Source organism: Parasteatoda tepidariorum, chromosome 12 (assembly GCF_982258835.1).
Source record: "Parasteatoda tepidariorum strain Cologne lab strain chromosome 12, Ptep-v5.0, whole genome shotgun sequence".
Lineage (NCBI taxonomy): Eukaryota > Metazoa > Arthropoda > Arachnida > Araneae > Theridiidae > Parasteatoda > Parasteatoda tepidariorum.
This window is the reverse complement of record NC_141766.1, coordinates 14,324,890-14,469,068: the sequence shown is the minus strand read 5'-3', so window position 1 is coordinate 14,469,068 and position 144,179 is coordinate 14,324,890. Positions and strand designations below refer to the sequence as shown.

The following is a 144,179-nucleotide window of genomic DNA, read 5'->3' as shown; positions in this document are numbered from 1 at the left end:
ACTTCTATTGATGCTTTAGTTATGATGAATTAATTACTTCGATTGATGCTTTAGTTATGATGAATTAATTACTTCGATTGATGCTTTAGTTATGATGAATTAATTACTTATATTGATGCTTTAGTTATGATGAATTAATTACTTATATTGATGCTTTAGTTATGATGAATTAATTACTTCGATTGATGCTTTAGTTATGATGAATTAATTACTTCGATTGATGCTTTAGTTATGATGAATTAATTACATATATTGATGCTTTAGTTATGATGAATTAATTACTTATATTGATGCTTTAGTTATGATGAATTAATTACTTCGATTGATGCTTTAGTTATGATGAATTAATTACTTCTATTGATGCTTTAGTTATGATGAATTAATTACTTCTATTGATGCTTTAGTTATGATGAATTAATTACTTCTATTGAAGCTTTAGTTATGATGAATTAATTACTTCTATTGATGCTTTAGTTATGATGAATTAATTACTTTTATTGATGCATCTGAAGTCATAAAGTGTTTTTTTTTGCACTGCCGATATGTTTGGTAGAATCATAATATTTTGTTTACTTCAATCAATAGCAAAAACGGAAAAATTTTATTCAATTTTTTACGAAATATCAAATTAAAACTACTCCAAAATGTTGTCCCTAATAAATTTATTATTATCAACCAAATGTGTAGATTACTTATGATTGCGGTCTCTAATCTAGTAAAAACATTTATGAAAATAAATGCTTGATGTAAACTCGGAGATTAGTATAAACAAAGGCTAGAAATTGAATTAAGCATTTCCATGAGAATTTTATGCTTGGCAACCAGATGTTTTAAATTAGAAATAAAATAAGACTACAAAATAGATAAGTAAGATCAATATGACTTAAGCTTAAAGATCAATATAAATAGAGATAACTTTTAAATAAAGATAACTTATTAAGAGATGTCATTTTTAAAGAACAACCAACTTTTATTCCAGAATGACCAGAAGAAAACTTGATTGGAACAAAAGAATGATCTGGATAATTTTCTTATTATTCAAGGTACGGAACTATTTTATTAGCGCTTTTTAAATTATAATTACTCCTAAAATAGCGTTCCTTACTTTTTCACAAAATAAAGTGAATTAGCGAAAAATGCACCTGCGTCGCATTCATATGCTTTTCCATTCTTTATATACAGGATAAAAAAAAATAATCAAACATTTTTATAACTCGTTTAAAAACATCCTTTTTAAGTCACAAAAAAATGCACCTGCATCGTATTCATATGCTTTTCCATTCTTTGTATACAGGATAACAAAAAAAATCAAACATTTTTGTAACTCGTTTTAAAACATCCCTTTTTAGTCACAAAAAAAATGCACCTGCATCGTATTCATATGCTTTACCATTCTTTGTATACAGGATAACAAAAAATAATCAAGCACTTTTATAACTCGTTTTAAAACATCCCTTTTTAGTCACAAAAAATTGCACCTGCATCGTATTCATATGCTTTTCCATTCTTTATATACAGGATAACAAAAAATAATCAAACATTTTTATAACTCGTTTTAAAACATCCTTTTTTAGTCACAAAATAATGCACCTGCATCGTATTCATATGCTTTTCCATTCTTTATATACAGGATAACAAAAAATAATCAAACATTTTCATAACTCGTTTTAAAACATCCTTTTTTAGTCACAAAATAATGCACCTGCATCGTATTCATATGCTTTTCCATTCTTTATATACAGGATAACAAAAAATAATCAAACATTTTCATAACTCGTTTTAAAACATCCTTTTTTAGTCACAAAATAATGCACCTGCATCGTATTCAGATGCTTTTACATTCTTTATATACAGGATAACAAAAAATAATCAAACATTTTTATAACTCGTTTTAAAACATCCTTTTTTAGTCACAAAAATTCCAACCAACCAAATACCAGCAAAACTCTGCTCCGACGCACAGAGCACTCAATAATGGTGTAATTCTGGCCATTCTCGTGATACTTGAAAACCTATTTTACTCACTAAACTTGATACCCACAGATTTTTTTAAAATTTAGATACCTTATAAGACTTTAGAGTTCCTAAAAGTACTCCTTGGACAAGAAATGGCATGAAACATCAGTAAGGGTAGAAAACCATGGTTGAAAATATTACGTTGAGAGATTTACAGTCCCTGGTCAGATTATTAGACTCACCATAAGATTCTACGTAAAATCTTAATTATCAAACGATACTACACAGCTTTATTGCTTCTACGCGACTGAAACCAGTTTGCACTTATTTACGTTCGTGTATCACTTGCGTAAATTAGACGATATATAATGTAAATTCGAAGATTGGATAAATTAGACGATATATTACATAAATATAGAATATTTATTATATCAGGTATTATAGTAGTATATTATAATAATTAGACCAAATTATTAGACGCGCAGTAGTTTTTTAATAATTACATGCTTTGCACAAGTTTCTGTGCAATATTTTTATATTTAAACATACATGTAAAGAGCGTTTATGGATGATATTTTTTATATACTTCCTATTTGTATTTATTTTCAACGTATTGCATTACAAATTTAACCAATACACGAACGTAAACAAGTGGCAAAATAATTTCACCCGCGGTAAAACAATAAAGCTTCATAGTATCACCTGATAGTTATGATTTTGCATAGAATGCATGGCATATGTGCATATAGAATGCATAGAATGAATTGCATAGGGCGTCGAATAATTTGGCAGAGGACTGAACATAGAGGATCAGTATATATGCACTTTTAGAATATACTACAAGCGATATTTTATTGAAATTTATATTATAGGACACTAAATTGTCGCAGTTATGAAACAAATTTTCGAAAGGCTCATTATGGAAGATATATTTAGATCAAAGCTTTCGGGAATTTTTAATGAGAAAGATTCAGGTGCAATGAAAAAAAACTTTTTCTTTCTATTCGTAAAATCAAATCACAACATTATCCTTTATATTAATTTTTTTTTTAAAAAAATACCAAATTTTAAAGTTTTTTCTAAAAAGTCTTGCGGGTTCACTGTTGCATCAAAATATCATAAAATTTTCAAAATTAGATATTTAATATTATTTAGTAATGCATAATTTGACATCTCTTCCAATAACCAATTGTAAAAAAACGCTAAATTAAATGGTCATTATCGACTATACAAAACTTTCATATTATCAGAAAATACGTAGTCAACTGACTATCGCAATAAAATGCCATACAATTTTTTTTTTTAAATTTAGAATTTTAATATTATTTAATAACGCAGTGTTGAGTGTCATTTCTAATAAACAATGGTGAAGAAAAATCGAGTTACACATTATTTATAAGCTGCGAAAAATTTTAATATTAGCAGAAAATAATTTCGAGTCAACTAGAGCTAAGAGTAGGGTACAAAAAGAAGAAAAAATAGCTTACTTAATGGTTTTAATTATTCAGTGACATCCAATTGCAATGAAATGAAATTTCACATTGTTGACACTATACAAATTTTAAAAAAAAGTAGTCGTTTAACATTTAGTTTAACAGTTTTTGTATACAGGGTATTCTGCAAAAACCAACCTTAATGTATATTTTTACATTGTTGAAATTGAAATCAGAAAGTAAACGCGTTACGTACATTTATATTTAAGCTTAAAAAACGCATTGTTGAGAAAAGCAGGTGTATGAAGCATCAAAACCTGTATGAATACTTATGTATGAAAGAGCAGGAGTTGAAACATGATTACTAGAAATAGCTTAAAATTTCACCAAGCAATAATACTGGTTTTGGTGTTTTTAATTCAGTTTTTCTCACTAAATAGGACTTAGATTTCGGTAGCAATTTTTCCCAACTAGAATATCAATTTGCAAATCATAATATATATTCTTTTTGGGCTTCATTTTTTAGCGTATCTTAACAATAAAAATAGTGTTATTATACCAAATATTAGACATAACTCTTGGATCTAAGCGTTTCACTAAATCAAGACTTTTCTTTTTCTCGATTTCGTATAAAGAGAGAGCCGCCACTTTTGTAATTAAGTGACTCTAAAATTTAGTTACTGTAAAATATGATACACATAAGATTTAGTAAAGCTATTTTTACGATACAATATAAAGTAAAAATCGGTAATTTAGGATTCATATATTTCTTAAAATTAAATCAGTTTATTAATCAAATATCACAGAGAGAATACTATTATGAATTCAACCTAGGCTTAGCAAAATCAAAACGGTCAGAAATTAAATATTATAAAATATTTAATACAATGGATCTATGTAAATATTTTTTGACAACTTAATTATCTTTAGCATTCAACTAAAAACATACATGCCCATTTTTAACAGGTTACTTCTGTGGAATGTTCAGCATCATGTTAGGCGAAATTAAACTTTCGCCTTCTCTACTCGATTGTATACAAAAAAAAAAACATCGATCGCTAGATGGTTTCCAAACGTGCGCCAAAATTGGCGACTTGTTGGCGAATATCTTTACTATACAATTAAAAATATACATACTAACAGTTTACTTCTGTGAAATGTTCGGCATCATGAGAGGCAAAATCAAACTTTCGCCTCCTCTGCTCGATTGTATATGTTACCGGCAAAGTATGAAACGCCGGCATTCTATAGAATGCCTAGGCATTGTATATAATGCCGGATGTTTTTAGGCAAGGTATGAAATATGAGAAGTATTACATACTTTCCCTAGGCATTGTATATAATACCTTGGCATTCTATAGAATGACAAATGCTATTTAGGCGAAGTAAGAGAAAAACGTCCTGGTGAGGTTTTTATGTAAATGGTATGCATTTCTCAAAAACAAAAATGTTATTCTGAAAAAATAATGAGAGTGCCATTAAAAAAAATTTATTCAAAATCCGTAAAGAAAAGTGAAAGTTGTACGAAACATAATTTATGCCTTTCTTATTTAGCGAAACAAAATTTTCATGTAAAAAAATAAGAAATTAACCTACTTGTTGCAACATGACAGGATTGAATGACATTTTGAATTACATTTCATTACATTACGAAACGAATCGGAGATGCATTTTATACTTTGCCGATTTCTCATTTGGCATTCTATAGAATGCCTAGGAAATGTGTGAAATATAAATCGGTTCATACATTGCCTGCTAGTTTTAGGCATTATATACAATGCCTAGGCATTCAATAGAATACCGGATTTCAAACTCTGCCGGTAACATATACAAGAAATATCGATCGTTAAACTGTTTCCAAACATGCGCCAAAATTGACAAAAATTATTCATGGTGTAAGTTTTTTCATTTTTTGGAAGTTAGATTTAATTACACCCTTCAAAGTGTGTCTGAAAACTCAATTCGGTATTAACTTGAAATATCACACAATTTCTAGAGTTTTTCAATGCCAATTCGGATAAGTATTACACCCTACTTTTTACAATTTACCTGTATTCTCTGATGTGGAAAAACACCTTTGTCGTCCATGGATAGTATATATAATCTTGTATTGTATCCATTATTTGAATATGAAAATTATATAAAAGTATTTGATAGGTAGTCGCAAGTGTTGAAGATACTAGAAGGCCTATTTGGAATGTTGCTCATATGGTGAACTCACTTAGGCAAGTTGATTATTATTTGGACAAAGGAGCAAATAGTTTGGAATTCGACGTAGCATTTGACTGGCAAGGAAATCCTAAGTTTACCTTTCATGGAGTCCCGTGCGATTGCTTCAGAACTTGTATGCGTTATGAAAATATAGACACATTCATTGAATATCTGAGGCTCGTTACAACACCCGGTAAGGAAGCTATTTAGGCTGTTTCCTAAATACAATTTTTAATATATACTTAAAGCTAAAAAATCCAAGTATCTAAAATCATTTTATGGAAGTGCGACAAGTTGTCAATTACATATTTTTATGCCGCGGCGCAGTGGGCCAGAAGACCATGATCTTTGGCCAAAAGTCAAAATTAAATTTTCAACTAAAATATATGTAGGCAGTTTTAATATCGCCCAAATTAAGTATTCATAATGATTCCAAGCATTATAATTTACTTTTTGGACCAACAAGAGTAAAACGTAGTGAAAAATATGTTAAAAATGTAACTTTTAAATTTATATTTCAGAAATACATATAGGAATTTCCCCTTACTGTTGCATTTTTATCAGAGAAATTAGTCTGAAACATGGGTGAATGCCCTTATATAGCAAGACGGAAAAGAGAAAAACCCGGTACGTAAAACATTTCATTCCAGCATTTTTTTCGAAAAAAATGAAATATCTGTAACTATCAAGATTTCTTTTATAATTCTGGCATATATATAAAACTGCTTCTTTTCCAAGATAAAGTAGATATTGTTGAAAAATTTAAAAAAAAGAATTAGTGAACTCCTCCCCAAAACTAGCTATAACTGAAATGGTTTTACTACCAGCCTTTCCTCTTTTCCGTCTCGCTTTCTCTCCTGGTCTGAAATTATAGTACAATTTTTCAATTTGTTGGATTAGTTAATGCTTTTGACAAATTTATAGTTTATATCTTATCATTTGACATTTTACAATGCTTGAATCACTTTCGAAACTTATCTCCAAAAAGTTCCACGAGGTAATTAGCTAAACTTTTTTTATTGTCTTTTTAGATGTTTCTTCTTTCGAAAAAACCTGCCCATTTTGCCCATATTGCAAAGGTGGACTAAATATACCGAAAAACAAAAAATTATGTTTTTTTTTTCATGTTTTCGCGTTATGTTGTTATTAATTCGAGCTATTTTATAATATTACTTCGGAAATATAATTTGCTTTTCATTTTTAATATAAAATTACGAAAATTGTTATATTTTCATTGCTATATTTAATTATTTAAACGTACTATATTATTTTTTTTTTATTTTTTTTTTTTGCTCGCCATATTTCAGCCTCCATTTTGTTTGCTTTTTTTTAATTTTTAGTGTATTTCAAAATTTTAACTATGAATTCAATGTACCTGTACATAAAAACCCCCAAATTTTTAAACAAATTTTATCGAAATACTAATTTTGGCCACGAAACCTTGGATGCTGGCCCACTGTGCGCGGTAAGGGCTGAAATTGCTTAAATTCAAAACATTACAATATTTTGTTGATTGGTTTGTTGTTGAGCTTAAAAGTTATCAATTCTCGTTGACAATATTTATACGAAATTTCAGAGTTAATGCCTTCAATCACCTCCATGGCGTCAAATTTTGGATATTAAATGATTGTGGATTGATTGCATTTTAACTGTGAGAAATATTGATTGAAAATTGTGTTTAACAAAATTCAGAGCCGTTGAGGTGGCAGAAGATATTAAGTTCAATTCCAAAATTTTGTATAGAAATAATGTCGCATTGAGATTATTAAGTACTACCGCAAACCAATCAGCCAAATCTATGACTTTATTATAACTTTTATGAATAATTTTTGTCCAGTTGTCACATTTTTCAGACCATTGAGGTGGTATCAAGTGAGATTTATAAAATTTTGCATACTTCGCATTGATGATGATAGTTAACAACTTTTCTGTACCATCGCTGGAAGATTTAAGATACTTTGACTTTTCTGGTCCATTCTAATATGTTTTGTAAAAACTGATGTTCAGTATAATGTAAATACCAACAAAAAAAACCATTAATGTAACAAAAAGAATGAAATACAAAAAAAACTTCCCGTATCTTTGCATAAAATAAAGTTCGAAAAAATTTCATGTCACGCAAATACAGAGCAGAGATATAAGGAAAATCATGAAAATGAAGGATCGTTTTTTAAGTACCAACTTCATCCTCATACTTCATCACATATACTGACTTTTGATCCATATCTGAATATTTATGGGTGACCTCAAATGGGAATATTTTTGTAGGATTCTAAAAATATAAGTAAAAGCAAGCTGAACACAGTTACTAATAAATGGTCTTCTTTAATTTTGAATTCTACCTCATTTCGTAAACCGTACGAAAAAAAGAAACAATATTGAAAAAGTAACGTCTAATCAAGAATTAACTTCTACATTTAGGAGTTCAAAAATCTAAATTTAGCCATTTTATTGTAAATTGGTGTTGTTAAATGGCTTTTGCCATGCTTTAAACACCACCTTCACTGACTTCCATGTCATTATTGTGTAAAGATCGTCTTAAAACTTTTCCAAAAATTTGTTCCAACTCGAAATTTCTGCTTTTATAATTTTAGTAGATCATCTGGTTGATGGTCACTTTCTTGTTCGTTTTAATTCGCTAGGATATTAATAAAACGATTATCAATTGTTCCAAAAACCTGCTTGATCTCTGATTGTCGTATCCAAAACATTTTTCAGTTTGATTTCAGTAATTTTGCAAAGAATTTATGGGAGACAGATAAGGTTCTTCGCAAGTGACTTTTCAAATTTTTATTTAATAACCGTCGTTGAACAGCCTACCAAATTTTGCGTTTACAACAACTGATGTTCTATTCCATAGCCTTGTAATTTTGAACCTAATCCAGAAGACACAGAAACTCCTGGATTAAGTATTGGGTGAAATTTGACTTCGTGGGGGACTTTTTGATGGAACTAACAAGCACATGTGCTACATGGAAAGGAAAACCATGAAAACCTCCCACGGTTAGCCTGATGCAAGAGGACTCAAGGTGCAAAAGGACTCAAACCCATGATTTCGTCTACAGCTGAGGATATTTTACGTCAGCACTGTGATCGGTGCAAGACGGGTGCGGAATTTTTATCGACCATCCATCGCTGGGATTCGACACTGTTCACCTCATCTCAAAGCGAACGCGCTGTCCCTTGAACATCTACTGCTCACTTTTCCCTTTTACCAATAACCTAGTATGGGACATCTTGACACGAAATCTAGACCACAAAGTGCGGTATCTACCTTCATACGTTCTAAATGGTGTGTAAATGAGGAAGGTCTTCGAAAGATAAGATCTCCGAAGGTTCTCTAAAACACTAGGAACGCCGAAAGGTAAAAACCACACTTCTTGTCACAAATGACTCTTATGAAGTTGCGACATTCCAGTCTCGAGGAAAATTGAAGAGTTGATTGCAAGACGCCTAAGATACTCAATGGTTTTAAACATAACAGTTATCTTCGTTTCAAAATTTAAAAAAGACCATTCTCAATGGGTCACTTCTTTCTGTAGTCTGGTATGGTTTTGGAACATTTAGAATAAAGAGTTGAAACCATTTTTGAAAAATCCTCTTTTGATTATTAGATGATTCTCACCTGATTATCAAATGATCTTTTCCCCGGTACTTACCCTTTCTTCATTGATTTAATTGCAGGGCATACATAGATTGTTAATTACTTTCTAAATTGCATCCCTTCATAAGCGTTTTCATTTCATCTATATTTCTGTACAACTGATTATAAAACTGCTCAACGATTTTGTGAACGTTATTCCGAGTTATTCCATCTTCTCGTTATTAATTTTAAGAAGTGTTTGTACTCATAAAAACCGATACCGTCTAAAATTAAGGAGACAAAACGCATTTACAGGACTTGTCACGTACTTTTGCATTTTTTGATAAGAATTTTATAAGATAGTTAAAAATAAACTAATAGTAGCTCTTATTCTACTGATCGGATTCAATTAGATGCATGTTATTTAAATTAATCAAAAAAAATTATTACGCCAATAGCAAGAAATTTATCAGCTCAAATTTCAAAGAATAAATCTTTGATCCTGCGTTCGTTATATGCATGCAATCTGTGCATATGGTTGTATGCATGCGTAATCCACACATAGCAGTAAAGAGCCATCTGTTGACAAACTTTCGATCTATTTATTCGACATTAGCTTCGGCACCAAGATCTAACACATATTTAAAGCTTCATTCTAAAGTAGAACTGGTTCTAGAAGCCTCTTAACCCCCTCAGTTTAATTTTATCCACTGTGTATTAGGGGTCTATGATTACAAAAGCATTCTACATAGGGTGATTCAATACAACGATTGAAAATTTGAAGAGAGATGGCAGGGTAAAAGAATATAGAACGCGTGATGAGTGAAGTCTTTGACTGTTTTGGTTTCTATGTAAATATTCGCCTCAACCTTTTTTGATATGTGATGACATGAAAGAGGCTCAAATGGTAAGAAATGTAATCGTACACCGCTTGGGAAGCTAAATTGCCTTTCCGTGGGCCTTTAAACTAATTCTTTTATTTGTCTAATGGAACATTCACATTGTATTTGATTGCCCTAACATGCGTGGAATTTGTAGAAACATAAAAATTACTTCGAAAACCAACTATTAACTCATGCGAGCAATCTCATATGCGAATCGCATGCAGTGGGAATGCTTCTTAATTTATCTCATTTTTGTGTTAATTTTATATTTGTCGGAAAGTGCATTTAAATGGGCTAAGAAATGGCTATTTAATCTTAATTTAATGATTAAGTGACTAATTTGGCCAACTCGCCAAGTTGTTTACTAAATCATCAAATTGGGATAAAACAGCACTTTCTGAGATTATTTCAATATAGTTTCTTACAATAATTACTACACTACATAAAATTGAGAGTTAAATAAAAGTACCACTTCATGAACAGGAAGTGTCCCTAAAGCATGCTATGATATTTCCGGCTGAGCATTTCTTAATCCTTGTGTGCCAAGTTTGCAAGCATTCTACTGAATCATTCTATAAAAATGAACGAACTATACTTTCTTAATTCTAAAAAGAGTTCTGGAATTTTCCTAGGGGATCTGACGTCCCTTTCAATGATTTAAATTGCACTTCTCAAAGAGTGGAAACCCAGTTAAATTTCATTTCTTAGATGCAAACTATAGCTAAATTTCTTACTGCTTAGTATTTACACATAAAATGTAATATAAATCCATTAAAACATAAAAATTTTAATTAAATTAATTGAATTGTCAGATCTGTAGGCTGCAGATTTTGGATATTGTTGATCATCCAAATTGATTTTTCAAATATAAAAGTTAATTACGCTATTCATTCAGTTTTTTTATAAGAGAGTTTGCAATATTAATTGCACATAAAGTACATTAAATTTCAATATTTATTTCGTGTTTATGAGATCATTAGCCATGAATCGAAATACTTAGTCGTTCGAAATCTGATATAATCATTCGACGAAGCATCCTAAATCTTTATTATCCCCCACGGAATAAAAAGGTGGGGAAATTATCTCTGTGATCTCTCAAGCATGTAAAACAAGCAGATCCTTTCCAGAGTTCCATTTTCAATGTTCTGATCCCGGAAAAAGATTTTCCTCGAAATTTCCCTGTTCATTTTCGCTTCTTTGCATCGACATGAAATAAAATCCCTTTTATTTCTCATTGTATTAATCTTTATTCTGAATAACAAACTCAGTAGCAAATCGATTTCCTCCTAATTTTTATTTTTCTCTTTTATATATATATATATTTTATATATATATATATTTTATATATATATATATTTTATATATATATATATATATATATATATATATATATATATATATATATATATATATATATATATATATATATATATATATATATATATATATATATATATATATATATATATATATATATATATATATATATACAGAGAGAGAGAGATGGATAGATAGATATAAACATAGATATAGATACTTTTATATGTATGTATGTACACCGAAGAGCCATTACATTATGACCACCCTCCATCTATAACAATGGGCTCGCCCAGGTTTTCATGGTTTCTCGCCCAGGAGCAATGTTTTCATAGGGCACATTAGGACCCATAATCCTCATAGAACAATCCCTGACACCTGTAAGCTACTTGAATATAGTTCCAGACCAGGTTCACCCATTCATGGCAACAGTTTTTCCTGCGGGGGATGGTTTTTACCAACAGGATAATGCACCATGTCATAAGGGTCTAATTGTCATGGATTGGTTCGAGGAACATTCCTGTGACTTTCAAGTCATGTCTTAGCCCCCAAATTCATCTGACCTTACTCCAATAGAGCATTTGTGGTCCTACTTGGAAAACCAAATTCGTTCTGCCACGCTACCCCCTCGCAATGTGAGGGAATTACAGGATCAGTCGGTGATTGCTTGGTACCAGATACCTCAGACTACCTATCAGCACCTTGTGGAATCAATGTCACGGCGCGTGCCAGCAGTTTTGAGGGCTAAAGGTGGTCCTACATGTTATTAGCAGGGTGGTCATAATGTAATGGCTCTTCGGTGCATATATATATATATATATATATATATATATATATATATATATATATATATATATATATATATATATATATATATATATATATATATATATATATATATATATATATATATATATATATATATATATATATATATATATATATATATATATATATATATATATATATATATATATATATATATATATAAAGAGAGAGAGAGAGAGAGATGAATAAGATAGATACAAGCATAGATATAGATATTTTTATGTGTATGTATGTATGTATATATGTATGTATATATGTACATATGAGTCTTTCTATATTAAATCATAAATCATAACTTAAACTGTGTTAATTTTAACCCTTTCGCTACCACCGGGACATATATGTCCCGCAGGCAGTTTCAAATAACCCTATGGGCTAAATATGCTTTGTATTATTATGAATGCATGTCCCACTGGTATTCCTTGATATCACTGACAATACAGTAATTTTTTCCCTTTTTTAGAATTGTATCGATTTTTGCATTGTAACTGAGATATTTAATTACTTAGTTCATTTTTTTCTCAGAAAAAAAAATTAGTAATGAAAGGGTTAAGACGTAGAAATCGTTCTTTTACAGAAAGCCATAATAATTCCCTCTTGTCTAAATGGCGTCATGTTTTTGAACAAATCAAGATCTCTAAATTTTCCCGTTTGAATGACGTTAGAGTACGATAAGGATATTCTTATAACCAAAAATTTTCACCAGTCTGATTTAGGGTTGCTTTTTTCATATTTTCATGCCTAGATACCTCTGTACCCAATTACAACATCACACCTCGTGAGAAAACATCATAGTAAATTATGGAAAAATTCAACGTAAGCTATTAAATGAAATTAATCTAAAATAATAAAATAGATATTTATTTGAAATAGCTCAATTCTCGTGTAAATTCTAGCCATTGAAAGACATTTTATCAGCTGTCAAAACTTCGATTTTTTTCTGTTTTTTTAGTTTGGGGCCCAAGAATTTAAAAATTGCTGAAAAGAAAATTAAAAACTTTGCTGCAACATTTAATCTATTCGTAAATAGATACAAAAGGTGTAACGCACTAATCTTTTTATTGGGGCAAAGAAAAATATTTAGAAAACTAATTGGAATCATAAAGTACTCACTTTTTTTTTCTTTTACTGAGAAAAAAGTAAAACTAATTTTCTTTCACAAAAAATGAGATCACAGAACTTGAGTATTTTGATTTCAACGGTGGAGAATTTTTACTTTTGGAACACAAATTTTCTTCATCATTTTAGTAACGATGAAAGTTCAATCAAAACTAATTTACGGTAAACATCTGGCAATTGAAAGAAATTAGGCTAATTTTTTTTCTAAATTGATAACGCTGCATTTGTTTCGTATTATTTGAATTTATTTCATAGTGATGTACCACTGATGCATGAACTTTTTGAGGCAACAAAAGAAAGAAAAACTGCTTTTAAAACTTAGGAGTAAGATATATGTAATTACTGATGTTGGTTTGTTTGGTGAGAATAAATTATTGCCATTAAAAGAAATAAATAACAACTTGAGGCTGAGCAATGAATTCTTCAAAATAAAGGGAAAACATCAAAAACAATTTTATGCTGTAGGATACACATAGCTTAATAGACAGTTAAAAATATATGTGAGTATTTCATCCGATCTACGATGTTTGGATAAAGGCAAATTTAAGTTTGCTTCCAGCAAGATTCAAATCATTGCAAGGCTTTGCCATTAACAGTGGAAATTTGCCGTCTTTTAGTTGGGTGGAACAAATTATAAAAATAGAAAATTGTTCTACTGACCAGTATTGGTCAAAAGTATAACGAATGAAATTAAATTTACTGATGTTGGTCAAGTAATGAAGGTAACGATAGTCCTGTCGCATAAGAATGCTGCAATTGAACGTGGATTTTCCTCCCCTGGCAATGTTTTGACATCCGACGAAACTGTTGTGACAGAAAAAGGTTTAATTCACGTCTTGATTTAATTTTAGGACTGAACAAATTCGACATCAAACCTAATTTAGTCCTGATTATAAAGAAATTAATTTTGTTAGCATCACCAAGGCTACAAGAATGACTCAGAAATTTTATTGCGAACAGATGAAATAAAAAAGGGGATGAAGATGAGAAAATAAAATTAAATTTAAAAAGTGAAAGGTGAAAGTTGCAGAATTAAAAGAACTCGCTCTGTTCTTAAATTAGCGAAAAACAATTTTTTTATCTAATCAACTCAGAACTAAAGTAGGTGATTCATAGTTTAATGCCCGTTTAAAAAGAAATATGCGGATTACTAAGTCTATAATCATTTAAAGTCAAATTTGAAAATTATGCTATGTTCTGTAATGCAACTCAATTTTTATGCGCCTTTTTGCTTATTTTCGATAAAATTTGAATCACTTTAATACAAAAGCATGGTTTTGGCATCAATTATTAAGTTTCTGCAGGTCACGAGTAGCTAGCTATACATTCCTTTTAATGGGTGTATCTATATAGTGAGTATTGAATATCACTATATTGGATAGTATAGTGATATTCACTATAAACAATATAAATACACCTATATAAGTGTATATAGCTGTCAACTTTTACGCATTTTGCGAAATTTTCACATTTAAATTATTAAAATTAGATTTTTAATTTAAATTACTAAAATTTATGCTACCTATTTCTTTCCCGGATTTCTAAATTTAATTTTAAATTATTTTGACCACCAATAAATATAAATGGATCAATATTTATAAAAGAGCATGATAATTATACTATCTTACTTTTGAACTTTGAACTAAATTTCAAAATCGAAACTTAGTTGACAGCATACAAACGATACCCTTTTGTGCTTTTTCACAGAGCTATCAATCTGTGAAGTTTCGGTTTGGGTTTCTTAGTTGTCATTTATAGTAACGTTGCTTCCGTTTATTTAACGTTATTATTTCCGAACAGTTAAAGATATAAAAAGTATTTATACATTTAAAATATTAAAGTAAATATTTCAGTTTTTAATTTAAATATCAATAAAACATAAACAAATGTTAAAAATATTTTTTAACTGGAATTCCATTTGGATAAATTAAGTTTTTAAAGACAGGATATATTTTTAAATGTTAATTAGTTTTGGTTTCATGACCAAAACCAAAACGTGAAAAAGTATATTAAGAGGTCGAAAATTTACCTTACTTCAGAAATATTACTTTATTATTACTAAACGTTACCTAACTAGTGAAAGAAGTGATTAGAAATAATTATTAATTTATTACTAAATGCTAATTAATGAACATATTATAGGCTAAATACTGGAATGGGTGGCTTCAACTTCGTATGCAAAACCATCATCATGAAATGGAAAAATGTTTTAAATGCTTCCTATTTTTTTACTAGGTATAAAACTGATGATTAAAAAAATACGTAAATATTATTTAACAAATTTAACAAAAGTAATTTAAATGCTCTTATAAACAGTCACCCTATGAAGGAAGGAAAACTAATAAAAGGGTTTATTCCTAGTTAATGTTTGTATGTACCTAGTTTAAGCTCTACAAATATTACCTAACTGAATGGGTTTTTAAAGATTTTACAATTTGAATACTTTTTTTATTGCCTTCTTTTCCTATTATGGGGTTTATTGTTTAAATTTTCCAATTATTATTGTTATTAGTAATAGAGTGTTTTTTCCGTAGATGGCAGCTCTGACTTGTAATTCGCTTCATAAATTTTATATCAATTATTTTATACGATAAAGATAAAAGCACAATTATTATATTTTTTCTTCTTAGCCATTTTTGTAAACAATAACAATTTTGTTAACTTAGCAATTTTTGCAATAAATATGTGTTGAATATTAGTATATCGAATTTCAACGCATATTTATTTTATTTTACTTTATAGCGATAAGTTTGCTTTCTGTTTTTCTTTTCCCTTCCTCCTAAGCTCATTTATAATTACAATTTTATTTTTAATTTTCAGAGGCCTAAACGCATTATAAAGAATAATTCTTATCTTAGGATAATTAATCTTTACTTTGAAATGTCTCTTTCGCTGTCGTAAAGGAATGTGTCCTGATGAGAACCTTCATGCTCTTCCTTAAAATTTTTAATTACTTTTCAAATTTTTTTATGTTTATATATATATACATGTACATACCCTTTCTTAACATTTTTATTTAATTTATTCTTAGGAAATCTAAATTATCGAGAAGAATTGGTGCTTCTTATGATGGATTTAAAAATTCGAGGTTTGGCTCCGGAATATTTGAAATTGGCAGGTGAAAATATGGCGAAAAAACTATTAGATCTTTATTGGAAACACGGTAAAGAATGTTCATTGTTTTTTATTACGCTTTTTTTAAACCTTTCACACACAAAAGGTATTCATTCATTATAGAATTTAAATTTCATATCTAAACAGAATAAGAAAAATTATCATTAATTAAGACTACATTTTTAATTATAATTATTAAGGTGAGTTATAAATAACTACTGATATTTTCTGTATCAGGTGTAACGAGAATTTTTTGCAGACTTTAATACATAGAGTTAATGACTAAGTTATTATTCTAAATTATTTTCCTAAAAAACGTCCGATACTTTACGTAGCTCAATATCAGGTTCAAACAGAATTTTTTGAACTAAACTGACTTAACGTTAAAGACCAACAGTTTATTATTAAGTTGAGTTATAAATGAGGTCGCCCTCCATACCTCCATATCTGCCTCTTCTCGATCAAAGGGATTGTGGAGATTAAGGTTCCCTTTTTTGCCAAATGCAAATTTAGAAAAACTATTTGCTAAATGCAAATTTTGAAGTTTCGTGATTTTTTTTCTTCTTTTTTTTTCGTCTATACAAAATTTATTGGTGAAAGCTTGGTTTCTTTATGAATAACTATAATTGTTAAAATGTTTGACACTCAAAAGCAACTTTTTAAGTCTATCTTTTTTCTGATCTCCTGAATGATAATATTTACTATCCTATAATGTAAAAGAGAATCGTTAGAGAAAAGCAAACATATCCAAAATTACGATACTGTGGTTTAAAAGTTAGGAAGGCAGAAACGAACTAAATATCTTTTAACGTTTAGCAGATAATAGAATAAGTATAATGAGCAACTAAATGAATACGTATATTAATCACCCTGAATAACTTTTGTTTTAAAAATCGGATTTTTACGTATTATAAGCTAATTTTAACTATCTCAAAGGGTTGACTTAAAATTTTTAATTAATTACTAGTTCTAGTTACGAAAAAAAGTTACCGAATCAGGAACAAAAACGTATTTTCTCCGAATAAACATACCTTTTTTAGACGGATTTAGATTTTTGATCATCAAAATAACATCATCAAAATGTTCCCAACAGGAAACCGCTCAGAAGTTTATGTTAATTAATGTTAATTGTATGTGAATTATCTTAATTTATGTTCCCTTAATGTTAATTTAACTCTTCTCGTATTACGCTACATCTCGAGAGCATTTTAAGCGAATCAAATAAAAATTTGCTTTCAATTATAACATTCGTTTTTTCAAAAAAATTCCATGAAAAAGTGATTTTCAATAATTATATTTTTTTTTTATAATGATGGGAGAAAATATTGAATTGTTAGATGTGCAGTTTTCATGTCATTTCAAATTATGTAATTTTAAAATACGAAATCAGAAGGCGATAATGTAAAGTTAAAGAATTATATAATTTTAATAAATTCGTATTTTTGACTATTCATTCAAGAGCTATTTGACCGATTTCGTTCGAATATTTTCATTTAAAATTTCAGTGTTAAGAATTATGTGATGAACTACATACATTACAATTCAAAAATGTTCGATGCAGAGAAACTCTCAAAAAGTGAATTAACATTAAAGGGCGTAAACTTTCGACCACTTTTTTAAGTATTGTAACCATCGTTTGAAGATTGCGACTTTTCGTCAGGCTAACCGTGGGAGGTTTTCATGGTTGTCCTCTCTATGTAACGTATGTGCTGGTTATTTCCATCAAAAAGTCCCCCACGAAGTCAAATTTCGCCCAATACTTAATTCAGGAGTCTTCTGGATTGGGTTCAAAATTACAAGGCTACAGAAATGTTAGCAGTCATAAACTCAAAGTTTGGGTCAGCTGTTCAATGACGGTTATGAAATAAAATGCATCGAAGAAAAAGTATATTTATTCAGAGAATGTATCTTGCGCAAATCGACTGAATAACTCCTAAGAAATTGAATTTTAAACATTCGAATTTTCTTTAATTCCATTTTACAGGAACTGTTTGCCCGATTTCTCTCAAATTTTATATTTTGGCAAATAAAACTACATTACTTAAAACTTAGTATAAGCATTTGTAGACCTTGCAATTCAGATCTTTTTTCATTTAGAAATTTTTTTCATTATCATTAATGTGTAATTATTTTGGGATAAATGAATGTTATAATTCCAAACAAAATATTTTAAATTCTCTTAAAAGTTCTCGAGATATAGCGAAATACGCAAGAAAAAAATTAACATTAGGGGATTCAAATTTTCGACAGCTTTCCAGATAAAAATATTGGAACCACATATTTCCCATATGACGACAATCCCCTATAATTTATTTGTCAAAAATCAATTTGTTGGTGGTGGTGGCCGTCCAAGGAAAACAACACCAAGAGATGACCGTTACATTGTCCTCCAGGCGAAAAGAAACCGTTTTCAGTCAGCGAGCGCCATATCTCAGCAACTGTGCACAGTCACAGGACGACAAGTATCAAGATTTACAGTGGCCAGACGCCTCCACAAAGGTGGCTTATTTGCTAGACGTCCTGAAAGCTGCATACCTTTAAAAGTTAGCCATCGGCGGCACCGTTTAGAGTGGTGCAGAGAACACGAAACCTGGACACCTCATCAACGGAGTCGCGTCCTCTTCACAGATGAGAGTCATTTTAGTGCTACAAGCGATTCTCAACGTCGGTTGATCTGGAGAGAGGTTGGAGCTCGATTTCATTCCAATAACATCGCGGAAAGAGATCGTTACGGTGGTCCTGGAGTTGTCGTCTGGGGTGGCATTATGTTGAACGGGCGGACTGAGCTTCAGATCTTCGGGCGAAGTTCTGTAACTGGAGACCGCTACTGCAATGAGGTAATCCTACCCCATGTGCGTCTGTTCCGAGGGGCCATTGGACCAGACTTCATTTTTATGGATGACAATGCCCGGCCACACCGTACTGCTAATGTTCAAGAGCTACTGGAAAGTGAAGATATCACACGAATGGATTGGCCAGCTTACTCCCCAGATCTAAATCCCATAGAGCATGTGTGGGATGCATTAGGGAGATGTCTTGCGACACGACAGTATCCTCCTGGTAACACCCATCAGCTGAAAGATGCGTTAAAGGAGGAATGGAGACGTTTACCCCAAGAACTCCTGGATAATCTGGTGCTTAGCATGGAGAGACGATGCCAAGCAACAATTACAGTAAGGGGAGGGCATATCCCATAGTAGGGGACATCTGCCAGTTGTACTTACGCTTCTTCAGGCAATCATGTGTAACGCCACTATATGTCAAATAAAGCCTTTTTTTTTGTTCCATACCCTACTTTAAGCTTTATATTCATTTCTGCGCCATTATTCTTTTACCATCGTTTAAGTAAAAAATAATGTACATCATATTCAAATTTCATGTCAATCGGATGATTTCTTGTAGAGTTATGACAAAAAACGCACTTGTTGCTTAAGTTTTGCACACCAGTGTATTAAAAGAGACAATGAATGATAGAATCGAAGGTGACTTTTTTTTTTTTTACTATCTGAGTAATTTTTATATAAATTATAACAGCACAAATTATGAACTCGTCGATCCCAAATTTTAAAATGTGCTTTTGAGAAATATAATTTCTCATCAAGGTTTTCACATTGTGTAAAAATCCTGATTTCATGAACAGAAATCCAGATAGGCTTTGTAAAGACTAAAAATTTAATGTTAATTAAAACAGTATTTTGGATTTATTCAATTGTATTAACACTAATCATATAAAAAGAAATATCTTTTTTATAAAAACAAGAAAAATCCTTAGTAAAGTTTTGAAACGTTTCTTTGTGAATAATTTTTTCAAAACAGTCTAATTACGGTAAAAGAAATTAATTAACCAAATTAAAAGAAACTACTTATTATAAGAATAGAAATTAAGAACAAATTGAAAATAGTCACAGACAGTCATCGAAGTACCATTGAAGCAAAAAGTCGTACATAAACTTAATTATAATTTTTTTCTGAATATCTATAACATCTATTTTTTTACAGCTATAAAAAAAATAATAATAATAATAGATCCATTTTATTTTTTAGGAAAGTCTGGAGCTCGGGCTTACGTTTTACTGTCCATGCCTTCAGTAAATCATATTGATTTAATCCGTAGCTTTCAGCAAGTACTGTATGCAGAAAATGCCACATTTTACAAACAAAAAATAGGTAAAACTACTAAATTTTTTTTTATTATATACATATCAACGGGAACAGCAATCCTAAAATCTTAAACTGCTATTTGTAAATTATGGATATCAATCTTAAATTGGATATATGAAATCCTTTTTAAAAATGAAGTCAAAATAACCACAAATTGATATTTTAGCGAATAAAATAGGAAAACGCTTTTGAAACCAGACAAATCGTTTTTGAGGAAAGTGTACAAAGCATCAAAACCAGATTGATTGCCGGATGAGATAAGGAGGAATTAGAAACACCTTCAAATTTCAGCTGGCAATTAATGGATGGCAATTGATTTCTAATAATCATCCTTCAACGCCTTCAATCTTGATATTTTCAATCATGCCTTCTTTACTAACCATTCTTCCAGATTTCGTTTTCTTCTTTCTAAGCTTAAATTTTAATTTGCGACTCCTAATCCTTTTTATTTTATTTTTGAAAGGATTCTAAAAATATGAATTAAAGGGTGTCATTGCAGAACGCTTAGTAATTCATTTACATTTTATTTTCCATTTTTATAATCTAAACTGTATCCTCAAATTTACAAAGGTCCACCATCTTTAGGAATTCTACATATATTATAAGTTACATTTTTCACTAATTTACTAAATTAATTACTTGTATATTAATTCAATCTTTTTCATACATAAGTTAGTAGGTATACCTGCTTGCTTTGTGGTCATGGTACTTAATAACTTCTGAAAACTTCATATGATACCTGTAGCAACGCCTTGTAGGCAAACGGGCAATACTTCGCCGGACATAGCTTTGTCAAATACTGTCAGACTCATACCCCTTGCGTAATCAATATAAGTTGCCTTGTAAAGGACGTTCTAAAAAAAGCCATAGTTGCAGCTTTTCTTAACAAAAGATTAATATGATTCAAAACACAAGGTTTCAGAAATTTTACCTATCTATCAAGGAAAAAAAATCAACACACCAGATTTGAGAATGTTTTGGCGATTGATTATCGATCTATACCAGTGATTACCAGCTGGCGGCCCGCGGGCTGCATCCGGCCAGCGAAGCATTTTCTGTGGCCCGCGAACTAAAATATATGGTTGTTCTTTTGCGGACAATTTTCATAAAAAAATTCATATGGGTTTAAACTACTTTTCATTCGATTAAAGAAACCTAATTTCTTCGTTTCTGTGAAATTTAATATACCAACGGTGCAAAAAAATTTATTTCTCAGGTTTTGCATCCAATAAAATATATATTCAAATACAAAAATAATCGTGTATGTTTCTCTTTTTTATTTCGTTTTTTTTTCTTTTTTTTTGTATTTTGTGAATATAATTTAGCATGTGCGTATAAGAAATTTTCTCGAAGAAATTCTCCAATTTAACTTTTTGAAACTACTAATTTTGGACGAAATTATTTACATTTGAAAATTTTAAAACGCATAAAAGAGGGAATGAATATCATGTTTTATCTAAATTCCTTGAATTGAATATCGCATGAGCGGAAAAGAGAAAAAAAAATTTACTTTACCACAGAATTAAATTTAAAAGAAAAAAAAATATTGTCACTAAGTTTCTGATTAAGAGAAGATTCAAAATGATATGTAACAAGCATTATTTGTAATGCTTGTTATTTTGCTTTTTAATATTAAGAAAACTTTGACGAAAATCTGACAGTAATATTTAATGTTCCTTCAAACATAAAAGAGTCCTAGATAAAATTGTGATAAAGTTGCGGCCCACCATTCGACTGCTGTTTCCAATAGCGGCCCCCGGCTTCATGTAAGTTGGAAACCCCTGAAAAAGAACAATACTTCTCTTGACATAACTTTGTCAAATATTGACAGATTCATACAACTCGTGCAAGCAATACAAGGTGCCTTGTAAGTAACATTCTATAAAATTCCATCGTTTCATATTTCTAAGCAAAAGAATATTATGATTCAAAACATAGGATTTCAGAAATTTTTCCGATCTTTCAAGGAAAAAAAATCAACACTCCAAATTTGAGAATGTTTTGACGATTGATTATCAATCTATGCGATAAAAGAATTGTATGTCACGTGTTAAAAGAACAAAAAAAGAACATCCAAAGAATAGTCTTAATAATAATAGCTGGCGTGAAGATCAATTTTTCTTCCAGCGCAACATAACGTTCTATCTTTTATACATAAGTTTGAATCAATTATTTTTGTATTATTATTTTATTACCATCGTTGAACATTTCTGACCCCCAAAATATAAGAAGTGACCACAATCTCAGAATTATGGTCCTAGTAGTTTGGTCAGGAGAGAAGTCTAAAGTTGCCATATCACGAGGAATTTTTAATCAAATTGAAAAACTTTTGCAAGCAAATATAAAATTCGTTTATTTGAAGATATAATTCAATGCAAAAAATAATTTTCAGCTAGTATTTATTATTTTTTATAAATAATTTTTACTATTATATTTAATAAATATTCATAAATATTAAGAATTGTAAAATATACAGATTTTTATATCATTTTGAAAAATGTAATTTTACACGGAAAAATACAAAATTTGAATGAAATCGGTTAAATAGATCCTGAGAAATCGAATTACAAAAATACGACTTTTTTGAAATTCGATTTCTCAGGAACTATTCGACGGATTTTGACGGATCACATTCTTTAAAATGATGTAAAAAATTGCGTACCACACAATTCAACATTTTTAACTATTATTAAATAAAATAAAAAAAATAATAAATATTTACTAAAAATTATTTTTAGAACGGAATAATATTTTTGGATGAAAAAAACTTTATATTTGAGTGTAAAACTTTTTCAGTTCGATTAAAAATTTCTCGAGATATAGCAAAATACGCAAAAAGTAACTTTTAACATTAAGGGATACAAACTTTGGACCTATCTCCTGATCAAACTATTGGAACCATATTTCCCTGATTGCTGCTCCTCCCTATATTTTGAGGGTCAGAAATAAAAATCTCTCAAAAAAATATTATTCAGAGAAAATGCGTTTTTGTTTCTGATTTCGTAACTTAAAATATCGTAACCGAACGTTTGATCTAAACCGTATACCGATCATTAGATCAAAACTTATTCAAAATGATATGCTTTTTCTTTCTTTTTTTTTCTTTGTTCACAATACATTTTAAAATATCAAGCGCTTTTCTGATGTCTATTGAAGATTGTATTGAGTGAATAATTGTATTTACATAGAATGATGATTACACAACTTTTCCTTAATCATACATTTGGACGATTCAATACTTCTAAGAAGTGTAATCCACATCTGCAACTTTATTCTTTTTTTTCCTTAGAAGTCGGAATAAAATGTGTTATGTATTAAAATCCACACCTGCAACTTTATTCTTTTTTTTTCCTTGGAAGTCGGAATAAAATGTGTTATTAATATACTTTCAAAACTTGAGAAAGCAAAAAATTCGATTTTTCAGGGGGGGGGGGAAAGAAGGAAAAAAAAGTTTAATTTTTTTAAACATATGCGTTACGAAAATTTAATTTTACAAAATGGCGATATTGATTCGATTAAAAAATGACTTTAGCCTGTTTTAATATTGTAATGACCCCACTCTTGCAGATTTTACTTTAAAAATCGACTGATTTTATAATCTAGTAATTTTATTAGATGTGGTCAATGTTATCGAGAAAAATCTTCCTCTGAAAACTAGATAATTCAGCAACTATGTAAAGAACTTAAGCTTGCGATTCAAAGAATCATGCTTATCCTGCATTATAGATTACTGCATCCTTCCGTAAAGGATGGTTTTAGCACGATTGACAATCTTCTTACTAGAAGAAGTAGATTGGAAATCTTTGGCCAAGGATATTTAAGATTAAACCTGATTAATATGATATTTGACGGTCTTCACAGTATTTAAAATAAAGAGGTACTGAAAAACAAGTATGTAGACAGAAATATTTTTCTAGCACTCGAAATAATTATAGTACGATTATGGATGATTCCCCCATATTATAATTATAGTACGATATGAAAAATTATAGTACGATATGATATATAGTAGTTTGATTATGGGACGAGAGGGATTGTTTTAAGGCATTTTCTTTATTAAATGTGTTTTATTGTAATTTTGATCGGTAAAAAATAAAAAATTTAAGTTACTTTCATGGAGTGCACAAGACTCTTTAATTTTAAATACTGATACTCATTTTTAAAGATTAAAATTAATTATTTATGCTATTTACAACAAGCGTGACGTTTAGGGCAAAATAGGGCTGAAATAGCTGAAATGTTTTGTTTTTTTTTTCTTGAAATAAATAGATAAGTTTAGATAATTGAATAAATAATTCAACTTTCGTATTAGATAGTAGGGTTTTGTTTGTTCTCTAATTCATTCAAATCTTTTTTCTTTTTTTTTTATTTATTTATTTATTATTTTGGAGGGGAGATTCCTGCCTCTGATACTTTTCCAGTGAAGAATTGAAAATACAATTCACATCTTGCTTTCCATCAGAATGTTTCAAAAAAAATTATTGTACTTAAAATATCAACCCCCAAAAAATATTCAAACTTACTTCTTGAAGCTTTAGAATCGATATTCTGCATTATATTTATTGTGTAAAAGAGCTTTATTATTTTGATTTAATATCATTTATTTTTATCAGATATTTACTAAATTAAGTTAGAAAAAGGAAAAGTTACCCAATTTTTTTCGTTTCACACAAATTTTGATTTGGTGATAATGCGTGTGTTTAACCTTTTTACATAAACCTTGGCGAAAGAAGCGTTTCATAACCAGGTTCATTTTATTCTTTTGTATACAGGTTTTGATTTTTCTGATAATGAAGATTTAAATATCATCCACTCAGTATTAGACAATGTTCAAGTAAGTAGTCAAATTTGGCAAGGAGATGGTATCACTAATTGTCTTCCAAGAGGCATAAGAAGACTTCAAGATGCTATCTATAGACGGGATTACATGAAGAGTCAATTTGTTTCCAAAGTATACTGGTGGACAGTTGATAAAATGAGTACAATGCGAAGAACTTTAAGGTATGCCTAAAATATTATTTTTGCTCTCAATTGAAACAGTTTTAATCACATTCAATGATCACATTTTGACATTTAATGAGCGCGTTGTCAATGCTACATCGATTAAAAATGAATAGGTGCTATCTATAAACGGGATCACATGAGAAGTCAATTTGTTTTCCAAGTACAGTTGATACAGGTGGACAATTGATAAAATGAGTACAATGAGAAGAACTTTAAAGTATGCATAAAATATCATTTTAGCTCTCAATTCAAACAGTTTTAATCACATTTAATAAGCACATTGTTAATGCTACCGTAAACCGGGGCGAGTCCACCCATTTTAGTTTTATTTAATTTTCACTATTTTAAATTGCAAATAAAAAAATTTTTACCGACGGAGGACTTAGTTCAGACTCTAAGGAAGATGGCGCTGTAGTAGTTTGATCCGTTTTTATTTATTTGGTGTCTTTTTAACCGACCTGTTCAAACGTCTTTTGAGAGATTTGTATTGAAAATCAGTAAACTTTTAGTTGGTGCTCCGTAAGTATATTATTATTATTACTATTTTCACTTTGGTTAAGTGATAAACTTATCTAAGACTAAGATTACATTAATTTTATATGAAAAAAAAACAAAAAGAATGTAAGTTTTGCTGTTGCGAACAAAAAGCCAGAATTCGCGGGGCGAGTCTACCCATTCGTATTTAGTTTTAATAAAGCATAATAATATAATTTAAAACTTTGTTTATTTTAAAATTAAGTCATTTTAAATGAATTTGAGTATATTATTTTAATTCTGCATTGATAAATTTATCATTAATAAGAAAATTTATAGGTTAAATATAAATGTAAATATAAAACATGTTTATTTTACCTATTTTTTCAATTTTTATATTACAAAATTAACTTTTTTTATTTAATGCAAGTTAAAAAAATTATTATTTATAAATTATTATTACCTCCCAAAAGAATGGGAAAAGGATTTTTCATGATTCCCAATGTTTGAATTTCGATTTTGTTAATAATCTTTAATTATTATTATTTATTAATTATTTAATTGTAAATTTGTATTAATTTTAATTTATTTTTATCAACAATAATCAGAAAAAAATGTTATTTTATAATGTAAATGATTATAAAAACAAAACTGTGATCAAAATGTGATAATCGATCAAATACTCAATGTGTGTTATTTTATGAATAAAAAAATGGAATATATAATAAAGTTATGAATTTTACTTCATAAATATCCTATATAGTAACTAAAATAACAATTTAATAGTAAAATTTGCTTATTTACAATGTTAACATTCATTTTAGTAGAATGGGTAGACTCGCCCCATAAGAGAGATTTGTCAGCAGTTCTATGAAAATATACAGTAACAGCGTTACTGTTAATATTTTCTAAAATAGATTCCACAGCTTTAAAGAGGGATAAATAGCGATTCCGAAACACCTATTAAAAGCCTTTTTTCTTTAATATTTACAAAAGTTTGACCACTTGAAAGTTGACAAACTGAAAAAATGGGTAGACTCGCCCCGGTTTACGGTATATCAATTAAAATGAATAGGTTTATGAAAAAAACCAAAATAGCACCAAATATTAGATAACATCAAAAGGTCGCTGCTTGCTCTGCATTATATAATATTAGATTTTATGCAAACTAATATTATGTAGCAATAGCCGTAATACTAATGTATCTATAATCGTAATACTAATGTAATGTAATACTAATGTACATTAGTTTTGTCGCTATATAATATTAGATTTTATATTTTCTGATATTATCTTGCGTTGCTTTTTTTTTTTTTTTTTTTTTTTTTTTTTTTTTTTTTTGGAGTGATCAAGAGGAAGATTTGGATTGTAGCAGAATAATTCGGCGATATACCTAATTTTACTTAATTTTCTGTATTACTTTGAGGCAGTAAAACCTAGAACAATAGTTTTATAATGTCATTTCATGCATTATTTACTTAGCAATACAGAAATACTAAATAAAATTATATTAGCGAACTCTGCTACCATCCATTTTCCTCCCTCTTACTTCAAAGTATATCTTATGTTCAGCTGATTTTTTTTGGATCAATGGATTTTCTGACGAATTTTATATCGTTCATAATTTTTAAGTCTTTAATTTTATAATGTATTCTTCTTCTTCTTTTTTTTTTTTTTTTAAATTTTTTTTTTATTTTTATTTTTTTCTTTTTTTACAAATGTGCTTATTTTATCGAAATCTCAATTGAATTTGTTAGTTTATAAAACATATTTTATAAACGTTGCTACTTAAGCCATTTGTAATTTCACAATTATCATTCATTATTTATATTTTGAAATTGTGTAATAAAGAAAAACCACACTACATATTTGCAGAATTAAATTTACATTTGAATTGAGTTGAAAATTTGTCTTTTTTTTTCTTTTAAAACATGATGAGAGATTTATCTCTAATTTTGTTCATCATTTTGTTTGCTCATTTTGGACATGTTTCAAACTTTTTGTCACTAAAAAATATTGTAGCTATCGGAATTAATAAAAATTCCGATGGTGCAATATCAGGCAAGAAAGGTGGGTGAAGTAATACCTCCCAACGCAATATATTGATATTTTCCATCGTCATTCTTTCTGATCGATACGAGTTAAAAAGATCAAAATAAAGAAAGAAAGAAAAAATGTTATATAATAAATTTTCTTCTCATCAACACGTTAAGGAATCATGTGGGATCACAAACCATAACTACAAAAAAAAAAATTAAATACATAAAAAATAAAAACATAAAATATTGAAACGTCGCAGGATTTAACGCAAATCAAGCGTGTCGAAAAGTGAAGTGTGCGATTCGAATTTCTTGTTTCTTAATCCCTTCTCTGCCGCATTTTTTCTCGAATTTCCAACCCCAAAAAAGCAGTTTTTCATTGCTAAAAATTCATATATGTCCCATCGTAAATTCGGAAACGCGAGATATTTTTATCAGCAAGCAGTTTTTTGTCTGACCCATTGGTGGTGTTAATATGTGATGTCCCTTCCACTGATCTCCAGTTTTCCCTGCAATGCATCCAAGTTTCATCTTAAATATATACGCTGTGATAACATACTTATTAATTCTATTGTTCTAAGTTGTTTAAGATAAATATATGCATAAAATTATCATTAAAATTAGATAAAAAATAATTTTCTAACTTTTCCTACCTCATACATCACAACTATATTGATATGCAAGGGTAACACTGATGAAAACGAAATTGCAGAAAGTACAAAATTCGATTTTGATTTCAATTCAAGGCTGGAAATCTCACTGCAAAAATAGTGAAGAAAGCGGGTCTAATTGCGCCATCTCTTAGCAATAATCAGAAACACAAAAACAAGCTCGGGAATTAATAGAGAAGTGTAAGATAGTGACGCATTCAATTTCAATGATGCAATTTTTCTCTTCCTCGCATGCCATGCGACGCCGAACGTATGAGATGCGACACCGACAGAGAAGGTGGTTAATATCGTGTTAAAATATAAGGATTTGTCGTAATGTCATATTAAAAATTAATTCTATCTAATTGTAACCAAATAAAATAGGGGATAAACATATCGCATTGATTAAATAATTCTTTTGCTAAAAATCTGAATTTTCAACAAAATTGCTACTCATTAAAACTATAAGCTTAAAAAAAAGGGAGACGAAGCATCATTATTTTCTAGCGAACAAAATGTTTCCCATTTCGAAAATATTTTTTAGATTATCAATTTTATACTTTTGTGTTTTTATACCTCAGTAGTTCATTAATTCTAACCGAAATTGCTTTAGAGTTTATTTATTTTTTTCAGTCTTGTTTTCGGTGTGTTGGAAGTTTATACGGAGTTGCGTTTTTCTCAAAAATTTATGTAGAAAAAAAGTCGTTATCGCGTGTGATTGAGGACTTAGGAAGTAAAAAAAAAAAGAGCACTGATATAGCCAGAATTAATGTCTCGTTATCGTAACAAGATTTTGCGTGAATAACGAAATCTAAATTTCTGATTTGCGGAACTCTGAGAAAATTTTGTCGGAATATGCATTGATTTGCGGAAGACAGCTAATCAAAGGTTTTGAGATTCGCTGATTTCCGACGAATCACATTCCTGAATAAAGGAGACATACCACCAAATAATTATAATGATGTATTTTATTGAAATTTCTAGTTTTTATAGTCAATGGTAATTTTTTTTATTTTACACGAAGGAGTATACACATCATACGTACCTCAATAGATATTTGATTCGACGTCTATACACATCAAGCGCACTTAATTGGTTAAGTGGCCTTTTAAAAGTGATATTTAACAATAATCGGTCAATATTATCTAACAATAATATTATATACAATAATCGGTCAGATATTATATTATAACATACTAAACTACCATACCAAGCGTAATAACGTAACCTATCCCGACGAATTCCGCACGAAGTTTTGAGCAACGCCTCTTGCACAAAAAAAAAACAAAAAAAAAAAAAAAACTGGCTTCTTAAAAAGTTAGGGCTGAAATTACGTTCGTGAGCGTGCTAGAGCATACTACGCTAAGTACAGAATCTCCATAAAATTTTGAAAACATGAATTTATGCACTTCTTTTTGTGCTTTGTTTTTCTTTTGAACAATTATTTCCTCTGAAAGAGCAATAATTTTACCCCCCCCCCCCCTCCCCGAATAAAAAATTGGCTCACAAAAACGTGAATAGATAATTCTTAATAATTTTCTATGTTTAAAGTTATCAATACGTATTTCAAAGAGCCAATTTTTTATACTGAACCATTTGTTTTACGAATTTGAACCTTCAACTATGTATGCCTTTTTTGACAGCAAATATGTAATTTAAGAAAAGCTAAAAAAATATTAAATATTTGTGATTTTCTTAAGTGTTGAGAACTTCTAAATATCCTCTAAGGAAAGAAGTAAAGTACTTCGGAAACATTCTGCTGATGACTTTTTTCAACTACAAATTCAAATAATTAGTTCCTTTTAAACTTTGTTTCGTAACTAAACAAACGTTGAAAGTAGTTTCCAGAAAACGCTATAAAATAATTTATTGCACTACTTTTTCTAGAAAGTAGCACACTATATTACAAATTATGAAGAAAAAAAAGTAATGATCACCGAATTTCTATAACTTATAGCGCGTTAGTTCCGATCCCACAGCTACAATACATATAAAATATTAGAGTAAGATTTTCATAAAAGTAGTTACCAGAAATAGCTATAAAATAGATTTATAGCACTACTTTTTCTAGAAAGCAGCACATTACATTACAAATTATGAAAAAAAAAGCAACGATTACCGAAGTTCCATAACTTATAGCACGTTAGTTCCGACCATCGCTACAATACATATGAAATATTAGAGTAAGATTTTCATGAAAGTATATAGTTACCAGAAATCGCTATAAAATAGATTTATCGCCCTACTTTACTTTTTCTAGAAAGTAGCACATTACATTACAAATTATGAAAAGAAAAGCAACGACTACCGAAGTTCCATAACTTATAGCGTGTTAGTTCCGACCACAGCTACAATTACATATAAAATATTAGAGTAAAATTTTTATAAAGCTGGATAACATAAATGAATAAATTAAAGCTTATGTTTATTTTATCATCAGCTTTGTACAGAGATTATATCAACTCCGTAACCTTGTAAATTTGAGCCCTACTCAAAAGATAAGGGAATGGGACAATATCTTATGAGCGAGATTAACTTGTTATTCGCATTAAATTATAATCATATAGATAACCAAGTATTTATATAATATAATCATACAAAAATTCAAAGGGTTTTTAAACAAGATTCCTACAGGTCAGACAGTTTATAACAAATTTACGTTAATACACTTTTTTTAAAAAATTCTCATACAGATTACCCACTACTAGTGGTGCTTGATCAAACACCGACGTCTCTTACGTCATCACTTGAAAGTTTGAAAACTTCTTGATTGTGATTTTTCGAGCTTCCAAATAATGGTTTTCAAAGAATTGCTCTAATTATGCTTCTCAATAAGGTAGCTTGAATCTAGGACCTTGCTCCATAAAGATTATTTTTAGTATGTAATATCAATAGCAGCAAAGTTGTAATTTAAAAAACTATAACCAATGCTGACACATTTAGTATTAAAGCTCATAACTTCTTTTTTCGGTTATTTCTATTATTCAGATTTAAATGTGATATCTTAAAACATTTTTAAGGAGCAGACTACACACTTACTGATCAAACTATTGTTTCGCATTTTACAGCAAAATTAAAAATGATAGTAATAATTGCAGACTTGATTTATTCAAATACATTGCGATATTAGCTGTAAATTGTTTATAGTATATTATAAGTATAATAAAAACAGTAATGAATTGTCTATTCTCTGAATTTATTATTGACGAACAAAATACAGTAAACAAAATTGTGAAATAAAAAATTCTAACGTATTTTTAAAAATCAATTTTTTTTCACAATTTTTGACCTTTTCCCAACCTCCACAATTTGAAAAAAAACAAAACAAAAAAAACATATTTTCAAGTTCAAATGTATTTCATCATTTTTTGTTCTTATTACATAAATCTAAATAAAACATTAACACTAAACTGTACTTTGCATTTTAAAATTTGATCACTGAAGCTATTTAGGAACCTTAAAAAAATTAAGAGAAATCAGCTTCAAAATAATTTATCTAGGTTGCTAAATTTGGATTCATTCGTGACAAGAAAATAAACACAGCACTATACACTATGTCCATTTTCACTTTCATGACCCATTTAATTCTCTTTTGAATTTCTTCCAGTTTTTTATGTTTTATTAATAATTAAACAATAAAATGTAAAGAAATATATTTCATATTGCCGAATTATATGTTAACATTTAAATTCCAAACTATATTAATTTTATTAAACACGCATTTCGTATTATGTCCATAATAAATAGCTCGCCAATTCAAAAAAAGTTCACAATTTTCCAGTATAAGCCATGTTTTTCTATATAGATGGCGGTGGTTTATTCATCACTTTTAAGGGGTAGTTTATTCATCACTCTTCTAGTAAGATTAAAAATTACAAGAACATTATGAGCATAAAATAAAATTTCATGAAAAAAGAACTTTCCCTTTTCATCAACATTTGAAATTTAAGTATTTCTTTTTTAACCTTAAAAATTTTTGAACGTTTGCACTATCAAAATGCACTATCAAAACTGTGCACTATCAAAATGTTAAAAAAAAATATACATATATATGCTTTAATTGAACCCAGGTACAAGACTTTGCTGTTTCGAATATTTGAAATAATATAGATGAGTTTTGGCTAATTCATAAACCCCTAATAAATCTCATCTGTATGACACCCAAGGAATGCAATTGTACAGACATGTAAAATTCAGATAATGTGTCTTAGATATAGCATATAGTTTTTCTACAATTTTTAGAATAACTTATTTGTTGAAATGCAGTATAAATAAAACATTACACTACATTAAAGACCTGTACAAAAAAAGTATAAGTTTTATGTCTGATTCAGACCGTAAATAACATCTTTGAAACCGATATATTTCAAGCAGCAATATAAATAAATTTTAAAATATTAATAATTTATTTAGAAATTGTTTCTTTTTACCACTAAATAATAAGAGAGTAGAGTGAGAACAATTTGCATTTCTTTCTTTTTATTCAGATTCGAAGAAAGCAATTGTAATTAATTTCAGTTTCCTAAATTTTCTTAGCAAGTGTTATTATGGATAAACTTATCATTACATTTTAACAGTTTATTGACCAGGAAATAACCTTTTTTTTTATTTAGTGATATAATGTGCTCTTTAAACTAAGTCTATTTTAATTGCTAAATTGAAAGTAAATTAATTTTTCTTCATTTCTGATTTTAAAAATTTAAAAAAAAAAGTTGAGAAGAGCAGAATTGTTTATAAAAAAGGTGTATGCATTTGGTTGTCAGAGAAATCGGAAGAGGGAGATTGTATTGGTTATTTGAAACTGGTAAAAATTTGAAACTAGATGAATTAATTAAAGTACATAATTCTTTTACGCAAAACTATAATTTAAATGTTGTTTTTTTTCAAGTGAGGATAGGACTGGAAGAGTTTTGATTTAAAATCAGAGGACTTTTTTAAGAAAAACTATAAGCATAGAAGCTTTCCTTTATTTTATTTTTGCAGTTTTATGGAACTTAATTAATATTTCGAATTAGATAAAACAAACAGAATAAAGAAATGCTAAATCCTTGTTCAAGTTTTTTATTTATTTCAATGCTACTTTGGTATTTTGTTAATATTATTTATATTTCTTAAATATTATTTTTTTACGTAAATAATGAATTATATTTTTGTTAATTAATATTTTAATTAATAGTATTCTGAAAATTACTTCATTTCACACTTGTTTTTTTTTAGACATAAATAGCAGACGATTACTAGTTATTTAAAATATTTTGATGGGTTGAAAAAAACAGATTTTTAGACATGAAAAATGATATCCATCATATTATTTTTCTACATTTCTTATATCTCTTAAATTTTCAATAAATCATTTAATTATTTTACATCAGTTTGTGTTCTACTTATTTTTCTTCTTTTTTTTTTTTTTTAACGGTAGAGTTGTAAATCGTTAGTTTAGAAAAATTTCAGGGGGTCTGAACTAAGTAATCAAAGGCTTAATTCAACTTCAAGTGAATTTCATATTACTTTTCTCAAATGTATGTTTGATAATATTTAAAAGTGTAAATATTAAAAGTCTAATTCATTTACTAAAACAGATTTTATTTTTTTTCAGTTTGGGAGTAGACGGGATGATTACCAACCATCCCCATAGATTAGTTGAGGTATTAAATGAACCAGAATATTCAAGCTTTGCTAGGTTAGCAAACATTAAAGACATTCCTTGGAGTAAGCATCCAATAAATGAAAATTCTATTTCTCGTATGGATAATTTTACTGCACTAGATGTAGAAGAAGAGATTTTATACAACAGTTAACTTTTCTACGAAATTAACTTACATATATATTTTGTTGATTTTGTATACATAAAAAGTGTTGCCTTTGTAGATATGTGTTATTATTGTGTACCTTATTTGCACTAATTTATATTAAATCATACTAATTAGAAGTTAAAAAAAAAATCATGCAATCTTCGAAAATAAGTGTACTTATAATAAAGGTTTTTTCATATAGGCTGCATAACATTAACAAAACATAATTAATGTTTCATAATGAAATGTTTTAAATCAAAAAATAAATAAAGCTTAGAAATCTAAAATTTCTAATTTGGAAGGTTTTACTATTTAGAAATGTTACTTACAATAGAGCAGAATGCAGATGTACTGCAAACTTAAGTAGAAATCTTACAATATTAAACATACTAAGATAAATGGTGCAAGAAACGTATGTCTGAAAAAATAATAAAAAATTTTAAAAAACTCCTGGGCACCTTGAAGTCAGAAAACCACATTTATATGACTATAATAAATCCTCTGAGGGAGTTGAGTTGTTGTAGTTCATTTACGTTACACTAGAGCTGCACAATGGGTTATTGGTGATGGTCTGGGAAACATCCCTGAGGATGATCCGAAGACATGCCATCAGAATTTTGATCCTCCGCAGAGGGAATGGCACATCCACTTCGGTAGCCTGACGACCTGCACACGAAGTCAAGCAATTTACGGTAGAACAGTTTAACGAGGACCAATACAGCACACCCTCGGTCCCTACGCAGACTGATCCAAGTGGTCACCCACTCGTCTGAGGAGAGTTGAAGATATTAGAAAATTACCAATATTGTTTCCTAAAAATATTTTTGAGATATTCCAATGACTATGAAAATAATTAAAATTCACCCTAATGTTCTAAATACCTAAAATTTATCCTATGCTGTTTTTGTTTTGCATGAATGAAATGTTTCTATGAAAAATTAGAGATTAAGTTAAGGTTATGGTTTGAAATGTTTCCTGAAAAAGTTATGTGACATCGAGAACCCAAACCTGAAATTATAATTGTGTTCGTTTCTGAAATCTTTCATTAAAGCTGAGACGTAAAAATTCAAAAGTAATCATTCCCCTGAATTTCTTTCTAAAAATGTTTAAATGTAGAAATAGACTTTTTTCCATTCATCAAATAAAAACATTTTCAGTGTTAAAATGTTTTGAATAGGTTTTTTTTCGGGGGGGGGGGGGAAGCATGTGCATTTAAATAACTTGTTATTTCATAAACATCAACTATATTTTCCTGAATATAAAATTCTTTCATTTTTAGAATAATTCAATGCGAACAGGGGAAGAATGAAAAAAAATCAAATCCCCATTCTAAAAAATGCAGATAATTTTGCAAGTTGAATAATAAAATTAAACTTTACAAAACTAAATTGCAATTCTATCTTCACACAATTTCTTTCCTATAAAAAAAGAGAAACTTCATTTTAAAAAAATGTGATGTGGTGCCTTCATATGGGGCTCACTTGTCTGGGCCCTGATTGCCTGACTAAGCTGGTATTAATATTTTAAATAGAACATGAAAGCATAGTGTAGTATTGCATGCAACTAAAATGATTATCTGTGAACAAGAAAATTGTTAGAAAATCAAGTATCATGTCACTGAAACAAATTAGTTGATCCAAGACAACAAAGAAGACTAGGTCCTAAGACTATCGCCAATTAACCAACTTTCAACCAAAGCAACTGTTAAAATTAAATTATTGAAAATACTTAAATTCCGTAAGAAAAAAAAGTAGGCAATTTGAAGAAACTAACGAAAATAAACAACCCAAAGATTCATTAGCATTCAAACTTTAAATTATTATGTATAGACTGCAAATAATTTTAAGATTCAAGCTAGAAGTATTTAATGATTGTAGAAAAAAATAAAATGAATATCCTCCAGGTGAAACAGAATAAAAATGTTGGGTTGCAAAAAAGCAGAAATATTAAAAAAATAATTGCATTTTTATTGTATAGAAATGTTATTAAGCGGCACTGAGATAAGATAATGATTATAATTTTAATATATCCTTATTTTGTAATACAGAGTTTTACAATCATATTTATGACTTCTTTTAACAACAAAACTGCAATTTCATTTTTATCTTTCAATAAGTTAAAAAACTAATTCTTAACTTAACAAGAGAAGAACTTTATATACACAGGAATGAGTTAGATTTTTAAATTTAATGATGTAGTAACTTAATGAAAAATAAAAATCTAAAAATACAAAAGGAAAATACAATATTTAACAAAAACAATAATGAATCAAATTAAGCAATATAGGTCAAGTGACATCTATTTGTTTGGTTATTAATAATGTCCTTCCATCGACGATAGGATTCTATATGTTGCCTACTATATTGTATGTATTTAATTTTAGGGTCATCTAACTTCTTTGAGTCTTTCAGAGCAGTTTCAATAAAAGGTGGCAGGTCTTGAGGATCAGAAAGTAATAAACAATCATTAATGACTCCCAGTAAATACTGATTTTCTAAAGCAGCAGACACTCTTTCCTTATCAGCAAGCTGTTTATTAACTGCAACAAAAAATACACAAAATAAATACTGAGCGATTTTAGACATGATATTTGGCACATTTTTTAAGATTTTGTTTAAGAACTAATATTTATGAAAAATGGGGCTAGATTTAGCATATTTTATCATTTAAACTTGGATGTCTATATAAGAATAATATTAACAACCAACAGTGGGGGATCCAGCTGGGGGGGGTCATAGGGGTCATGACCCCTCCCCAAAAATTGAAAAAAAAAATAAAAATAATAATTTTTTTAATAGTTTACAAAAGAAATAAAATATTTTAAAAATTATTTAAGGGGGCTGATACACAAAGGTAGGTCAGAAATATTGATTTTTTTTCGTCTAATTATGTTCTTCACTGTTTCAAGAATCATAATCCAAAAGATTAAAACGAAATTCGCCATAGTTTCATCGTAAACATTATTTATAGATGTTGAATACTTGAATTATTTATGTATTGTTCTATTGTTCATTATGAAAAAAATAAATGAGAAGACTAGCATTAAAAACCATAGTTTTTTTTTCAAAAAAAATATTTTAAAAAAATTTTTTCTTATAAAAAAATTTATTGTGTGTGTGGGGGGGGGACTGATTCTATGACCCTCCCCAGGAAAAATTTCTGGATCCCCCCCTGACAACCAACCTAGAAATAAGAATGTATAAATAGAACACTTGATATGCTTCTATAGCAGAATACCCTCCAATTACTATGGAATTTTTGTAATTTCAAAAAGTATTTTTCCCAGTGGTAAAAAAGGTAATGTATTAATATTTTTATAAATTGGAATTTGAACTTTGAAGTTTGCCTACCACTAATAATAAATAATTTAAACAGATAAAGGGTCAGATAGACATGTGATCATGCTCTTCAGTTCTAATAAACTAAATCCTCTAATAATAAAAATCCAACTTTAAAAATCTAGCTTTTGTTCCCTACAACAGGAAAAAATATTTTTCTCAAGCCTCAAATGTTAGAGAGTTTGCAGAAGACACCTGCCGCTGAAGAAACGACAACATGTGCAGGCAGCCACAAACAAATGCAGGATACTAAAAAAAAAAAAAATTAAAAAAAAGGGGGAGAGACTTCTTCCAATTTTCACATGTTAAGTGCAGAACATAATAGTTCCAGTGGATGGCCTCAAACATACTAATTAACTAAAGCTAACTATTAAGTTACAAATTGGCTTTTTAACTTCTTCATTTATAAACCAATAGATCCTATTGTTTATTTAACCTTGTTAATTAAAAGTTGCTATAGTTAATCTAATAATAAAAAAAGGCAAAATAAGCATTTTTTCAAATTGTAGACCAACATCTGTGCTACCCCAAATAACCAAGATAGTTGAAAATATAATTAAAGACAGACTTTTTTCTAATTTGTATAACATTAACTTTTCTCTAAAAGCCAGTATGAAAATTTATCCATTTCAAACACTGAGGAAGCATATTACAGAGCTTGCTGCAAACACTTTGATTTTTACAATTCTTATCTATCATTCAACATTCATTCTTGCCTGTCATGCAACATGTTAAAAAAATCATTAGGGTTAGTGTGAGGAAAGAGATCAGAGCTTATAAGAGAGAGAGGAAACTTTTCAGAAATTTCAACTTTCATATTTTTGACACTTCTATAATAACAGACATTTATTTCGCAGAAAATCTAAAATAAGAATACTTTAAGAAACTGAAAGTGTGAAGTACAAAAAAAAAGAGCAGTTTTTCAAAGTTTTTAAAAGCTTTAAATACAGTTTTAAAATTGAGGAATTTTTTTAAGGATTTTAATAACTTTATGAGTCCAGAAAAGAACATGTATGTCCTTTACTATGAATGCTCATTTCTTTAACAGCATCCAAGTTTTGAGAGTTGTTCATCTGAAATGTAAATTTGGAACAAATTTTTTTAATAAAAAAATCAAATGTTCTCTACATTTAATGACTACGGTGATTTCAACGCACCTACTCTTTACAAACCTAAAAAAGATGGGTAAAAACAAAATCTATTATTTACTGTCAAATTATTTACATGCCATTATTGCCGTACCTTGGATTCTTCCTTAAATGAACATTAAAAAATATTTAAATAAGCATACTGTGACATCAAGTCACAAGTTTAATTTAATTTTGGTACAATTTTGTTAATTCCTGTTACAAATCCTTATTTCCTGATATAATTCCTCTCGCCCCTTAATCTGTAGTGCAATGGGGACTTTCTCCCCCTGACGTTACATTTTACATTCCTTTCGTCCAACCCTTTTTCGTAGAATTTTACAGATGGTTGTCGGCATCTTTGATATCAGCGTGCCTTACAAGATCGGAGATGTGTTTCTTAACCGTAACGCTTGAAAAATAATTGTGGTAACATCTCAACTTTCTAAAAATAAGTAATTTAACTTTAAGCAAGTGGATAAATATCGGGGCACAAGAGACGCTCGTCGCATTCAAAAATCATTTTCATGCAGCTCTCCGCTAAACGGAGTTTCACATTTTTTATTTTTCTCCCTCCTCCCCCTGAGGTCGGAACATGGCGTCAACACCGCCATTGCTGATGGTCATGGCTGCACTTACATTTTAAATGTAAAAAAAAAATACTTTACATTTTTCTTCAAGAAAGCCATCTGATTTATCTAAAATAACAGTGATTGCAGCTTCCCTTTTTGTCAAATGATGAAATTCATCAGAGTTTGTGTTGGCGTGGCGTCATCGGCTGTCATGAACTTCCAGCCTCTCCCATTGACTCGTTCTGTCTAAACGAAAACCTCGAAAGTAATGAACTCCCAGCCTCTCATATCCAGTACCTTCTCCATACGCCTGCTGTGTTTTCTTGACTGCATGATGTTGAATGAAGTATAACAGAATAAATTTGAACTTTCCACCTCACCTGAACCCTGGACTTGTTTTCTTTTGACTTTTTGTTTTTACAGCTGTGCTTTGGTTGAAAAGATGTCCCCCAAGAATTAAATGATAAGGTATGATTTATTTACTTCAGTTTTTTATGGGTTAATCCAACAATCTAAAATGTACTTCTGTTTACTAGGGTTTTATTGCGACTCCCTATGTTCGCCATTATAATTTTTGTAATCATGTGCCATTATTTAACGTTTTGCTTGTTGTCAGTTGATTCATTATTTAAAAATTAATTTAATGTTTAGCCTTTTTCTCATTGATTTTTTTATAAAATTTTTAATAGCTAGCAGTTACCGGAGCATCTATGGTGCCGCAACTTTAAGGTACTGCTATGTTGTTTAAAATTTAAAAGTATTGGATCATGAATTTTTTTTCATGTTAAAGTTTTGTATGTAGTGATTATTTCTTACAATATACAAAAAAAAATTTTAATAAGTTTTCTTGTTTTGAATTAGGCAATGAAATATTTATTTCAATAGTTTTTAGTTTAATAATCAACTTAACAATAATAAATTTTACAATACAATCAATTTTAATAAATTGCAATTTTGTTGGGTAACTGATGGTCTGCTTTGGTTATTTATAATTTTTTTATATAATAATCAAATTGATAAGTTTTTTAAGTTGAGTAATCAATAATTAATTTTCATAATTTCTGTAATTGAATCAGACAATTGTTTTGTAATAGTGATTAAAAATGATAACTATTGTGATTAGGATGATTAATATAAGTATTTTTGATTAAATAATAAATATTAATTGGAGTTGGTAAATAATGTTTCATATAACAACTTTATACTAAGATTCCTTTTATTCTATAAAATTGATGTTTACATAAAATAGTTTGGATACAAATTTCACAGCAATTGGTTAAAATAATAATTATTATTTAAAATTTAGTAAATTTTATGTGAACTAAAATTTTGCTTCATATGCTTTTAAAATAGGTCATGTTTGATAATTTAAATGATATTTTTTTTAAAATTATTTTGTTGAGGGGTGTTGATTTCTATTAGTGTATGACTTATAATGCAAAAAAAGATAAAAATTCATGAATTTAGTTTTTTTTAATTGATAAATACTTTGATTGTGATATTTGGTATAACAATTTTTCTTAAGGTTTAATGTTGAAATGTTTAATAATATTTTCAAAATATATGGTAGTTTGTAGTAATTGTTGAATTTTTTATATTATATTTCTTATTTCATATGTTGCTTTGTCTAGGTAAATAGTAATGTTGTTAAAGGTAATTATCAACTCATAATAACATGTCCAGTAGACAAAATTTTTAGTAAATGAATTCCATAGTTACCCGGAGTAAGAATAACTTAGTCTCTAATTCTAATTTGGTAATTATGCCTGATAATTTTCACAATATCACCATCCCTAAGGCTTGTCCTTATAATTTGACAAATAATTTTTTTGACAATAATTTTTGTAATTAACTAATTGATATGTGTGTGACGAGTGGGCATCGTTGTGTGTGATGCTGGTCGTCGCATATCCGTGGAACAGCTTCCCTTTTTGTCAAATGATGAAATTCATCAGAGTTTGTGCTGGCGTGGCGTCATCGGCTGTCATGAACTTCCAGCCTCTCCCATTGACTCGTTCTGTCTAAACGAAAACCTCGAAAGTAATGAACTCCCAGCCTCTCATATCCAGTACCTTCTCCATACGCCTGCTGTGTTTTCTTGACTGCATGATGTTGAATGAAGTATAACAGAATAAATTTGAACTTTCCACCTCACCTTAACCCTGGACTTGTTTTCTTTTGACTTTTTGTTTTTACAGCTGTGCTTTGGTTGAAAAGATGTCCCCCAAGAATTAAATGATAAGGTATGATTTATTTACTTCAGTTTTTTATGGGTTAATCCAACAATTTAAAATGTACTTTTGTTTACTAGGGTTTTATTGCGACTCCCTATGTTCGCCATTATAATTTTTGTAATCACGTGCCATTATTTAACGTTTTGCTTGTTGTCAGTTGATTCATTATTTAAAAATTAATTTAATGTTTAGCCTTTTTCTCATTGATTTTTTTATAAAATTTTTGATAGCTAGCAGTTACCAGAACACATACTTAATAAACTAAGAATAAATGTGGTTAAGTTTTTTTTATTTAAAACAAATATCCTTTACTTACTAGCATTATAAGAATTATGGTATCCTGGAGGAATACGAACATCCACCTAAACAAATGAGACATAATAACCATTAAAAAAATCAATTACAGATTTTTATCAATAAATTGTTTATATTTCTCTAGTCAAAAAAACACTAATTGAATCAGCATTTATAAAAAAAAAGAAAGAAAAAGATGACGCTTGGTGGCTGAGTAGTAGCGCTTGGCGCTCCTGTGCCACAGGTCGTGAATTCGATCCTCAGGTTGGGCAAGGTTGACTCAGCCCTTAATCCCTTCAGTGGGTCGATAAATGAGTACCAAGCATGCTTGGGAACTATACACTGAGGGTTCCGTGCTTGGCTTTTACAACAACGTTTTCTTAGAGGTTAAAAAAAATTTATAAAAGTAAATAGTTGATAATTTGAACTTTCTCTTTTAAGAATAGACACTTTTTTTAATATTAGATGTGCAAAATTAGCTGGGCAGATAATCAGATAAAAATAACATTAAAAAAGTCTCAAATTCCAAAGAAAATTAATCTGATTTAATAAAAAAATTATAAAACAAGGAACAGAATTGACTAAGTTTCTTTAGTAAAAACATTTTTAATTTAAAGGAAAACAAATTTAGTCTGCTGGTGTTCTTTTCAAACACTATTAATATTCAAATTTATCAATATTTATTGTTTATTATTCTCACCAAGTTGTTGTTTTTTTTTTTTAATTGCCTTTGTATTTTCAACAACTAGTTTGGTGTGCTTATTGAAGCAAAATAAATATTTAAGTATTGGAAAAACAACAACAAGAAAGAAGCAGAAATAAATGTCTTATTGATATTTTTTTCAACAGATTACAAAAACAGATTGAACATTTTTAACTGATTGAAAAATATATATACTTTTGAAAAAGGAAACAAAATTTGTTTCCTTCGATTGTAACAAAACATCCAGAAAACAAACATTTCCAGCAAACTGACATCTAGTTAATGAGACTTAATACTGTATTTAAAAATTTGTAGACTTAAATCAATGATTTCTTTAAATGGAAATCAAGTGATTTATGTAAATCATTGTATTTAAGTTGCAATTTAAATCATTATATAAATTAAGAGATTATAAAGCAATGATTCATTGTTAACAAAAGCATTTTTGTACGAAAGTACAAAAAAGTTAGCACTTATATTTAAGATGACTTTTCTGGGAATGATAAAACAATTTAAAGCTAAATTTCAGCTGCTTTATGGAAAGGAATGCTTCAATTCAGTCAATATAATGGGCTTACAATTTTACAGCAAGGATAGAATGAAATTTAATATGTAACTTAATATGTCAGTTGTTATATTTGAAGGGTTACTGAAAAAGGAGAGCATTATAATGAGCAACTGCTGAAGTGGAATTTTATTCAAGGTGTAAGTGGAATTTTATCTAGGATAGATTATAATATTTTTCAATAATAAGTTAAAGCAAATTACATAAAAAGCATAAAATATTTATTAATATATGTAATTATTATGTGTACAATGGTTACACATATAGAATTTTTACCTTAAGACAGGAAAACCCATGTGTCCTGTCCAAAACCAGTTTAGGACGTCCAAAACCCTACCCCTGATAAAAGTACTTAAATAACTTCAAATAAGCAATCCATTATGTTCTTTAATGATTCAGACATCAAACAACTTTTTTGTTTGGACAATTAATGTCAAAAATCAAAAATTTTGGTCTAGAAAATTATAATTTATTATAAATAAAAATTGTCCTGCATAATTAAATGAAAACTATTATAACAAACTCAAATTTAGTCAAATAATTGTACTAACCATTGATAATAATTTAATTAAATCCTCTGATTGATTAATTAAAGAATTAAATAAAAAATGATTTAGACAATTTATATTTTTTGTAATTTCTAATTAGTTTACCTATCAAGATATGTATTATAATCATAATTTATAGACAATGCTCATGTACAGGCTAATTTAAAAATAACTTTGCCAACATATGACCCGAAGATCATGTATTTGACATCAAAATAATATTGCTATCTTTGTAATTTCCTCTCTATTTTTAATGGTTTTTATCACACTCTCTTGTTACTGGTGGTCACAAAAAATGTCAATGCTCGGTAAAAACCAAGCATCTTAATTTCTTGAGATAGAAATATTGTTTCAAGTTCTTTAATGAAATGATTAAGATTCGACTAAAAACGACTGTAAACGAGATTCGACTGTAACCATGAGAACTGTTCAATTGTTTTCAACATCAATCTTGACCTGTGTGCAAGGTTTTACTCTATTTACTCAAACAATACACTATCTAGAAGGTCATAGGTTAGCAAAATTATTTTATATTTTACATATAAGCATTAACAATTATTGAGAATCAAACAGAATTTCACAAGTTTTGGTCACACAATTATTGATCACCAATTTAGTTTCATTTAAACTAAAAAATCTGTCATAATTATGGCATAAAAGGATTAAAATCAATATTTAGATTAATAACAATTAACAACACATAGTTATTATTCATTTAAGCTGAATAGTTATATAGTAATATATATCAAATAATAATGCCTGTTAAGTACAAATAGTACCATGCTTTTTGATAAAGAAGTTAAGTTTCAATAATGTTGGCTATTTTTTTCATACATGATATAATAGGCTTACCTTGAAAGATATTGGCATTAGTCTTAAAAGATGGACTTTGATAGCCAATCCAATCAATGTTGCCATGCTACAATGAGGAATGGTAGGCTTGAATTCCACCAGACAAATTTTAGAATCTTCATTGAGCTATAAATTAGAGACACAAACATTACATAGTTTTATACAAAGATCTTCAAATGAATGACTACTTTTTAAAGGTTAAAATTTTAGCACATAAACTAAGAAAACCTTTCTAGAAGACCGTCCAAGTTCGTTAATGTACAAGAAGTTTTCTGACCACCACCCTAAAAAGTACCTTATCAGGAATTATCAGGACTTTTGAGAGTCTGGGAAATAGACTTCCTGATAATAAGTCTTTAAGATAAATAACTAAACATGTATTTTTCAATGAAATATTATGAATAAATGAAAATTAATGTCACTTTTAATACAATAAAGTTTTGTTACTAATTAAATGACATTGAATGAAATAAAACTTTAGCTACTTGCAACTGTGCTACCATATCTTACAAAAAAATACCAATAATTATAGAAGTTTTTATAAACTGCAAGATATTATTGTTAAAAAATTATCTCCAGAAAATGGTTACCAAATGGTTCAGAATTACACATTACAAAACAATCATCACCTCACACCAGTAAAATGCTCTTTTTGTTAAAATACTAGTAAAATGATCATTTGTTAAATTGATCAGCTGTCTAATTTCATTCTAAATAGATTTTAAAGTATTCAATAGGTTCAGCCTGAACTCACTATTTAAGTTGGGATAAGTAGATTTTCCAAATAAAGCTGCTATGCACTTTGAAAGGCTCTTAAAAGATGAGATAATAAAACAAGGTGAAACTGACAAAAAAGAGAATTCTTCCTTAGTAAAAATAAAAAATAACAACTAAAATTATAAGTATTGAACCCATTACAGCCAAAAGCAAAGTAATATCTAAGCATTACCAAAAACTACAAAATAAATCAATCATATGCATGAAACAAAATAATTTTGGAAATAAATAGAACCTATCCTAGTATAATTTGACCAAACACCCTGGTTTTGACAGGATGGGAAATTATGATTCACCCACCTCATTGGGTGCCATAATCTTAAGAAAATAAATAAATAAAAAACCTAAACAACCTAAGGAACAACTGATTCAGGAAGCCAAAATGAAAATGTTGTTTTCTAAAAACAATAGAAAATACAAATTTCAAATGAAAAAAAAAGGATGGGAAAACAAGGCCGGATTATCTATAACCAAAAAGCCCTTAGATTTTAGAACAAAAATGTGAAATACACTCTCTTAAAGTAGGATAACAAATCTAGTCACATTACACGCAATATCACATTAAATAACAAACCAGTATTTAACGAATTTCTCTTTTCTCCACGATTAAAATGAAGGCAAAAAACCTCTAACTAATAAAATAAAAGACAACAAATGAATTATTCCGATTGTAGAAATATTTTTTTTTCTTAATTAGTGTCATAAAAATTATGGATTGTTGTCGTTGCTTATCCTCTTGAACCCGTTGACCTGAAGAAAATCAAACACCAAAAGAGGAGTAGAGTAAATGTCCTCCCAGAGAAGACCAAGACAGTTCAGGATGTGATCGGCTGAAGCCCGGTGTAGATGGCATTTAGGGCAGATGGGGTGGATTTTAGTTCCATCGGAAAATAGAAAACCATTAAGATGGACGGTAGCTAGGCGGGAGATGGTGGTGTAGACTCTCCTTTCAAAGGGAAGGGTCAAAGAAGCTCCAGGCTTATTTCCCTTGTACCAATGGTTGGATTGTTTTTCAAATGATTACAGTATCCATCCTGTTGGGAACATAAATGGCTTTCTTTTGTATTCATTAATTTTAGAAATGGGGGTCTCAGTTCAGCCCTCATAGGTGCATATGAATAACAATTGAGTGTAACATGTAAGAATAGGAAATTCCTTTCTAATCTCTCCTATTCTACAATAACAAAGAAGTGAAGTCTACTGGACTTCTGTGAGGACAGGAAATTCTTTTCTTATCAATCCCTTTCTATATTCCATAGAAGAAAGGTGTGTTGGACACTCTTTTTGTAGAACATTAAATTTGTACGAGTTTGTGAAACATAATAGATGAAAACTAAAACGTTTTTTGTCGATTGAAAAGCTTAACATTTTATGCAAGTTTGACAAAAACGTTGAACAACAAAACGCTTAAGCAGAACAACTCAAAAATCTCTGCATCAATTTTAACTACAATTGTTAAACAATGAGAAGAAATTGAAAAAGCCTCTGTAGAATGTGATGAAAAAGTATGTAAGAAAGTCATTGAAAGTCATCCCTCTTTCTGTTCTTGAGTCTGATATAGTGGAATGGTTCAACATTGTTTAGCGATCCTTTGATCAAAGAAAAAGTCCTTAAACTAACTGAAAAGCATAACATTAAAGACTTTTCTGCATCCAATGGTTGGATCAACCATTTTAAAAAAAAATACGACATAGTCTAAAAGAAAGAGTGCAGAGAAAAGGCAGATGTAAATGAAAATGTAGTATGAGATTGGAAAAAGTTACTCAACCTAATTGAATGATATTCACCATCCAAAATTCACAATACAGATGAAACAGAGTTGTTTTATGACTTAGAGCATGAAAAACACTCTGTAACAGAAATGAAAAATGTTTTGGCAGAAAAAAAATCAAAATGAGGATCACTTGCAGTTAATGCTGATGAAATAGACAAGTTAAAGCCATTTGTGATACAAAAAGCAGCACAGCAGAGATATTTTTAAAAATTAAAGACTTTACCGACAAAGTATGCAGCAAACAAACAAAAAACCTGGATGACTTATTTTCCATTCACAGATTTTTTGACGTCATTAGATAAGTCTATGAAGATACAAAGAAGAAAAATTATTTTTTTATTGATCAATGTCCCACCCATCCTACGATTTTCAATCTAAAAAATTGATTGAGGAAAATTACAGAGCGGGATTTCCTGGAACAAGAGTGGAAAATGAGGAAATCCTCTTTACATTTGATCTTTCCGAAATCAGATGGAAAGAAATTGCTCGTGTAATAGATTTTAACGATACGTCACATGTGGTGACGGACTATATATCTATGCAACTGAAGTTAATGAAGTAGATTTATTAAAACAATGAATAGCAACTCTGACACTGAAGTTGATGATAATGAATCTCCAGTGAAAACTGTTACTTTTTCTGATGCATTGTTACTTATTCTGATGCACGGTTTGGAAACAGTGAAAACCTAATGCAGCAAGATGTAAATAACAGAGTATTTTCTTCTCTTTATGATGTTGAAAAGAACTTTTTAAAGTAAGAAATATAGAAAATAAGCAAACTTTACTCACAAAATATTTCAAATTAATCAGTACTGTAGATCATTCACTGTATTTTAAGATCCTGATAAAAAGTGTAGAATTTCTATTTATTTTGTGCATTTGCTTATTAGACAATATTTTTTTTTGTTTCGTCACCCCCCCCCCCTGATATTACAAATTATCCCCAATTTAGCAAATAATATTTTCGGTCCCTATTAATTTGTAAAATCGGGGTTCCACTGAATTTTTAAAAAGCTAAAAGTATGAGTTAAGAATGCACACGAGGGAAGAGGGGTAAAAAGAGTGATTCTTCATCCCCTGAAAATCCCATAAACTAAAATTTATAATTTTTTTTTAAATGGTAGGAAAAAAAATATTTTAAATAATGGCGAATTTCCATTTTGAAATAAGGATGCTGCCAGGTATGATCAGAAATTGAGAGCAAAAGTTTTATTCTTAAAATTAATATGATATCATGAATTTATGTGTTCATATGATACAACTCAAAAAATATACACATATATATTTTTACACAAAATCAAAAGAATGATTTTTTTTGTAATACATACTATATTTAATTTCAATAAAGGATGATTTTTAATAATCATTTAGTTTAAATGTTATGATAAAAACTTTTAGTTTATTAGCATTAAACAAATTTTGAAATTATAAGAGAAAATTTCGGATGTGCACATGAAATTTTATTCCCTGAATATCTTAAAGTATTCAAACACAATTTTAGAAATAAACTAGAGAATATTTTTTCAAACTGACTCCCATCTGAAATAATATCTGTGGATAACTTTGGTATTATTAACAAAACATTACTTTTCACAATTAATATATAATCACAATATGGAAGAAGATATTCAAAGCTATCCTTTCAATTATTTTACAATATACAGAAAATAACTCATTTAAAAAGTATAAATGTACACATTATCAAAATAATTACCTAAAAAATTTAAATTTGTCAAATTGAAAAGAAATTCAATAACACATGGAATTGCCCTATGTTTAGTTTAAGATCAATAAATTAGTAGAATTTTTCAAATAGTAAAAAAAATAGTTTTGCAATAACACTAAATTTTTCAAATAAGTATTAATGCCACTAACGAATGGATGACTGAATGTACAACAATAACAAACTTCCAAAAACCGGAAGAAATTTAAAAAATTTCCATAAAAGCTTTGCACAACTTTAAAAAAAACTTTCATAACATAAATAAAGTGTAAAGCTTGATATGTTTTCATTGTTATTTCTTATTTGGCTATATTAGTGTAAAATATTGCCATTGTTTATCTTTTAGATATAATCATAGCATGCTTGCAGTCTGAATTCATTTGTTTATTTTGTTGAAATTTCAATTAAAAGAACATGTTATATTGTAAACACTACAAGTACAATAGCATTGGATGGCGCACTTTTTCAATCACAAAAATTAACCGAAAGTAGTGACTCGGAAGTCATACGATGAATTTTAAAATTTTTAGTCAGTTAATAAGTAATTATTTCAGAAATATTTTATATTTGATTTACGGAGTGAATGGACTTGGCAAGTAAGGCAACCAATTTTGTGAAAGTGAAGGCACATATCATTCATCTAATTTATTTAATTATTCAAAAATGAGATCAATTCAAAGAATTTCACATTTATAATATTCGTATGAATTGCATTTTGCATAATAATAACTTACTTGGATCAATTCCAATTCTACAACACCAAGCTCTTCCAAGGACATAGGATGTTCTGGATCTTTAATGTCTCGAATAAAATTTTTAAGCCATTAAAGACATAACATATATCATTTTTCAACAATTTAACTCTATAATTACTTTAAAAAATCAAAATGTCAACAGAGTGTTCTGTGATGACTGCACCTTTTTAGGATAATTCATAAAATTAAGCAACACTGGGGTTAAAAAAAAACTTCAAATATTGACCAAAAACTAAGATATAAGACCAAAGGAGGGAATAAAATAAAAAACCAGTTTATTTGTTTAGTGTGGGGTACGAAGTACAAAACATTTTTTAGGATATACATCAAATATATTACAAATGCAGATATAATTAGTTATATATGTATAAATTTCCCTGTTTTTAAAGCACAATTTATGAAATCTAATGTGCCTAAAAATAGAACATAAAGGTATAGTACTCTTCTTTTCAGTTATACATTACCAGCAGTATTAAAGTTCATATAATGGAGTTGTTACACTACTAGAGAGTCGAAATTGTGTTATCAAGATATAACATAGATATTATTATAACATAGGTATCCTGGTGTGAATTAATATGAAGAAGTTAATGTAATAAGGTTAATTGATGTTACCTGAAAATTTTATTTTTACTGTTAGTAATATGTTTAGTTTATCTTTTTGTAACATTCATTTAAAAATAATCTTCATTATAATCTAATAATTTTAAGTTTAAAATATATTTTTCTTTTATTAATTTTAAGTTTAAAGATTATTTTATTTTAAATTTGTTTTATCTAATTTCAATCACTTCATAGTTCAAAGCATATTTTTCCTCCTTTTTTTTAAGTGTTTAAATAACTCAACAGCAAAATAAAAATTATTTATTTAGTGTGCACAGTTCATACTCAATTTCTAGGGGGAAAAAATCCCTGAGTTTCTTTCTGAATGAGTTTCTTGATACATACAATAATGTAATACATTATGAGATTATTGAACGACAAAATACAGTAGTAAATTATTAAAAGGGTGAAAAATTTAATGCCATCCAGATCGATATAAAATTACTACCCTTCCTATGTAACATGTGATTGCATTATACAAAATAATGATACACCTACAGATCAAATAATTGACTTGAAATTTTTTTAAAAAAACATTTACTATTAGTTCAAGTCCTAAATAAAAAAATTTCACTAAACAACAGCAGCTAAAAAAAAAAACTAAGGGAAATAAATTTTTACTAAATTTCTATAGGAGTTTTTCATTACATACAACAACTGCAATCAGAGACAAGGGACACATTCAAAATAAAAAAAACTAACATAAATTTTTTAGCAATTGAATTTAAGTGAAAAAAAAAATTAAAAAAGAAAAGAAGGCTTAAAATCTTTTTTCTTTTCTTGTTTTAAGCAAAAATTTTCATTTCTCTGAGTCTTCAGGCTGATTTTAAATCTCCATAGCCTCCTAAGTTCTTAAGGTTTTTCCAAAGGCATATGACCCCTGACTAAGTTATGCCAAAATTTCAATATTGTTGTTTTTCATGAGTTATTTTACTAGTTTTTTTCTTTTTTTTCTTTTTCAGTTTTCATCTTAATAAGACACCTCTTTTAAATATCATATAATTTTGAGATTACAACTATTTTCTTTAAAGAATCTCCTTAAAATTATGCATACTTGGAACTGAAATGAAATATCTTACTAGGCGGTGAACATATGGATATGTTAATCTGATGTCACCAAGGGTAATTCTTCACAAAATTTTTAACAATTTTTTCTAAACAAAAAGTGCCTGACTCAATTGAGCAAAGCAAGACAATTAGGCAAAGAATTAGGATATTTCCAGCTGTATAAAATATATTTGATCTTCGTGTCTATCCATACATGCCTCCTTCATTTTACATTCTTAAAGAGAATATATTATCCCTGTGTTACAACATTTTAAATCATTTAATATGACTAATTAAACTCAGCACATATGTTAGATTTTATGTCCAAACCCTCCATTCAAAAAGTCACCATCTGAATCCAAAAGGATGTATAATAAAGAAGAACATCTTAAAAAAACTATTAAAATTATTGCATTGCTAACATCTGGTATAATGGAACTGGAATAGGTTTGCTTACAGCATTTCAACTTTATTCTCAAAATTAGAAGGTTTAGACAATTTCAATCATCCTTTGCTCTTATTGATTGGTTCTCATAACCTTTGGTCAAATCTTGAAAGTATTTTTATCTTTTGTCATTTAAATAGTAAGATGTGACTCCAAATGTACTTAGACCCTTGACATTACTCTTAACAATGATTTTAAATAAATAAATATTTATAAGAACACTTATAAAAAATACAGAATTAAATAAAATAATACACATTGATAGCACTTAACACATTTTAAATGAATTTTGAATATTTTTTATATTTGCAAATTGCTCTTTTATATGAGGATTTCCTTTTTTGTATATTTTAAAATCATAATTATATAAGTAAAAGATAATCAGCTATTCCGCTTTAAGCAGCTTATATAGCATAAATATGCTAAAATTCAATGATGGGTTGCAAAAATGTTAAAATTTGACCAAGGAACAAATAATTCTCCAGTGACAAAAATGGAAAATAAAAGAAAAAAATGGCATACTAGCACATTTATGTAGACAAAATAAACTAATTTTTTTTTCCATAAAAAACAGAAGGAGCAAATGAACATAATTTTGAGTTGAATTGGTATAGAAATCCTGGATTTAATTATTTGGAGAATCAATTAATAACTGCATTTTATTTTATAATCATAAAATATTTTCTATGTACTTATATCTTTAAAGTAAATATTTTTAGTATTATAAATAGGGATCCACTATTAGTCAGAAAGAAACTGGAAATTCAGAAATCCTGGGTTCAATTTTCGTACATTCCGAAATACGAAATCAATAATAATTGTGTAAATGCAGTATTGCGGAATCAGTAATACTGTATTTACACAATAAATATTGGCTACAAAGCTAGCTCTTTTTTTCTATAGTTTAAAGCCATATTATTAATCAGTGACCAAAACTTGTTTAATTTTAGTATTTAAATAACAAATGGATTTTACACTCTATTTTTTATTGAAATATAAGCAATTTTAAAATATTTTATAGCATATTTTAGTTATTAAATATCTTTTAAAGTACAAAAAATTGTGTGTTACAAAACATTTTTGATCTATAACCTAGTTTTGAAAATTATTTCATCATCTTTATGATTTAATTGTTATGATTTAATTTTTATTTACGTGGTGGTGTGGTTTGTGTGTGTTGTCGATCCCGAGAGCAATGCCGGCGGTAGCTTAGCTACTGGTAGGGTCACCCAAGCCGGACAGGTCGGAAGGGAGACACCAGACCAAGAGGAACACCCTGGTCCTCCAGGTTGGGGGTTGGGCATGGGGCTAACAACCCCATCCTGTAAAAAACAAATTGTTACGAGGTCTCAAGAAGATAAATACCCGGACAATCTCTGTAGACGACTTGGAAAACGGCGTAAGGACATGATTATCGGAACCTGGAACATTCGAACTCTATATAAAAATAAAGGGTTACAACTACTAACTGACGAAGTGGATAGATATTCTATTGACTTACTGGCCATGCAGGAGATGAGATGGACTGGTGATGGCATCATAGAAAAAAGGAAACATACTATATTCTACAGCTGCGATATCAAAAAGCACGTCTTTGGAACTGGTGTTATTGTGGGAAAGCGCATTAAGCACTTGATTACTGACTTTGTGGCCAAATCTCCTAGACTGTGCAAAATTAGGCTGATCGGTGCTATATTTAATTATAGCCTAATAAATGTTCATGCACCAACAGAAGATAAAGATGATGATGAAAAAGAAGCCTTCTATGAGGAACTTGACGACCTGTACTATTCCTGCCCAAGAAATGATGTCAAGATTATACTCGGGGATTTTAATGCGAAAATCGGCAAGGAGCATGAATTTAGACCTACAATCGGAGGACACAGTCTTCATGGCGACTCAAATGACAATGGACAAAGGGTTGTCAGCTTTGCCGCCGAACACAATATGGTGGTATCTAGCACCCTCTTCCCACACAAGAGAATACATAAAATGACATGGAAATCCCCAGATGAAGAAACATTCAATCAAATTGACCACCTTCTGATTGATAGTAGAGACATGTCAGATGTCCTAGATGTCCGCTCATACCGTGGAGCGTGCTTTGATTCTGATCATTACCTAGTCAAAGACAAATTAAGGGCTAGAATCTCCAATGCACGTAAATCTAATGGTAAACGACTTGAAAAGCTCAACTGTGATAAATTTAAGAAGGCGGAGATCAAACACACATATCAATCCCGGCTATCAGACGCTCTTAGAAATAAGAACATCTACTGCATTGAAGACATTGATGAAAAATGGAGCGTGTTCTCTAATACTGTTGTTGAAACAGGCAAAACTGTTGTGGGTAACGTTGGGAAAGCAGAGAGAGAGGATTGGCTTGACGCTGAATGCCACATAGTTACCCAAAAAAAGATTGATTCATACCAAAAAATGCTTAGCAGAAAGCACTCAAGACTCTCCGTAGAAGAGTACAGGGCCGCTAGAAAAGAAGAAAAGAGAGTCCATCGGACCAAGAAAAGGAAATTCCACGAGGATCTACTGCGAGATGTTGAACATCTCAAAAGATCAAATGAAAGCAGAGCTTTCTATCGTGAGATCAACCTTGGTCGCAGAGATTTTAAACCTAGAACAGCTCTCTGCAGAAATAAAAACAGGGAAATACTGAGTGACAAATCTAAGATAATGGAAAGGTGGAAAGAACACTTTCATGACCTACTGAACATTGATCACCCACCAAGTGCTTCCAACTTCTCTCAAAATACCAATCAAGAAATGATCGATCCACCATCACTTGCTGAAGTTGTGGAAGCAATAAAAAAGTTAAAAAACCATAAGGCCCCTGGCCCAGATACCATTCCACCAGAATTACTAAAAAATGCTGGAGAAGATGCAATTAAAGACATCCACCACATTATGCTATCAGTGTGGGAGACTGAAATACTTCCCAAGAGTGGAAGCTCAGCACTGTCTGTCCTCAACTGCTCTAACTATAGAGGTATGAGCCTCCTTTGTACTACCTATAAGATCTTCTCTAATATTCTCTTCACCAGACTATCTTCATATGCCGAAAACATCATAGGGGATTACCAGTGTGGATTTCGCAGGGATCGTTCCACAATTGAACAAATATATAACCTGCGGCATATTCTTGAAAAGACTAAGGAATTCCAAATCAATACACATCACCTTTTCATTGATTTCAAAACAGCGTATGATAGCATTAATAGAGAACTGCTTATCGACGCTCTGAGACATTTTAACATTCCTGAAAAACTTGTGAAACTAATATCCCTTACATTAAATGACACCAAATTGAAAGTCAAAATACAGGGAAACTTATCTGAACCTGTTGAAATAAAAAATGGCATAAGACAGGGCGACGCATTAGCATGCCTTCTTTTCAATCTTGCTCTTGAGAAAGTAGTAAGAGATTCAGGAATTAACACTAGAGGAACTATTTTCTCAAAATCTGTTCAAATTATGGCCTATGCTGATGATATTGATATCATAGCAAGAACCCCTAAGGACCTAAAGCAGGCATTCCTGGACCTGGAAAGAGAGGCCAAAAAAATGCACTTCTCAATTAATCAGAGTAAGACAAAGTATATGCAATGTATCAACTATACCGATACCTCCACGCACATCGAGATTGGAGAGTATAAATTTGAAAAGGTGAGCTCTTTCACCTACCTTGGCTCTGAAATCAACTCCGAAAACTCAATTTCCACAGAAGTAAGGAAGAGAGTAACTGCAGCCAACAAGTGCTTTTATGGCATTAGAAATTCCTTAAATCTGACAACATTAAAAGAGACACCAAGTTGCTAATATATAAAAGCCTAATAAGATCAGTTCTCACCTACGCATCTGAAACCTGGACCTTGTCCCAAGCTGATGAGAGGACCATCGCTGCTTTCGAGAGGAAGATACTCCGGTCCATTTTTGGTGGTGTGTGTGACAAGGGAGTGTGGAGAAGGAGAACTAACTTTGAACTCTACAGGATATTCAGAGAACCGGACATTCTGAAGTACCATAAGATTCAGCGCATGAAATGGGCCGGACACATTGTAAGAATGAATGATGACAGAACAACTAAAAGAATCTTTTTGGCAAGGAATACTGGAGCTAGAAAGAGAGGCAGACCCCGACTGAGATGGGCGGATTGCCTCCAAAGGGACTTTACCACAATCAAGGTCAGAGACTGGAAAGCCGTGGCATGCGGAAGAAAGGACTGGTGCAGTCTTCGTGAGAAAGCCAGGGTCCACCGAGGACTGTCGAGCTACTGATGATGATGAATTTTTATTTAATAATAATTGAATAATGGTTTTTTTTATTATTATTTGCTTCAAAATGTGATGATTTTTTTCAACAAACTGTGCACCTGTTAAAAGTAATTAATGCACATAGCATTTGTATATAATTTGAAAAAAGTAATAGGAGTTTAGAGCTACAGCAGTGATAGTGTAAAGGAGTCAATTACACTCTTTTAATAATATCCATGCATGTATATATTGTGAAATTTATTATACTTATTTACCAGTAAAGTTATGATTTCTCTATTTCTTTTTCAGTTTCTTTTTATTTTCAAGTTGCCTCTGGAATTGAAAAATGAAATTTGTGAAGATAGTTAAAGTTTGATTGCACAAAATAAACTGGTAAGTTTCTTAAAACAAGTATCTTTCCACAAGTTCATCTTTCCACAATGCAATAAAAGCTGATTATTTTTGCTCCCATGTGATTAACATGTATTTCTTGTGCACGGCATTTTTTAGTTACTAGTTTTATTTTAAATATGAAAAACCACGATTAAAACCGTCAATTGTCAAAAACTTGTTAACCCTGCACAAAAACCTCAAATGTTGAAGGGTATGTTTTATTTGTTTGAATAAACATCGTTTACAAGAAAAGAGCAAAATTCGTGATTGTATAAGTATGGAAAATTTAAAAAATTTATGTCTACAAAAAGCTTAAATTTATGTTTGGTCAAATTTAATTGTTAACTATGTTAAGGCTTGCAAAAATATTAACAATTTAAAATATTTTAACTGAATAAAATAATAAATAATTAAAATACTAAACTGAATTATAAACTAACTGAACTGAGGGATTAACAAGTTTATCAGGGGTGCAAAAAGCACCTATTGTTTAAATGAAGGATGGGGAAAAATGAATGACGAAAGTTTAGAAAATTAAGTTAGAAAGGATTGCTATGATGCCGCAGACACATATATTCTATTATAAACAAACATCAACTCGAGTTTTTACTCATTCTATCAGTTTATAAAATAAATTTATTACAATTTTTTTTTCTCTTTTTTTTTTTTGCAATTTCAACTGTTTTTAAGAAACTTCCAACTTTTTTCTTTTATAATTATAAGTGTGGATTAATTTTCGTGAAAAGTCTACAATGTGCAATAGTTAAAAGTAAGAACAAGGCTAAGTTTAACACAGAAAAGAAAATTTTAGTGCATCCTTTCAATGATAAAATGTACAGGACTATATGGTAGAATACTTGAACATCACTTTTCTTTCCATCTTACTTTTCACTTTTTAGATATTTCACAGTATATAGCATATCTGCTATAGCCATAAGTAATTTTTTTCTCGAGTTTATTCATTTTAATGGTTTAAAAACATTTAAGATAATATAAAGCGGTTGCTTTTTTCACAGATTTGACTGCTTATTGGTCATTATTACTACAGGGAAAATAGTATAAGCTTTTTTGATGCAACAACCATTGTTTGAAAAAAAAAATTTTAAAAATCTTCAGAGCAAGAGTTAAGAATTATTATTTTTTCTAGGTGTTTAAGAATAAAAACAAACTTTCCTAAAATGTGAACGAACACTAAAAAGACTAAAATGAAACATTTAAAGTATGCAATCAGATATTTGAATTTAATACATAAACTTAAATTAACAAGACTTGATGTCCGGGATATTTAATAACAATTCGTTGCAAATAGTAACCATTTACCATGGTCCTATTAAATCTGACTATTATTTTACTTTCATGAGGCATGTGACCATTCTAAAAATAAAAAAAAAAACAAGATTTTTTACAAAAACCATAATTTTTTGAAACTTTGAACAGATATAAAAAAAATTCACAGAAAAAGGATATCAAATATTTCTCGCTCATCGAATAATATGTGCGATTTATTAAAGTCTTCTTCTGTAAAAACTCTGTCTGTTTTACGTCCATACATGTTAGGAAACTCATTTTGGAGCATTACAGCCATAGTAAAACCCAAAACAAGAAATGAACTATAACATACAAACAATAATTAAAATATTTATAAAAATTATATTAAAAACAATAAGTTGAACAAAATTATTTTGATAGCGTGGGGATTTAATTATGGACCATGTCAACCTTCATCTATCAAAAGGTACCTTGTGATATAATCAAGTTAACATATCTTATATACTAGTGATTTGGTATTTAATATTTATAGTGGTAGTTACGCCACATTACTCCCCTTTCAGAATTTTATTTGTGATAGAATTCGATGAACGGATACCACTAGTTGATTCATGCTGTTTATTTATATATAACATTTTTGCTCATTATATTTTTTTCTTCATTTTTTTTAAAGCATTTAGCTAATTTTTTTTTTATATATATATATAGCATTCCGCTCATTTTTTTTCCTACATTGTTTATTACCGAGAGACATTTACTTCACCGGATCTTTTTTTTCTTTGAGTAGTTTTTATACTAAGCAAATCAACTGTTTAATGTGGACCATCCATCATGTTAGCGAGTTCATATATAACAATTCTCTATAATAACAATATAAATAACAATTCTCTAGTATAAAATATACTAGAGATCTAGTATATAATATATTAGTATATAATATATTAGTATATAATATACCTCTCTAGCATATAATGCAATATAAATAACAATTCTCTAGTACATAGGACATGTTAACTTGATTCTATAAAGAGGTACCTTTTGATAGATGAAGGTTGGCATAGTCTTAAATTAAATCCCCACAATAAAAATAAAAATATAGATCAAACAATTCCTGCTTATCCACCAAAAGGAATGGCATGACAACTGTAAATTAATAAACTGAGAAATTTCCCTCAGTCATCATTACAACTTCAGTTAAAAATTTTTGTTCTTTCTTTCTTTTTAATTTCTACCTGACTCTTGGTTAACATAAAAACTTGTTAACTGTTTTTTGCCAAACAAACTATTTTGTAGTAATGGAAAAAGTTAATTGCAAATAATGTTTTACAGTTTTGCATTCATTATTTTTATTGTATGTGTTGACTGGAAACATTTTAACATAAAGTTGATAAAGGTAAGTATAATTTATTTATTGACTAATAATTGTTAAGCCTCCAATTTGGAATGATAATCATATTCTAAATAAAAAAAATGTGAGGAGAAAATACAGTTAAATGAGGAATAAATCAATACCTGATGGCAACCAAAGAAATCTTACTTTTTTTTTAACTAAGGAATCATACCTAGTGATTTCTTGGGCAGTAAAAATGTGCCAACTATAATAGGAAAAGACTTTAGACTATAATATTTATATGCTATAAAGAGAAGGATTAGACCTTCACATTCTAGATTTCAATCCTCATGGTTCAAGGAGGTGGTTTTTATGCCAATTAATAAGTACAGATGATATTTACAGTACCCTTCCAAATTATTAGGGACACTCAAAATTTCTAAAAAAATTGTCATTTTTCAAAGTGTCATAGCTTTTTCAAAAATGAATCAATTTTCATAAAAATTTCAGGATATCATGTTCAGGTCTTCTACTTTCACCTAAAAATTATTAATTTAATTTATCTCAATTTTTTGTAAAAATTTGCACATTTGAACAAAGCAATTTTTTTTAAAAAAGAAATGTCAAGTCTGACAAGTTGCTACTTTGCAACAAACTTTTTTGCATAAAAACTATTAATTACACATTAAAGTACAAGTCATTAACCTTAAAAAGCGCTAAAGTAAATGACTTTATGATTCTTTGTGACTGAGACATGAGATTTTGAAAATTTTTTGTCATTTATAGTGAAAACAAAATTATTGTGAATTCGAAAATTATGTAGTACAGTAGAAGTCCGATAATCCGGCACGTTCGGGACCGGTTCGGTGCCGGACTGCCGAAAATTCCGGTCTATCGGGCGGTAATTATAAGAACAATTAGGTTAATAATTAAACTACAAATACAGTATGCAAATATTACATACAACAAAGTTTATTTTACATTTCATATAATGTATGTACACGTACTGTAAAGCATATTTCACTTAGATTTAAAAAAGTCACGAATGTCTTTTTGTTTTCTTGACTTTTGGCGTTTAGTATAAAATTTATTTCTAATGATATGGAAATCAATAATTTCTGAAGCACTGTAGCTAGTACTAGCCTCAGCAAAAGAGATAAACTTATTTAGTGATTCTGCAGCTTCTGCCCAACTGATTTTTTCCTTTTCTTCCGTTTCGGCATCTGAGTCACTTTCTTAAAGATTTCGAGTAGGCTGAGGGTCTACTACAATGTTGATAATGTCCTCATCGGTTAGTTCTTGTTCAACAGGCTCATTCTCGTTGATTAGAAGCCACTTCTCTACCTCATCTTCAGGCAGGTTTTTCAAGGGATTGTCAGCACATCTAACGACATCCAAAACTTTGGTCAGAGCGTCTTGATGGTTTTCTTCATCAGTCTGTAGAGTTAGGTCAGATGCAGGGTTTGCAGCTGGTCAAAGTTTTCTCCAGCATTTTTGGAGTGTTGTATTTTTTACCTGGTTCCAAGACAATGCAATAGTATAGACAACATCTTTTACTGTAAACTTTTTTTGAAAATCAGTCACGTCACAGTCGGAATTTAACAGGCCTTGAATAAAAGACCTTCTATGAAAGCATTTAAAATTTTAACTAACCCCTTGGTCCATGGGTTGAATCAAAGATGTTACGTTAGGTGGGAGCGGAGTAGCAACAATATTTCCAGAAACTAACTCATCTACTGGCGGGTGGACCTTGCAATTGTCCAAAAGAAGGATGGCTTTTGTATCTTCTGGTAGACCAAGGCTTTTGAAGGATTCCTTGACCTCAGGCACAAAGTGGGGAAAAAACCAGTCTTTAAAGAGGGCGGCAGTCATCCACGCATTTGATTGAGCATCGTATTGGACAGGCAAGTGTGTAACATTCTTAAAAGCCCTGGGTTTTGCAGATTTACCCATCACAAAAGGTGTCACTCGGTGGTTTCCAGACGCATTAGCACATAGCAATGTTAATTTTTGTTTTTTTAAAAATCCTTGGCTGCCTTTTCTCCTCCCTCTAGCTAGTGTAGATGTTGGTAAACATCGCCACAATTATTAAATCATTATCAGCCACGATTTTCTTAAACTCGTCTTTGTATTTTTCTGCAGAGTTTTGATTTGCTGAAAGTGTTTCTCCAGTTACATCAAGTCTTCGAATTCCATGCCGAAACTTAAAGTTTCTGAGCCAACCATCAGAATAATTACATTCACTTTCAGCAACTCCTAAATCTTGGCCGAATTTCTTTGCCTTTTCAACAATCATTGGCCCTGTTACCGACTTTCCTTCAGAACGTACCACACTAAACCATTTGAACAATACACTATCTAGGTGTTCCAGTTCCAAAACTTTTTACAAAAACAAATATAATAAAAAAAATCTTAATATTTTGTAACATGTCCGTTTGCTTGTATAACTGCGCTTATTATTCGCGGCATACTTTCAATACAAGCTCTTGTGTTTGCAATAATATCTGGGCTATTCCAGGTTTTTTCACCAAAAATACTGCCCCAACTCACTTTTCACTGTACATGACAAAAAATTTTCAAAATCTCATATCTCGGTCAAAAAAAAAATCGTAAAGTCATTTACTTTAGCGCATTTTAAAATTAATGACTTGTACTTTAATGTGTAAATAATAATTTTTATGTAAAAAATTTTGTTACAAAGTAGCAACTTGTCAGACTTGACATTTTTTTTTTTTAAAAAAATTGCTTTGTTCGAATGTGCAAATTTTTGCAAAAAATTGAGATAAATTAAATTAGTAACTTTTAAGTGAAAGTAGAGAGCCTGAACATGATATCCTGAAATTGCGATGAAAATTGACTCAATTTTGAAAAAGTTATGACACTTTGAAAAATAACAATTTTTTAGAAATTTTAAGTGTCCCTAATAATTTGGAACGGTACTGTAAATTACAGAATTTCACACAAAAACATACAAATATGGATGGGAAATTATGGTCCCAATTTAAGAAAAAAATACACACACACGGGTCAATACAAGTTATACTTCTTCTGCGATGTTTTTTTTTAAAGTTTCTTGTGAGCCGCTCCCTCTAAGTTGCCAATATTTAGCGATTTTTTTTGCCACAGATCCAGACACTAAAATCTTCTTCTTGTAGCCATTAACGGGCAAATTTGAAAACATACTTTTTTTAAAAATTAAGCAAGCATAAAATCCATTTGGCGCCTTGACTATTGTAAATTGGAGTGAGGATATTCCTGCATCGTGATCTGTCGTGCCAACAATAATCGCCAAGGTGCCAAATAGATTTTAAAGTTGCGAATTTTTGTTTTAACAAAAAACATGTAGATGTTTGCCATGGGTTGCTTCCAAGTTATACCTTTCAAGTTGGTACCTTCTGTGAAGTTTTTTTTTTAGTTTCTTGCGAGCCTTTGCCAGAAGTTGCCAAGACTTAGAGATTATTCAACCACAGATCAGGATACAGAAATCTCTCTATTGGTGCAACAAATGGTTATACGGAAATATCCCCATAAACACTAATGCACCCAGATCAAGCAATGAATGCATATTATTGCAAAATACAACCGAAAACATTCAAAATGAAACAATAAACAAGTATACGTATGAACGCTAACTCAATAATAAAATATTGATTTTTAACAATTGTTGCACTTATTTTAGTTGTTGCACTTTCTTATGTGGTAGGTACTTAATTTACATCGCACTAGAGCTGCACAATGGGCTATTGGTGACAGCCTAGTAAACATCCCTGAGGATGATATGAAGACATGCAATAGCAATTTTGATCCTCTGCAGAGGATATGGCTACCCTGTTTTGGTAACCTGACTACCTGCGCGCGAAGTCGAGCACTTTATGGTAGAACAGTTTAACGGGGACCAATACCACTCACCCTCGGTCCCTTGGCAGGCTGATCAAAATTGTCATCCACCCGCTTACTGACCGCAACCAGTGATGCTTGATTTCGGCGCTCCACTGGGAACCGTGTCTTTACGATCAGTCCACTGCGGGACACCAAAATATTGAATAAAAATACTTAATACAGTCATCGCGATCGACGAAAAAATAATCGTCAATTTTTGGCTAATTCTAGGCATCTGCTCGCACGAAACTATAAAGAAACATCTTAGAAGGAGACCAACTCAAAAAATTATCTTTTTAAAAAAGTAATTTTGAAATTCACTGGGCTCCTTGGCAACTGTAGTTGATTCGAGACACTACGATACGGAAATATCTCCCATTCATCTACATCATGAAGTTAAATATTATCAAGCTTATTAATATACAAAGAAAATAAACCATAATTATCATTACATACCCACGTTGCTTCTCTTTGTTGATAAACAGTAAGATCTGTTTGCACTTCTGAGGCGTTGATATTCTCACTCAAAGTTAAACCGTTCAGCGAGTTTAACGTTCCTAATAAATGGTATTTTCTATACTAGGGTGCACTGCAAACTTTGTACCGCCTATACTTCCGGGTTACTGTTTCCGGTGTAATTTGAAACCATTTGGCCCACAACGTGATCGCAGCGATTTGAGACTCTCTTGAGTAGTAAGTATATCATGTATACGTATATTTGTTACCTGGTTATTATTTGGGTTTATGAAAGAATCTCTATAAGAATTGTCATTTGAAGCCTTGTCATTTCATGTCGTAAAAATCATCATTTGAAGAAAAGAATTGTAATAAAACACTTCTTACCTAGTCAACAATATACCAACTTGAAAATTTAAACCTGAATGATAATCCATCTCGCTACTCGAAGGCTTACATGGCTTGTAATGAGAATCAGTGGCGTAGCGAGGGGGGGCATCATGCCCCGGGCGCTACTTACAAAGGGGCGCCAAATGGTCCGCAAAACAAAAAATTGCTGGATAATTTTTTTTTATTACAATTGATTTCTGGAAAATATATTTTAAATTAGTGCCAGTGTAATATAATAAATGTTAATTCATAAATATTATTCATAATATTTAATTCATATTATATTAAATTCATATTAAATATATTTCAATATTTAATTCAGGTCCTTGTCATCGCGCTCTGCTTAGAATAAAAATGAAATGTTATTAAATGTTGTATATAAGTTTAATGTCAGCATAAATTATATTGTTTATTTCACTATGTTATTACCTTTCAAGTTCAAGGCATTCTTGGTAAGTAATAAATCAAATAAGATTACTTACTACATCTATTCGACGATTCTATTATTAAGTGAATAGAGTATGAAAAAATTTGTTAACAGGAAAATTTGTTGTTCTCATATTTGTCACCACAAATGAATTCATTCATCTTCTGGCGTCCCGCAGAGGACTGATCGTTAAGACACGGTTCCCAGCAGATCACCGAAGTCAAGCATCACTGGCTACGGTCAGTGTGGGGGTGGGTGACCACTTGGATCAGTCTGCGTAGGGACCGAGGGTGTGCGGTATTGGTCCTCGTTAAACTGTGCTTCCGTAAAGTGCTTGACTTCGCGCGCAGGTCGTCGGGCTACCAAAGCGGGGGTGCCATCCCCTCCGCAGAGGATCAAAATTGTGATGGCATGCCTTCGGATCATCCTCCGGGATGTTTCCCAGACCGTCGCCAATAGCCCATTGTGCAGCTCTAGTGCGACATAAATGAACTACAACAACAACATCATCTTCTGGCATCTACAGTTCGAAATCAACTAATAAACGATATCAAAAGAAATAAATATTATGGACTTTTGTTTGATTCAACTCCTGATATCGAGAACAAATGTCCCAAGTCGCTAGGTATGTAGATGCTGATTTTATCAATAAAAAAGTTTCCATCAAAGAATCTTTTTTGAGTTTTATTGAAATACATGCTAAAGATGCAGCCTCGATCGAAAATACAATTTTAGAGAAATTAAATTACGATGAAATTTCATTAACAAACTGCAGATCACAATGTTGCGATAATGCTGCCGTGATGGCAGGTCACACATCTGAAACGCGATGGAGCGCCACCGGAGCGGTTATCGTTATCATCTATGGGCTATAGAATATAAAAGAACTAATAGAAAAATTAGCAGAGCACACTACCACTACAAGTGACAACAGAAGTGAAGCTACAATTCTGTTGCAAAATACTAACCTTTAGTTTTGTAACTTTAGTTCATTTCTGGTACGAAATCTTAAGAAGGATTGATCGTGTGCAGCTCAGATTACAAGATCCTGGAATGAATTTTAGAGATGTGTTCCATGATCTTGAATCATTAGCGACTGAACTAGCCGAAATTTGAGACGAGCTCTGTAAAGAGGCAATAGAAAAAGCAGAGTCTCTTTGTGAAAAATGGGATATGGATACTACAATACGTGCCTGGAGAATTGGCTATGGTGGTCATTCAGCAGAAAGTGAAATTTCCCCGCGTTATGGAAAGCACTTTTGATCGTCTCCAACAAGAAATGTGTAAACGATTAAGTGACTTTAATATCAAATTTGGATTTCTACTAGACGTTGAAAATTTATTAAACAAGGATAATGTTGTTGTTGTTGTTACTTTACGTCGCACTAGAGCAGCACAATGGGCTATTGGCGACGGTCTGGGAAACATCCCGGAGGATGATCCGAAGACATGCCATCACAATTTTGATCCTCTGCGGAAGGGATGGCACCCCCACTTCGGTAGCCCGACGACCTGCGCGCGAAGTCGAGCACTTTACGGTAGCACAGTTTAACGAGGACCAATACCGCACACCCTCGGTCCCTACGCAGACTGATCCAAGTGGTCACCCACCCGCACACTGACCGTAGCCAGTGATGCTTGACTTCGGTGATCTGCTGGGAACCGTGTCTTAACGATCAGTCCACTGCGGGACCAAGGATAATGTTGATAACGACATTGAAAAAAAATTTTAAAAATCCGGGTGAGTTTTATAATACAGATTTCAATGTAATAGAACTTTTTATCAAAATATATGACAGCAAAATGTTACTCCGCAGTAGAAAAGAAATTAAACCTAAAACTCCATTAGAATTTTTTACTTTTATAATCAATCTCGAATGGAGAAGATGTTTTTCCAAATCTGAGAGCGGCATTTCAAATACTCCTGACTATCTCAGTACCAATTGCTAGCTGCGAACGTTCATTCAGCAAATTAAAATTAATTTTTACAGATCGCCTAAGTGACCTAGCATTTCTTCATCAAAAATACGGAAAATTTAGACATAGTAATTAGTTTTATTAATGTATTATAATCATATTAGGAGGCTTCGCCCCCTGCTCGCTGACGCTTGCCAACCCCTGGAACTGCTTTCGCAGTTCATTTCGGATTGCTTCGCAATCCGATACTCGCTTTGCTCGCTCATTGGATACGTTCTTAACGTCTAGCTTTTGTATACTTTTTTGAACACTGAAGTTCCGAAAACTTTTCACTGTAGAAAATTCTAAACCTGTGCATTTCAATATTAATTTGAAATTGCAAATAGTTCACATATTTTTCTTAATCACACTATTCTAAATTTCAGTTGTTGAGAAAAGTAACTGTTGTAAGTTTTGTTTTAAAGTCTTTCCCACCAGAGGGCTAAGACCATGTGTTGTAAAACAAATGAAATAGTAATTGATTTATTGAAATTACATACATTTGCTGACTTGTGTGCTCAATATAGGCTTATAAGTCATTGTCAAGTAGAAAATACAGATAGAACAATTCAGAGAAAGGCATCACAAAGAATACATCCAGGGTTACGGCGGGATTCGAACCCGCTACCTCCACGCTTAACAGAGCGTTTGGACCGACGATACCGCTCGGCCAGGGAGGCCCCTATGAAATAGTACTGAACGCCGGATGTAAAGCATCGGCTTCGATGAAGATAATTTTGTGAGAATTTTTTGATAATTCGGTGAGAATTCACCCAACTAACCATATGATGCTCACTACGTGCTCTTGCCCGCCGAAGCCTATCAATTAAAACGTATTAGCGTTTTATATAATATAGATTAGCCATATAATGCTCACTACGTGCTCTTGCGCGCCGAAGCCTATCAATTAAAAATAAAAACTGTTGCCTACGCGAGAAAAGAAATATCATCGGTTTTATTTACACATACGTGCGTATTAGCGTTTTATATAATATAGATGATTATTAAATATATGTATCTCCTTAGAGATAATAAATATTTACTTTTTTATTGTTTTAAAACTGCGTGTTTCTAAAATATTTCTTTATAATTATGTAAAATAAATAATAGATATCTTTTGAACTAATTCTAGATGATCATATACATTTCAAAATCTAGTCTTGTTCTCTCAACTGCATTTTTTGTCTCAAATTTAAAGCCTAGCTTGAGTCTATGACTTTATTTATTTTACTTTGTTTATTTATTTATTTGCGAGTATATTTTACATATAATATTATATGGTTTTTGAATGGGGGGGCGCTAAAAGGGTATTGTGCCCCGGGCGCGAGTTAAGCTCGCTACGCCACTGATGAGAATAAACAGTAATAGTAAAAATAGGCCAAATCGGGACTGCTAAAAAAGCGAGATCTTTCTAAATCAATCAACCGTGTCACCTTTTTTTAACGATGCATCTATAAATAACTAAAACAAATTTTCACTTCAAATTTACCAGAATTACTTAATATCAATAATATCTTATAAAATACTGCAGAATTGAGCTCAGAAATTATATTGTTTATTTCTCTTGTTGTTGTTGTTCTTTATTTACGTCGCACTAGAGCTGCACAATGGGCTATTGGCGACGGTCTGGGAAACATCCCTGAGGATGATCCGAAGACATGCCATCACAATTTTGATCCTCTGCGGAGGGGATGGCACCCCCGCTTCGGTAGCCCGACGACCTGCACGTGAAGTCGAGCACTTTACGGTAGAACAGTTTAACGAGGACCAATACCGCACACCCTCGGTCCCTACGCAGGCTGATCCAAGTGGTCACCCACCCGCACACTGACCGCAGCCAGTGATGCTTGACTTCGGTAATCTGCTGGGAACCGTGTCTTAACGATCAGTCCACTGCGGGACTATTTCTCTTGTTAAAATCAAAACCATAATTGGCGATGATCGAAACCGGCTGTTGGTGGCGTAGAGCAGAACTCTCTACCTATGGCAACACTTCGCATGACAAGAGACTAGGTACAGGACGATTCCATAATACAAACGGACTTAGAAAATTTAGAAAGGGAAAAATGAGCTCGATATCGGGAAAACGTTGCTGGTGAGAGCTTAGCAATGCTGGAGAGAAACATTAGCTGGAAAAAATATCGCCTTATTTTAGCGCCATAATTAGAATACAAATTTTAGTGGAATTTTCTGAAACAAAAACTTAATTAGGGTCATTGATTATAATGAGAAAGAAGGAATTTATTATTATGCTTTACAGGGAAGACAGTTATAATGGAATGCTTTTTTTTTCTTCTTAAAAGAACGTCTTGATGCAGAGAGGTACTGTTGACAATTATCGGTTGGGGTTCCAGTAATTCTGTACATGTTGGAGGAGCGTGAGGGGGGGGGGGAGATCATGAAAAGAATTCCGTGTATAAAGGAGATAGAAAGGAAAACAAGATATTATAGATTTATAACTATTGATAAAAAGCACTTATAATCAGCTGTTTTAATATATTAATATATATTTTTTTCAACTTGTGTTTACAACAAAAAAATAATGTGGTTATTTTCTAAATTTGTGCTCTCAGAATCATTTTTAAGCTTACAAATGTCATTATATCACAATTTGAAAAATAAATTTTGAATTATGATCTATTGTAGAGTGTTTTTCTGAATTGTAAATATATATTTATGTAATATAATGTGTTAAGGCTTGTCTTCTTTTTTTCTCCATTTTGGAAACTGTAGCTACAAACTGAATATGGATTGGCTATTCAGCACCACTTACAATATAAATTATATTTATCATGCATGTATATTATATCACCAATTATCAGCATTTTGTGAAAAACAAAAGAGCAATAAGTGTGTTCTATCACGAGAAAGGAGAAGAATATGAAAAAAAGTTTTCTTATATGATAAGTCATTTTTTCGGAGCTCAAAACATTTCTTCAAGGTTTGAAAGGAAATGAAAAAAATGAGGTATTAGGAACGAGGTGACGATGTGTCCCTGTCTAACTAAATTACTATTAATTGTTTGTAATTTTTTTTTCATTGACGCGTCAAGTTCATATGTAGAGAAATTATCAGCCTTCAGGGAAAATTTAGGCTTCCAGAAGGATTTAGTGCATATGCTAACGTCCATATATGGATGATTGACCGAGTAAAGCTAAAAACAGATGGCGTTACCAGTTAAAATTCGTCGTAAGATTTCTGGGTCACTACTTCCGATTGATTTTTAAGCTTAGACTTGAAACGCAGGGCGCCATCAAATATTATTATATTTCTACTGTGATATTTCTCACTAATATGGATGGTGTTTTCTACACTAGGGAGCGCTGCAAGCTCGGGACTGCCTAAATTTCCGGGTTACTGTTTCAGTTGTATTTTAAAGCCATTTGGCATAATTGTGTTTTGAGATTCTTGCAAACAATGCATTTGATTATTTATTACTTATGTTCACAATGCGAACAATACTGTTTACAATACTAAAAGTGTTAACACTAGCGTAAGATGGTGCACATCTTGCAACACGAACAAACAGTAATAAACAAATGGAAAGAGGCCAAATCAAGACTGCCAAAAAATCGAGTTATTCAAAATCTAGCAACCATGTCACCTTTTTCAATAAGAAATAACAAAATAACTAAAGCAAATTTTCACTCCAAACTCCCCAGAATTACATAATAACATTAATATCTTATGAAATACGGCAGATTTGAGCTCAGAAATTATCTAGTTAATTTCTTTTATTGAAAACAGAATTATCCGTTTGAAAACATCGCCTATCAGAATAGCATGTAGTAAGCAGCTGCAAACTTTTTAACCGGAACTAGAGTAGGTCCCGAGCTCGAGATTGTTATTGTTTACATTTCTATTGAAAACACCATCCATTGCCAAATAAAGGATAACACTCTAAACATGGCAAACCTTGCAGTTTCTTTGTGTGGTGATATTAACCGAAAGCGTGAACCGCACGCAGAAGGAATAGGCCTTTAATCTGAAGTACTGAGCTCGGTTTTGGCATTTCTACAGCAATAGTAAGCAGCCAAAAGCGTCTGAAAAATTTGTGAAGAACGTAAATAATAAACAAATATAAGTGTAAAAGAAAGACAAGTTCAAAAATGTCAAAAGCTTTGAAGTTAGGTCCTTATTTAAAAGAATTTCGTTTCCATTTATGTCAGAACTCTAACGAAAGTTTAGGTTTCAGGTATAATATTTGCTTATTTAGATCATTTGCAGGGACTTATTTAACATATTTCTTATGTTCACATGATAAATACTATTGAAAAGCAATGGAGATTTTTTTTTGACGACATCGGGGCAGTGGTGCACGAGAAAAAGACCAGGGCACTGCATCGGGGTCTCTTTACAAATATATTTTTTTCAGACTCTCTAAATTCAAGCAAAAATATATTTTGGTATTTTTTAGTTATAAAAAGCAGTGTAATAGATCGTAAGAATTATAATTGCTCTAAATGCTACGAATAATTAAATAACAAAAAATATAACGTAACCTATATTTAAACTACAAAAACAAATAATAGAATCGGAAAATGAGTGCTACAACGATTTGAAGTGATGATGCAAAAAATAGATGGATTTTAAAGAGCGAAGCCTGTTTTTGTTTCTTTTAAATATTTTTAAAGTTTCAATTTTTTATTATTCATATAAATAGTTTTAGTTTGAATCTAGCACATTTGAAAAAATATTAAATTTTCTCATATAAGTTTAATGATACACATCTGCATTTCTTAAAAAATTTATATATATAGTTTTTAAATGTTTACGTATGATTGTTAACCTGCAGAAATATTTGTATTAAATAAAATTAATGTGAGCAAATTTAAAATTAGGTTATGTATCTAGAAATGTTTGAAATAAAATAGACCCTCACCAAATACATAATCTGATAGATTTTAAAATGAGATGTTTTTAGAAATTCTTTTCTGTTATGAGTTTGAACAAATTTGTATTGTAATAAGATTTTTATTCATTATTATAATATTTTCAAAATGATTTTTTTATATCCAAAAAACATTATATATAACAAAAAAAATTCTAAATTTATTTACATTACTTTAATTGTATAATAGAGTATTTCTTTTCATGTAATACGTAAGTACAATAAAAAATAGAGTATTTTATTCCAGAATTATTTTGTTCAGAGCAGAAATTTTTGACTGTTTCCAAAAAATTTAATTGATGGAGCACTGAACAATGCTTAACAGTTTGATATCAATATTTTAGAAGATTTTAATCCTACTGTTGCATAAGAAAAAACAAAATTACTAATATTCATTAATTAGTCTTCTGTCATACAAATGTTTAATTGAAATTAATAATTTAATATAGAACTTCCTTAATTGAATACTGTAATTTTAAAGTAGGGCTTCAATAATATCAAAAGTAAAAGTCAATATGCCACTTTGCATTAATGTTCAAAAGTAATTTCATAGACAATGCCCTAATTCCACATTTAAAATGTTATGATATGATTGATACTGTTGCTGGAATTTTTCATTTTTAAAATCACACGAAGGAGAAAAATTGACAATCGTGAAAATATTCACCCTAAAGATTTGTTACTACATTTACTGAAAATAATAAATTAGTTTACAAACTCCTAAATTCATGAAAAAAATTGAGAATGAGAAATTTTTTATTTGAGTATTTTTTTCCCTTTATAAAATCACAGAGGTCTCAAGAACTTAGAAACAAGGATTCTTGCCGGTAAGGCTATATGCCTGATGCATATATATATGCTTAGTGGACAGTCTCTTACATAAGTTTAGACAATTGAATTTTGTAGTTTTTACTTGGACTAGGAATTAAAATTATAGGACGTTGAATCAAAAATCCAAATCTTTTAATTCTTTGAATCAATTATTTTAAAATCTTCATTTGTATTCATAGAAAATGAGATGTTTTGAGCACTCACAAATTGGGAGTATGAGGACAAAAAGTTATAAATCAAAACAAATAATGATGAGATATTTTTTTATCAGGAATTTTAAGACGACCCCAATAATGTATATCTTAGACCTTGACACTACAAACCCTTATATTATTTAACTTAAAGCTGTATGTTTAAATGAATGAAAAAAAGCAGTTTGTACTTTGCTAAACCATTAGTACTAAAGCTTACTTTTACTGTTTTATATGAAATTATATTTATCATTTTTTTTCCTTTTCATCATTCCACTATAATCAATTTGTTTTAATTGTTTATATAAAATATATATGGGATATTGCTTTAAATATTTTGTATTAAAATTTGTATTGATTCTAATGATTAAAAAAAACAAACTAGGAGTATTTATATAAAATTTAATAACGTTATAAATTGTATGCAGTAAAAGTATGATACTAATTGAATAATGATAGTAATTAAATAGTGCTGAAATATATTTTTATATTACAGCAACGAAGGAGAAAATCACTCTTTCACATGCAATAAAACAAAATGCATAGTTTAAGTATTCAGTTCTTTTTTCTTTTTTTGTTTAAATTTTACTATGTTAGCACATTTAAAGAGCAGAAAAGGATATTTTTGAATTATTCATTGAAAAACCTTAATAAATAGTTAAATAAAATACGTTTCAACCTGGTGCTTAAAATATTATTTTGCATTTTATTTTAACTCGCTGACAGTTCTGCATGTAAAAGCCGTATTTTAACCTGTAGTTGTTTCTGTATAGCAAAACTCGTTTTCCATGTTAATAGCTAGGGAAACAGTGTATGGGGAAGAAACATTCTTTCATTTTCTAAACCGCCATTAAGTTTAAAGTCTTAATATTAGCAGTCATACTCTCTCTGTCTGTTGTTAATTTATGTGTTTACAATTTATGTGTTTATGTCCTTCATCCTTCTAGCATTATTTGCTCATCCTGGATCAAATCAGAGTGTTTTTTGATGATTATTGCAATGCAAAAAATGATAAACTTTCGCCATTTGGGTATTGTATTACATGACAAATTTTCTTCATGTGGATGGGTTTGTGTTCAAGTACTATGATCTAAGTTAGAAAAAAGTTTTTTTTTTCCAAAAAAAAGAAAGATTATTTTTTGGTTTAAACCAGTTTTTTTCTCGGTTTTAACTGTATTAATATTTTGATAAAGAAAACCAAAAAAAATTCACTTTTGTTCATAAATCTGTGATATGTATGATAAAAAGTATAGTTAGTAAAGATTTTGAATATGCATATTTGTTACTTTACAACTCCACTTAACTAACAAATAAATATTTAATATCTAAATAATTTTTTAGTTGTGATTATAGTTAAAAATTAGTATATATGAAACTGTTGTAATTCTACATTATTTACATTAATGCCATTATTTATCAGTAATATCAGTTAATTGTCTAAAACAAACTTTTTGTTTTTTAATTATTGAAGTGATACAAACTTTGATTTAAATGAGTGTCAGATATTCAATTCAAAATATTTTCTCAATTAAAAAATATTTAAGATTCATAGAATGATGCAAAGAAATGTAAAAGACAAATGAACTGCATAAATATAAACTTATAAAATAGTAAAGGTATGTTTTAATACTAAGGTGTGGGAAATAAAGAAATTTTTTTTGGTCATTTATTTTAACACAAAGGAGCTTAAAATTTAGCAATATTCTTATTGATATATTGCAGCATTAAATAAATATATAAAAAATATTTTAAATAAATTTAATATTTTTTGTTAACAGATTTTTTTTTTAAATCTAATATGAAACAATAAATTACAATAATGAATATTTACTTCATGTGTACGATGCAAATTTACTAACACTGGTGACAAAAAATAATTCTAAAATTAAACTGAAAACATTAAATTTAGAAAAGCACCTCATTCACATTTCTACTTTTGACTGTAACAGGCATAATGTATTTAACAAGTAGATAAAAATAAGCTTTGTGAAACTTGAACCCTATCAATAATTACATATAATTTTAAAAACTACAGAGCATGGTTTTTTTATTCTAAGCATTTTTAAGAGATGTTATGACTTAATTTTGAATTTGCTCACATTATTTGACAATCAGGGATAGCAAGTTTTTTCCACATTGAAAAGAAACTGCTAAATGAAATCGGCTTCTTCCAATCCAAATGAAACTCTTTTTAAAACAAAACAAAAAAAAAAAAAAAAATATCAGATATCTAAATAAACTTTTGTAAACCGTTTGTAATTGTGATCTAGTTCAAACAATAATATTAATATTTGATCTATTCTGAAATATCAATTTTAAATAAGTGAAATCTAAAAAGCAGAAAAAATTCTGAAATTTGTTTAATGAATTTCTTTGAAAATTAAAATAACTGGTTTTTCAATATTTTGTGTTAAAGAGTGTAGTAAAACTTAATTTTGTTGTTATATAAAGAACTATTAAAATAGCATAATCAAACTTTATTAAAAACACTAAATTAAAAAATCAAGTACTAAACATAGATACTACTAATAACGCATATTGGATTCTTAATTTCTTAATTATAAATAGCATACTGATTTTTATAATCAAATAAAGTATGAATACTCAAACCAACTCTTAATAAATATGATATATAGATTTCAAATTTCTCTAAAAAACTAATAAATGAATAAGTAAATAATTAAAAAAAAAGTAAATGAAAAAATTTAAACTTTCTGTTACAGTTTTAAATTTAATCTGTTTAATTGGAGTTATTCTTATAATTTAGCAATTAACGTTAAACAATTGTATTTTGGTCATTTTTTCTTTCTTCCATTTTGTCTAGTTTCTTCTGATTTTTTTCAGTTTTTACCACTGTCCTGAAAAAAACAAGTTTCTTTTGGGCAAATTGCCCACATTTTTTCACATAAATATATTTGTGGAAAACCATTTCATTCCTAAACATTTAAAAATTGCAGCTTTATGATTATTTGAAATAATACAGATTCCGAGTAGGAATTAAACTCAAAATAGTAAATATTTTTAATTTTTTCTCATTTTGTTATAATCAAACTGCAACAATTTATATAAATAATAGAAAATTTAATTATCTAAAATATTTGTTAAAAAAAAACCAGGCTTGGTTTCTTTAAAGAAATCACATGGTTTAAACCATGTTATTTATGACCCTGACCATGATAAGTTGAAACCAAATTTAAAATCCCCTGATTTGTATGAAACACTCGCTTGTCCATGATGTCTTTTGGATTTCATATTTGCTCCTTGAATTTTTGTTTTTGAATGTTAGAATAATTTTAGATTGAGATATTGATAAGATATTTGCGTTGTTCTGCTTCCACATTGGAAACCAACTTGCTTTTTTCTAAGGAATTCATTTTCCAATTTTCATTCATTATGAAGGGATTTAGAATATTGGATATAAAATTTGAAACACTCCATGTTCTTTTACACCTTCTTTCATTAAAATACTTGACTAAAACAAGATAAAAAGTAACCAATTAGGAATTATAATGCTTAAAAGTTTTATTTATTAATGATTTCTGTATTATCATCAGACTAGTGAAACACAAGTCAATTTTGCCAGATAACTTCTTAAATTTATAATCTTTTTTTTTTAAATAAAAATTCTATAAAATTAAAAGGATCCTGTGTGTATTAAACTTGATTGGATATCCCATCAGATTTACAGTGGGATAACAGACCAAACGTTAATATGTTCTGTTGTTTTCTATTTTTTATTGATTGCTATTACATTGTTTTTGTTTTTCCAAATGAAATTTGTTATCTTTATAACTTTAATTATGTGTGCTCATTAATTTAATTAAAAGAAAATTAATTTAAAAAAATTTTTTTGAACCACTTGTCACCTCTGTCTTGTTAGTATTTGAGTTGTTATAATAATTGTAAATGCACATTTTTCTAAACAAACAGTAAAGCAGCAAACAGTGAAACAATTAAACAAACAATAAAACAAACATTTCAATTAACCTTTATTCTCATTTTATGGATTCTTTCTCTTTATTTTACTACTTTATTAAAACTAGTGCTGTTTTGTTCCATCCCTAAACTAATACTGTTTTGTTCCATTTCTTGCAGCTCTGCTTTATTTCAAAAATTATTAATTTTGAATGTGAATTGTATTAATGCCTTTTTTTTTATTTGTTATTCAATACTAGTTAATATTTGTTATTCAATAGTTTTAAGTTTTTGCTTTTTATCTTTGAAACTCCTTTGTCTCTCATTCTTGTTGAAAACGTTTAAAAACAATGTAGATTTTTATTATTTGTTTGTTCAGCTCTGCTACTCTAAATTCAATAGAGATGATTTTTTTCATTCCATTCTTAAATGCCTCAGTTATCAGAAGTGGAAGTGATTCAATGCTAAAAGATATTGGATGACTAGAGCATGATAAAAAATATACTGATGATAAAAAATGGGCATGCCATGAATCTGTGAAGTTTCCTACCAGTGGAAGGAGAAAATCAAAATTTCAAAGAATTATCTTTGTTAGAATATTTATGAAATTTGGATGGTGCATTTTGTTTATTCTGTTTTTTCTTCTGTAGTCAGAAGTAAGAGAAGCCATGCGATACCGAATTCTCTTGTGAAAAAGCCTCTGAATAAATTTTTAATAAATTAAAGCAGCTTTTAAAAAGTGCTACATTAGTCCTCAAATTTAAAATAAGCTTATTAAATTTGTGGAAGTATTATTTTAAATGCACTTGTGGAAAAATCAATAAATTTGAATGTTTCAGCATATTAGCTTATGAAACTTTGGGCATTAGCGGACTTGAACAATTATCCCTGTCCCATATTTAGAAAAAACCTATCAAGGGCTAGTCTTGAAATTTTTTTTTTAAACTTTTGTACTAGTTAAAGACATTACTGGAAAAGATTATTAGATAAGGTAATCAATACTTGCGAAGAATTAAATTTAAATTTGAAATTTTTAAAATGGTAAGGATATGAGGGCACATCTTCAATGAGCAGAAAGTTGCTACTTGCGTTAAGAATATATACGGGACTTAAAAAAAAAACAGTGTTTTGTCTCACATTTTTTCTCAAAATTGAGTTTCAATTTGGGTGTTGTTTTTTTTTTGGACTTCCTTGAAATGCTGCACAGAAAAGAGGAATTCAAAACGGCAAGTAAAAAAACAAAACAATAAAATACTGCTACACAGCTGATTTTCCTGGTAAAAACCCATTCTTGTAGATAAGGAATGGATTCAACCACTTTCCAAAAGGAAGAAGATTGTGTTTTGTTTCATTCCATGATCTTGGCCACTTATTAGAATGAATTGCCTTTCAGCTTTCACCCTGAAAATAGACTGCTATTTTGCTTGCTTATTTCTATGGTTTTAAAAGCAAGGAATGCAAATGATCTTTCTTCATGCATATTTATGTTCGGTCAGATGTATTATTTAGCAGTTCTTATTTTTCGATTTTCTCATGCAGTTGAACGAATAGTGCACAGTTTTTAATCTTTACTTATCAGTGCACGTTTTTGTTTTTAAAGCACTTATTGATAAGAACCGAATTCTTTTTCTGTACAAAATGCCCTGGTATTTAAAATTTCATGACAATTGGTTAAATCAAAAGATTGATTCTGGAAAGAAATTATGCATATGGTGCTCTCGTAGAAGATATGTGGGTTTTGCAATTTTTGTAAAAAGGATGCTGTCATTTTTAGTTGTGATAAAATTCAGCTGTTTCAGCTTGCAAATTTAACTGTTGCAGAGGAACTAAAATCTCAAGCAACTGAAAGGAAAGTGACAAAAGAAACAGTCGCTTCTAAAGCATCTCAATCAGCTTCTAAGAATAAGTTTGATCTTTTAAAAAAAAGTAGAGACACAGCATTTTTTAAAACAGTAATGATAATTGCTATTTTGGTTTAATGTTCTCTGTGCTTTGTTGGTTTTAACCATTTCGGATTTTTAAATAGGCATCCTCACGAAAACTCATCATTTCCCTTTAATTGTTAGGTTCTGATGGGTTTCAAAGACTGATTAATTTACAGACTAATGTATTGAAAACACTTATTTTAACTATTTATTTATTGCACCAGTAACTATTCTTCCTTGTTATCAAATTTGCTGCTACTTTTCAGTAAAAAAATGTTAAAAATAATTGTCAAACATATTCACTGTCGCTTTGTTTCGATGTCCAAGGTTCCTCATTTTCATAAAACATATTTCATATTTTGTTTTCAATATTTGATTGTTTTGTTGATAAAAAAATTATCAAAATAAGTTGATATTATTAAAATAGATGACTTAAGATTAATTATTATTTTCAAATTTCATTTTTGTTTGCTAAAATTTTTGTGTTCAACTCATAAGAGTTTAAAATGGCTACATTTTAAATAACACCTAATTAAAATAACTGAGTTTCTGTGTCCAAATGTTACTTATTTTGATTAAAAAAAAAATTCTATTTTCGGTTATCAAAACAAGATTTGCTGGTTACTCATTTTTGTTGCTTAAAATCAAATTAAAAGAAACTGATTGCTGCAAAAAGACATTATGAAATTCATCAAGATGTGTGAGCGAACAAAATGCAGGTTTCGCCATACCAGTTTACAAAGTCTATTCCTCTTCTAGTTCTACCAAAACACACGTATATGCTTGCGTATTCGACAAACAAGATTTACATTTTTGTTTTGAAGTAGTAGTTTTACATTTCTCTTAGTTGTTTTCATGAAATTCAACAAAATATGCACATTTTTAACTTTAAACACAGTGTAAATTCAGTTTAAATTAAGCTTAATCCTGTTTAATTGTTTAAGGAAATTTTATGCACAGTTTGCAACATTGTATTTAATTTGTCATAAATCTGAAAAAAAAACAACATTTAAATGTAATGAGAAATTTTGCACTATCTTTTTGACGGTACTTTCTTTGTCTAACCAGACCACTGTGCTACCTGACAAGTAATTACTTCTCGCGTATGCCATAATTTATGCACTTCCATTTAGTAGTTCTCTTCATGATGGATTATAAGTTAATATGATGCTTTCTATTCTTAACAAATTTTTGATGATGACTAAACTTTTTTTCTTTTAATTATTGTTGATTTCTAATAATTTAATTGCTGATTTGTAATAATTTGAATACTGATTTCATAATTATATTGGCATAATTATGACAACATGTTTACCTTTTCCTCTCTCCATCCACAACACTTTAATGTTTTAATGAACAAAGAGTCTTCTTAAGCATGAGGACATGGAAAGTCTTCTTAAGTAATAAACTAGGCGGTGAGGATTAACTCATAAATATATTTCCATCATTATTACTAAGGTTTCAAATTTAAGATCTATTATTAAAATTTATTGGAAAAACATATTAAATTTGTGTTTCTAATGGAAAGTAATGCTTTTTTGTTAAAACATGTAACAAAATTTGTCTGACTGGGAAAAAAGTATTTCTTGTTCAGATCATCCAAAAAAAATTTTTTTTCATGTAAGAAAATTTTTTTATTTCTATAATTGCATTTTTAGTGTTTTGACTTGGTGTTTAAAGTAGCAATTAAAAGAAAAAGAAGAAGAAGAAAATGATGCCTTTTTTAAAGCATCTATAATTACATGGAAAATGTTTTAATGATTTTTAATAAAAAAAGGTTTGAGAAACATTTTTACTTCAAAAGTGAGTGAATAATAATATTTTTTAAATTATTTGTCAATAATTTCAAAAAAGTTATTTTAATTAATTATAAAGTATGAAGATTTAAATCATTTCCTATTTTCAGAAAAAAGGTTTTGGGTATATTTATTATATATTGGGTATATTTATTTGGGTATTTGTTGGGAAAAAATGCATTTTAAATTGCATATAAAATTTTAGAATAACTGTCACCCTATATTTTGTTGTTACAGTAATGATTTAGATTACTTTATTTTTCTTTAATTTAAATAATTGTTTTTTTAATTATTTGATTTCATGTTTAATTGAAACTGTAAATTAAGTACTTTTTATTGAAATTTCATTTTAGAGAATTTATACAAAAGCATTATGTTCCTTTGAAGAAAAGTAATCCACAGTTTCCAATGCTGGTTCGTGAATGTAGAAATGTGGAACCTAAAATATATGCTAGATATGGTAAGATTTTTTCATTCTTAACATTGTTACCAGTAGTCCAGGCAAGAGCTCAAAAATGGAGTTTACCTGGATAAATTGGCGAAAGTAGTTATTTTTTTTTGGTACATTTTTGTTTTTTGAAGTGAACATCAATCTGCCTTTGCAACTAAAATTTGTTCTGGGAAATATTTTTTTCCTGAAGAAACTTAACTACTTGAAACTTTACTTACCTTTCTTTTTGAAACTTTACTTTCTTGAAGAAACTAAATCCAGTTTTATGTTATCAAGACTAGAGAAAATTCATACAAAATCTATCCCTACAATGTATCCATAGGGTAATAAATCAGAGAATTATGACTGTGGGAGTAATGACTACTATAGCATAGGAATGACATCCACCCACTTGAGTGAACTCTCCGTCCCCAAATAATGATAATTTTTTCTAAACCTTTTCAAAATTATAATTTTTAGGGTTTTTCTTGATTTTTCTGCTTATCTCAAATTTTTACTCAATTTGAACTTCTAACAACACTTATGTGAGTTCTCCTATCCAAATGCATAATGAAAAGAAGAGAGTGAGAGACAGAAAGGGGTATACATTTCAATTGGCCATTGATACATACTGCACTAGGCAAAAATAATTTGGACAGGAATGATAATTGCTTATCAAAATCCTGTCAAAATATAAAATTGATTTAAGCAAATTTTAAGAAAAGTACTTTAAGAACAAAATATTGAAATAATAAGTCAAAACAGAAAAGCGCTAAAAGCAGCTAAAACCAAATTTGTTTTGTGTAAACAATTTAAATAAAAGGATAAACCAAAAACAAAATTCTAAAGACATGCATGCTAGCAAAAACGGCACTTCATCTGGGGACGCACTGTCTGCTAACACACTGGAGCCTTTCTGTTGTCAGTGGTTAAACCAAAAACTGACTGTGCCTAGATGCCCTATAATGGTTAAACTAATGCAATAAAATAATGCAGAAATAATTAATAAAATAATTAAAAAAATGCAATAAAAAATTCAAATATTTAAATAATGATCAAAATTTAATGATAACAAAAAACACAAGTCAAAAATACACTGAGAAAATACTTATAAGGACACGTCTACATATAAGAAATATAAATGAAGATGAAGTTATCAATCGAAATAAAATATAAATTTCCAGATCTTTAAAAATTTAGTGTTGACCACTTTGAAAAACTTGAAAAAGAGAGCAAAAACTTTCAATGATATAAAAATGCAATGAAAAGATTCCATCGATATTCTTCAGGAACAACAAAAAAAAAAAACCTAAATTTCACTGTGTAGGCCTATTTTTGCGGGCTTCAACATGGGTCGAATTAGTTTAACTCCTTTAAAATATATTGAATTGAAAAATTTTAATTACAATAATTAAAAGTAAAATCATAATTCTCTAAGGTGATTTTTAAATTCTTAATAGCTGAAAGAAAATCTGTTTTATTATTACCAATAAATTTAAAATGTGTGAAACTAATAACATTAAACTTAAATTAGTTTTTATTAAATTAAGGTCTTTAGGATAAATATCTTTAATTAAATCAAAATCATTACATTAAAAAATTATTAAATTATCAATAAATCTAAACTCAATTAATAAATTATGTTGCAAAAATTTATGGTCATAAAAATGTGAGAAAATACTAGCAAATGCACTTAAGTAACAATTTCCCATTGAGATACCTTGAATTTGTTTGTAGAAACATATACCATTAAATAGTTAATTTTCAAAAATGTTTACATTACTTAAATTAATCCAATCTTCCCTAATAATATCTTCATTAATCAAATATTTATCAAAAATTTCTTAATAAATATTCTTTAAATTACTGTGGGGTATACTCGTAAATAAAGTTTCATAATCACATGTAAGAATACTATATTAATTTTATTGTAATTTAAATATTTAATAATGTCTTGGTTGTTATTTTTAATAAAATGTTTATCACTAGACATAATTTTATTTCTTAAATTTTTAAATTTTTTTCCTTCCAAAAACAGAATTATAACTTCCAGTATTGCAAGTAACAAATCTAAATTTAATCAGTTTTTTGTGGAATTCAGTTGTTGGAAATAAATAAGGATAATTAATGCTATTCATATTTATGCTATTGATGATCTTTTCAAAGTGACATTCTCATCTATCATTGATGTCATATTCAAGAAATATGTGAGAAAAAAATAAGGAAAATTTATTTTGATTCATTTATCTGTGCAATAATTTAAGCTTCATATCCTTGAAAGCTACATAGTTGAGGAGGGCAACATATTGATATTTATCACAACCTAACTAGGATCCCTCGGATATTATTATTATTACAAAAGGATAAATTTTACACTAAACTTGCTAAATAAAAGTTATTTTTGTTTCCATTTTTATTTACAATGTTAGATTGGTATTTTTGTTTCATGTAAATGTTTCATTTGCATTGAAATGTTAAAAGTCTTATTCTTAAATTTGATTGCTTATTAATTAAAAAAATTGCGAGAAATTCCCTTAAAATTTTTTGGTTTTTGAGGATGGGGCTGTCAGGAGGGGGAACAATTTTCATTTTTTAGATCAAATAAAAAATTGGAGAAAGAACTTCACATTTCAAACTTTATTTGCAGAAACCTTGAAAAAGAGAGAGATAGTGGTTTTAGAAATATTTTAAAGAAAATTATAGTTATTTAGAAGGGCGGATTAAGGGGTCAACTCTCTTCTCAGGGTCTGAGAATAAATTGATCAGTGGGATTGGAGGTCGGAAATTAGTGTTGTCATAAGTCTAAATTACGTAAAAATGTAGGGTCATAAACAGAGAATTAAAATTGGAAAAACCCTAAAAATGACGACTTTGGAAAAATTATGGTTATTGGAAAAGGGGTAGTTCTCCCTTCAAGAGAATGGAAATATTTTTTAATTATATATCAGTAGATTCTATGAAATTTTTTTTATAAATTTCTAACCTCATATTAATTATTCTCAATTTTTTCAGCAAAAGTACTGAGAAAGACATCATTCTGCTATATTATTCATTATTCTCAAACTCATAATTCTTTAATTTATTATCCTACAGACAAATTGAAAGCATAGAATTAGTAGGAAATTTTCTCCAGTTTTCAAATATGCCACCAAAATTTTTTTGTCTTAAATCAAGTAAAGGTTGAATACAAAAGACTGAATTTTAGCAGGTTTTTCCGGAAAAATATATTTCTCAAAAAAAATTTGGTCAGGAAATGTGGATTCGTATTTAGCACCCCAAAAAACATAAATGTACAAAAAATAAAAACTCCTGCCAATTTTTCCTGGTAAAATACTCTATTACCTGTACTATATATTATAGCTCAAATTATAGATCAACCTGATGGGCTCTGAAAAGCCTGTAAATGTCTGAAAGTTTGATTTTGACAAGAATTATTAAGGAATATTAAATATTTTTGCTTAAACCTGAAAAAATTTTGCAACAATCCTGGGAAATCACTAATTTTAAAATTATTGTTGAGGGGCACAAACTTTTGAGGTTAAGGATCACTTGTATTGCAGAGGACTTATAAAATGTCTCATGCCAAATAACAATTATGTTATTTTTTATATGAACCATGTTCCTGACACAAAATTCTCTTTATCAGTCAGCATAATAATGTAATTTTATAAAATTTTATTACTATGCACAGTGGCTTTAAAATATTGTTCATTCAAAATTGAAGAATGCAAAACTAATACTTTGCTTAGAAAAAAAATATTCCGTTATCAGAATGAGTAAGAGCAAACATTAATAAGTTATAAGCTTGAAGCAGTTAAGATCTAAATTATAATTATTGTATTATTTACTTTCTGTAGGTTCTAACACATTAATTCTCACATTCACTTATCCATGCTGTTTACTATCCATTGGTTTCTGCTCATTCTCCTCTTCGGATCACCTAAAATCAAATTGTAGCATTCATATTCTAAATTTGAGACTGAAAATATTTATAAGTAAATATATTGTATGAATAATTAGCTAATTAAAATGTGTGATTAACGGAATTCAATGAACTGTTTATTGTGGGAAAATGTATTTTTCTAATTGAAATACATGAAAGTTTACTAACATATTACAAACAGCTCTCAAGATTAAAAGTAAAAAGAAGGGTTCATTGGTATAAGTCATGATTTACATCAACTGATTATTTTTTTAAAAATTCATAATTTCTTTTAAAGAAATCAACAATAAAAAAATTTACCAAGCACTTTAATATAAGTTTGCATAAAGTTTTCATAGTTTTAAAACTTCTTGTAAATATATTGTGTTAATAAGTCTTAGTTAGTAAAATTACATTGATACTTGTGGAGTGCTATAAATTACAGCATTTTCAAAATGACACTTTAATTGATGCATCTTTGTTTTAATTTTTCTGAATGCCAACTAAGAAAAAAGGGAAAATTTTATATAAATTTTTTCTACTTATTATATCTTTAAAAAGTAGTTTTATTTAAAAGGGATATTTTTTGAAGAAAAAAAACATCTTTGTAATCAATTTTTAACCACTTATAATATTTCAAATGTATTTCTAAATCTTAAAGTAGGTGCAGTATTAAAAAGGAAATCCTAATATAGGGTAGAATAGCTGTTTAAAGATAAATTCATGCACTATCTTATGTTGAATTAAAAAATTAAAAAAAATAAAAATAATAACTTGGTAATTTAAGTTATTCTAAGAGAAATATTTTTCAACTTACAGTTAAGGTAACATATAAGTATAATTCGACACAATTTTGTCATTTCAAAAGTATTTAAAAAAGAATGATTTGTGAAATTACTAATTCTGTAATTTTTCTAACCAGTTTATCAGTTGTTAATAATGATAAATTTTTAGATTTAAAGTATAATTATTGTATTATTTACTTCTGCCTGCCCTTATAAAAATTTACAGATGGGCTTAAATGATTCCATCTGTATTAAATTTAATGTGAGTTTTTAGTTTCTTCCATTTTGTCGTGTTTCTTTTGATTTTTTACAAGTTTCTTCCTCTGTCTTGGAAAAAAGTAGGTTTCTTCTGGACCAAATGCTAACACTGTTTAACATAGAAATTTTTATGAAAAGGCATTTCTGACTAAACATTTAAAAATTGCAGATTTATGTTTATTTGAGATAATACCGATTGCCAGTAGGAATTAAACTCAAAATTGTAAGTCTTTTTTCATTTTCTTACAATCAAACTGAAAGAATTTATATAAATAATAGAAATTTAATTATATATAATATTTTTTAAAAAAAGAACAGACTTAGTATTTTTTCAATAAAACCACTTGGTGAACTACTTTGGTTTAAACCAGCCAATCCTGGTCAGACTATTAATATTAAAATTTATAAATGTAGAAATTAAAGCCAAACTTCAAAAAAAGAAAGAAAATGCTTAAATAACTTGAAAAAAGGAAAGCTACCGCAATTTATTCACCAAACAAATTCACCCGTGTACATTTCAGGTTTTACAAATCTCCTAGGAATTAAATCCAAGGTTGCGCCAGTGTCTCGTAGTATTGAAATGCCAATGCCATTTACCACGCCAATGCTCGTATATGGTGTCATTATATCAGGAAACCTTGGTTCCGAAACGTGAAGCGAAGCCACAGTTTCTGAATTTGTTTTCGCCTTGGGACATTGAGGGCGTAGATGATCATAAGAACCACATTCATAGCATCTAAGCTGTCTTCTTCTTTCAAATTCTCTTTTGCGAACATTTTCTTTAACATTATTTTTCTGCCAAGTCAACTTTTCTTTAGTTCTGGTATCACTTTGGTTCAGAGATCGCCAAGAATCATCTTGGTTACTTCGATTATAAGACGCAGACATTTCCTTGAAAGTGGTTTTTAAACTTTCAGAGTCGTCCAATTTTCCGGCTAATTTGGAATAAGAATTCAATTCCATCCAATCTTCAAGAAAATGATCTCTCATGTCATTTGGTACATGACGTTTCATTTGCTCGGTAACCATCAAACTCTTAAGATCATTGAAAGTGGTAATTTTTACTTCAGAAACCCATTCGCTAAAATAGCAATTTAATTCTTGTGCAAAATTTCGCCAAGATTTTTCAGGTGATTTAAAATGTCGATAAAAATTTTGTTTGAGTTCCTCTGCATTAAGCTTATATTGTTTAAGAATCAATTCTTTTACAAAGTCGTAGTTATTGGCATCATTAGGAGACTCTCTCGCCAACATATTTGAAATGTCGGGTGGTAGTACGCTCAATAGGTAAGGCACCCATTCATCTTTAGGAATTTGTGCATTTTGCTCGACGTTCAAAATTTATCAGATACAACAACATTTCATCTTTACCTTCATTAAATTTTGGAGTTATTTGTAAAATCTGTATTTTATGATTTGTTTCACCTGACACCGGTCTGTTTTGGTGCTGAATTTGAGAATTTGTTTCTAATTCGAGTCTAACGCATTTCCAATTGATGTTGCCGTTCAAGTTCTTCTCGCCGTTCTTGTCTTTCAAGTTCTTCTCGCTGTTCTTGTCTTTCAAGTTCTTCTCGCTGTTCTTGTCTTTCAAGTTCTTCTCGCCTAATTCTCTCCTCCGTTATATGAGTCAAACACATCTTTACATCCTCAACCTCATAATGTTTACTAGTTTGAATTATTATTTTAATTTCACAAACATTTGCTTGAGGTGGAACAGATTCACCTAATTCGTCGGCCAATTCTATCAAATCCACTTTTTTCGCTTTATTAAGAAAAGCCATACTTTACAACTGATAAAAAACTACATATACAATCACTGACTACCTTAAATCAACTACTCTTACTATATCCTGCCGCTGCCATCAGTAAAATTCTGTTGTGTCACAACAACCAGAAATAAGACGTGAGTTGTACCAAACAATTATTTTAAACATTCACACGAAAAATCACAAAATATTACCCAAAAAAATATCTCTTCTCAGAAAAGAACTCTCTTTTTCAACTACACAAAAAAGAACATCACTTCTCGTGTGTGTCTCTCAAGCAACATCATTTTAGCATTACCTCTCGAGGAATTGATGCTTTTAGTTCAGTTGTCACACTGTTACGTTACAATATGTACCATATTATAATATTGGTAATATTATATTTACTTACCTTCCGTAAAAAATCCAAAGCAGGTGCTGCCATATAGTTCACTAAAAACAGCTTGAAGCAAAAGTGCTTGACAAAACTTCACAACACTCTTGTAATTATATTTTATTGCTTAAAATTCATATATGAGAGATCGAGATGCGATTGGCACAGCCTAGAACCCGTTTACTGAAATAAGGTTTTAGGCGAGCTTGAACTCATGATAAAATTTTTATTAACTTTATTACTGCTTTTAAACATTGTTAACCAAAAGAGACAAATCTTCTTGCCTTGCTTGTTTGGGTATTTAATGTTATTTTTCTTTTTGATATTTTCTTGGGTTTCCTCCCTCCTTTTAATTTATGAATTGTTCTAATATCAATCTTTTTAAATGCTTTCTTAGCAATTGTGTTTTCTTGATCATTTGGGTTTTTTGCCTAAATGCAAGTTTTTATCAGTCATTCCTTATTTTATTCAAACCAAATGTAGCATTAATAATTCTCGTTGTGTTGATAGGGTTGTTAACAGGTACCAATTAGCTATTCTATGTGCTGTTTGCTGTAATTCAAGATACTTGTAAATGTTTATCAGATATTGAGAGAGGGCTTTATAAATCTTAATTTTTTCCTTACCAATTCTTTTTCTCAGTTTAGTTCTTGGGAAAAACAAAACTATGCTTATTTTGGCTTTTTGTCCTGTAAACACATGGGTAATCTTAGCAAAAAATTGAATAATCTGAATTTGGTTAATAAGCAATCGCAACCTATTGTCAAACCATTAACCCTACATTCTTTTGTTAATTTACCTTCTATTAATCTTAGCAAGCCAAAGAAGAGGTCCATAATTTTGGTTTAAATTTCACTGCTACTTTGAAATTTTCGCTTCCAAATATTATATACCCATTAGAAACAACATTTAGGTGGTATGAAGTTTCTCCTGGTCAAATTGTTACTCTCCGACATTTAATTTCTGACACTATTTCTTAAAATAAACACTTGAATGAATCTAATCTCACCTACCTTAAAAAACAAGCTATTAATGAACTGAAGTCTCATTCGAACATTTTTATTACCAAAGTAGATAAAGGTGGGTAGACTGCTATTCTCAGTCAATCTGATTACTATAATCATGTTAAGAATATATTAGCCTCTTGCCTTTACAAAATTTTAAAGTCTGACCCTCCTTATTCTACTACTATTAAAAATTAAATAGCAAGTTCTTGTACTCTTTTAGACTACACTAAACTTATTATTGTCATTTCTACTGTTTCAAATTGTTTAGTTTCTTTACCCTTCCTAAATTTCACAAGTTTCAACTTGATTTTAGACCTATTGTCTCTAACATTGATACTTTGTGCTATGAACTTGCTCGCTATTTAGCGTGTATCATTGTTAAAAATTCCTATGATTTTGTTTCCCAACTAGCACATCTTTTCCCCTTCAACAAAACTATGCTTTCACTATTGTTCCCATTCTTGGTGCTATTTATTGATTAAAACTACAATTGCAAGAATTTCCCCTCTCTTTTATTGAAATTGAAGATATCTCCCTTGTCAATTTCTGTATTCACCAAACTACTTTTGAATTTAATGGTAATTTCTACAAACAAATTGAAGATTTAGCTATGGGCAAGCCCCTCTATCCCATTCTTTGTGGATGAAGATTTAGCCATGGGCAAGCCCCTCTATCCCATTCTTTGTGGAATATCCATGCATTATTTCAAAGAAAAAGTTTTAAAATTATTCATATTGTGAAAAAGATATGTTTATGATATGGTTGTCTTAGTAGACAGTGATACTGATTTTCAAGAATTTCTTTCTGTTGTCAACTTGGTCGACTCCAACATTCAATTTACTTAAATGCAGAAATTAATTTTACTTTACCCTTTTTAGATGTTCATGTAACTAAATATCATTTTTCCGCTTCTGTTTATCATAAACATTTTGCTGTCTCTTTGCCTCCTAATGTTAATTCTAATCCCCCTAATTGCCAAAAAATTTTTGCATTTTGTACTTTTGTTCTCTGCATATTAAATCTTTGCTCTGGCTTTTCTTCTTTGAATTACGAACTTATCTTCCTCTGCCTCTTTGCTGCTAACCTTGGATTTAACCCTTTTATAGTTCATTCAGCTCTTGTTAAACTCACTGGATCCAAAAGACCCTTTTCCTTTAATTCTTACAGAGAACTTGTTTCTTTACCGTTTTTTTCTCTCGTTTGTTATAAAATTGCTAATAACTTCTCCCATTATGGTTTTAAAGTCATTTTTTGGTCTGTCAATAAAATTGAAGTTTATTTTTTTAAAATTCCTGTTAATTTTGATAATTGCTGGGACATTTACCACATTCCTTGTCAGTGCAATTTTGGCTACATCAAAAAAACTAGATTGGCTTTAAAATTTAGACTTAAGGAACATGTTGGATACATCTGTTATCAAGAAAACAAGAAATCATCAATTGTTGCACATTGTTAAAATCTTGGGTATTAATTCAATTTCGACAATGCTAAAATTATTTTTCCACCCTAGTCACATCAGCTCATATGAAATCCTGTTTTTCTCATGTGAATGCTGATTTCCTTGGTAATGACATTAGTTTCTCACCACCTCTCCATAATGCATGGAAATGCATTTTACCTTAATTTGCCCCTCTCGGCCCTTTTGTTTTTCTTGTTCTGTTTTTCATCTTTTTCTCGCTCGGTTTCTATGGATTTTCTAGTTTAGTTTCTTACTTTTCCATTTTTCGTTGACAGCTTTACATTTTATATTTAAAATTACTTTTGTTTCTTCTTATTCCTGTCTGGAAAGTTTTGAAAATGGGCGCTTTTTTGTGAGCGCTTGAAATATGTTGACTGTTATTTCTATTTTATAAATTTTTTAAGCGAATGAAGTTTTATTATACTTTTTTATTATTATTTTAAATAATGCATTTTACGTAGTGTTTAAAATCAATTATTAAATACTAAATTTCTTTATGTTTAGTATGTACAGATAAGATAATGCCTGGGGGTAAAGATTTCAAATTAATTAAAAGAAAAGTTTTGATATAATTATAATTCTAAAATTACCAGTTAAGATAAATTTGACTATTTACTATCAGAACAGTATGCTAACAGCTTTGTAGTTGTAAACTTGTTAAGAAAAAGACATTCAAATCAGGGCTGAAAATTGTTTTAATCTTGGAAAAGGAATTTTTTTACTAATCATTCATGATGAATCTGCTTCTATTAATGATGAGCAGGCAGTTCAAAATTGGTATCCTGTTTTATATTTAAAAAAAATGTTGATAGTTTTTTTCCAAAACATGTTAATCATGCAAATGAGGCAGGGTTATATTACAATTTTGCATTATACAATTTTGCAGGGTTGCATTATAGTATCTTAGTAGTAAATGGTGATTCTTCCAAAGTTGGCATACTTACTAAAGAGAGACTGACAATCTTATTTTGTTCTTATATGACCATAAATTTGAACTCTTAATAAATGGCAAATTTTAAACATGTTGCTACTATTGTGGGGTTTTGAAAATGAGGTTATATCTTTCTGTAGTTTGTCTTTATTTTAATTAATTAATTATTGTTCCCTATTTTTTTATTAAATTTTCATGTGAATTTTATTACATAATATTTTTTCATATTTTTTTGTCACATACTTTTTGAGCTTTCTTCCTTTTTTTTCGTAATTCTTATATTAAGGGTTCGATGTACTTGCACTGTTAATAAGACTACTTAATAGTTTTAAAATGTCACCTTATTTTCAATTTAAGTACTATTTTAATCTAATTATTCATCATGATGGTTTATTTAAAACTTAGGCTTAATTACTTTTATTTTGACATGATCATTGTTGTTTTAGAGTTATGTAAAAATATTTATATATTTTTTATTTTTTAGAATTTGGAAAAGAAACATCAGTTTCTGTGAAAAATTTGGGAAGTGACAAGATATTTGAGGTTCTTCAAAAGTTAGCTACTGCTACAAAATAAAAATATATTACATTAACTTGCATAATGTAAAATATTTAACCATAGTGTATAGTTTAAAAAGCAATAAATATTGTTGATTTTCAAATTTTTTATCAATTTGTTTGATATCTTGACTAGTATTTAGTAATTATAGTTGAATGATATTTTAACCCATAGCATAGAGCACAAAATTGCAATGCCATTTTATGGTTAACTTTAATTATGCCAATTAATTAAGGTAGACTATATTAAAGGCGACAATATTATCTGATGATGTTTATGAAATCAGACTAAAAATTTACTTTTTTTTTAAATAAACATACATCTTTTGCAACATATTTAGATTCTTGACCCTCAAATATCCAGGGAAGCTTCAGTCTGAAAAATATGGACTTAGTATTTGAAAGTTTGGACATTTAAATATTAATTTCATTTTTTGCATATTTTGCTATCTCAAAAAAGTCCTATTTCTATCTGAAGAACTATTCAACTAATTCACTTCAATTTCTAGATTTTATCATTTAATTTTTGTCATTACTTAGTTTAAAAGGATGTAAAAATTTGTGTACCATACAATTCAAAATTTTTTGGGAAATAGTATATTATATAACATAGGTTCTCCAATGTAGACATTAAAGTCTACATTGGGGGTATTAGGGATTTTTAGGGGATCATTAACAACTTGAGGAAGAAATTTTTATAACATTTTAAGTATACTTCAAAATTAATTCTTTTTTTTTTTTTTCGCTTCAAAGAAATATTGCATATTTACTCTGCATATCATTAAGCAAATTATTAATGGAATAAATTTATGGGGTGGAGTAAATTTAGGAAGCTAAAAAATTATTAATGTAGTAAATTTGTAGAGTAAAATATTTTTTTATTACAAAATTAAAAAAAAAAAACACTCTTGCTTTGCTTGCTGTTCGACACAAGAACATTTTAATGCTAGGAAGATAGAGGCATTCTTTTTTTTAAAAAATCCAAGTTTCGAAGCAAATTATTCTTCAACTTCATAAAATGCAATGACTTTTTCATGTTATAATATAATGAAAAGTCTTGTTCATCATTAAATTGTGGTCTACATTACTTCATTTAGCTTCTTTTTTTTTTCTTCCCAATCCTATCTTTAAAAAAATTATTACTGATTAAACAAATTAAATTCAAGCACTCTCTGCACATATTCCAAAATTTTAAGGACATTAAATTTTAATTGGATTTCTCTAAATACATAGTTTGTTAATATGACATCATGAGTTGAGCAATTAAAATATTTAAGTGGTCCCGCAGTGGACTGATCGTTAAGACACGGTTCCCATCAGATCACCGAAGTCAAGCATCACTGGCTGCGGTCAGTGTGCGGGCGGGTGACCACTTGGATCAGTCTGCGTAGGGACCGAGGTTGTGCGGTATTGGTCCTCGTTAAACTGTGCTACCGTAAAGTGCTCGACTTCGCGTGCAGGTCGTCAGGCTACCGAAGCGGGGGTGCCATCCCCTCTGCAGAGGATCAAAATTGTGATGGCATGTCTTCGGATCATCCTCAGGGATGTTTCCCAGACCGTCGCCAATAGCCCATTGTGCAGCTCTAGTGCGACGTAAAGGAACTGCAACTACAACAACAACTACAAGTGCTTCGCAATCAATTTTGAGAAAAGCAGCTTGACAATTATTTTCTTTCTCTTGCTAATATTTTCGACACTAAAATATAATTTTAGAAAACTGATTCTAAAATTCTGTTTTATCCATTCTACTGGAAGTATCCAAGATCCTCAAGACAATTAAAAGAAAAAGTTTCATGCATATCGAGAAACACTAAGCTAGTAACTTAAGCTAGTAAGATAATTGTTATTATGTGGGTCTGACTGTGGTGTACTCGAAGTCATATAAAAATTTTTATATCATTTTAAGATGTGCCAAATAAATTGCAAATGAAAGGAAATAAATTATAACAATAAAAAATGGTCTGTAACAGTTCAAGCTGTGTGCTATTGATCTATAACAGTTAAATTAGAATATAATAGATTTGCTTTCTATAACTAACTAGATTCACAACACGTTCTATAACTTATTTTAGAAGAATCTAATTTCAACTGAATTTTCACTTGCAGTGCAAAAGTATATTATCAGAAATACAATAACAGAATGGGGACAGATAACATTTTAACGGACTATTATTTATTTTCTATCATTTGCTCATGGCCTGCTGCCTAATCCATTAATTTTGACTCTCGATGCATTGCTGTTAGACTGATAGACAAAAAGCAATTGTTTTACTTTAGTCTACATTCATTTGCAATATATTCAAATAAAATTTTTCTGGTAAGGTCAAAACGGTTTTGACTAAGCTCATGGTGTTTTTTTTTTCTACTTTTGATTAGTATTTCCTGTCTACGTTAAATATTGTCTAAAAACATATAGTCATAATTTCCCCCTTTTTTTATTTACTAGAATGGGGTAATTATGACCATGTTTTATATTAACTAATAAAATAAATGATTTTGTGCTTTTCTGTTGCGGAAAACTGCAAAAAATAGCTTCCTACTTTTTTTATTTTCAAGGAACCTGAAGGAAGCTGTTATGGTATAAAAGAAGAGGAAACAGGTTCAGAGTGAAGCTGAAACATATGAAATACTTAAATTGGTTATCCAGCTGTGGGTTAGCTGAAACGTTAGTTCAAAGAACCGAGAATCTTTATGTCGGACATCTGAATTAAATTTATTTAACAATTAAAGAAGAACAGGAACTTGTTAAATGTTTTTCAGCTAGAGTAAGATTTGGTTATACTTGTGAAAGGCTGGAACTTTTACATATTGTTGGGTCATTATGTTAAAGAAAATTTTATTTGTAATGTTTTTGAGGATGGAAAACTGACATGGCAATACAGATGAGTGAATATTCAATCACGACCCCTCCTGCGTGCATGGAATGAAAGAAAAATGCTACTTTGGGCTTCTTGAGGGTTTGACTATGTTCAGAACAACAGTTCTAGGGTGTCCATCAGTTGATGGTCATGATTCCCCCATATATGCCACGTCAGAATTACCCTAAATTTTCATTTTTTGATAAGGTAATTATGAAAAGAAAAAGAAAAGATTTTCTTTCTATTGCTAATACATTTAGAATTTCAAAAAGCTGATAAGACAGAGCTTATTTTTGAAAAAAGAAATCTTTGCAATAGGTAGCTTAATATGAGTTTATTTGTATCTCGCCCCGCCCTATTTTAGGGCATACGAGAGTAGATACATTCACAAAGCATCAGTGGCGTACGCAGAATTTTTTCAAGGGGGGTGTTCGTAATTTTCTGAAACTATTAAAAGCAATTCGAATCTTGTAATAAAGCACTATGATTTCCCTAATTTAGACAGCTGGACAATTTAGACTTTTTATTTAGACAACATTGTTTAGTTAAATTTTGATTTGATTTTTTAAGTTTAAGAACATAATGTAATATCTTCTGAAAACAGTCCAATATCATATGGGTGGAAAGTAGCACTTTGAGGGCCACTTTCACATTCATCAGATTTTGTTATGCTAGAAACGTTTTCTTCAACGGAAGTATCACATTTCTGTTCAACAGAAAAACTTGCATTGGTACTAGATGCTGTCACCTCACTAATTTCAAGTCGTGATTTTGTCTCAAAATAATTAAAAATTGCTAAATTCTTGCGTTTTGACATCCTAAAGATCCAAGAACAGCAATATATATATATATATATATATATATATATATATATATATATATATATATATATATATATATATATATTGACACAGAAATATCCGCTGTGCTACGATCTCAAAGTTTCGAGCTGTAATGAATAACTTCAACGACGGGTTCAGCGATTGAATGAACCTTTTGTTAAGACAAAACAAAACAGATTTAACGACAAGCTCCGAAAGACAAGCGGCAGAGATAACTCTTAGTCTGACTAACTAACTCCACCGTACTCCGTTCCCTCTTTTATGTAATTTTTCACCGCTTCTCCAAAATTCTCGAATTGTCTCAAAGACGACAGAACGTCTAGGATTCCAGAATCATCACGTAAAGACCTCGCGAATGACAGCCAGTCTCGAAAACTATACTGGCTGGACAGAAAGGATCGAACCAGTCCGTAGCAGTATCACGTGAATTTGGTTTCAAAAGTACAACCTTATTATAGTAAATGTTTTTTCAGTACTCTGAGAAATACCGTGAGAAAAAAAAGTAGGTATAAGGCTAATAAAAATAATAGCTCGCTTAATTTCTACTAAAATTTTTATTTTTGCCATTTTGTCTGAGCTCAAGGGGGGTGTTTAAACCCCTAAACCCCTCCCTTGCGTACGCCACTGCAAAGCATACATTTAAAATACGTAAATCTCTAAAAGTTACATCAACAGTGAGTATGAAAATCAGAATATCTGAAATATTGTTCAATACAATTCCATAAAACAAGTGTAAACCAATTAAAATAGTAAAGTAGTAAAAAAGTTAAAAAACGAAATCACCCAAAAACCAATAAATGTTAAAACTTTACAGAAGCATGCAAAACAGTGATAAAATATTCGAAGTTAAAATTCGATAAAAAGGTTAAAAAGCAGTACAAGTTAAGAATCAAAACAATCAGTTAAAAATTGATAAAAACAAACTTGTTAAATTAATAGGCAGCTTAATATATAAAATTGCCAAGTATAAAAAATTCCCAGTTAAAAAAAATTTGCCGCTTACGTTGATTTTTAGCAGATCACCCTAATCATTACGGCATTTACTTTTAATACTTAAGATGATATAAATTAAGTTGAAAATAATAATTAAAAAAAAAAAAGGCAAAGCGGTCATAATTGCACAAACAAATCCTAAACTTATTCAGTTTTTATATATTGCGGCCCAAAACTTAATTACCCTTTCTTTAGTCCCTGATTGCAAATACTATTATTAGAGGAAAGCTGAAAATTGTTTTAAAAATTTGAGGTTTATGTTCAATATGGATATCTGATGTTTACACCTTAACTCAATGTGAGCTTTAGTCGCCATTTTAAATTTACTGAGGGGGAGGCAAAAGTTGCACATTTTTATCTGGGCAAGTGAAGGAGTGTTTCCGTTGCGCATTTTACGTTGAATGAAATGAAACCAAGCTAAAGTCTAAAGAACTAATAGTTCAAAAGTTTTTATTAATAAAAAGTACAGTTTTGTACGCATACTTATTTACGCGTTTGGCATTGCTTTATAGTTATAGACAGGCAAAGTATCAGGTCCTTGTCTTACATATGCTGTACGTTAAATCGAATGAAATCAAAAATAGGTCGATAGAATTAGAAATCATAGGAATCATAAAGGTTTAATGTTAAAATTTTTTGATTAATTTCTTTATATATATATATTCTATTTAGGCATTGCATTAGGCATATTTATTACGTTAAGCTCGCAAAGTTTAATGAAATGAAAATTAAGTTTAGAGATAGATCACTGTTGACAGAAGTAGATTTTGATATTCTAAGCCTATAAAAAAAAGAATTTTTTTAAAGTTTTTGAATAATCTTTGCCTTTTGTGAAAGATCAACCTTGATAATTTATGCCCTAACAGTTAATGTGGAAGTAGAAGAACACAAAATAATACTCAATGGCGTGGCAATAAATTATGCGTGTTTTTTATTTACACTAGGAAGACATCCTGAAAATTTCAACGAAATCAAAATGTATGAGCTATGTAAGCCTTTTTTTTTTTTTTTTTTTTTTTTTTTTTAAAGAAAAAAGGGAGGAAAAAAACTCGTTTTTAACCCTCTGACGCAGATGAGACACCGGTGTTCCTTTGATATATATTTTTTGACGCGCTAATTACTAATAAAAATATATTTTTGTATTTAATTATAAAAAACAGTCTAATAATTACTAAACATCTGTTAGATTATGGGAATTACTTTTGTACTAAAATATAAAATCCAAAAAGAAAGTATTTTGACAAAGATTTTTTTTTCGTTCAAAATTTATCAATAACTGATATTTTAAAATTTATCAATAACTGATTTAGTAAATTAAAGAAATTATAATGTTGCATAAATGTTTCACTTAGAGCTAAAATAACTACAATTTAATGCAAATTTGAAAAATTATTGTTTGTACAGTCAGCAGCTGTGTTTGGAAGATAAATTTAAAGCAGAAACAGGCACCGATGTCTCATGCTGTATTTCATTACCGTAAGTTATTAAAATGCTAAATATAATATTTTTTTCTTATTTTGACGTAAATTTATACAAAATAAGGAAAGAAGTATGAAAAATATGTTCAATAAAAATTTTGCGTTAAAGGGATAAGAAGACTATATTTCAACAATAACATTGGTAAACATAGTGAAAACTGCTGTTACTTGTTGACATTTTGAATGTTTTTTTTTTTTTTTTTTCATCACTAAAATTTAATTTGATAAGGAGACATTTAATATTTGGATTAATAAATTGTCTCATTTAAATTTTTCAGTAACTTGAAAGTATATCAATGCCCGAAAAAAATTATATTGTTAAACAGATACTTTACTAGGTTTTGTTGATTTTCGAATGGTCAACAAGAAATCACTAAAAAATATACTTTACAGACATTTTACATAACAAATATAGTAAAATACAAAAGTTAATTCCTTAATAGATTAAATATCGCTTTCTCTCATTTGAAACAAACCTATTAAAAATTATTTTTGTAAGTTTTATGACTTGTGTTAATCCGTGGATGTAACGAATTTTCGTTCGTTACTCTGTATATTTTATTTTATAACCGCCGTTAAACAGCCGACTAAAGTTTGGGTTTACGACTACCAATGAACCAACTCCGTAACCTTGTAATTTTGAACTTAATCCAGAAGACAAGGGAACTCTTGGATCAAGTATTGGGTGAAATTCGCCTACGTGGAGGACTTTTTGATGGAAGTAACCCGCATTTGCGTAACATGGAGTAGAAAACCCCGAAACTTCCCACAGTTAACCTGACGGAAAGGGGACTTTAACCCATGATTTGTCTACTACTGAGGATATTTTACAATAGCACTGTGGTCGGTGCGAATGGGGTGTGGAATTCGCATCGACCAGACATCGCTGGGATTAGAACCCAGTTCACCTTATTGGGGAAAGAGCGCTGTATTCTCTAAGCCACCACGTTTCCAATGTATATTTTGACAAAAGGTGAGATAATCAATACAAACTTATACAAATATAGTATTTAAAATATTTTAGGTTAATACAATTACGTAGATATGATTAACGCTTTGGCAATAAATACGTAATTTGAAAAAACTTTTTTTTTTTTAATTTTCATATTTTTACATTCTATGTAAAGATTATAAGCTGTGTAAAAATACAAAATAATTTCCAAATATTCGTAAACCCCAATAAAAAAAATATTTTAGCAAAAACTTTTAAACTGCAAACCCAAGGTTGGGCGCATTTTTTACAGGATAAAATTTATTACGGGCACCTTCCTCAAAGCACAAAAAATTTCATATTCATATTAATGCATTGCATCTTGATTGAAAAAATTAAGTACGCATTCCACAATGCAAATGGGTGATTCTACACATTTTGGAAAGTTCAAAAATTCTACAAAAATTTTAGTACCGATTTCTTTTTTATGTATTGAACAACTAAAAAATTGTTTTATTCCCTTCTATATTTCTGATCTTAAACTATAATAAGATATTCTTATTTATTCTTGAAAAATAAAAATTCTTTTCAGGGAAATGTCCTCTACATGCCCTATTTCATCTACATGTCTTGTGTGTTCCAGAGAATTTATACCAAAAACTAAAATTGATTTTCGTAAAACTAATATGAATGCATATAGAAAAATATTTACAAATTGAGTAAATTCAAATTATAATTTTATCTCAAATGTGGAATAATATTATGTCCCATTGCTTTTCTATCATGCATAAGGATGAAGGTATAAAAACAATAATAACATTTTCAAAAGTGTCAACACTATTAGAAGTCATGCTTAGCTTTTTCTGAATGAAGTTGTATTTCGCTGTTCTTAGAGGATTTTTTTATTAGTACCTTGTAAAATGTACTTTATTTTCAAGGTAAGGTATTCAATTTTTGTAATTAACATGGCTTAAAAAGAGAAAGTAAAATATAAATATAATTTAATTTTAATCAGTATTGGTGCAGTTTTAATAGGTACCAAACATACAAATATAATACTTCGTATCCACATTAGTATATTTGGTACTTGTTAAAACTGGGCCAATTACCATAATACCAGTAGTGCCTATTACCAAAATTAATTAAGCATGATTGGCAAAAAAATAATATGGCAATTTTTTACGTTTCTCCTTAACGAATTAGTACTATTTCACAATTATTTTTTCTTTTTAGTGCATAGTTTTTTTTTATTCAATTAGTATTTATTACCAAAATTAATTAAACAACATTGGCGTCAGTATTAGTGCAGCGATTATTTACGGTTTCTCAAGCGAATTAGTTCCTTTTCTCCGTTAATTTTGTTTTTAAAACATACCTTATTTTGTTTTTATTTCTGTAAGAACCTTTTATCAAAATTAATTAAGCATCATAGTCGTCAATAATAGTATTTTTATTCTTTTCTTAAATAAGTTAATGCCATTTCTTCATACATTTTGCATTTTAGCACATTTTATTTTCAGTTAATTTTAAATAAGAGGAGGACGTTTACAGAGACACGTTTTAAACACATAACTATTAACAAAATAAACACGTGGTATCCCATAACTTTAGAAATACTAATTTTGTGATGCAGCTAACCAATACTTTCACTTAAGTTTATCTGCCATAACGAACATAATGAAATATAAAAGAATGTGTAGTAAACTTCTTCTTTTTATTAATGAGAGCTACAAGCTAGCAAATGTCAATGATGTTATTTTTTAAAAATATTTTGTAAAACAGAATCATTTACAGTTAAATTTAAAACAATGGCTAGTTGGCTTGGAAACAATAGGACATTAATGAAAAAATTCAATTTTTTAAACGTCCTGAATGATTTAATTAGCATTTTTGTACGATTTTTAGAATCGGGGGCCTAAAATTGCCCTTTCAATCACTGTCCAAATTTTGGAACGCTAGCTCAAATGGTTCAGGAGTTAAAAAACAGACACACATGAGCAAACACACAAACTTTTCATTTTATTAATAGTTTTTACTTATTAATAGTTTTTTGCATTTTTTAAAAACTAGTTTAAAAAAAACACGTTTGAAAAGAATTTTAAACGGGACCTCAGCGGTCCCGGGCCCTAGGACAATAATAGTCCCGGGCCACGGGACAATTGTCCCTATATTCCCCTCCTTGATTACCGCCTTGTATACTGGTGTAACTCTTATACAAATCTATGTTTTTGACAGTAAACAAATCTATATAACATTTGATATTGCTTGTTGAAAACACAAAATTTTTATTTTTTCATTCACTTGCCCTTTATCTTATGTTGTTTGTATCTAAATAAAAGATATGTTGATAATTTACGGGCCATATGAATGATGACTATTAATTAGAATAATATTGATTTTATCAAATGTATCCTGATATGAAAATAGGTACAGTAAGAATGCTAGTAAATGCAAATTTCATTTTAAAACTCACATGATCTCAAAATTTTTAACATCTCCTTTTTGCCATGTTAAAAAAATACAAGCACAATACAAGAAACAAATAAATAAATAAAATACAAATTGTTAAGCAATGCTGATAAAATACTATTCTTAACTAGCATTTTTTATGTATTTTAGGGATTTTTTAACTTTTTTTTTATTTATTAATTATTTTTAGAAAATTTTATGTTTCAAATTTTCTTAAATTTGTAGAATCACTATTATAAATTTTAAAAACTGGTTTCTTAATACTTTCAGCAAATTTCAATGCAAAATTAACGGTGTCTCTTTACCTCTCTCTCTGTGTATATATATATATATATATATATATATATATATATATATATATATATATGAGCGTGTATATATATGTGCGTGTATATATATATATATATATATATATATATATATATATATATATATATATATATATATATGTATACAGTGGGTAATCTATTTAACGAAGTTGCTAAATTCCGACAATAAGTTCGTTGTATGGAAAATTCGTTAAATAGAAAATCACCTTTTGAAATACTTAAACAGCACAAAACAGGTTTTGAATTCATAAACCGTAGACATAATTAAAATAGCACTTGATATGCCTTTATTTCGTAAACTAGTATCTACTATTTATTTTATAAATCTTAACCATAAAAGATATCTGCATGGAAAGCAAGAATAGAGCAAAACATTATCCAGTGTTACACTATCATACATTTTCAACTAAAAAAGAGCTAAATTTACGCATAAAATTATTATAAAAGTAATTTTAAACATAAATTACCTCATGCGCTCTTAGGTTTAATTGCTGCTGATAAAATCCGTTAATTTAGTCTGTGTTTTTTGTTTGAAATGCAAACAGAAAGGCTAGGGGCTTTTACTGCTTTCTTTAAAAGTTAAGTGGCTTTGAAAATCAATTCAAGGTCATTACCCCCATGAAATGCGTTAAGAAGTTTGAAATGTTTTGAAATAGTTTGGGAAAAAGGGAAAGTGTATCTCGAAAAGTTCGAAACGTTCGTTAAATAGAAGTCCGACTGTGTGTATATATATATATATATATATATATATATATATATATATATATATATATATATATATATATACACTGGTTATCATAAATTAAGGAAAATTCACAAAAATCGCGATAACTCAAGAAATTACACATGGAATTTTATGAAACTTACCCACAATATACAACACATAGTAAGGTATTAAACAACATAAAAAGAAATTATCAGACATTAATAGTAGTATAGAAATTAGCACATGTATAAAATAAACAAATTGGAAGTATCGGTTTGCAATAGAAAAAGTACCTTTAATATGGAATATGATTGCCTCTAGAAGCAATACAGCACAAACAGCGATGTGTGATGCTTTCAATTATGCGGTCTATCAGTTCAATAGGAAGTGAGAGCCATTGCTCTTGTAAAGCAGTTGCAAGCGTGGCAAGGGTCTGAGGGGGCGGATTGATGGCAGATACACGCCTCCCTAGAGCATCCCAAACGTGCTCGATAGGATTCAAGTCCGGGGATCGAGCTGGCCACTCCATGCGAGTAATTGTTTCCTGTTGAAGATAATCATCAACAATGCGAGCTCTGTGTGGTCTTGCATTATCGTCCTGTAACAGGAAGCAATCACCAATTGCCCCGGCATATGGGCGCACATAAGCATCAAGGATGTTGTCTCGATAAACCTGAGCATTCACGGTTCCCCTTGGAAAGACATGGAGGTATGTGCGCCCTCCTAAGGATATGCCTCCCCAAACACAGACACTGCCTCTTCCGTATGCATCTCTTTCACGGATGTTTGATGGATGATAACGGGTCCCAGGTTCTCTCCATATCAAATAACGTCTACTGTCACTTTCTAGACTAAACCTGGACTCATCCGTAAAGAGAACAGGCCTCCATTGATCTGACGTCCAGTGGACATGTTGTCGGGCCCACTGCAAACGGTCTCTCCTATGGCGTGATGTGAGCGGCACGCAAATGGCTGGTCGTCTCGCATACAGACCACCTTCGTGGAGCCTTCTGCGCACAGTTGACGTTGACACCAACCTTCCGGTGGCTGCAGCAAGAGAGGATCTAAGATGTGTCGGAGTAGCGGTTCTATTCCTGCGTGCACTTAATGTCAAATATCGGTCATCGGCACTGGTCGTAACAGTTGGCCGTCCTTGACTGAACCTCCTAGATGCCGAATCTGTGGTTTGAAATTGCCTCCAAAGTCTATGAACCACAGATGGACTCACATTTAGCCATCTGGCCACTTCTGATTGACTCTGCCCTGCCTCTAGTCTCCCGATGGCTCTCCATCGTAGTTCTTCAGGCAAATGATGCCTAGAGGTCATTATTACGAATTGGCTATCTCAGATTTTCAATGTCGCAATCACAGTAAAATTTGTGTGCTTTCTCTCAAACTTGGACTTTTATGCTCCAGGCAGATGACGTAAGCCGAGTGCAGCGCCACTAATTTGCATATTGCAATTTTACTCAGCTACTCTTAGTGGACAACATATGCAAATTTTGCACGGTTTGGCTTACTTTTGAAAGAGTTATCGCTATTTTTGTGATTTTTCCTTAATTTATGATAACCAGTGTATATATATAGTTCAAAATGAAGATAAAACAAAGGAAAATTGTAGACATATGAAAAAGGAGGGGAAAATAATAATTAAAAAAATAACAAACAACTGATTGAAAAAAAAGGTGATTTGTTTTTTGTTTTTCTTTTAAAAACCGGAAAAGAAAAAAAATATAATCTTTTCATCAGCCCACACGATTATATTCGCAAAAAAGAGTGCTTTCTGATATTGTATCAATGTAGCCAAAGCAAAATACATTAATACAATACTGAGGGGAACACTCAAAAAAAATTTTTACCAAAATTACAACAAATAAAATAGAACACAATGAGTTAAAATAACACGTAAAAACAGAAAATAAAAGAAAAAACAGTATAAAACAAAAACAATAAAGAGAGTAGTGAAATCAGATGAACTTACATGAACGGGAAATTTTTCAAGAATGATTTAAAAATATTTTCGAAACAAGATTGCCAGATTACAAAGTATGAAAACAAGAGCGCAAATTGAGTGTAACTAGAGGGGTTTTGTTTTTAAGTGCCGTTCTTACTGCATTGCTGAAGTGATTTGTTACGCTGTGCATTAATTTGCTAGTTACCAAGGATGGGCCCGAAATGGATGTGCGCAAGGTAATATTATACTGGATAATTTAAAAAAGTTGACCATAAATAATTTTAGAAAATAAATATTTATTTAAGAAAAAATGTAAAATGGAAAAAAGAAACATAAATTGCCTGTTTTGCAAATAATTTTAGCCACGGATCTGCCCGAAATGGATTTGCACATGGAAAAATTATATAGATTAACAAAGGAAATTTTTTAGTAAAGGAATTTTTTAGTAAATAATTTATTCCACGGATTTGCACATGGAAAAATCATACAAAATAACAAATAAATTATTTAGTAAATAATTTTGGAAACGGATTTACCCGAAATGGATTTGCACATGGGAAAATTATATAAATTAATAAAGAAAATGTTTGGTAAATATATCCACAAAAATATACGATTAATTCAATGATTTTATGTAAAATTTTATAACTTTAGTTGTGTATTCATCGTTTTTTTATCAAATTTTGAAAGAGTTTATCGATTTGCTTTTTGGATAAATAATTATTGCTACATATTCTTTTAATTCTGTTCATTTCATTGAAAGTGGTATTTAAATAGATGCTCCTAGAAACATTAGAATTCCATGTAATTAGTTTATTAATATTAAAATTAAAATCATTTCTTTTATCGTATAAATCAACAAAGCAGATATTTTCAACTTTTATAGTACCCAAATCCAAAAAATTGAAATTAATATTATCATCATGATTACGAAGTAAGATTAATTCCTCAGGGTAAATATCATTCAATAAAATCGTAAAATCTTGAAAATTAAAGATAATTAAGTCATCAATATATCTAAAAGCAAATTTAATATTAAGAGTATAATTTCTTTCATGATAATGCAAAAATAAGTCAGCTAAGAGAGATGAATAATTAGATCCTTGTGGTATTCCATCAATTTGAAGAAAAATGTCCTTTCCATTGTAAAGATAATTATAAAAAAGATTTAAAAATTAATCAGAATTTCCCAATAATCAAAATCGCAACAATATATATATATATATATATATATATATATATATATATATATATATATATATATATATATATATATATATATATATATATATATATATATATATATATATATATATATATATATATATATATATATATATATATATATATATATATATATATATATATATATATATATATATATATATATATATATATATATATATATATATATAATAAATAAATAAATACAAGAAAACACTAAGAAAGTTAAGAAAAACAATAAGTAACATTTATTGCGCTTAAGCTGCAAGTAAACAGCACTCATTAGATAAGTTCAAAATGAAGAATAAAACAAAGAAAATTAATAGACAAATGAAAAAAAAAAGGGGGTGGGAAATAATAAGTAAAAAAAAAAAAAAAAAAAACAAACAACAAACAATATTTTATTTAAAAAAAAAAAAAAAAAAAGTGAAAAGTTAATAAAAAACCAGAGAAAAAGCCGGAAAAAAAAAGATATCTTTATCTATATCTTTTTTTTTCCGGCTTTTTTTCCGGCTTTTTTTCCGGTTTTTTATTAACTTTTCACTTTTTTTTTTTTTTTTTTTTTTTTTTTAAATAAAATATTGTTTGTTGTTTTTTTTTTTTTTTTTACTTATTATTTCCCACCCCCTTTTTTTTTTTCATTTGTCTATTAATTTTCTTTGTTTTATTCTTCATTTGATATATATATATATATATATATATATATATATATATATATATATATTATATAAGTTCAAAATGTAGAGAAAACATGGAAAAATTACAGAACAATGAGGAAATGGGGGGAAAAGAAAAATAATAGGAAGCCGGAAAAAAATCTGAAAAAAGGGGAAAAAATATATAAAGCAATATATATATATTCCAACTCAAAATTTTTTTTAAGTCTAACAATTGGTGCTAAATTAGTTGAAGTTTAAGCATTATATTATACTTGAGTAGTTTCAAATTAAAAAAAATCTAAACATTTTCTTTATGGCAATATTCTTTAATTTTTATTGCAGATAGCAGGTAACGGTCGATTACACGTGCGCGCGTAGGTTAGAAGTTATTTTCTGATTTAAAGGTCGACTTTTAAATTCGTTCGTCACCTGATTTGATTTAGGGAAATTGTTATTCTATGTTTCCATGAATTGCGAAAAGTTAGTTTCTTTTACTATTGCTCTTTTAAACATATTTATTTAGCGATTTTTTTTAATATTTATTTTTTAAATTTTAAAATTTTTTGAATCACATGTTTTAACATATTGAGGAGGCAGGAGATATCAATTCAAAGTTATAAGATTCTGCATACTTTTGACTTTAGTGCGTTTTCGACTTTTATATATATATATATATATATATATATATATATATATATATATATATATATATATATATATATATATATATATATATATATATATATATATATATATATATATATATATATATATATATATATAATATAACTATCTTTATTATTATTATAAACTAACTATGGTCTATATTTGTTCTATTTAGTGTATTTTTTATTATGCAAGCAGCGGTGAATAAAATGAGTTAAATTGCAGAGCTGTCGCTAGCGGCGAGATCCTAAGTAAAATGTTCTGCGGCACGTTTAATTTTTTTTTAAATTTTTTAAAATTTTTATCTAGGACCTCTAGGAAAATGGATTACTTAGAATCCTGTTATATATTTAAGAAAAAAATTTTGAAAAAAAAAAACATGATGAAATTGAATGAATAAGAAGAAAATCTAAGTATAAGAACTAAGTTCCAAAGAATGGACAGATTAATTTTTTTTGTATTTATTATTATTTTTAGTTTTATTTTAAATTTTAGGAATATCGTTTAATTTTTATGAATGATATTAAGTATGGAAGATTTAGAAGAGTCCTGTTTAATATCATGAAAAAATTTTGAAATATATCTTACTTTATGAATTTAATTTCTAATTAATATATACTGTTTTTGGGAGCTATACCTAGGTTATTACATATATGCTTGCAATTGAAAGCAAAGTTATAAATATTCAATGTCAAATTTTTTTTTTAAAACTAGTCAAAGCTTTAATAATTATTACAAAAAATTATTTTACTTTATGTAAAAAATTATTTTACTTTACTCCCTAAAGTTTTAGAAATTCGGGTCTTTGCCGAAGAACCCTATTGCCCCTCGCATGCGACGTTTATGTATGATATCTCAAAATAAATAAATCGATAATGTAATATTTTGGTTACCATTTTTTTTCTTCTTTTTGCAAATTGCTTTCAGCGAAATTTAACGCTTTTTGTCGCAGAAAATTAATTGATAACGAAATAATTTGACTACTACTTTTCTTCTTCTTTCTTTTTTTTAAAAATCTTTTTACACTGTTAGCCATCTGCCAAATATTACGCTTTTTGTGGTAAAAAATAAATTTATTATTTAATATTTTTGCTTCTACTTTTTTTCTTCTAGCAATGATTGTCAGCTGTCAAATTTCTCAATATTAGGTAGAAAGTAAGATCTAAAATTTATCCTCATCACTTTTTTATCAGTCATACAGCTATCATAAATTAAATTTATTATGCAGTGAATAATGAAGCATAAATTTTGTTATCAATGGAACAAAAACTTTTCACATGCAAAAATATGACATATATGACACGACATATATGACTAATCTCATTAAAGTGCATGTATATTTTTAAGCTCATTAACTAGGTTAATTAATCCGAAGTTATAAGTAAAAATAATATGGGAACATATTTTTATAAACTTTTGAATACATTACCTTGCATGGAATGAATATTTAGAGTAATGAAGATTTCATAATTATAAATTACGTTAGAAAATGTAATAATTATGTAGAGTTACATAATGATTATGATGACTACTGTGATCTAGTTTATTTAATAATTGATTCCATTCTTCTTTTTTGCTATTTCATTTGTCTGTCTGACAGACAAGCGATTGAAAATGACACTTCTTTCACACATACAATTATAATTTGCGTGCGAGAATAACTGATGAAAAAATAAAACTAGAGTACAATTTAATAGTAAGTTAACGGTATTAAAAAACACATAACGATTTTTTAATTCATTTATATTCAGAAACCATAATTGTTACGTTTCCCCTGGAGAAAAAAGAATCAATATTGGTATCGACAACGCAAACGATTTTTTTCCCTTACCGCCAAACGATTTTTGAATTTTTATATTTTGAAGCTCTAACTGTTACATTTCCTTGCGTTAAGAGAAGCGCCGGCATTAAGATGTATTAATGGGATATTTATTAACATATAGAAAAGGTAAATGTCGCAGGTGACCTTCCCCTTGACATTCGCCTGCAGTGTGTTTACAGCAGGAGTGCATCCGGTTCTACCTGTCCGATCTTCATCTCGGTCACAGCCTGGGGGTCGTATCATTTGCCGTAATTGAAGCTTGCTTAAGCAGAACGGGCAAAAAAGGAGGGCAAAAAGCGACTCGGACTCTTCAAGATGCCGATGCTCTTCTTCTCTACCGAAGAAACACTCTTTTGACGGCATCACTCAGTTACTGATCATCATTCTCTCTTCAGAAATTCCGATTGTCACAATCATTCACCATGAGGAGGTAAATAATCTTCATTTTATCATCTGCATTGTATATTTGTTAAATTCGATCCATTACTTAAAGGAGAAAGTGAATAAATGACTAGTGTTTAATCATCAAAAATGTTTATATCTTTTGAATGGATGGAGTTACTGTAATGTTTATTAAATTTGATTATACTCTAATTTATAATTTAGTTAAGTTTTTATATTAGCGCTCAGACTTTGAGGGGTTCTTTAATTAATTTTTTTTCTGTGGTGTTCTAAGGAAATGAATCACTTATTATCCGATTTTTGCTCGAATATTATTGATAAAAATACGGTTTTCTCTTTCGAATTGCATTCCAAAAAAACCATTCCATTTTTCTTTTTACTTTTTTCTTCCTCCAATTTTATACAATAATTTAATTTTTATATACACAACACTAGTTGTCCTTTGAAGTAAAAAAATTGTGTTTAAGAGTACCGTTTAATCATCATCTAAAGAAGTTGAATTAATTTTATTTTTTTAACTCCACAATTTTGATTTATAAGAAATTTTCTTTTTATTTGTTTCTTTCTTGTTTGGAGGTGCTAGGAAGTCTGTATCTACTGCTTTCTTTTTACTTCATCAATATTATTAAAATAGGTAAAAAAATGTTTCAGTACTAAAATACTTTTTTGATCAATACAAGACATCGATCCCTGTAAAGAAAAAATTCTTTTATGCTACTGAATTGGGATTTTTATGTGTTAGAATTAGACTTTAATTAGTTATGCTTAAAAATGTAAAGGGTGTGTTCAAAACTTCCCTCGCAGTCATGACAAATTCATTGAATAAACTTACAATTCCAAATTCTTACAAGATGTATGTTTTAAAATTTTCCATCTGATATATGTGACTATGTATTTAATTGTGAGGGTACCAGCAAATATTTTTTATAGGGTGCAACCAGGAAAAATATTTATGAAAGTACATCGAAAATCATGTACAAATATTATAATTTCAAAAATTTATAAAAGTAATGCTCTTTTTAAACTATTTAACTTTACTGCGTAATGAGCATTATAAAAACGAGTTCTAGTGTTTTATATAATTTTTAAATTTACTAAAAAAATATGGAAAAACTTATTAAGAATTAATAATGAATTTTAAAATACAAATTTTACTTCCAGTTTATGATTTGAAATCGATTTAATATGACAAGCAATAATATTTATAATTATTAAAAATTAATACCAGTTAAAATCAAAATATATTCTTAAATTTATTGACATTCAAGGGGTTGCAAGTGTTCACTCTGTGCCCTCCTTGCCGGCACCTTTGTTGAGTCTTTTTGCTTTTAGTCAACTGTAATACTTTTGCCTTACTTGATAAGTCATATATTGCTTTAACCAAAATAATTGCTTTAAACTTTTATGGGGACTTGAAACTTATAGTTTAAATCAATATGTTTAAAAAAAAATTACAAGAAACGTAAAATTATACTCAAAGCAGAGCAGGCTAATTTCTATCAAATTTTTAGAGTGCTATCAATCAAATTTTCACGGCGAATATCAATTACATTTTAACGGTGGCCTTAACCATGGTGGAAATTGTTACATTGAGAACCTTAAAAAAATGGATTTATGTTTTGGTATAAATATAATTCTTCATATTACAATCTGCATGTAGGGCTTAAGGTCAAATGTTCAATAAATTTTTCTTATACAATTTAACGTATATTGAGAAGAAAAAGTTTAAGAAAAATTCCTTTTAATTGCATACATTTTTAAACATAAATTGCTATATGCTAACAAAAGATCTGCTTATAGATCTATCGTTGTAAGGTTGCTTTAAAAATGATATTCCAATAATAAAAAATAAATAAATAAATAAATAAAACAACTTTAAGTATTCTACTAATTACTTGTGCCGCCATTATATCCTTATACAAAAAGAGATAGGTAATATGAAATATTAAAAGGTAAATTACTGTAAATGTAGATTAATCAGAAGCCATCTTTATTTTTGTGTTAAAATTTAGGGCTTTTTAACTACTTTTTTTTTAGACAATTCTGTTAACAAATTAATCCAATTTTATAATCTTGATTTTATGCAGTTACAAAACTTTAAAATTTACGAAAAAAAGATATATATGTTATGGTTAAGGTAATAAATCTGCCTATTATTAATAATTTATGTATATATATATATATATATATATATATATATATATATAATTATTATATATATATATATATAATAATTGCCAAGTTTTGATTTTACTGAGTCAATGTTAAAATTTCTTTTGAAGATGAGAGCTCTCAAATAAAATAAAACAGTAAACAAAGTACCAATGTACCTGCTTTATATTATAATTCCCATTTTAAAACAATTACTTTTTTATATATTAACATTTATTTTTATACATTGACATTGAACATGTTTTTTCTTCTTCTTTTTTTCTTAAATTTATAGAAAAGATTCCTCAGCAATCGTTTAGAGCCAGTGCTTATGTTCATCAACCTTTAGAAATAATTAATCTCCTACTTGATTTTAGGTCTATGTTCTTTTCTTTTCCCATCATCTTTCTTTTATATAAAAATACGTTTCAAATAATATTCTTTATTTCAAAACTTATTATTTACGTAATTTAATTGAACATTTTTAATCATACACAGGTGTCCAAAAGTTAAGCATAATTCGTAAAATGTGGTAAAATAAACATTGGTTAAATTGTTCAAATTCACTTGCGAAGTATCACTGTTAGTGCATAGACAAAAGATTTCAGTTGGTGTCGGCATAACGAGTATAAAGCCAGTTCTTGTTAACACAACAACTTAGATCAGACAGGCAATGAGAAATTGTTATACCGAGGTGCGGGTTAAACGATCAAAAAGGACGTAGGATGACATAAAAACGCTGAATGGACACGTTTTTCAAAGAAAGAAATATTAGAATGCTGGAACATGGATGATCTCAATCCGAAATCTGAATGTACCTCAATTTGTGATGTGGTGACAATTGCGGAGGTTTGAGAGTAAGAGAGACAGTTACTCTAAAACCAATACCAAGTCCACCAAGAGTAACAACCGGTCGTCACGACTGATATCTGACAAAAACTGCGCGACATCAGAAGGACAATTGTGCCAAAGAACTCAGCTCAGCGCTTATAGCCGTCGCAGAGTATCGTAAAAAACTGTTATACTCAGTCGGCTGGTCTATAATACCAGAAGACCAACCGTTTGCATTCCTCTCAAGCCAGCACATAAAAGCTCTCGTGTAATCTGGAGTTTGGAACATTAGCATTGCAGTTGGCAACTGTGGGCCAATGTGATGTATGATACTCCAAAAGAAAAGAAAAGTGATATTTCCTGAATGACTTATCGGATTGACTAATTATCGGATCTTCACGTAGGATTCAATCTTAACAGTTCAATGGGGTGACCTGGAATATGCTAATTAATTAGTGCTGACGATATTTTAAGTTACGAAACCGCATGCAAAAAAGTACTTTCTCTGAATAAACATACCTTTTTTTGTTGTTGACGGATTTGGATATCAGACCCTCAAAATATTGGGGGTAGTTGCATTCTGGGAAATATGGTCCCAATAGTTTGGTCAGAAGAGTGGTCAAAACTTCAGACCCTTTAATGTTAACTTTACTTTTTGCATATTTCGCCATACCTCGAAGATTTTTTTTCAAGCAAAAAATTTTAGATTATAATTATAACTTGTTCAACCGAAGATAATTCTCTGAAAAAATTATTTTTAATGATTATTTATTATTTTTGATTTAGATTATTATGAGATTTAGATTTTGAATTGAAAGGTACACAAATTTTTACATTATTTCAAAGAATGTACTTTTATTTGTCAAAATGCAAAATTTGAACCGACGAATAGCTGCTGAGAAATTGAATTTTAAAACTATTTTATATGTAAAATGCAATTTCTCAATTCACCCGATTTCGTTCAAATTGACATACAAATTACGTTCTTTGAAACACTGTAAAAATTTGTATATCTTACAATTTAGAATTTTTTGTCATTCATTATATTAAATAGAATAATAATAAATAATTATTAAATATTAATTTTGTATGGAATTATCTTTGAATAAACGAATTTGGAAGGAGTGGGGGAGTTCACCCTCTTTTCTATTTTTAATCTTTTTAATGTATTCTTACATTTTTTCTCAATTTAGACATTTTAACAACACTCATAACAGTTTTTCCACTTTCCTTATCATTTTATTCGCAATCCCTGAGAAAAGCTTAATTCTCGTGAAAAATTTTCTAAAACCACGATTTTTGTCCTCTTTATTTTAATCTTTATGTAAACATAGTCAGGAGTGTGAGTCCCCCCTCTCAATTTATGTTTTTTCTAAATAACAAAAGTAGTGTCCCATCTTCTAAAATGATAATTTTTAAGTGCATTTCTCGTTTTAGATTATGACTTTTAGCATTTCGAAAATAATGAAAAATTTATGTGAAGCAAAAATAATAATCTATCAGTAAAAAAATTGGAAACATAAAAATAGTTTTATTCAACATGTTTAGTACAAAGTTGACCCTTTTTTAAAATTAATATCCTAAGTTTCTAGTTTCCTTTATGGTGATTACACATTCAGATTTATTTTCTTATGGTTAATGTCTGTTTTTTTTCCAGTTCCATAAGAATGATGCTACGTATGTAAACAAAACTATACTTTCTGAGTCACTTAATTAAAATTTTAAGGATTCATAGTTGCTAAGTAATGGAACTATAAATTAGTCAAATATTTTGTATTGTTTGTCAAGTTTATTTAGATTTTATTCCTTTATTTTTGCCATAAAAAGAGCTTAACAAAAATACTTGAGAAAGATAGAAAGGTGTTTACTTATTATTACACATCCTATGTGAACATTGATTTCACATACAATGAATGTTAGGGTAGGAATGACAAACTATAAAAATGACATATGGACAACAGTGAATGTTAGGGTAGGAATGACGAACTTTACAAAATGACATGTGAACATTGATTTCACATACAATGAATGTTATTGTAGGAATGACAATTATTTGCAAAATGACACGCGAACATTGATTTCACATACAATGAATGTTAGGGTAGGAATGACAAACTTTACAAAATGACATGTGAACATTGATTTCACATACAATGAATGTTATTGTAGGAATGACAATTATTTGCAAAATGACGCGCGAACATTGATTTCACATACAATGAATGTTAGGGTAGGAATGACAAACTTTACAAAATGACATGTGAACATTGATTTCACATACAATGAATGTTATTGTAGGAATGACAATTATTTGCAAAATGACGCGCGAACATTGATTTCACATACAATGAATGTTAGGGCAGGAATGACAAACTTTACAAAATGACATGTGAACATTGATTTCACATACAATGAATGTTATTGTAGGAATGACAATTATTTGCAAAATGACGCGCGAACATTGATTTCACATACAATGAATGTTAGGGTAGGAATGACAAACTTTACAAAATGACATGTGAACATTGATTTCACATACAATGAATGTTATTGTAGGAATGACAATTATTTGCAAAATGACGCGCGAACATTGATTTCACATACAATGAATGTTAGGGCAGGAATGACAAACTTTACAAAATGACATGTGAACATTGATTTCACATACAATGAATGTTATTGTAGGAATGACAATTATTTGCAAAATGACACGCGAACATTGATTTCACATACAATGAATGTTAGGGCAGGAATGACAATTACTTTACAAAATGACAAATCCATCGATCATTGATTCCATATTCAGGAAATATGTAAGAATTAAATGATGATTTCAGATATATTTTTTGTATCTTTATATCTATTAAGCTAAAATATGCCTGAAAATTTTTTAGTAGAGGGTAAATGTCCTTGAAAATTTTTTAGCTAAAGGTAATTGATATTTATTATTAGGAACCTAGAATACCTTGGATATTATTATTAAAACAGAAGTGTACATTTTATATTAAACATGCAGTTTAAAACTTAATTTTTTTGTTTTAAATTTCTTTTTTAACTTTCTTAGATTGTTATTTGTGTTTTATGCAAAGTTTTCATTCTCATTGAAATATTAAGAGTTATATTCTAAATTAATTTAAAAAAATGAACAGTTAAATATTAGAAGAGAAATGTTGTTAAAAATTTGATTTTAGGAGAGGGAACACTTGAGGCGGGGCAGACTATTTTTGTTATTTAGAATAAATATAAAATTGGGGGGAAAAAACTCACATTCCAAATCTTATTTGTAAATTAAAAAAAAAAAAAAAACAGACCAAAAATCGTGTTTGTGGGAAATTTTTTAAGAAAATTGGAGGGCTAGGAATAAATTGATGAGGGAGATGGAAAAACTCCTGTGAGTGTTGTTAGAAGTCTAAACTGAATAAAAGTTTAAGGAAATAGACAAAAAATTAAAAAGGGAAAAAATCCTACAAATTATGATTTTGGGTAAAAATTATATTTATTGGGAGCTCTGAGCATAACTACACAGAAAAATAAAAAATCCCATCAATTTTTCCAGGTAAAATTCTTTATTGTCTGGACTATGAGTGAAGTGTCTCCTTTTTTTTTCTTGTGTTTTAGAGAGAGATGCTTCACTACAAAAGTAAGCAGCTGTGGGTGTTTTTTTGATAACATATCAAAATATCTTTAAAAGCTGCATGTTGTAAAAGATGTTAAAAATCATGATGATTTGTTAGTCTATCTTTTTATATATCTGTTTTAAATATTTATAAGCAGAGGTAACAAAAGAATTCTAATTTATTCAAATATTAGCGCAATAAATTTATCACTAGGAAAACCATTTTCTGTAACTACGAAAATTTCGTAGTAGTTAGGTGGTATGGCCTAATGGATTGAATAAGCACAGCAGTGATTTTGAAAGACAAGTTTAATCACATCAAAAATGAAATTGGAATAATATTTTTGTTTATGTATTTTACCTAAATATTCTTTGGAAAATATTTCATATTTAAATATAAGAGATAGTTAAAATTTTCTGCAGAATTTGAAGCATGAGTTTTATCACACAGATAAAAATAAAGTAAAACTAAAATATTTTAGCTTATATCTTACACTAAAGTATCCTTTCTAAGTTGCTTTCACATTTCAATATAAAAAAAAAAATAATTTTATATTTTCTCCCGAATGTTGAACTTAAAATGCATCATCGAATTATAACACAAGTTTTATCGCAAAGATAAAAGTAGAGTGAAACTAGAATAACATTTTTGCTAATATCTTTTTACAAAAACATTTTTTAAAAAATACTTTAACATTTAAATATAAGAGATAATTTTATATTTTCTGCCGAATATAGTTGATAGGCCACCGAATTTAAAAAGTTACAAGTTTCATGCCATCAAGAGTAAAAATGCAATTAAAAAAAAGCATAAAACTAGAATAACGAATCTGAAATAAACTTGAATATTTTAGTTGACGCACGCACTAATAAACGCACTAGTTCCCACAACATGTAGGCTAACCCATCGATAAATGAACTTATCCTAGTGATTAATGACCTTTTTAGGCAGTTACCACCTCATGATTAACTTCCCAAAAGTTACTCTCCTAAGCTGAATAGTTTTTGTCTCACCGGATAAAAAAAAAAAGCGTTGTTTTTTTTAAAGGATCACTGTAATTAAAGGATGACAAAATAATAAATTATGCAAGTTTTGTAATTTATTTAACCTCTCTAACTGTCAAATAGACACATTAAAATAGATCCAAAAACATCTTCTTTCATTTAAGATGGTAAACTAACTTAATTTTAAAAAAATGAAGGTTGTTATTCAAAGATTCTGTCTTGATTTTTTTTTTTTAAATAAAGAATTTTATGCTATTTAATTTCTGTGAGCAGTAACGTGCAGAGAAAGGATGATGTACGCAACGGTCCGAGGTGACTAAGGACATTATGGCCTTAAAAACTAATATTTTTGTTATGAATTATGTATTTTTTAACTTATTTGATATTTAAAACAGTCATTGAACAGCCTACCCAATTTTGAGTTTATGATTTCTAATGTACAACTCCGTAGCCTTGTAATTTTGAACCCGATTCAGAAGACAAGGGAGCTCCTGGATCAGGTATCGAGAGAAATTTTACCTTCGTAGAGGACTTTTTAATTGGAACTTATCCGCATTTGTGTTGCATGGAGAGGAAAACCCCGAAACCTCCAAGGCTAACCTGATGACAAGGGGACTCTAACCCATTATCCGTCTATCAGTGAGGATATTTTTCGTCAGCTCTGTGGTCGGTGCAAGCTGGGTGCGGAATTCGTATCGATCAGCCATCGCTGGAATTCGAACCCGGGTCGCCTCATTGGGAGGCGAAAGCTCTATCCCCTGAGACACCACGGCGCATGCATTTTAACTTATAAATATTTGTCTTTATCAAAATATTTCATAAAGAATAAAGCTGTATCTTCAGACAAAACAACCCTTTTAGGAGTATAATCGCGCAATTCTCCCTTCTCGGCCCACGGTATCATATACGAAATGACTTTTCTGATTCTAGCGGCACGAGATCACACGGGTATGATCTCAATTCGCCACTCTCGTATTATGGCATATTAAGTTTATCTATATTAAGAACTCCCCTTGCCACAAAATTTAAGGCTGTCTAACGTTATTGAAACAAGAAATTTTCATTTCAAAGAGGTGAGATTCTCTCTACCCTGATTCCCTTTCTCTCACCAACGCTAGCAAAAACCTATCTTATTTGTTGACCTGTAGTTAAATAGTTAACCTCGTAATCATAACCACGTAATCATAGTCACCGTTCCAGACGAATGGCGAGGGAGTTCTTTCCAAAGATAGACTAAACATACTCTTTAGTATGATGTATTAACTAGGAGCGGTCAAGCCTGGGGAAGCAATCCTTTCCTCTTCCATCGGTACTGAATAGGCTATTAATAATGTTTTAGGTAATTAAAATATTGTTTGCATTTTTTCTCTATCAACTAATTTCAGCTAGCATTTATATTAAAAAATAGATTTAAATTTTTTATGCATCTTTCCAGTTTATTTATCCTTGCCTTTTCCAATGCGTTACACCCCTCTTTTCCGGGGCATCCTTCGATCTGCAAATTTGTTGAATGTTAAGATAAAAGTTTTATCCATTTTTGCCAACACTCTATACTAATATCAAAATGGCGCAAAGTATCAAGATAAAGAAAGAAATAGTTTTCTAAAAATGTGATCCAATTTTTTACAGGATTACCACGGATCTTCAAAATTTTTAAAAAGGATATAGCAATAAGAAGATGAGCCTTTAACATATTTGCAACTACCATTATATAACCGCAATCTTTTAAATGAAACATATCTAAAAACTTTGGCCATACGAAACCTCTAAATGTTATTGTGGTATATTGAAAAAAGAAATCTATCACTAATCACTAATTTACTACCTCAATTAAGAATTTTTAGGCCTGTGGAAACCCTGTTCAAATATTTGAAATGTTACTTCGGTCTTACTTTACTTGGCTTTTAAAAATTTAATTAAATGATTTTCATTTAAATAATAAAATTTCCCAAAACTGATAATATGTTGAAAAGTTTAATAATTTTTGAATATTTAGGAATTGTTTCCTTTTTTTGAAAAAAAATTTCCAAACAACTCCATTCAGCAAAATAGTTTAAATTTAGCAGCAATTAATCCTTTCAGCAAAACAGTTGAACTTAAAAATTAAAGCTTTGAAACTGGCCAAAACTGATGGCACACTTTTTTTCTCAATATTTTTAACTTGGCTTTGTTACGAAGTGTAACACTTCAGAATACCCTCTTGTCACATGTCACGCTATATTACATAAACATCAAGTACTAGCGGCTTAGAAAAAAAGCACGGCATTAAGGTCACACTTCAGATATTATTTTCAAATTTTAATTATATGTCTTAATGGCAATTGTTAGGATGACAATAATAATGATTACACGTGTTCTTATTTTGTAGGAAATAAGATTCAGACATACCCGAAAAAATATTGATATGTTATAGAAATAAAATATCAATATAAATGAGCATTTAAAAGCAACAATACTTTTCATCTTGAAATGGTATTACTCTACATTCTCTTTTTAGATTGTTTATCAAAAGGATGTACCTAATTTTCTTGAAAAGTATAAATGTCTTAGAATTCCTTTTAATTTGAAACATTTAAAATGTAATCATGGTTCTTTTTTGATACGACAAAATAAATATCATAGGAGTATCGGATTTATATGTGCCTGTTTGAATTGTTTGTAAGGTATAATAGTAAAAGTTAATCTAAAGCAAAATAATTAAATTAAAGATTGAAATTATAAAAATTGAAAAATAAGAATTATAATTCTATTTAAAATAATCAGAAAATAAATTACGATTATATTTGAACCATTTGCATTCTGATCTGTTCTTTATTTGAAAAACACTTCTATAGTGGTTATATGTGTGTGGCTTATTCCTCAAGGTCTAGCTACAAGCTAGACCATGTCCAGGAGGTCACGAATCCTCAAAAAGTCATATACAATACGAGGGTAGTAATATATAATTAATATAATAATAATTATAAATATTTAATTGATAAATATTATTATTTTATATTATATCCGTCGTTGAATAGCCGACCCAATTTTGGGTTAGCGACTACTAATGTTCAACTACGTAGCCTTGTAATTTTGAACCAATCCAGAAGACAAGGAAACTCCTGGATCAGTACCCCCAGAGGTAATGATTTGTTATGGGAACATGGAGGACTTCGCGACTCGACAGATTTAACGTGCATGAGTCACCATTTACTACACGGGGAATCTTCGACCGGCTGGGATCGAACCCACGAACTCTTGGACATGGGCCCAGTGTCCTACCAACCAGGCTATCTCGCCCTCATGATAAATATTTTGTAATTATAAATAAAAAGAGCTCTTTTTACAGCTATAAATGAAATGGTTTTGATATCAGTTTTTTTTTCCTTTTCCGTCTTATTTACAGCCCTGCTTCGGATATTTCAATAAAGAACTTTTGGATTGAATGCTTAGGAGGATTTAATTCAAGAATGTCTGGGACTCGTAAAGCTAATTGTCTGTGTAAATTGCCTCCCTCAATTCTCGTAAGATGTAATTTTTGTCAGACAGCGAGTCTCCCTTCACCCGCAATATAATATATTAGCAGTTCAATTGGTAATATAAAGGAAACATACCACCAAATATTGTTCTTTTTGTATTCTTTTCAAGCTTTTATAGTCAATGGAATTATTTATTTTACATGACGAGTAAACGCACCGCAATAGAGATTTGGCCCGATGTGCATACATGTCAAAGAAAATTCAAATTACTATAGAGATCATGAAAATTATGAATTGTTTACGATAAGACTTTTTATTCAGGCCCGTTACCTCACCGCTAATACAGCGTTTGATGGAGGACGAGATCGTTCGGCCAGGAATGCCACTTGCCGTGAGTAGGGACCGAGGGTGTGCGGTATTGGTCCTCGTTAAACTGTTCTACCGTAAAGTGCTCGACTGCGTGTGCAGGTCGTCGGACTACCGAAGCGGGGGTGCCATCCCCTCTGCAGAGGATCAAAAGTGTGATGGCATGTCTTCGGATCATCCTCAGGGATGTTTTCCAGACCGTCGCCAATAGCCCATTGTGTAGCTCTAGTGCGACAACAACAACAGCCCCTTGCCGTGAGCAATCCTCCGAGTAAGACGGAAAAAAACTGGACCATTTCATTGTTGCTTGTTTTCGGGAGAAGTGAAATAAGTTCTGTTTTTCATAAACTATTCATCACTTTCTCACTGGTAATAAAGTGCCCTATATATATATATATATATATATATATATATATATATATATATATATATATATATATATATATATATATATATATATATATATATATGTAATAACTGTAAGAAATTCTTAAAGTATCTAGAATGAAATGATTTACTTACTTTTTCGTTTTCATATATATAACCGTGGAGTATAAAACTCCTCTTGATTTTTTGCTTACTGCCATTATTTTCGCGGTTACATGTATAGTTTGTCTAAAGTAAGAACTCCCCTACCCATTTGTCTGGAACCATGGCTGTGACTATGGACACGAGGTATAACTATTTCATGTAAGGTTGTGGGGTCACTGTTTTAAGACAAGTTATGGCTGAGATCGGCGAGAGAAGAGTAGGTTTGTTCTGTCAGCCCTAGAGTGAAGAGAAGCTACCCTCCCTGAAGTGCGTTATTCTTGTTTTCATAGCAGCAGACAGCCTCATGGCGGGGGGAGTTCTTACCATAGACAAACTGCACATAGTGTCCGCGTTGTGCAATAAATTAGTTCAAGAGCGTAGACAACGTGTTTATCTATATATGATTAAATTAACTAGATAGGGTGGATGTCAATAGCATTTTAAATCAGATGTATTACATCAAAAAAGTATTGAAGTATAAATTTTGCAACCGTTTTTATTTCTTGGTAAATCCGAAAAAGTTGACAGCCATGCTATATTATATGTATAGTGAACAGCCATGTATAGTGAACATGGATAAGTTAATGGTAAATTTTTTTATAATAATAAAACAATTAATGGAGTTTTGAAAGTGGGGAGCGCGTGCCTGAGAGTTATGAATGTCAAGACGGAAAAGAGCAAAAAGTTGTAGGAAAATCATTTTATTATAGCTTGTTTTTGGGAAGATTAAAATATCCATGACCACTGCTAAGTGTTTTTATTTTTTATTAATTTATTTTAACACATTTATGACGCGTATAAAAGATTTATTTCAGGGTCGGGTTTTTTGACGTCCTAAATTGGTTTTGGACAATGACACGTTGATTTTTCTGTCTTAAAGCGTTCAAAACCTTGAACATTGGTAAAAGGCAAAAATTCTATATGTGTAACCATTGTATAAGCAATAATTACATATATTAATAAATATTTGTTACTTTTTATACAATTTGCTTTAACTTATTAAAGGAAAATAATGTAATATAAAAGGAAGAGATTTATAACTTTTGAAGCTCCGTAATTCATTGATCAACATAAGTGAACAATACCTTTAAATATGAATAAATATGCTTTTAATACTGATAAATTATGTGTATGCGTAAGGATAAAAATGCGATATTAAAAATAATGATCAACTTTCTTAATAAAACAAAAAAATTTTTTCATTTTGTTTCTTGCTCAAAAATCAACATTTTATTTTTCACAATCTTTTTTTAGAATTGTGACATAATTTGAAAAAAAAAGGGTTTTGGGCAGTTCAAGACAGTTTTGGACAGGACGGTTTAAACCGTGGATTAATCTATTCTGTCCTAAACCTTGCAAACTCTGATTTATATTTTTTACCGAGAAAATGTAAGTAGGGATGAATACATTATAATTAAGAGTTGTAAGAGCTTATTTTAAAATAATCCACGAAAAACAGCTAAGAATGAAATGGTTTTACTACAATTTTTTTTAAAAAATGTATTCCGTTATGTCTTGTTGAAAAGACACAACACCTGATTTGTACAATTTATTATGATTTCTCTAAGTAGCTTGTTTAAGCTACTGAATGGAATTTGATTCATATTAATATCTTGTTTGCCCTTATGTTCTTTTTCGATTGTTACGGATCACCTTCCATCATGAACTAATGTTTCTTTTTCTTTTCTTCTTTGGCTGACTTACAATTCGTGACCTCATACACTGAATTCTTAAAAGATTGAAATAACTGTGAGAGTGTGTTGTTTAGCGAGACAAACTGCTTTTGCTATGTTTTCGAAATATGTTGAATAATTCTGGAGGAATGTGCGATTTTTTAAAAATTTGAAAACTCAGAAACTATTTGACCAATTGCGTTAAAATTTTATATTTTGCGATATAAAATTACATTCATTAAAGGAATATAAAAATTTGTATACTTTGCTATTCAATTTTTTTTTACTATTATTAAATAAAATATTTTTTGAAAATTATTTCTACATGAAATTATCTTTGGATAAACGAAACTTATAATGGTGCGCAAAATTCTTTCGTTTCTCTTATTAAGTTCTCGACATAAGACGAAATACGCAAAAAGTAAAATAAACATTCAGAATTCAAAATTTTCGATCGCTCTCCTAACTTAAATATTAGAAATATATTTCCTAGATTGTGGCTATCCCCATATTTTGAGGGTCCAAAATCCAAATCCTCTGAACCCAATCCAGAAGACAAGGGAACTGCTGAATCAAATATTGGGAGAAATTTGAATTCGTGGAGGACTTTTGATGGAACTAACGTGCATTAGCTTTACATGTAGAGGAAGACCACGAGAAACTCTCACGGTTAGCCGGTCGGTAAAGGGACTCTAACCCATGATCTGTTTACCACTGAGGATATTTCACGTCAACACTGTGGTCGGTGCAAGCCAGATGCGGATTCGTATCGACCAAACATCAGTGGGATTCGAACCCGGTTCATCTCATTGGAAGGCGAATGCTCTATCCCCTGAGCCATTGCGACTCTAACAGTTAGTATGTAAAAATCCATTTGGTTAGAACAATAGATATTCAGTGGTATTTTTTTCCGGTGGGAGCAGGAACTCTTTCTACCATTAAAATCCGATAGCAAAATGTCCTATAGAAATTTATTTTTTTTACTGAAACCTAGATTTGACAATCTCTTGATTAAACTTTTTTAAATTTGAAGTGACAAAAATGAAAAATTATCCTTTACACCTAACCGATAATTTATTACCAATTTGTTTCTTTCTGTTTTTCGGGGTTTATCTCCGTTATCTTCACATATAAAACAGGGTTTATACGCACCTGGAAAAAATTAATAAGTGATAGTAATATGAATATACATTTTTTTATATTATTATATTTTCAGCTACCAGAATATTTTATTCATTCTAAGTAAACACATATAGATCCGAAGGTGGTGGATATAAAATTTCAATTCTATGTTGGAAGCTGATATTAGGAAATTTTCAGTTTTTTAATGACAAAATTGATACCAGTTATTAATTTTTTCCAGGTACGTACAAACCCTGAAAAATGATTTATGCTGAGATAATCCCATTTAATACGCTTTAGTTTCTGGCACTCTTGTTTAACTAGAAAAAAGTAGTGACAGTTTTTCTAAACTCAGTTTTTGGTAAAGTCTTGGCGCAAAATCTTTATAGCGAAAAATTACAAATCTTAGATTTGGGATTCTTCAGACAAATTTTTAAATTTAAATTCCGTTTAAAATGAGAAATTATTCACAACATTTTATTATCAGAAAAAAAAATTGGATCCTCATGCTTATGTTTTACGCGGATTTCTCACAATATGTAAGTCAATATTTTTTCTGTTGCCCTAGTTTTGACTACTACACAGAGAAAACATACTGAGAGTTTTAAAAAAAGTTAGGCCAACCTAGAGCAAGCTATGCAGTTTAAAATGCATTCACATTATAAAATGTAAACAAATAATACTCAGGGCTTTCCGTAGGCGTGGGTGAACTGAGCAACCAACCAGGGTCGCTGAAATTTAGGGCCGCCAAAATTTCAAAGCTTGTTAATATAGTTGTTACTGTGACTGACTGAAATTGGTGGTGGTTGACTTCCACCAGTGAATGTTGACAAACACATAGTCGCTTTGGTAAATGTCCGAAATATAACTAGGTATACATTTGCCCGGTATGCCTTACATCAATGTTTTTTTTTTATATGCATTTAACCAGTTTTCCAAACACTGATGTTTCTCCTAATCTATCCTCAGTAGATATTAAAATTTTGGATAAATATAATAATATCAACGAATAAATTAATATCAAATCGGATATAACAAATGTTTCGGACATTCACCAAAACGACTATGTGATTGTTGACATTCACCGGTGAAAGCCGACATTCTCCTGATTTCGATCATTTACGGTAACATAGTTATGTTAAAAGTTTTTTTTTTCTCCCTCCACTTTCTTGCCATATTGAGAAAATTTCTTTAACTCTTACACTCATAGTTCTATCTTTTTCCCAGTTGAAAAGGTTGCTTATCTTGCAGCCCACTAGACATGTTGTGAAAAAGACATTGCTATTGTCATCGTCACTCATCTTGTTTTTTAGTTACTGTCAATGAATCAAGGTGTCTAGTTTCAGAAAGAACGGTGAATACTATAGTAAAACAACTTTACAATACAAAAACAATTTTACTGATACTATGTTAAATTTTGGGATTGCTTTAAAAATTCTTCTTACTGTTCCTATAACCATCATTATTGCAGAACGTTCAGTTCCAAAACTGAAACTGATAAAAATATATTTTGAGATCAATGATGATTGATGCTTGCTTTCATCTTTGGCACTCATTTCCATTGAGAATGATCTATCAACTTTTTTGAATTTTTCTGTTTTAATAAACAATTTTGCTGCTCAAAAAACAGGAAAATTGCATTATAATTAACTTATCCACATTTGTAAACAATTTTAACTTAACATTTAACTTAATATTAACATTTTAACTTAAAAAAATTACTTATAAATATGGATAAGTTAAAATGTTAAGTTTTCCTCATATTTGCTAAATCTTTTTTTCCTATTTCTAGGATTTTCCTATTTCTAATTATCTCAATTTATATTTCCAAATCTGCCCAATTTAATTTCAGTTAATGAGTGTAAATTTTAAAATAATAACATTGATGTGTCATAGAAATGAATTATTTTAAAAATTTCAATTATTTTCCATTTGTGAGTGGAATGCAATCCCTAAGACCTGCCGCGGTAATGTCAAGAAAAATAAAAAGCAGGGTTTGCATGATTAAAAAACATTTTACTTAAAAAAAATCATGATTTTTTAAAATCATAGATTTATGTAGAAAATATTATTTATACAGTACTGCATTATCAATATGTAATAATAAATCACTGATTTCAAATCTCATTGATAATAAATGTTTTATTCTTTTAATAAGGAATAGGTTGGTAAATTAAAAAAAAAATATATGATTTTTCTTTCTGTTCAAGATTTTAAATGCAAGTAAGAATGTACAGTCCCTGGCCAAATTATTAGACGCACTGTAAGATTCTGTGTAAAATCTTAATTTAGCAGGTGATATTATACAGCTTATTGTTTTTACGCCACTGAAACCGGTTTGTACTATTTTATGTTCGTGCGTCAATTGGTTAACATTGCAATGCAATACGTTGAAAATAAATGCAAATAGAAGGTATATAAAAAATCTCCTGAATAAAAACAAATTACATGTATGTTTAAATATAAAAGTATTGCATATAAATTATTGCAAAACATGTAATTATTAAAATACTACAGTGCGTGTAATAATTTGGTCTAATTATAATAATATACTAATATAATACCTGATATAATAAATATTCTACATTTATAAAATTTATCCGATCATCGAATTTATATTGATTATCGTCTAATTTAACCAACTGATACACAAGCGTAAGCAAGTGCTAACCGGTTTCAGTCGCGTAATAACAATAAAGCTGTATAGTATCACCTGATAATTCAGATTTTACATAGAATCTTAGAGTACTTCTAATAATTTGACCAGTGACTGTAACTTTTATTTCATTATTCTTTTCTTTTCATTTTTAATGTGCTCATATGTAGTGATTAGTTTGCCACAATTAAATACTAGTATAACCTTTTTATTATAAGTAGCGTTAAAAATTTTAATTTGCCGTATTGTTGTTAAATAATATTAAGTAGGGGAGAGTGGGGTCAATTGTAACAGGGTACGATTGTAACAGAGCAAAAATTTCGAGTGTCGAGTTCTAGATTTGGTTCCTAGGTGGCGCACAAGGTGTATTTAATAAATCTACATGTACACCCCTGATGGCAATCATTTTTATGTACTTTTGAAAGAGTTAGATCACAAAAGATATTTTTACGCCAAGCAAGTACTTTTTTTGGTATTAGAATATTATATTGTAACAAAGTAATTTTGTTTAAGCAAATAAAAATTAGTAACCGAATATGTAAGTGGACACCTTAATTAACATTTCAATAAAAAAAAGATTAGTTTTGCTAATTAACTAGCATTGTTTTTAACAAATGAAGCTGAAATGGCGTCTTGGGGACAATTGTAACAATAAGTAAAGGGACGATTGTAACAGCTGAAAATAAATAATCTTATGTTTACAAACCATTACTTAAGTCTTTAAGAACCACCAATAGTTTCCTATATCATTTATATTATGTTGCATGTGCATTATTTTATTTGTCACCTTTCACAGCATAAATTAAAATTTTTAACCCCTGAAAGTTAAAAGCTTAACCCTTTATGTCTCTGCTCATTATTATTTTTAATCCTAAACTATGACTACTATTTTGATCAATAAAGAAATATATCACAACTATGATACTATGTATAATTAACTATGTTTTAGTTGAATTTATGAACTGTTACAATTGACCCCGTAAGTGGGGACAATTGTAACAAGTGCTCGACTGTCAAAAATTGTTAATAACTAATATAATAACATTTAAAATTAGGTATTTATTTTTTTTTCTAGTAGAGGATAGTCTACTTTACTCGTCTGTCAATTAATACTAATAATATATTGGATTTTTTGTTAGTTAAAAATAGTTAAGTAAAAAATGTTACAATTGACCCCACTCTCCCCTACTATTTATACATTTTATCATAGTTTTAATCGATAAACGAGAAAAGAATAAATAAAAAAATCTGATTAAAATAAAAAATCCAATTTATATTTTTAAATAAAACATGACTGTGATCAACTCTGATAAAATGCCTAGGTGTTTCGCCCAGGGCCGTGAAAATCCTAAGCACGCTCTTGGATTATTTCTCCTCTGCGTTATCCTGACATAATTTGTATGCATTTTGATATTTTGAAAACAGAATTTGCCTTGAAGGGTTTCTCCTGCAGTATAATGCTCCCAGTGTATGTTTTGTTATGAAAATATACATACATTTTTGTTAATAAAAATATTTTTATTTGTGATAAATGCGTTACTTAAAAATTTCCTGTTTTCCTGTGCAACCCTGAATAAGAAATTCAGTGATGCGATTCACATCAAAATAGCAAACTATAATTATCTCTTTAGTACAATAGAGATGAATCAAAAAGAATTTCTGGGTGATTAACATCAAATCGTTAAGTTTTTCCAAAAGTTAACACATGGTGGACCGACTAATTGATCTTACGTTTTAATACGCTGTAGGGTAAACTAACCAGTGAAGGAACACTTAAGCTTCGCTTGCCTTTTAAAAAATCATATTAATTTCAAAATTTGTAATTTTAGTTAAATGACAGTGTCAACATATTTGTCACTAATTGCAAATTATGTATAAAAAAAAAATTGTAGAGAACTTACATAATATTGTTTTAAAGTTTTGGAGGTTCAAATAACAAGTAGTAAGAAGACCAAGTAAAGGAACACTTAATTTTGGTTATTTTTTAATGCCTTTTTGAATTTATAAGTCATAGAAATATTTAAAAACAAGCCTATTTTTGAAATTATAACATATAAATACTTGGAAAATGTTAACTTTTTTTTGTAATCATGAATTAAAAATTAAAGTGTCAACATATTAACACATACTGTTCATTCACTGGGAAATTTATGCCCAGTAAAGGAACATGCCTGTTCCCTCACTGGTTAGAAGTTGTTTTTCATATTTTTAACATACTTTTGATGCGGAACATCACTAAAGGTACAAGAAAATTAAAGTTTATCTTTTATTTTCATTAACTTAGAAAAATACCCAGTAAAGGAACACTTGTTTATTCACTGGTTTTTCATCGCTTGGTGATCCAGTGAATATACACCCCCTTATTTCAGTACTTTATTATGCTATGATGCTTAAAAAAAGTAAAACGTAACTTCAATAACTATGTTTTGAATTCTCTTTTTCACAGTGAAAAAAATAAAACTATTATGTGCAATTAATTCCACTTCAAACATATAAATACAAACACTCACCTTATAATTTTTTCAAAGAAACAAGGTGTTGCAGAGATAATAACAAATTCAAACATTTTTCCAGAGAAGTCTATTTAACCAGGTTATCCAAAACATTGCTAGATGACTTCCTATTGTTTGGCAGTAAGCTATTGTTACCAATCAATCTAAAGAAAAACTTTCAAATTCTTATTTTCAATCAATATATATGAAATGTTCCTTCACTGGGTAGTGTTCCTTCACTGATTGGTTTACCCTATATTAATTAAGTTACAGTTCGACAGAGATCTAACTGTCATTCTTAACAAAGCTTAGATCCAGCTTAATATAATAAAATTTAGCTTTATCAATATTAACTAAGTTCTGTTTATCGTAGCAGGCGACGTTTCTTCTAAGTCACGTGTGTGTACTGCAACATATAATTTTGAAAGGTTGCTCACAAATTTAAGCAAACCGTTCACAATTTTTTTAATGATAACGTTAAAAGTGCAATGTTATTTATAATTTTTACAAAAAAAAGTTAGTGCAATGTTATATATAATTTTAACAAATATGAAAATATAGTGCCATATTTACAATTTTTCAAAACGAAGTATTTTGCTCTCCAAAAATAATTTATTTGCTTTTTTTTAATTGCACTTCAATCTAATCTTTAGCATAAGTTATTCCAATTGAGGTTGTAAAAATTAACTCTTTCAACGACTAAATTTAAAAAGATAAAAGTAAATAAAATATCCTGGTTGTTAAATACTTATTGATACAAATCTTGAGTTTGTTTATGAAATCTTAATTTTATTAACTACTTGAATAACGCGAATAAATGTGCATGGCATATTTCATTTATATCTAATCAAAACTTAAGTTACATGTCAAAAATTATAGACGAAACTTATAGACGAGATTTACGACTACTAATGTTCAACTCCGTAGCCTTGTAATTTTGAACCCAATCCAGAAGATCAGGGAACTCCTGGATCGAGTATTGGGAGAAATTTGCTTCCGTGGAGGACTTTTTGATGGAGATAACCCGCATTTGCGTTACATGGAGAGGAAGAAACGAAAATCTCCTACGGTTAACCCGACGGCAAGGGGACTCTAACCCATGATCCGTCTACCACTGAGGATATTTCACGTCAGCACTGTGGTCGGCGCAAACCGTTTGTGGAATTCGTATCGACTGGGATTTGAACCCGGTTCGAAGCATTGGAAGGCGAACGCTCTATCCCCTGAGCCATCGCGGCTCTATAGACGAGATTATAAAATAACATATTCTGTTATAAATAAAACAAAAACACGAAATTTTAAAAAAAAAAGGTAGCTTACTTTAGTTTTAAAAAATTCCGCGCACTACTATCTTCTTCTCGCGCAGTTCAAAACAATGTTTGAAAACAATGAGGGTTGACATAAGAAGTAGGACTCATAGGATATGGGACTAATGTGGACAGCTGGAATATTTTTACTATTTAGTAACTCAAAATTTCATTGTAAATTTTGGAAGATTGGAAAAACTATGTTGCACTTTCTCATGCAGTTGCGTAATAGCGCAGTTTACTTTTAAATAACAAATTAAAAATAAGGTTTTAAGGAAGGAAGAAGGAAGATTTCCATTTATTTTTGTTGAACTATTAAACTATTTTAATTTCTTTTAATAATAAGAGATGTCATGTTTTAGAATACTTGCTTATTGCATATTTTAATATTCACTTATGATTTGTCCTTTTAAATTAACGAATGAAGCTCTTAAGCGAATATACGCTAATGTGAGTTAATGGTACAGTCAATATAAGGCTTTCAGTGTTAATAATATGGGTGTGGGTTATTCTCTACAATTATTAGGATACTTATTTACAAAATTAGATTAATTTTGTAAAGTATTTCCTTTATTTAAAAAATAAATAAATTTCAATTTATTTTTTTTTCTTGCGGAATTTGATTAATACTGTACAGTGTAAAAATTTGATAAAACTACTAAAAATTAAACTCAGTGGTGGGACAGCCTATGGAGGGCCAAGGCCTACTGTACCCATCTCACTTTTCTTAACATTTGGACTCTGGGGTGTAAGAGCAGATGCTCCGGTTGGGTGGTCAGCCTAACGTGGTACCCCCAGTGTTTAGTTCCCAAGCATGCTTGGTACTCATTTTATCAACCCACAGAAGGGATGAAAGACTGAGTCAACCTTGCCCGGCCCGAGGATCGAACCAAGGATCTGTGGCACGACAGCGCGAAGAACTGCCACTCAGCCACCGGCTGTTAAAAAGTAAAACTAATACTTTAAAATGCTTTAAGTTTAACTATTGGACATCTGAGAAATTTTTTGAAATTTTATATAGCAGTTGTAAAATGCGTATTACCAAAATTCTATTAATGCCTCAGTCTCACATGTGTATTTTTATTTACTTGATCCGATGCATATTTTGTTTGGAGATATTTGATCTTTTCCACACTTATTGGACACCCTGGGTACGATAGATCTAAAAGTCGTATTGTGATTTGTAAATGTTGGCTAAATTCAACCCGTCAACGCAAGCATAACATCTTCCTTTGGGGACAGTTTTATTCTATTCAAATAAGGTGAAAACGGGTAGCACAGTTATTTCATTGTTAGTTTTTATCTTTTAAAAACAAATCATGCCTATCCACCATGAGGTATGTCTAAGTAAGATAAAACTTCGAATTTGGATATTTAATCATGCAATTTTATTTTATTTTATCCGTCGTTGAAAAGCAGACCCAATTTTGAGTTTGCGACTACTAATGTTCAACTCCGTAGCCTTGTAATTTTTGAACCAATCCAGAAGACAAGAAAACTCCTGGACCCCCCAGAGGTTTTGATTTGTAATGGGAGCATGGAGGACTTTGCGACTCGACAGATTTAACGTGCATCAGTCACCATTTACTAAACGGGGAGGCTTCGGCCGACAGGGATCGAACCCACGAACTCTTGGACATAGGCCCAGTGCCCTACCAATCAGACTATCCCGGCCTTTAATCATGTAATTAAAGTTTTGAATGGTAGTTAATAAAAAAAATATCTTCTTAATTTAAGCATCAATATACAGTAAAAGTTCAATAAAACGAGTACGGCACATTACCAGAAGTCCACTATTAAGTGAAATTTCCAAGTCACAGTCAAAATTTTAATATTACTTATTGAAAAAAATCATAAGTTTAGAACGAGTTAAAATTTATTAACTTTCCGCTATTACAGCAAAAAAGAGTTTGGGAGATAAATTTCTTTTTGCCGTTTTAGTAAGCAATATTTCACGAATAAAGGTAGATATTTTTATATATTTCTAGTATAAACATAGAAAAGCGAAAAATAAACATTGTTTTCTTCTTGAAATTTTTATTCTTTAATTTTTATAAAGAAATGTGCGGATGACTAACGGCTAAGTTATCTTTTTCCTAATAAAAGGAAAAATACTCTCGCTTTTTTTTTTTTTTTTTTTTTAGAAATCTTGAAATACATTTCAAAAGAATGCGCCTTTAGTAGACCACGTATCTATCATGCCTCCATATTTGCATTCTTGTTCAAATCAATATTCACTGTTATCAATAACGTCAAAAAATATTGCACATCATTTCATTTTGTTCATATAAAATATGAAAAGTTAGTTTTCTAACATTCCTGTCGTAAACCCTTACAGGACTCCCAAAGGTCCACCAAAACTTTAAAAATTGGTAGCAAAATCTATGCAATAAAATGTAGTCCTTGATTTTAAAAATTGATCTTTAAATTTTTCTTGATCATTACACTGATTTGAAAACTTATTGCATAGATACAAGTCTGGAACCTGCTTGATGAATATTATCTAAATTTAAGTGGTTGCAAAATTTACGAACATTTAAAATTGGTTTGATGTGTAGTTAGCAGCCAGTTCAATATTCTTGACGGACTCTTGAGAGCCCTGCATTTACGCTTTTCATAAAGTACAGAGCTACGTAATTCAACTTACATTCTGCAGGAAAAACCGGTCAACGCTAGATATGTATTTTAAATCAAAATAATTGTTCACTTTTTAGTCTTTTTTTGTATTCATTTTGTATTCCTTTTTAAAATATTGAATATGAGTATTTGCTTCTAACGACAATTTCATCCGCTATGATGGATTGTCATTATAACGGAATTTTACTGTATATTAGCACTCTTTTCCAAACAACAATAGTTTCTTATTAAAAATGAAAAGTGTTTTTGGGTAAAATTCAGCAATTTGACTAGACTATATGGTTATAAAACTGTGCATCACTACATGTTGATTTGCATGTTATTTTTAATGGTATTTATAATTAAAAATATCAATACTGTATTGATAATTAAATTACAACATCAGTAGTATTTATAATTAAATTACAAATATTTTAGTAGTAAATTTATGCTGTATATGAAAAACAACCTTTCGTGGAGTACACTTTTGTTTACTGTAAGCTCTTAAGAAAATTAAGAAGAAAAAAAACTGGTATCGAAATTTATAAAACAAAACCTCAAAGATTCACTTCTTGTAAAAAATTATTCCTGTTGAGGAATCTCTGTGACGGATTTCTGTTATAAAAATATTAAATTAGAAAGCAGTGGATTTTCAAATATCTGTATAAATATCCTTTAAATATCTGTATTTATGCAAATGATCTGTGCTTGAATGTCCTTGGAAACTTCCTAGCAGAGGGTAACATATTGATATTTATTGAAACCAACCTTGGACACCTTGGATATTATTAATTTTAGAAAAAATAAATTACAAATTTTATACTAATTATGCTAAATAAATCTTTTAATTTGTTTCCAATTTTTTTGCTCTGTTAAACTATAATTTTGATTCTAACAACACTCACATAAGTGGTGCTAGAAATCTATAATTAAGTTAAAATTTAAGAAGCTAGGAAAAAAATCAGAAATGGAAAGAACGATTACGATTTTGAGGAACGTTAAATGATGATTTTGAACGAAATAACGATTCGATCTACCTTTAGTGGTGGGTACCTTTTTATGCATATTACTAGATCTCACAAGAGAATTTTCTTTAAATTCCAAACCTCTATTAGTTATTCTCTTCTATATTTTTCCTTTGAAGTACTGAAAGAGACGTCATTCCTATGCTATAGTAGTCATTGTTTCCATACTTATAATTATTTGATTTATTATCATGCCGAAATGTAGTAGGTGTAGAATTTGAAGTAAATTTTCAATCCTGAAACAAACAAAACAGTTATTTGCAATGGATTTTTCCAGTTTTTTTTAAATCACTCCCTGAAAAATTTTGATCACAAATTGCGGATTCGTGCCTAGCTCCCTAAAAAGCACAATAGTACAAAAATAAAAACTCCAGCCTATTTTTCCAGGCAAATTCCTGTATTGCCTGGACTATAAGTTTGATCTTGGGAATTGTTTTACGCGTACTTCTTTTTTAATTGATCTTTTAAACTAATCAGAATGTTTTTAAAGCATTTTCTTACTGAGCTGATTTTCTCATTTTGTCCGCTTATTATTTATTTGTTGTTAAAAAAGCGCGATCTGTATCCTTGTTCGAAGTGTACTCAACATGTGGCTCGTGACCTTATTTCGACCTAATGATAAGCCTACTGTGGACCGTAGGGAATCTGATGAAGGCGAAATCTTAAAAATTTACTTCCTACTCATTTACATTTAACGACTTCCTTTTATGTTTAAACTAAATTTGAAAAATACCGTACATAAATATAGATTCTGAATTGTAATAAATTAGCTATGGAGGTATCGATTAAAAATTTAAGTTGAATATTTTCACACAATTATAAGTATTTGTATAACAAAAAATATATATGAATCGAATTTGCAAAGTATAAAAGGCTCCTAAAAGCATAATAATCGATTTAAATTTATTCCTAGATTCATAAACATGTATGGGAGATATAATTCATAAGCATTCCGTCTAATGATCTAGGAAGTTACTTAAAAATATTAAATGTTTACGTATTTTATGCGGTATGGGAGACGAATGTTTATGAATCTAAGGTTAAGTATAAAGAATTTTACGAGGCCGCACTGACATAAGTGATGAGTAGCTCTGAAATTGCAGGGCTCGTAGTTGTGCTGATTATCTGGACTTGATTTAGCCTAATTGGGGAACGAGGCAAAAACTTCTTTGGGAGCCCCCCTCTGCTTCAGTAATGAAGAACCGAACTTTATGGAGGTATTAAAATTTTTCACCTCGTTATATATATGTAACAAGAAAATTCACTAGAACCTAAAATACCTATAAAGTCCCCCTCTTCCAATGGTCAGACGAAATATCATTCTGTTCATTTTATTGATTTTCTGACAATTCTAAGTCAATCATGAAAAGGATATAGCACATCTGAAGAGCCAAAATTTGACAAAAATGCTATTTAAATTTATAATTAGAAAATGTAAAGCAATGTTATTTTAACTAATTTATTATTTTCCTTCGATTAACTGAATGAAAGATGCACAAAACGGTCCACAATGGGTTAACTGATTGTTAACTTTGTCAACTAGCTGTGAAAAATTCTTATCCTTGCTGACATTAGGGCGGAATTCAGATAAATTTTCGCAATTACGATGGCTCTATTTAGCCAATCAGAAGCCCGTATTTTTGCAAACATATCGCCTTTTGCGATATTTAAAAATCAGGGTTTTGATTGCCCAAATTTGTCCATCGTAAGTGCAAAAATTTAGCTGAATTTATCCCTAGAAAGCCATGGATTTACGAAATATAGATTTTTTGTGTTCATACGATAGATTAATGAAGAAGCTAACATAAAACTGACGGATTTTGCACAGTACTGATATATAGTATAAAAAAAAGTTCATTTAAGAAGGAAACATAAAATAAATTTTGATTCGGGAGCCCCCCTCTGATGTCGGGGCCCGGGGCAACTGCCCCGTATGCCCATGCCTTTGTCCGGCTCTGCTTGATTATCATGTGCAAAATATTTTGTCATTACTTGTCCTAATTTTTAGATTTTTGTCCAGATATTCCTGATTTGCGTGTGCGTTCCCACACATCGGGATTATCAATGTTTAAAACTTTGATAATCCCTTTGGATTTTAGTCATTTTATTCGAAAGAAACTTAAAAATTTTTTAAAAAATTTTTACGTTTATGTATATAATATAAAATATTATGGTGATAAATTTAGAGATCATATGCTTATTTATCATATTTAGTAAATACTGCAAAAAATTTTGTAGGATGGAGTTTTTACACAATACCTCTCTTTTATCTTTGATCATTTCCAATCAACAATGCAGTAATCATATTCTATTACTTTTTAGGGTGAATTGTGGGATCGTCTATTAAAATTATTTAAAACAAAATGTTCACTGTTTTTATTTTGAAATTATTGAAAGCCAAATTTAAAACTATTTGATTAACAAAATCTCAATTGCAATTTTTAATTATATATCGGCATGAGGAAATATCAACTAATTGATACAGGTAATTTTTTTTATGAGAATACTAAAACTTTTTCATGTATTGATTTGAAACTATTATGAATTGTTCAGTATTGATAATATTATACTGAAAAGTCTTAAAACTTTCTCTTCTAAACAAAGCAATTCGAAAATTTAAAATTGTAAAATTTATTATTCTTTTGTTGTGAAATTCGCTATTATTACACTTAAGTAGAGCAAATTATGCGTTTGCATATTTTGAAAGTAGTATGATATATGTAAACTGTTCCGAAAATGCCTTGATTTTTTTCTTTAATCCACTATGAAGCCATCGAGCTTTGTTTTTGAATTGCAGTGGTGTGCAGGGAGAAGTCAAAGGAGTCATGACCATGAACGAGCATTTCTTTACATTTTAGAAAAATCAAAGAATCATAAATTTTTGGAACTTCCGTATACAATTATTTTATTTTATAACCGCCGTTGCACAGTCCACCCAATTATATGGGTTTACGACTACTAATGATCAACTCCGCAGCCTTGTAATTTTGAACCCAATCCAGAAGACAAGAGAACTCCTGGATCGAGAATTGAGAGAAATTTGCCTTCGTGGAGGACTTTTTGATGGAGCTAACCCGCATTTGCGTTACATAGAGAGGACGACCACGAGAACCTCCCACAGTTAGCCTGACGGCAAGGAGACTCTAACCCATGATCCGTCTACCACTGAGGATATTTTACGTTAGCACTGTGGTCGGTGCAAGCCGGATGCGGAATTCGTATCGACTGGGATTCGTACCCGGTTCGCCGCATTGGAAGGCGAACGCTCTCTCCCCAGAGCCATCACGGCTCTCGTATACAATTATAAAAAAGATTATTAGATTTAGATTTTTATAAATGCATGTAACTTTTCAATTTTTTTTTTTTTAAATTTAAATTAGTTTTTTGCTCGTTCCTTTTTTTGCTTAATTTAGTGATTTCACTATTCTTTACAGGGGCATCTAACAAAAGAATCAACCCCTGTCATTCACGTTCGACCAGTGGTGCGCTGATGTGGTTGAGGGGGCCTTAGAAATTCAGCCAAAGGGGGCATTCAATCGATGACTAATGGCACTGAAACCTTAAATCTATTTCTAATATTTTTAATAAATTAAATTTTCTCAATTTGAGTTAAGGAAAGTAATTCATGAAGACTTAAATACAATTTTTTTTAAAAAATAATAATAATTAAGTAGTAGGTTATTAAAATATAGTCCTTGTTTACACTCAATGAAAAATGTAAAAATATTTTGTCAAAAATGATTTTTAATATAAAGCAGTTTCTGCATACAAATGGAAGCGGAAATTATTATATTATTTACTCAAGGAATTATTATTATTTTATTTTTAATGGCAAGATTAAAAAAACCTGCAGCAAAAAATATAAAGAACCATAGAGAACAAGAAAGTAGTTGTAGCGATAGTTGATGAATCCGAAAGTTCCCTGTTTACAAGAGAACATTTGGTAGAAGAATGAGTAGATCACCATTCATGACGCATCAACTAGAAGGGCCATGACCAATCCCAAATTACAGAGACTGCAGATAAGCGAGAATTATTGTTCTTATTTGCGTGAAAATGAATTTAAAAACACGTATTTCGATTCTTCTAAATATACTTTTATTGGCTTATTTATGTTCTCATAAAAAAGTGACTAAAATCCTCTTTTCAGGGACATAAATTCATAAAAAAATTTATTGGGCTCTCATATTAAGATTAAAATGATAATTTCTAATGTTGTAATGTAATTTCTAATCATTTTAGTTTCAAAATTCATTCATTTAATTTGAAGTCAAAATATGAATATTTATGTCTTCAGTATATTATAAGCACATATGTCTTTTTTTTAAAATAAATAAATAAAGAAAATAAATTTCAAGAATGAAATTAATGAATTACCAAACTTTATTTTTTCTTTCTTTCTTTCTTTTGTTAAAAAGGTTTTGGGAACTTTTTTGTGCCTACAGCCTTTTTCAAAGAACGGTTCTTGTTTTTGAAAAAATAAAAAATAAAAAGTCGTAGCAAAAGTTTTTATTTTACAGAAAATGGGTAGTTCTCACGACTATAATTTGTTAATAATACAATATTTATGTTTGAATCTGAAGTCAAAGGAGTAGATAAATGAAGGAAATATCCACTATGTACAATCGATTTTTCTCAAAGGCGCTTTTTTAAGTCATTGCAATATTTATTACCCGGCGTTAGAGGGTTAATGAACTAACCAATTAAAAATGATAAAAAAAAGTGGTAACTCAATTATTTCATTCTTGAAATTTACTGTCAAATTAATCAAAGAATTCGCGTTCAACGCAATGTATAGAAAAAATAAATATCTATATTTAAGTCTAAAATTAGGCAATATTGTAACCAACGCAAGAGAATCCATAAATGTCTTTCCGCTTTCTTTCATTAAGTCTTTTTTTTTATCACAACATAGTGTTACGTTTTCGTCATAGCAATCTTAGATGCGTTAATATCCTCATAACTGCTAACTTTTACGCTTTTTTTGGATGTGAAACTATTTATTTTGATTATTTTTCTAGAAATTCATTTACTTCAAATCACTATATCTGCATACTTATCAGTAGCTTTTATTGTTTTTAGGTTGTGGTGATCAAAATCATTTTATTTAATAAACCAAGATTTAAATTTCTCCAAAAAAGAGCATTGCTATCACAGGAAAAAATCTTTGTAAAAAATTGTAAAAGATGACAGGCATGATTATAGTAACCCATTTAAGATTACCATTGATAAAACGCAACTACTATTATGTTGCCTTAATATTTCAAAAGCCCAATATTAACACTAATTAGCTTAACGCTATTATTTTATGCAAGTAGAAGTGTGAAATATAGAAACATCTGTTCTTATCTGGGAGAAAAAAAGGTAAAATAAAGATTAGGCTTAAAAATTTTTTAAATGAGCAAGAAACGAAAATTTTTATTTCCCGATAAAAACATCTCCGAAATTTCTCGAAGGCAGCTTTTTTTTCTTTATTGGTATTACATAGCTGCCAATAATTCCTCAAATTTTTCGAAAGATTGTAAACAGGGTGTTTTTCATAATGACAACCCATAACAAATTTTTTTTAAAACACTCGGCAAAACTTGTCGAAATAGTAGCAAAAATCACGCATAAAATAGAAATTGATAGTTAATTTTAAACGAGGAAATAACGAAAACTTAATAGAAATCACGCAAATCACTACTGAGGTAAGCAGAACTAAAAGCATAGAAACCAGTTTAATTACCTGATGAAACTTGGAGATTTTTCAAACCATCACCATTTTACTTCTCCCTGTTTCCCCTGAAATCAAGCATCTTCTGATGCTAGTAGTTTTCGTCTTCCTCAGTAATGATTCGTTAAGGTTTGATAGTATTTTTATTTTTTATTAACTTAAACATGAACTTAAGACCGTTAATATACAATCTCTTTTGACTTGAGACTCTAATATATATTAAGGGTGATCATTTCGGAGTACCTAATAAAAATAGCCTGATTTAATCGATGATTTATGACATATGAAGCATTGCGTCTTTTTTTTCATATATAAGATTGTAGTCATACAAAGTCTAACAACGCGAATGAAACACAAATAGTGCTACAAAACAAATATACTATAGGCACTATTTTTGTTTCATTTACGTTTTTCATATTTATTCATACATAGCACCCTTTCTTTATTTGGGTCATACTAATAATTAATTTTTATTTCTTTTCAGACTGGTATTTAAAGAACTTTTTTGGACTTTTCTCCTCATTACTGTAGTTTTAAGAAGCACTGAGGGATCTTTAATATCTAAAAGAGCAGCAACAAAAGCACCATCCAGCTCTTCAATCTCAACTACAGCCTCTACAGTAGCTTCAGTAGAATCATCCACTCGAAAATCTACAGGGAGCCGAACAAGGCCTAAAGCAACGTCCAAACGAAAAACAACTACCACAACAACTGTAGCATCCACTGTTGAATCTACAACTCCTTCTAAAAGGCCCAATACTTCATCCAATAAAAAGAAGCCAGAAAGGGAAAAACCTTCAACAACTACTCTCTCCCCCATTGAGGTAATGAATAGACTATACCAAATGCACGGTATGGCTTCTCATGGAGTGTCTATGAGTCATTCATATCCTTCATCTTCTTCCACATCAACAAAGAAAAAAGAAGGAGCACCTTCATCTTCATCCATGGATGAAATTTACAGACTTCACGCTATGGCAATGGCTCAAGCTTCTCACAGTAACAAAAAGAAGCCAGAATCTTTACCCAGTAGCTCAAGTGAATCTTTTAAAGATTCTTCCCATACAAAACAGAACTCTCAAAGCAACTCGATGGAAAATATCTATCAACAGCATTCATCTCTGCCATCTTCAATGCATCATATAATGGCACAACATTCTCAAAGTAGCTCTAGACCTCAAAAAACAGAGAGTGTCCCCAGTTCTTCACAGGATTCACACTCTTCTTTGTCTAGCATAATGCAACCTCTATTGAAGCAACTGACACCAGTTGGAGCTGGAATAAGTGTAGTATTGGCTCCTTTGCTGCTTTTTAATGGATTTTTAACTTTCTTCAGCAACATGAGCCGATTTCTTAACAGCTTTGCACAAACAATTTTACCTGTACGACGACCAGGCCCTGCTCCAAACCAACCAAATTTTTTTCAGAACATCGGGCCAGATCATTTGCAAAGACAGCCAAGAGATTGGCTCGTAAATGCAGACAATCTCAAAGATATTCACCAGTTTGCTGAATTAATTTTAAAGGCTCTGCGAGAAAATGAGGGTTAACTGAAGAAGAAATCTTTTTCGCCATTCAATGTGAGCGAATGTATAGTGCCATTTTAAAGTTTCTCCTTGAAAAAAAGAGGAACAGAATTACAAATATACTATTTACCTTTAAGTGTTTGGGCACCTGTGTTAGAAAAGAAAAACACAACGTATTTATATTCAGTAGTTAATGAATAACCTTCCTTAATAAATAACCTTAACCTTAATAAATAACCTTTACGAGAGGCAATTTTAGGGGCAAGCTTTTCACATATCCTTGCATCATAGCTAGTCTCTTCCATTTGATTGGAGAAGAGATAAGTTTTTTTTTTTGCATATTTCGGACGCCTTAATTCAGCGATCCAACTCGTCCCAGAGTTTCACGATAGGATCTGGGTTTAGGGAAGGGCAGTTCAGTTAGTTAATCCCATTGTCATCATACGAATCCATTATAGACCTTATATCAGCTAACGGCTAGAAATAATATGGGTCCAACCTTTTAACTGTCACAACGTAGAAGCACACTGCTATCCAAAATGAAAGAGGTGTCAAAATTGAGAGATTATCATGAATTTGAACCAAGGGCTCATACTAGTAGAAACAGTTCCAGACCAAAATTCCACCACCACCGATATGCATGAGTGTCCAAATAACTATTGGTAGATTGTGTATATGTTATGTGAGCTTTATTGCTCACTTTTTAAGATTTGTAAAAATCTAAAGTATTATTTATTTTCCTTAGAATATTATCATTTGTTAATTGTATTAATTTATTATTGAATGTTTATATCAAAGGCTATTAAAATTATTAGTATTATGATGATCTCCAGTTTTTGTTTTTGATAAATGAAAAATAAAACAAAATAACATTATTAAAATTACATTAATTCGATTAAGTAATCAAATCATTGCACAAAAATTACAAATACTTGAAAAATTATTTTTCATTCTGTGACTAAAGCTTGTGAAATAAGCTTCATCGCAAAAATGTAAATTTTTGCTTCTTTCAACATCAAAAGAAACCACCTTATTCCACAAGTATAGTCTGTCTATGGAAAGAACTCCCTTCGACACTAGTCTGGTACAGTGGCGATGACTATGGTTACGAGGTTTAATTATTTTAGGAAGGGGTGCTAGGTCAATATTTAAGGCAAGCTTTAGCTGGGATCAGCGACAGAAGGGAATCAGAAGAAAGAGAAGCTCCCTTTCTAAAATGCATTGTTTCTCATTTCCACAGCAACAGACGGCCTTAGACTTCGTGGCGAAGGTAGTTCCTTCTGTAGACAAACTATACTTATAGTTTCTTCCTTGACAATCAGAATTCGTTATGTAATCAAACCAGTTTAACCTCTTTCCATAGTATATCCTTATTTTGTATATTCCTTTCTTGTATTATCACTATTTTATATTCCTTTTTCCGTCTTTTGCGCCAAAATTTACTCACAAAATCGCGAACTCTACGGTTGAATAAATTAACGAGGACCGGCACTGCTCATCCTCAGTCCTTTTGCAGTCTGATAAAAGTGGTCAACCAATCGTTCACTGATCGATACCAGTGTTGCTTGAGATCTACTGGGAAAAAAAATTCTAAAGTTTGATGAAATGAGTTGAGGTAGTCGTAAGGTTACGACTCATGGCAGCAATGCAGCACTTAAATAAATGGACAAAGCAATCACCTTCTACTACTAAGTTTTGTACTACGGTGCTTTGTTCTGCCCCGATTATAAATCACATGCTCATAAGAGGTTTTGTTAATGAGTTTTGTGCAGTCTGTGGTGCTTTCCTAAGTTCTTCCTTTTTGACGGAATATGATAGCACTACTGTATTTCTGACGCTATCACTAGTGTCCAATTTTTATTTAAGCAACCCCTCCTCCCCATTTACACGAAACCTACGTTGAATTGAACAAGGGACGAAAATCTCATTTTTTAACACCGATTCACCCAGTTTCTTTCAGGCAAGCATTGTCGTGTAAAGGCAATTCCGAGTCGGGCCAGTAATCACACGCGTGATGATTAGCTCCTTGCATCACAACGATTTAAGCTTTAGGTTTACGACTACTAATGTTCAACACCGTAGCCTTGTAATTTTGAACCCAATCCAGAGGACAAGGGAACTCCTGGATGAAGTATTGGGAGGAATTTGCCTTCGCGGAGGACTTTTTGATGGAACTAATCCGCACTTGCTTTACATGGAGAGGAAGAATACGAGAACCTTCCACTGTTAGCTTGACGGTAATGGGATTCTGACCTATGCTAGATTAGAATTCCATTAGTTAGTCTACCACGAGGATATTTCACGTCAGCGCCGTGATCGATGCAAGTCGGATGCGGAATTCGTATCGACCAGCTGTGTCTGGGATTCGAACCCGGTGCTCCTCATTGGAAGGCGAGTGCTCTAATCTCTGAGCTTTCGCAGCTCTTACCACACTATTATAAAACTCATTTATTCAAGGAGAATATCTAGAAAAATATAATTTTTAACATTATCAGTTTTTTTGTATTTATTTTAATAGTGAGCGATTAAAAGGAAATTTAAGGTATGAAAAATTTACTTTGCATTAAGCTAGGTAACTATAAATGATAAAATCCAAAATTTTAGAGGAATTGGGAGAAAAATGCTTGAAAAAATGCCCTTATTTTTTAAAATTTTTATTAATATGTATCATTTTGCGTTGGGAAATTAGTGAACTGAAGATATAATAAACTCAGTATATACCAACCTTGCTAAATATTAAAAAATATCAAGTCTAAATATTAAAAAGTATCTCCTAAACTATTTTTTGATTACAGAATTCACAAACTTTTATAAAACTATTGCAAATATTTTTTTAAAAAAGTGCCTCCTTTGGTTGTAGGAACTTACTTTCTTCGATTACTCATTGTATGCAATAGTTACAATGTTTTATTAGAACCATATTTCCGGATTCTGTCGAAGCCTATATTTCAAAAGTCAAAGATCCATATCCAGCTGGAAAAAAATTTTTTTTTTATAAATAATCAAAGCTTAAAAAAGCTAATTCATAAAATTTCAGTCCTCTTTATAAATCATTGGTCAATTTTAAATTTGTTAATTATTTATTTCAGTCATAATAAACTTGGTAATGGCGCACAACAAGTATACGGTGAGTATAATTGTAGAAAAAATCAGAGAAATAAAATAGTTTCTATTTACATGAAACTGAAGAAGACATAGGCTACATGTCTGAACATGTGGCTTTGTAATTTAATCAGTTTAATAAATATGACATCACCGTTTGAAAGAGAAATACTGAAAATAAACTTACAAGCCTCGGCATTGGAAATTTTTTTCTCTGATGTCTTTACTTCCAAATGTATTAAAAGTAGCAAAATGGAACATATCCTGATAATAGCAGCCATTGTTTCAAAATTTTCTGAATCTTTTAAGCAAATATTCGTATAAGAA

General features: G+C 29.7%; 4 protein-coding genes across 9 annotated transcripts; 3 read left to right on the top strand and 1 right to left on the bottom strand.

Moving 5' to 3' along the window:
• Positions 1-891: 891 nt before the first annotated feature.
• LOC107457562 (dermonecrotic toxin LcsSicTox-betaIC1) lies at positions 892-34,640 on the top strand. Its single transcript, XM_043045544.2, has 6 exons — positions 892-1,043; positions 5,547-5,793; positions 16,363-16,494; positions 20,490-20,612; positions 25,379-25,607; positions 34,370-34,640. Exons 1-6 carry the CDS (start codon positions 981-983, stop codon positions 34,569-34,571), a joined length of 996 nt encoding a protein of 331 aa, XP_042901478.1. The 5' UTR covers positions 892-980; the 3' UTR covers positions 34,572-34,640.
• Positions 34,641-36,566: 1,926 nt separating this feature from the next.
• Positions 36,567-63,673, bottom strand: LOC107457559 (MIP18 family protein galla-2). Of its 6 annotated transcripts, none has more exons than XM_087156007.1 (7): positions 63,517-63,598; positions 59,389-59,446; positions 58,050-58,192; positions 49,809-49,888; positions 44,799-44,924; positions 42,153-42,198; positions 36,567-37,104 (listed from the first exon to the last, which is right to left on the bottom strand). In XM_087156007.1, exons 3-7 carry the CDS (start codon positions 58,165-58,167, stop codon positions 36,839-36,841), a joined length of 636 nt encoding a protein of 211 aa, XP_087012133.1. In that variant the 5' UTR covers positions 58,168-58,192; positions 59,389-59,446; positions 63,517-63,598; the 3' UTR covers positions 36,567-36,838. The 6 variants fall into 6 exon arrangements, with proteins under 6 accessions (XP_087012133.1, XP_087012136.1, XP_087012134.1 ...); XM_087156010.1 differs by having other exon boundaries at positions 59,414-59,446; positions 63,517-63,588; XM_087156008.1 differs by lacking the exon at positions 59,389-59,446 and having other exon boundaries at positions 63,517-63,673.
• A 6,602-nt stretch (positions 63,674-70,275) lies between these two features.
• Positions 70,276-91,430, top strand: ND-B8 (NADH dehydrogenase (ubiquinone) B8 subunit). The gene is made up of 3 exons (XM_016075733.5): positions 70,276-70,484; positions 80,192-80,298; positions 91,254-91,430. The coding sequence occupies exons 1-3, from the start codon at positions 70,399-70,401 to the stop codon at positions 91,343-91,345; spliced, it is 285 nt and encodes a 94-aa protein (XP_015931219.1). The 5' UTR covers positions 70,276-70,398; the 3' UTR covers positions 91,346-91,430.
• A 16,993-nt stretch (positions 91,431-108,423) lies between these two features.
• On the top strand, positions 108,424-141,576 carry LOC107457557 (uncharacterized). Its single transcript, XM_016075732.4, has 2 exons — positions 108,424-108,687; positions 139,709-141,576. The coding sequence occupies exons 1-2, from the start codon at positions 108,680-108,682 to the stop codon at positions 140,772-140,774; spliced, it is 1,074 nt and encodes a 357-aa protein (XP_015931218.1). The 5' UTR covers positions 108,424-108,679; the 3' UTR covers positions 140,775-141,576.
• Positions 141,577-144,179: the final 2,603 nt, after the last annotated feature.

Coding starts and splice junctions, on each gene's coding strand:
- LOC107457562 (XM_043045544.2), top strand. CDS start 981: ATGACCAGAAGAAAACTTGATTGGAACAAAAGAATGATCTGGATAATT. Junction 16,495..20,489: donor AGATCTTTATTGGAAACACG/GTAAAGAATGTT, acceptor TTTATTTTTTAG/GAAAGTCTGGAGCTCGGGCT. Junction 20,613..25,378: donor ATTTTACAAACAAAAAATAG/GTAAAACTACTA, acceptor TTTTGTATACAG/GTTTTGATTTTTCTGATAAT.
- ND-B8 (XM_016075733.5), top strand. CDS start 70,399: ATGTCAAAAGCTTTGAAGTTAGGTCCTTATTTAAAAGAATTTCGTTTC. Junction 70,485..80,191: donor AACGAAAGTTTAGGTTTCAG/GTATAATATTTG, acceptor ATTTCATTTTAG/AGAATTTATACAAAAGCATT. Junction 80,299..91,253: donor TAAAATATATGCTAGATATG/GTAAGATTTTTT, acceptor TTTATTTTTTAG/AATTTGGAAAAGAAACATCA.
- LOC107457559 (XM_087156006.1), bottom strand. CDS start 63,125: ATGACAATTTTGATCAGCCTGCCAAGGGACCGAGG. Junction 44,925..49,808: donor TAGAATTGGAATTGATCCAA/GTAAGTTATTAT, acceptor TCTAATTTATAG/CTCAATGAAGATTCTAAAAT. Junction 37,105..42,152: donor CCATAATTCTTATAATGCTA/GTAAGTAAAGGA, acceptor TTTTTGTTGCAG/TTAATAAACAGCTTGCTGAT.